The sequence below is a fragment of the Schistocerca piceifrons genome, chromosome 2 (assembly GCF_021461385.2).
Source record: "Schistocerca piceifrons isolate TAMUIC-IGC-003096 chromosome 2, iqSchPice1.1, whole genome shotgun sequence".
Lineage (NCBI taxonomy): Eukaryota > Metazoa > Arthropoda > Insecta > Orthoptera > Acrididae > Schistocerca > Schistocerca piceifrons.
Window position 1 is genome coordinate 652,538,382 of NC_060139.1, and position 105,719 is coordinate 652,644,100.

At 38.4% G+C, this 105,719-nt stretch overlaps 1 protein-coding gene and 1 pseudogene across 2 annotated transcripts; one reads left to right on the plus strand and one right to left on the minus strand.

Moving 5' to 3' along the window:
- Window positions 1-3,410: 3,410 nt before the first annotated feature.
- On the plus strand, window positions 3,411-75,855 carry LOC124777386 (hemolymph lipopolysaccharide-binding protein-like). Of its 2 annotated transcripts, XM_047252777.1 has the most exons (6): window positions 3,416-3,484; window positions 11,173-11,234; window positions 17,706-17,873; window positions 27,107-27,242; window positions 70,776-71,030; window positions 75,639-75,855. In XM_047252777.1, the coding sequence occupies exons 3-6, from the start codon at window positions 17,730-17,732 to the stop codon at window positions 75,794-75,796; spliced, it is 693 nt and encodes a 230-aa protein (XP_047108733.1). In that variant the 5' UTR covers window positions 3,416-3,484; window positions 11,173-11,234; window positions 17,706-17,729; the 3' UTR covers window positions 75,797-75,855. The 2 variants fall into 2 exon arrangements, with proteins under 2 accessions (XP_047108732.1, XP_047108733.1); XM_047252776.1 differs by lacking the exon at window positions 11,173-11,234 and having other exon boundaries at window positions 3,411-3,484.
- On the minus strand, window positions 63,893-64,010 carry LOC124778389 (annotated as a pseudogene).
- Window positions 75,856-105,719: the final 29,864 nt, after the last annotated feature.

Consider the following 105,719-nt stretch of genomic DNA (forward strand, 5'->3'; position numbering starts at 1 on the left):
CTCCTGGAAATGGAAAAAAGAACACATTGACACCGGTGTGTCAGACCCACCATACTTGCTCCGGACACTGCGAGAGGGCTGTACAAGCAATGATCACACGCACGGCACAGCGGACACACCAGGAACCGTGGTGTTGGCCATTGAATGGCGCTAGCTGTGCAGCATTTGTGCACCGCCGCCGTCAGTGTCAGCCAGTTTGCCGTGGCATACGGAGCTCCATCGCAGTCTTTAACACTGGTAGCATGCCGCGACAGCGTGGACGTGAACCGTATGTGCAGTTGACGGACTTTGAGCGAGGGCGTATAGTGGGCATGCGGGAGGCCGGGTGGACGTACCGCCGAATTGCTCAACACGTGGGGCGTGAGGTCTCCACAGTACATCGATGTTGTCGCCAGTGGTCGGCGGAAGGTGTACGTGCCCGTCGACCTGGGACTGGACCGCAGCGACGCACGGATGCACGCCAAGACCGTAGGATCCTACGCAGTGCTGTAGGGGACCGCACCGCCACTTCCCAGCAAATTAGGGACACTGTTGCTCCTGGGGTATCGGCGAGGACCATTCGCAACCGTCTCCATGAAGCTGGGCTACAGTCCCGCACACCGTTAGGCCGTCTTCCGCTCACGCCCCAACATCGTGCAGCCCGCCTCCAGTGGTGTCACGACAGTCGTGAATTGAGGGACGAATGGAGACGTGTCGTCTTCAGCGATGAGAGTCGCTTCTGCCTTGGTGCCAATGATGGTCGTATGTGTGTTTGGCGCCGAGCAGGTGAGCGCCACAATCAGGACTGCATACGACCAAGGCAACAGGGCCAACACCCGGCATCATGGTGTGGGGAGCGATCTCCTACACTGGCCATACACCACTGGTGATCGTCGAGGGGACACTGAATAGTGCACGGTACATCCAAACCGTCATCGAACCCATCGTTCTACCATTCCTAGACCGGCAAGGGAACTTGCTGTTCCAACAGGACAATGCACGTCCGCATGTATCCCGTGCCACCCAACGTGCTCTAGAAGGTGTAAGTCAACTACCCTGGCCAGCAAGATCTCCGGCTCTGTCCCCCATTGAGCATGTTTGGGACTGGATGAGGCGTCGTCTCACGCGGTCTGCATGTCCAGCACAAACGCTGGTCCAACTGAGGCGCCAGGTGGAAATGGCATGGCAAGCCGTTCCACAGGACTACATCCAGCATCTCTATGATCATCTCCATGGGAGAATAGCAGCCTGCATTGCTGCGAAAGGTGGATATACACTGTACTAGTGCCGACATTGTGCATGCTCTGTTGCCTGTGTCTATGTGCCTGTGGTTCTGTCAGTGTGATCATGTGATGTATCTGACCCCAGGAATGTGTCAATAAAGTTTCCCCTTCCTGGGACAATGAATTCACGGTGTTCTTATTTCAATTTCCAGGAGTGTATTTTCATTTACAGTAAATGTTGAAATAGTACACTTCTTAAGAAACACTTCTCTTGCTATTGCCAGTCTGTAATCTACATCCTCTATATAATAAATGTCATGAGTTATTTTTCTGCCAAAATAACAAAAATTGTCAGCAAACAATGAAATTTTAATTTCTTTTCCTTGAACTTTGATTTCATTTCCAAGTCCCCTCCTTGGTTTCCTTTATCACTTGCTCTGTGTACAGATTGAATCCTGTGGGAGATAGACAGCAGATCTTGTCTCACTCACTCTACTGCCCCCTCCTTTCCATGTCATTTGAAATTTGACTGCATTAGATGACTTATAAGATAATACATGGTTACAGTCTTTAATGATGCACCCAGTACAGCTATAACTTGTCATTTGAGGGTTTTTGGAAATAATATTTAATTCTGAATAGTCAGTAAACACATTTGATAAAAATTTGAATGTTTTATTTCATTTTGTAATTAATTATCATAATTGCTAATGCTAACAATGTCTAATAAAAATACAGATGTATTTTGCCTCAAGAAACTTCTTAAATTTATCATAAATTGTGTCACTAATACAAAATAGAAAAAGTAGTTTTATATTCCACTTGATGTTAAGTTCTTGAAAAACAAGAAGATATTTGACAAATCTCAAGATAATTAAGAAATTTCTTTTAAGAAAATAAATAAATAAAAGATATGAAAAATGGCAGATTTTTTATCAGAGAGGTTAAATTTATAAAAAGAATCTAATTATGACAAATTTCAATGAAAATATTAAATAATTTATTGAAATATATCTTTTGTAAAATTGTCTGAGTATGAGAAAGATAAGTGCCATTATGTTTTGAAGAAGGCAAGATATGTATTAATTGTTCAAAGATTATAACTGTGATTGTGGCTGTGGTTTCACCCCTCAGTACTGTTAAATGTTGCTCAATATCATCGTAGTAGGACACAGTCTTTGTACAGTTGTCAGTTTTTATTCATTTTGAGTCAGTGCTATGTTAGGCTGCTGTGAACCATTTAACTCTATTTAACTATATTTTTATCCAGTCTGAAATGGATTATGTCATGCAACTATAGTCAGGCACCTAGTTCCAAGGGTTGAAATAATCTCCTGACTTAAATGAGTTAATTGCACAGTATTTGTTTTGTATTTGGAAATGTACAATTATTTGAAAGCTACATTAGCAGTTATATAAGTTGTAGATAGATTATCAGTCCCTGGGTAGTATGCAAGATAATTTCACAAAATAAAAATAAATTTCAAAGAGGGAGTTGTGGTCAGTTTCTTCAAAAGCCTTTTTAGAACCTGAGGGTGCTCTGAATGCAGGTTTGTGTTTCCTGCTTATCTTCTATTGCTAGTGTAATAAGGATGTGACCATATTGATAATTATTGCAATATAATATTTATCTATGGGCCATAACAGCTAACATACGTTTACTATGAACTCTGCTTTTTGTCATTCAGCTGATCGGAATCTTCAATCTATGGACGTAAATTTGTAGATGAGGAATGTAATAAGGTACACTTTTAATTTTAATAGATTATCACATTCCTGGTGTGTGTTGAATGACAGCTTGTTGATGGCTATATGAAAGTACATAAACCCACTCTGAATCATAAACAAGGTGATAAACTCTACATGGGAACCATTTCTGACTTGTATTGTGTAGTATAAGCTGCATTTCACCTTCAGATTTTCATTAGTAGCAACATATTCCATGAAGAAACAATTGTACTAGGAATGGAGTTTACCAATTCCAAAATCTTAGAAGATGCCTCTGAAATATGTGTAGCTATCACATTCACGCATTTTCTGCCACTTACTTTTGCTGAATAAATACTTCCTCTACTGTAGGCACATTATTCCAGAAGATGATTCCATACAGTGGGAGAAATTTGGCGGGACATGTGATAGACAGATAAGCCTCAATGAACATATCCTTTTCCTTACAAAAGATTAGAGGAAGGAAGTTTCCCACAGTATGGATTCCTCTGTCACAGTGTACTAGGAACTGAAACACAGCACAGTTTGATATTCATTGTGTGTCTAAACCTCATGTAAGTTACATGTTGTGCTTGTCATAGAATTAATGCCCTTACTCTCTGTATTTATTTTTAGTGTAACACTGAATTCACAATAGTTTCAGAAAACAATTTTTTTTTTTACTATAAAGTTTTCACTTTTTTAATTGCTTCTTGTTTTTAAGTATGTTTTTCATTGTAGTATTTGTTGGTGTGGTAGCATCAATGAATCAGTCAATTGTCTTGTTTCTGCACTTTGTTTAAATTCTAAACTTCTAATTTCCTTCCAGTGCATTGGATTTCTCAAGATAAGAAATATGAAAACCATAAAAATTGTCAAGTTCTTTTTTTATATTTTCTCATCAGATTACAAATGTTTTTCTTTATTGTGTTATAGTAATATAAATTAGTATTTACCATATTTATTATTAGCAACAAACTCAGTTAAGGAACAAATGTACTGGATTGAGTACAATTATTCCATGAGCTTGGAAGAGGCTTTTGTAATGTTGGTGGTTGTTTACTTCACATAGTATGTTTACTGCTAACTTCTGCTGAATGAATGCATAATTTATTTCACCTCCATAGCTATAAAATAATAGGGAGTAGCAGTATGAAAAACTACACAGTACCATCGTCATCAGTCAGCATAATGCATAATGAGGGACACTTAGATACAAAACCTGATGGACTGAACATCTGTTGAGTTTGCCTGAATGTTGACTCAATTTTTACTTTATATCCAGCAGTACAACAAGCAGTTTTATATATAATACTTCATTTAGAATTCACCTCAGGTTGATAGTTACAGGAGACCACGATATATGAGTATAAGGCCCAAATAATGCCCCCCTCCCCCATACACCCCACCCCCCCTCCCACCACACACACAGATGAAATTATTAAAATCCTAGCAATCAACTGCTGAAACATTCATAACAAATCTTCAGAATTTAAAGCAATACTTAAAAGCACTGGAGCTCACATAATACTAGGTACTGAAAGCTAGTTAAAGTCAGAAATTAATAAGCACAGTTTTTGGGATAAATAATAGTTATTTTGAAAGAAAAGTCTAATGGGAAACAGGTGCTCCATATAAGCAAATACGAAACTTAAATCCACTTGGACAGGAATTGGAGCCGCATGCATGAATGTTTGGGAAAGATTCAGTATAAAGTGCAGGCATAAACATGTAATTGGACCCGTTGTTAACCATCAGACTCAGCCCTGGATACAACCAAAAGCTTCATAGTAACCATCAACTCACTAATACATATGTTTCCCAAACATACTGTCATTAACATACGAGACTTTAATCATCCAATAATAGATCTGGATACTTACAGTTAGTGGTGGATGTGATGTTATATTCTGCAGAATAATACTAAATGGTCTCTCTGCAAAGTAATTGGAATAAGCAGTTCAGATGACTTGCATGATGGAAATACGTTAGATTTTATGACAACAAATATACCTGACCTCTTTAGGTTTTTCCATATTCAAACTGTTGCCAGTGACCTTGGGACAGTTGTAATAACAATGGTTACTTAAGTACAAAGAGTCATTAAAATAAGAAGAAATACCTACATTTTCAGTAACATAATTAAAGGGGCAGTCATGTCATATCTCAAAGAGGAATTTAAAACATTTACCTCTGGACAGGATCATATAGAGGGACATTGGTTCAAGTTTAAATAACAGTTGACTAAGTACTAGAGAGATAAGTAACTAGTAGAACAGTTTACAATGGGAGGGACCCTCCACGTTATTTAGTCTCAGTGAAAAAACTTATAAATTTGAGGAACAACTGCATAATAGGTGTAAAACAAAGTGTAGGGGTATAGGTAGAATGAGTCTGAATGAAATCCACCGGGCTGATGATAGGGTAATGTGTGGAGCCTTGAATGATTAGTGTTGTAAACCTCACTTTAGAATGAATAAAGTTTATTGAATTCAGATATACTTCCTTAATAGCAAATTAAAATGGTCTATCAGTCCATGAAACTAATCATTAACAGTTCTTGGCACAACTTCATAGAAGCCAAAATACAATGTAATATGAGATGGTCCCAGATAAAGCCAAAGCACTATTAGTATGCTATGCATGCACATAGCAATTCTAATATTAAATGAAGTTTCATTAAGCATAGCACTGTTCTAAACCACTCATTCATTAATTTTTGTAGCACTATGCGCACAGTAAACAGTAGTAGCAGCTGAAGTTCACTGGTTGAAGTGAATCAGATAACAGCAACTAAGAGAGAGACCACCACTAGGCAGCCTTATATATGTCCACTATACAAATTCACAAATCAGCAGTGCTTCTGCCATAGGTACCCTAGCTGTGTGTAGGTGACATTACACATATCAATTCATACATGTCTTCCATTCATATGTATGGCATTGTTGCTAAAAGTACCATAGCAAAATTTTATTGAAAGATTTCTCACAAAACCAAAAGAAGGCTCTAGTGTTGTTGGGCTCCTTGACAGCTTTAAAACAGAATTTCCAATTGAATCAGATTCCATTTTAACCACAACATAACAAAAAATTTTCAAACTAAAGCTGTGTTCAGTGGTTTTAAGAAAGCACAGGTTATACCCATCTACAAGAAGGGTAACAGCAGTGATCCAAAAAACTACCAAATAATTTCATTAATATCCATCATTTGTAGAATCCAAGAACATAGTCTAAAATCTATCAAAATGAATTATCTTGAACAAAATGACTACCTTCTTACAACCAGTATGTTTCCCAAAAATGTCTGTCATGCTTAATCCAACTCATGCTTTTCTCATATGACATCCTGAAAGGCACGGGTGAAAGTGAACTACATCTACATTTACATTTAGATTTACATGTACATCTACATCTACACTAACACTTATATTCTGAAAACCATTGTGAAGTGCATGGCAGAGGGTACCTTCCTTTATACCACCTATTCCAGCTTCTTCCCATTCCTTTCATATTTGATGGGTTGGAGGAAAGATTGTTTAAATGCCTCTGTGCTTGCTGTAATTAGCCTAGTTTGTGTTTGTGGTCCATGTTGGAGTGATGCATAGAGGTTTGTGGTACATTCCTAGGTTCCTCACTTAATGCTGGTTCTTGAAACTTTTCAAGCAGCTTCTAAGGGATAGTTGATGTCTGTGAACAAACAGGTTTCTCAGCATTTTTGTCTTGGTTTTTAGCTAATGTCAGCTGTGGGCTGAATGTATTTTCCTAGTATTCTATCAATGAATCGAAGTCTACCACCTGCTTTACCTACCGTTGATCCTGTGTGATCATTTCATTTCATAACCCTACAAATTGATAAACCCAAGTATATGAATACAACAAAGAAAACAATCAATTATTGATAAAATTATTTAATTAATGATATGAATAGAATAGAGGGAAACATTCCACGTGGGAAAAATATATCTAAAAACAAAGATGATGTGACTTACCAAACGAAAGTGCTACCCTTCAACCCATTATATGCAGTCTCCCATCCTTCATCAAAGACACCAACCACTTTCTTGAGTGCCTGGAATCCTTACCCAATCTGTTACCCCCAGAAACCATCCTTGTAACCATTGATGCCACTTCCTTATACACAAATATTCTGCACGTCCAGGGCCTCGCTGCGATGGAGCACTTCCTTTCACACCAATCACCTGCCACCTTACCTAAAACCTCTTTCCTCATTACCTTAGCCAGCTTCATCCTGACCCACAACTTCTTCACTTTTGAAGGCCAGACATACCAACAATTAAAGGGAACAGCCATGGGTACCAGGATGGCCCCCTCGTACGCCAACCTATTCATGGGTCGCTTAGAGGAAGCCTTCATGGTTACCCAGGCCTACCAACCCAAAGTTTGGTACAGATTTATTGATGAAATCTTCATGATCTGGACTCACAGTGAAGAAGAACTCCAGAATTTCCTCTCCAACCTCAACTCCTTTGGTTCCATCAGATTCACCTGGTCCTACTCCAGATCCCATGCCACTTTCCTTGACATTGACCTCCATCTGTCCAATGGCCAGCTTCACACGTCCATCCACATCAAACCCACCAACAAACAACAATACCTCCATTATGACAGCTGCCACCCATTCCACATCAAGCGGTCCCTTCCCTACAGCCTAGGTCTTCTTGGGAAATGAATCTGCTCCAGTCCGGAATCCCTGAACCATTACACCAACAACCTGATAACAGCTTTCGCATCCCGCAACTACCCTCCCGACCTGGTACAGAAGCAAATAACCAGAGTCACTTCCTCATCCCCTCAAACCCAGAACCTCCCACAGAAGAACCACAAAAGTGCCCCACTTGTGACAGGACACTTTCTGGGACTGGATCAGACTCTGAATGTGGCTCTCCAGCAGGGATACGACTTCCTCAAATCCTGCCCTGAAATGAGATCCATCCTTCATGAAATCCTCCCACTCCACCAAGAGTGTCTTTCCGCCGTCCACCTAATCTCCGTAACCTCTTAGTTCATCCCTATGAAATCCCCAAACCACTTTCCCTACCCTCTGGCTCCTACCCTTGTAACCGCCCCCGGTGTAAAACCTGTCCCATGCACCCTCCCACCACCACCTACTCCAGTCCTGTAACCTGGAAGGTGTACATGATCAAAGGCAGAGCACCCACGTGACTTACCAACTGACCTGCCTACACTGTGACGCATTCTATGTGGGAATGACCAGCAACAAACTGTCCATTCGCATGAATGGACACAGGCAGACAGTGTTTGTTGGTAATGAGGATCACCCTGTGGCTAAACATGCCTTGGTGCACGGCCAGCACATGTTGGCACTGTGTTACACCGTCCAGGCTATCTGGATACTTCCCACTAACACCAACCCATCTGAACTCCAGAGATGGGAACTTGCCCTTCAATATATCCTCTCTTCCCATTATCCACCAGGCCTCAATCTCCGCTAATTTCAAGTTGCAGCCACTCATACCTCACCTGTCATTCAACATCATCTTTGCCTCTGCACTTCCGCCTCGACTGACACCTCTGCCCAAACTCTTTGCCTTTGAATATGTCTGCTTGTGTCTGTATATGTTTGGATGGATATGTGTGTGTGTGCGGGTGTATACCCGTCCTTTTTTCCCCCTAAGGTAAGTCTTTCCGCTCCCAGGATTGGAATGATTCCTTACCCTCTCCCTTAAAACCCACTTCCTTTCGTCTTTCCCTCTCCTTCCCTCTTTCCTGACGAAGCAACCGTTGGTTGTGAAAGCTTGAATTTTGTGTGTATGTTTGTGTTTGTTTGTGTGTCTATCGACCTGCCAGCACTTTCGTTTGGTAAGTCACATCATATTTGTTTTTAGATATAAATTATTTACTTAGATAGATAAAAGAATCTACTCACCAAGTGGCGGCAGAACACACACATAAAAGACTTGTGATTGGCAAGCTTTCAGAGCCAGTGACTCCTTCTTCAAGTAGGCATAAAGCTTAAGCTCTCAGGTTTTCAAATCTCATCCAAAGCAGTCCCCAAGTTTCCTTCTCATCCCATACGATAAGTCTCCCCTGACCCACAGTTCTGGGTGACTTTCTTGAAATCTGCCCCTTTTCCTAGACCTCTCCAGTCCTTTTCCTTCCCCCTTTTTTCTTCCCCTCCAACCCTTGTGCCTGAAGGAGGAGTCACTGGCTCCGAAAGCTTGCAAATCACAACAGTCTTTTATGTGTGTGTTCTGCTGCCATTTGGTGAGCAGATTTTTTCATCTATACAATTAAACAAGTATATGAATAAGTTGATTATTCCCTACCATAATTTGCTGATACTGTAGCCATAGGAAACTACATTTATTTTCATTTTGTGAAAAACATAATTTTACACTTCTGAAAATTTATAGTGAGTCACCAATCTCTGTACCCATTCAAAATTTAATCAAGATCTGACTTTTTAAGACAATACTCGGCTACAGATAACTGCATCATCTCTATGAAGTAGTAGTTTACTGTTAATAGCATCTGTCAGGTGATTAATATACAACATGAACAGCAAAGGAACAAACATACTTCAGTTAGTTATTTAGTTACTAATGTTTCTGTCAATGGCTCTCCATCCTAGACAACATTCTATGTGCTCCCTAACAATAAATCTTTAACCAAGTCACAGATATCATCTGATACTCCCTAAGACTATACTTTCATTAATAAATACTGGAACTACCTGACCTCCTCATTCCATTCATTCAGGATATAATGTGAGGAAGGTGCAAGTTTAGTTATGCATGGCCAATGTTTTTGAAATCCATGCTAGTTGGCATGTTCTGTTGGAGATACTCATTACATTTGATTTGGAATCAGTCAACTCACACAAATATCTGGTACAACAACTTGGATAATATGAAATTAAACTGTCATGGAAACTTAGTCACAGGTTAATCAGGTGGCAGACTATTATTTGTTGACAGGTTACTAGGAAAGTGCAATTGATCTACAAAGGAGAGTCCTCACAAAACACTTGTGTATCCCATCTCAGAATATTGTTCAAGTTTGTAGAACCATTATCAAAAGGACTATCAAGGGATATTTAACTTATTCAAATAAAGGCAGCAAGAGTGGTCAAATGTTTGCTTGTCTCAAGGTGAACATTGCAGTAGCGCTAAGTAACCTGAGATGGTAGGCATCTGAAGATAGACGCCAATTGTCCCACAAAAGCCTATTCACAAAGTTGTGAGAACTGCATTAAGAGAGTAACCAAAAACTATACTTAAGCTCCCTATGTATCAATCTCATAAAGAATGCAAAGACACGATTAGACTGATAGTGTGCTTCCAGAAATCTGCCGAATTGTTGATTCCACTTTAGGCATAATATTGTTATAACAGACCCTGTCATCTTTTTCAGATGATGTGAGTTGTTTTCTTATGTATACTAGCTGCCTGAAATCCAACCAGACTGTGAAGTATTGTTGGTGTGGGATCGTTATTTATAAATGAACTCTAATCAAAGCAACCGCTGCATCAATTGATACACATTTTTAAGAGGTTGCACTGCTATTCTGTGAAATTTACATTCTCTCAGCATTTTGTAGCTTTGGTGGCTGAGGCAGCCAGTGTTATCTTAATAAATTTCATGTCAGACTCGAAGCCTTGTATAAATTGGAACCTCTGTCTCAATTTATTAAGTTTTTAAACATCTTAATTTTGTTCCTCTCCCAGGAACTTGGCATTAGTAGCATGAAAATGGTCTCATGATAGTAGTTCACTTCATGATTATACTTGAAGCAATGGTCAGATCAGTTAATTTTATTGGTTGTTTTAGCTGGGTGTGTTGCTGAACTTCCTTGCATCTTTCCTTGAAGTTCTGATAGTCTTCTATACTGAAGACACACCACATTCACATACGCACATGGCTTTCAGTGCCTTACATGAAACATTACAAAGACTGAGCAGGCATAGATTAATTCTAGGTGAGGGTTTATGCTGATGAAGTATTCAAATCCTCATCTATGTTTCAAAAAAGTCACCTGTATCCTCACAAGGGTCACAGTTTGTTACTGTCTCACTCAGGCTGCTACCCAATTCACATAGACAAGCCTTTAAACAAATAAATGGTAAGTGCCTTGTGTTAAATATACCTTAAAATTTCTAGAGTTTCTTGCCATTTTTGAGACTTGGTTTTCATGTTACTTTATCATTGAAAAGTTAGCTAAGAAACCAGATACTTGTAAAAATATAAATGATTTTACTCAAAAGTTTTTTGTGGGAGGGCAGGTTATGACTCCTATGAGCCTCTCATCCCCTTGGATCCATGTCAGAGACTGGGCCAGAATAAGGTAGATATATGAGGGTCATTCAGTAAGTAATGCCCCACATTTTTTAAAAAAAGCCATTAATATACACAAACAAATGTCCTTGTTGGTGCTTCACATATGATGTTTGTTCTATTCGCCAGTGAAGTTTCTAACTGTTCCGGCAGACGGCAGAGCTGTAGTACAGCATCAAAATGGTGTCTAATATAACTCACATTACAATTAGTGTGCTATTATTGAATTCTTGTGTGCATAAAAAGAAACTGTGGTGAACATCCATAAACATTCTTGTGCAGTGTATGGTGATGTTGCAGCTGATAGGAGTACAGTTAGGTGATGGGTAAAAACAGTTACAGTCTCAGGAAATGCAGAAACAGAGCCCCATGATCAGCCACACTCAGGGTGCCCTGTTACAGCTGCTGCTCCAGAAAGGCTGAATTGTTCGGTTACCATTATCCATGCAAACTGGTGCTTAAAGATTCTCTACAAGGAACACACTTGTAAGACGATGAGAATGTCAGTTGTGCAGTGAAAACATGGGTATGCCTACAGGACAGGAGCTTTTGCCAGAAGGGAATACATGCTCTTCCACAGTGTAGGCATACAGCCATAGAACGTGTTGGAGACTACATAGAAAAATGTATATTGTCACCAAATTCTGACTCTTTACAATAAGTATGTTCTGAGAAAAAATTTGGGTCATTTTTTACTGAATGACCCTTGTACAATTCTGGGCTTATCTTTTTCAACATTAATCTCAATCTCTTCCACATGTGTTGAGAATTTTGACTGCAATGCCCTCTCACTTTGCTGATATGAGTAATTATTCTTTTGTGGGTGTTGTACATATATGATGAGATTCTCCTTGTCTGAGAGCATTCACCCTCTATGGTCCAGAGTCTCTAACATGAAATTCCTTTGTGACAGATGGTGATGACCTGAAGTGTGGAGTGTGAGTAGATTTTCTACATACACCGTGTACCAGCACCCATTCATTCTTCTCTTAACCAAGGCCCTCCTTTTAAAGTTAAATAATAAATTTTGTACTAAGATGGATAGAGTTTAAATGTTACAAGAACTCTTCAAGTTTTTTCCCCATGTGATTACTCCACAAATGTGTTATCTGTGTATCAAGAGAAACATATTGTGTTCTAAAGGAATGGGTACTGAGGTTGAAAAACAGAAAGGACACTGCAGTGAAAATCAGATCATCTATGCAAGAGGTAGAAACTAAATAAGAAAAAGTGAAATCATGAATCCCTTATCTGTCTTATGCTGACACAGTCTCCAGAAATTCTGTGGAAACATGATATCCAATGTAATTTATCCAAATCAAAGAAGATAAAAAGTATTCTCTTTCAAAATCTGGGTGTGTACCACATACCATAGGAATGTGGCATGTTGTATGTGGAACAGACTGTTAGAACAATTGATGTGAAGTGCAAGGGACATCAGCAATGCACTCAATGAAAACAACCAAGTAAATCAACTGTTGCCCAGCACTGCCTTGAATGCAAACATAAAATATGACTAGACCAGTATTATGGTGCAAATGCCAAGTTTCTGAGACACTGTAATTAAGGAGCCTATCTGAGGTGTCACCGCCAGACACCACACTTGCTAGGTGGTAGCCTTTAAATCGGCCGTGGTCCATTAGTATACGTCGGGCCCGCGTGTCGCCATTGTCAGTAATTGCAGACCGAGCGCCACCACACGGCAGGTCTAGAGAGACGTCCTGGCACTCGCCCCAGTTGTACAGCCGATGTTCATAGCAATGGTTAACTGACCAATATGCTCTCATTTGCTGAGACGATAGTTAGCATAGCCTTCAGCTAAGTCATTGGCTATGACCTAGCAAGGCGCCATTACCAGTGTATATTGAAATGGAGATTATATCTGTACAAGAGCGAAGTACACCGATTATGGATTAAAGTTAAGTATTACAAGCTTTTCGTACTTTATTGCAATTCTCAAGACATTGTCCTGTTCCAGACCTCACGCTGGTCTGCGTGTATTTAAACGCGTGCATTTCGGCCTCCTCTAGCAACACAGTGTTGGCTCTTCTGCCAACACTACACTATCAAAATAAAGATGCTGGAAAACCTAATAAACGAGGACATACGTTTGAACTTAAACAAAGCTTAGGGTCAGAGCTCAGTTTCTTAAGATCTCATTGAACATTTCACTCAGCATAACTAGAAATTTTTGAAATAATGTACATTTCACAGAATAACTGTTGCTGAAGCTGAGAGTCAAACTTGAGTATAAATAGTAGCACAGCACCAACAATACTGGTTTTTTCAGGAGTGCTAGTTCTGCAAGGTTCGCAGGAGAGCTTCTGTAAAGTTTGGAAGGTGTATTGACCATAAACATATTGTACATAAAATGGCATCCACAATTTGGCTGAACACCCTGAATGCACACCATTAATGAATTATGCTGAGAAAACCTGAGAGTTGACTAGATTAGGCCAATCACATTGCACACAGAAGCTTTTATGCAATCATGCAATCATTCTTACTACACTCCATATGGTATTGGAGTGGGAAGTAAGAGTAACAAATGATATAACAATAAATGATATTCTCTCTGCCATGCACTTCACAGTAATTTGAGAGAGTGTATTTAGTAGCTCACATAGACTCAGAGCTTGACTGGCAGTATCTAACAGGTGGGTCCCTCTCTTTCTGGGATCTGAATGACCTGGCTCTCCTTTTTAACCTTCCACAGCGAACCCTCTCTCCTCCATGAGCAAGGAACTACTAGTTCCTAAAAATAGGACAATGTCATGTATATTTAAATGTGCCTGTCAGCAGAACTGATATTTCATCTCCAGATGTTAGTTCTGTTGAGCAATTCAATATTACAATTTTATAGTGCTTCCTTTTGATTCAGTAGTATCCGATTCAGTTGGTAGCAAGTCATTTTTATTGTTTAAAAATTGCATAACGTGACTGCTTTTTTAAAAAAATGTCAGTATCAAGGTATGTACCAATTTGTCCTATTACAACTAAGACATGTTATAATTATTGTATGGAAGAAGCTGAATGTGCCAAAAAATAATAAATATCATTTGATTTTAGGAATCTGTAGTATTAGTTATCATCCAAATAATATGTAAGCGTCTGTAAATGGTCCTCACTTATGATGCTAAGACTGTAAAAAATTATTTCCATCTCTTTATACAAATTTGTCATTAGTCAATGGGATTAAAAAGAATTAAAATCAAAATTCCTGGATCACTATTTTGCTCCGTTGCAATGATGTTATAACTCAGAAGACTATGACCACATGTGCTTCTATTTCACATATGTTTGTGCCAGAATTCACATAAATACAGGCCATTATTTGCTGAATGGGGCTGGCCACATAATGTGTTTTTGCATGCAGTGCACTTGCAGACTGTTACCTCTACACAGCGTGAGTGCACCAAGGTGTGTTTTTTTCCATGTTGCATTTCAGTTGGCACTGGTCACACATGTGTCAAACATGCTGCATCTGTCTGTAAACTTAGAAGTGAGCAGTACTGGGGAAGCAGCCTTTCCAGAAATAATGGCAGTACATAATGGCTAAGAATCTCTTACCTTTCTAGCTGTGCAGTTACTATGAGAACAGATTAAACTTCGCCAATAATGCCTAGAATCATGTGGTTGTGTTAACATGGCATAAAATTAAGAGAAGCAACATTAGAAATTATATTTATTTATCTATATTAGTTTAATTATTACAACACTTTGTGTGTGAGATGAATTTATGCATTTTGTTTAGTTTTCAGTGCTGTTATATGGAGCATCATGCATTTGATATAACTCAAACTGTAGCAGACATACCTCAACATCCACAGAAATATATTAAGGCCAACATCTTTTAGTTTGGGTGTACTTTATATCATTGTTAAAGGTAATTCTTAAACAATAAAATGATTAGATGAAATAAATTTTTCTTATTTCTGCAGCTATACACCAGACTACAAGATGTGATTCGTAACATATTTCTATGATTTTGAAAGAAGCCTATCACAGTATGAGTTATGTTACATGCATGATGCTCCAGATGACAGGATTGAAAACTAAAGATGCATTCCAAATTTCTTTTTGTAGACAAATTGTTGTAATAACTAGGTTTAATACTTCTGTTGTTATTATTATTTGTACCAAGTCCTCTTCCAAAACATAGGTTTTGCAGAATACATAAATATCTACATGTATCTCTTCTGACTTCCAAAGTTTATTGGCACTGCTTCCTTTCCAGTGATTTCTTATTTTACTTTCACAGAAAAAAGTTCTCCTGACAGAGCATGTGACGATTTCGTACCTTCTTTTTCAAAATCATGTACTTTCACCTCATCCTTTTTCTTTTCTTTTTCGTTTTCATTGCAGAAGAAGAAATGTAAGTTCCATAAATTTAACTGGTATGTGACATGTCATATTATCATAATTAAAAGACATGCATGTCAATCTGAAATACACTCAGATAAATTATTCAAGTAAATCTTCCATAGCAAAGTTTTCTGTTTATTTATACACAAGAAATTCAGTTTTGTTATCACATGTGTTAAATGTAAATTCAGCTGCACTCTATCATCTGGTACAACTCTTAATTATCCAACATAATGATCATAAAATATTTCATGATGAGATTAAATATGGCAAAACTGGTTATGTGAATAAATGAGCAAAAAACATCATTGTAGTGGCTATAGAAAGATGCATTCACTCCATCTTGCTTTCTTCCTTTTTTGCTCATATGGAACTCTGCTGTCATTTGTAGCAAGTGTCATTAGGTTTCAAACTACTTTGGTAACTTTACATTTATAAGATGATTAATCTGATTTTGTTGACCTTCCTCTCTGTCACTTTGGTAGTGTACCAGTCTGTAGTTGTAAAACTAAAAACCTTAATCAATACCCAATAACACTACAGTTTTGGTTTCACTTTTTCACAAATTTGTCATACTTGACATCCAATTGTTTGGTTCCTGACTCGTTTCTTAACTTCATTGGATAAATAGCACATAAACCAAGTCAGCTCTCACAAAGAAACAAGAGTCTGGAGGCAGAATTTAGGACATAATATAACATTACTAAAGCACAGTTTTTAGAAACACTGTCCAAGAATCAGCAGCAGCTCTGGCAAGACACTAAAACAAAGTGATTAGGCCTAAGTGTGGCACAGAACACAGTGTACATTTACACTGTAAGCCACAATAAACACACTGATTTGCAATAATCAATCAGAGAACGTTAAACAGCAATATTTCACTCAACCCAGTTCTTAATAAATGCCACCACATGCAAGGGAGGGTATCCCATAATTCTCACATTGACTACTGTAAAAGGCTTAGTTGTTTATGGTCTACTGTAGGTGCAGTGTCCTTTTTACATCCCAGTGGAGACTGTTGCAGGAAGGAGGTTTCATGGAAAAAAAGTCTTGGTCCCTGAGAAAGATACATGTTTTATTCTGAGAAACATGTCACAGGAGGCCCAATCCCACTTTTCTAAGTTTTAATACTGTATCTACATGTATACTCCACAACCTACCTTATAGCATGTGGCAGAGATTGCTGCTGGTAACATTATCTCTCCTGTTTCATTCATGAATGACACAGGGGAAGAATGACAGTGGTAAAACTCCATATGAGCTCTAAAGCTCTTATTAGTAACTTCTGCCATTCCTAATTCAGTACAACATCAGCATTAAAAAAGATTATTTGTTGTTAAGTTATCTGATATATTGATGAAATTAAATTTTGAAATTGTGTAGTTGTTTTCTACTAAAATAAATTCCATTTACACAGTTGAATGGATAAATGAAAGCCGAAGTCCATGGTGTGTGCGCTATGAAATTTCCTTCACTGTTTGAGTTTGGCAATTACAGTGAAATTTTCGTAGCTTCATTGATTGTTGTCTAGAAGATGTTGCTTTATTTACAAAATGCACTAAATGCTTATGTTGATACATAGATATTACTGCAACTGCATATTGTCAGAAATAAATACCTGTGTGTGTGTGTGTGTGTGTGTGTGTGTGTGTGTATGTTTGTGTGTGTGTGTGTGTGTGTGTGTGTGTGTGTTTTCCTTTATGGTTATTCACACTATTACACTAATTATGCTTGCTCTTGTAACAAGGTCAAACAGGTAATACTGCTGTTATAATTATAGGCAGCATTTCCTTATTTCTATTTGATTGTTCTACTAGAATTAAACTCTTATTTTTGAAAAGGGAATGTCTGTATGTACCAGTACATAGCTTTGGTCTTTTGAAGACTACTTTTATGAAGTAAGTATACTTCTGAGTTTTTACGTACAGTAATCTATTCCAATTTCTACTTCTAAATTTTTCCAAATTTTTAACAGGTTGATTTCTGCTAAGAGCACTTTGAACATAATTTTTCTTTGTGTGGTTCATATTTAAATCGTATGTCATGAAATTTCTTTTATATAATATTTTTTTGTATTTTTTGTGCTTTTGTTAAAGTTTTTTGGCATCTTTTTCAGGTACAGCACACAGCAATAGCTACAATGGTGAACTGTAATTGTGTGTTACTAGTGATCTCCTGCACACTACTAAACGTGCATGCTTTGCAAACTGATAAATGTCAAAAAACTGTAACCTCATTTTCAGTTTCCACTCAACGCAACAATACCGGACACTGGTACTCTGAAGTGAGTAATTTACAATGTTTTATTTCTTTCCAGAGAATTTAAATGGTATTTTTATGACAAATTTTGATAAATGTATGTTAGTTATCATTGTCAAAATATTATAGAGAATAATTTGGGATGCTTTGGTAATAAAAGAAAGTGAAAAATATGTTGATTTTGTTACGTTTCTTTAGCTTTCTGTAGATTGTGACTTTCCATCTGAGGATTCAGCAGCCTACAAATTTCCCATTATATCTACTGGTCCTCTTTTTTAAAAAATTCTTACTTATTTCCTTTGGGGAAGGGCATTACAGTTATTAAAATTCTGAGTACTGTTAGCTGTTTCAGTTATCTTCTGTAACATGAGTCTTTAATCTTCCCTCACATTTCATGAAAATGTATGAAATTGTTTTTTAACATACAGACAGTCAGCATGAATGTTATCTATCGGTAGAATGCTGAACTCAAATGGATTGCAGCATTGCAGTTGAAAGAAAAGCTAAATATGTACATACTGGAGATGTGTGTGGAACTGTATAGAGTGAATGAACATACATCATGCCACAAAGGGAAGTCATGATCAATGATTGGGTCTATATCATAACATTACATACAGAAGGCTTGTCAATCAGGGAGGATGCTCAACATGTGCAACTGAGTCAAGGTGATATGGTCCAGACATAGAATCAGTTTCAATTGATAGATAGTGCTGAGGACTTACACTGCACAGGCTGCCCACATCTAATAAATTCACAGGTTGATTGATGTCTGCAACTTTTGAATGAAAGAAATCAAAGTAATCTGAGTACTCCAAAATTGAATTCATTGTTTGAAGAGACTACAGGATGTCATCTATCGTATCAAACTGTTAGGAGATTACAGCATGATGCAGATCTGCAAGATGATGGCAAGCATCATACTGTACACCACAACACCATGGACTCAGTTGCAGAAGGCAAGAAACCATGTAGAATGGATGCCTTGGGATTGGAATTTGGTGTTATGGATGAAACTTGGATCTATTTGTACACTGATAATCACAGACAACAAATTTAGAGGCAACCCAATAACATCAAATGCCTCTGACATTCTGTCCCACGTGTGCAACAACATGTTGATGGAGTGATGCTTTGTGATGAGGTCACCATACACTGCTCTATGGTACAGGGATAAGATCCTGTGAACAACAGTGGGACCATGTCACCAACATTTTAGTGACAATTTAATCCTGATGGATGATAACTTACTTGCACATCATGCTGTTCTCATGAATATGTTTCTTCAACAGAATGGAGTGGCCTGCCTATTTCCTAGACATGAACCAAAATGAACATTTGTGGGATCAACTGAAACAAGTAGTTTTTGGTTTTGACAACAACCACATATTCTGTGTATCTTACTAAGAATTGCCACTGAAGATTGGAACAATTTGGATGGGAACTGACATGGCAATCTCATTACCAGTGTGCCATTATGGATTCAAGCCTTTATCTGAGCAAGGGAAGTTCCATCACACTGCTCAGCAGTGCTGTGAAGAAACCCCATGGAAACAGATGATTTTATCTCTACAATTTTTTAAAACATTCTTTCAATATTATTATTATTATTATTAACATTATTATTATTTAATGATCTGCGAATGAATGTATATGTGCACCACAGTGTCAATTACTGTTTTCTTTGCATTGAATTTCAAAATACAGAGATGATACAAAACTTCTGATAATAAGGGTATTACCATATATACAGCTGGGTTGTGCAAATTAATTGTAACAAGGTTGGTACTGCTCCACCTCCAACAGTGGATCCTGTTACACTATAGCACTGTCATGGCATCAGTATGATGCATCAGTAGCACATTAGAAGTGAAGTATTAACAGTTGTTAACTTGTTAATTATGGCCACAAGTTCTCATTACCACTCATACATAGCAAAGAAAAACTTAAAATTATTAAAGAACCAGAGAACATTGGAAACTGTGCAATGAGAAGAAAGTGCAATGTGAGCGAGGCTTGTACTTGCAGCTGCTGACAAAGCAAATTGCAGACTCAAGGAATGAACAGTAATCACTGGGAATTTTGTGGCCAAGTGATTGCAAGGAAAAAACAGTGAATTTTCATTGCTACATGATAAATTTTTGCCATGAAGATTCCTAAACATTATCGCAAATTGTTAACAGGGGTTAAACATCAGTATATTTTGAGATGCTACTTGACAACAACATGAACAAGAAAGGAGAATGCATCATCATGATACAAACTGGCAGCAATGAGAAGAAAAGGTGTATAGTGATAATGTGTGTAACTGGCAACAGATGAAAGCTATCACCTACCACCTTATGTGTTATTTAAAAAGAAAACTATTCTAAAAATATCAATTAAATGCTTATTTGTGAGAGCATATATGAAGGGGTGGATGGATAATGACATTGAGGTTAACAAGGTGATGGAGTTACGTAACTTGTTGGTCCTGGACAGCTTCCACAGGCACACAACTGAGGGAGTGCGAGACATGTTACAAAAAGGGAAAACTGACTTAGTCTTTATCCTTGGAGGCCTAACATCCATCTCACAACCAGTAGATGTATTTATGGATTGGCTATTCAAAGCTGCACTTAAACAGCAAAACACAAGTTAATGCCAAGTGAAAAAAATCAAATTGCTGAATTTTTCCTAGATTTTGAGTGGGTGAAATGTGCATGGGGCTCCATCCCTCTACCACTGGTAGAAAAATCCTTCAAAAACTTTCATATCACAAATTCACTGGACAGAACCAAGGATGAAACTATGTGGGAAGACGGCCATGCTGACAATGATTCTTCTACTAGTAATGGTGATGAATAGAATCATAACATAAGAACAATTTTTTGTAAATAAAACACAAACTAAAGCCAATATTTCTCTTTTTGTTTTTCCTGTCTTAAAATTAGGGTGCACAGATTATTCAATGGCATGAATTACTTCCATATATACAGCACACGGGGATCAGAGTAAATGCCTACTTCAATGATTCAGGGAGTGCACTCTGAGTATAAATATTGAAATCATGGAGTGATGACAGTGGTGGATGAACCAAAACACATAGAATTAACATGGAATTAATGTGTGCATATTTTCATTTTTTGTTGCAGTCCAAGGAAATAGAGGAGCTTCTTTGTAAAAGCTCTCAGTTACAATAATGTGAATTCTAAGAAAGCATTATCAAATACATGGCATTCTACTACTTAAATAGCCATGTGCTGTGCTTCAGCACAATTTACAGCAGATAATAAAAGCCTCTATATGACATACATATAGTTGGAGTGTTGGTTGGTTGACAGGCACATAAACAAAACTGGAAACATTGCTGAGCTCTGCAAAAATGCCCTCCTACAGAGCTAACTAATATAACAAAACACACATCTACATAGTTCTTACCATTCACAATGTTCCACAGCTGCAGTAAAGAATATGCAGATATGTGTGTGTGTGTGTGTGTGTGTGTGTGTGTGTGTGTGTGTGTGTGTGTGTGTGTGTGTGTGTGTGAAAGGCATTGTCTGAAAGCTCAGTGACATTTCTAATCTCACTTGCACGCCTCTCAACACCTCAACTACTTGGAAGTGGGAAACTTTACTTTTTCCATTGTTTGTATCCCATCCTGTCCTTTCTAGCATTGTATTTCTGTAATGCTGGCAATAAACAGTATATGTCTTACATGTAACAAAATTCATACATACTAACTGGGAATTAAATTCTATAAAATTTTGTTTGCTTTTACAAGAAAATGACATCTTCAGAGTGTCAAAACATGGACCTAAACACCAAACAGAAAAGATAACTTTAGTAACCCACCAAAAATACCAGTTGAACATATGAACATATTGGTATGCATAACATCACCCATGTCCATTGAGTGTGTCTCTGGTGGGGAAGCCACTGATATTACAGCTGGTAACATAGAGATCAATAGTGAATCAGTATAAGTCTTCCCAGCAACTGGTTAACCCTCAGTTTTTCCTTTGTTAACTATTGTTACCCCTTATGAAGTGAGCTATAACCACTGCTATTATTTGCCTGGACTGGACTGGATCTGTTTTTGGATAATGGCTGCCATCCTTACTGATTTACTGCTTGACTAGAATGATGGTCCTATTATGAGCTTGTGTGACATTTTTGTGTAGAATTTCTATTTCATGACCATATGGTTTACACCACTATAAGACTTATTTGGAACTGTGTTGAATACTGTAATTTCAATATGCAAGCATAATGAAGTAGTTATGGATGAATTTACATTAATTTTACTCATGAAGTACTGTTATATGGTTTTGTGGGCTAATGGACAATTAAATCAAATCTAATTTTGCATTCAATAAATGTTTGTTTGCCATAAAGTGAGGGTTACAATAATACTAACTTATCTAACATATGCAGCTCTACCACAGCATCTGCTTTAATCTGAAAGGAGCACATAAGAGTTTTCTCATTTTCAGTGTTTTGAAAATATATGCTTCAGTTCTACACAAATGCAACTCACAAACATGAGCACGGTCTCTGACAGCTGAAGCCAGACAGTTTACTTCAAGATGTATATAAACATAAAATGGTCATTTCTTACAGTATAAACAAATCGTACTTCAGGTTGTCACCTTCAGCTCTCAACACATCTTTATAGGTGGTTGCGTTTTCCCAGGAAATGATGATTATTCTTTCACTGCCCAGGCATCTTAATGTGCAGTTTTACCCCATTTGGGGTTCAAGACTTGAGTAGTATTCAACAATTATTGTTTTATCATTTGAAATGCAACCAATAAGGAAAATATGTTTTGTACCTCAGAAAACATGGCCCATATGCATTGCGACAAATGAATTCAGTCTCATCTTTCTAGTAAAGGGACACCAATTTACACTCACTTCTTTGATTGCTGTTTAATATCTGCTGTGTTGTGATTGATCTATGCATCATCTGCAGTGACAAACTGGCAGAGAACATTAATTATATTCTTTTTGAAATGCTCCATACATTCAATTTTACATTTAATTTTATTCAGAATTTGACAAAAATGATATTCACATTGCACAGAGTTTTAACAATGACTCCTTATGTGAGATGTACCACTCACTTTCAGTGAGAAGCCTATGATATTATCTATTTCACACATCTTTACCCCCGACTACTACATATGATACTGTGCACTTTCTCAGTGTTTTCATCTGTATGGCAGTTTTTGAATCTACTTCAAATGAATCCTTTATATACATCACTTACATGGAAACTATGAGCACATTGTACAATACTGCCTCAATCAGATCAGAGCTTGAGTCTGATAAAGCTTGCTCTGGGCATTGTTTTACTGCTGAAGATGTTGTTATCGCACCATCATCAATGAGACAAGTTCCTGTCATGCTCAGTTAAACTATGAAACTTTCATAATTTATTAATTAAGGTTTCCATTATAGATATAAATAATATTTTTATCAGTGACTAATTTTGAACCCCTTGACTGCAAAAAGCTACTTTGGCCCACCAGCAGCCACAATTCACCCCCAGAGAATGTGTGTAGGGACAACATGAGTAATCCAGGTATGGCAGCTTAGTGTCATTAATGAAGAATTATACTCCACTTCCACCACTGACAACACAGGGGAGGAAGCCACTGTCAAACTGCCAATAAGATCTGGCTTGACTGAGGAAGAAAGATTGTGACTGATAGCTGTGTTGTGTCAGTTTTCAGATGCTTTTGAATCTGAAGTGGAGAAAAGACAGGCCAAGCAGCATATGGCAAAATACCATATAAACATTTGGGATCACTCAGAAGTTAGCCAACACTCATATAGAGTGTCACAAACTGAACAACACTACATGTGGAAGGAAGTGAAGGAAATGCTGCAAGATGACACCACTGAATCTTCAGAGAGTCCTTGGTCCCGACCTGTGGTATTTGCAATGCAGAGGGAAGCACAAGTTTTTCCTGTGATGACTATCAGTGACTGAACAAAATCACAAAGAAAGATGGCTGCACATTATTGTACTATGGGCACCCTAAATTCTTGAAAGGAGAAAAGAACTTCTCAACTATGGACATACAGGGAGGCTTCTGGCAAACTGAGGTTGATGAGGCTGACCAAGAGGAGACCTCCTTCATAATTGTAGATTGTAGATTTATTTTATTGGTCCTGTTGTCTACATAGCAGCTTATGCATAAGTCATGGACAAGTCAAGTTATAAATATACAGGCTGAAAGTAATTTCAAGGCATACATATGTCTAACAGGAGTTTAAAATTCACCCATTTCATCTTTGTAATACTCTAGACACCTTCAGACACATGACTGACAACCTGCTTCAATGCTGGTACTCAAAAACAACAACATAGGTTTGCTATCTGGATGACATTGCCACTTTTTGAAGGCATCTGAAGTATGTTCAGACTGCAGGTATCTTGTCTATCTGAAAAGTGTGTCTTTGCCACCCAAGAAATAAATATCTGGGGTCATCTAGTAAATGGCAAGGAGTCTGTCCCAATCCAGAGAAAATAAGAACAGTTACAGATTTTCTGATTGCTTGGCACGTTTGTGATGTGAGACATTTTCTTGGAATAAACTCATACCACCAGAAATTCAGGAAGAACTTCTGTACCAATGCATGTGCCTTGCAAGAACTACTATATGGAGATGCCAAATTTTCTTTGTCCTTAAGGAAGTCCTAACATCTTCTCCAGTCCTAGCACAGTGTGCCTAGAATGTTGAGACAGAACTTCATACCAACACTCGTTGCTATGGGGTAGGTATAGTTCTAGTGCAAATTCAGGAAGGTGCTGAAATGGTGATAGCTTATGATTCCAGAGAACTTCACAAGTCCAAGATGAACTACTCTACAAATGAGATAGAGTGCTTCGCAGTTGGATGGACCATCAATGAGTTCCAGCCATATGTATTTGGCCAAACATTCACTGTTGCGACAGACCACCAGTCTCTTCATTGGCTGACTAGCCTGAGAAACCCATCAGGTCAACTGGTAAGATAGACACTGAGGCTTCAGGAATATGACATCACAATGATATAAAAATGGGGGTGCAAACACAAGGATGCCAACCACCTTTCAAGAAATCCTTTGGCACAATGCAGCAGCATGAATCAAATCTCAGTCATTGCTGCATTAAGTGACATTGTCTTTGAACAGAGAGAAGATCCAGCGCTGCTGAAAACCATAGAAACCATTTAAAAGCAAGGCACTGACTGAAGGATAATTACGAACAATAAACAGAGTACTGTGTAAGAGGAATTATGATGCAATGGAGTGGAAATGGTTGTTCATCATCCCAGATAATTTATTGCCATGATGGTACAACTCTGATCACCTGGGATTTGTGGAGACTCTAGACAGAATCAGCTGCAGGTATCACTGGCCGGGTCTCTACAGATGTATCAGACAATATGTCGCCCACTGTAAGGAATGCCAATGACAGTTTCATGTGCTGCGATTACATCTGGGGCATCTGGTATCAATTTTGCCTGGAGCAGTGCCATTCCACCAAGTTAGAATCGATATCTTCGGGAGGTTCCCAAAGTCAACAAACAGGAATCAATGGATGATAGTCTGCATTGACTACCTTGCCTGCTAGCTATCACCAAACCTGTGCCAACTGCCGAAACTCCAGAAATTGCGAAGTTCCTTCTAGAAGACACTTCTGCAATGTGGACCATCCCATGTGATGATCTCTGCTTATGGAAAAGTTTTACAGTCATGACTAGTATCAGAGGTAGTTTCATATTGTGACTTACCCACAGGATAACAACTGCCTAATGTCACAGATTTCTTTACTAAGACATTGTCAGATATGCCCTTGTTGATGTTGTACCAAGAAATTGGGATATAATAATGTCCATGTGACATTGGAATACAAGACAGTGAAGCAAAACACTATAGGCTTTACACAGTTCTTTTTTCTCCATGAAGACAAAGTGACAATGAATACACTGTTCCCATTTCAAACAGATGGTACCGATGATGACTGTGTGAAACACGTCAACATCAAGACTACAGCAAGACAAATGGCTTTCATATGGATGCTGGATGCCCAGGAGGAAGACTGATGGCATTGTAATTCCAAGCACCAGCCAATGAAATACAGCCAGGGAGTCTAATTATGGATTTCTCCACCTGTGCAGAAAGTGAGAGTGTCAGAAAAATTCCTAAAGCACTACTTTGGACCATATCATATACTTCATCATATGTGGGATGTCAGATGTGTAGTCAACGATTATGAGCCTTCATTAAGAAGACAAAAGCACATAGACATCATCCATATCTTCAGGATGAAGCTGTACTAACATCCAGAGGAGCAGTTTGAGGTGGAAGGTTCAAGGTAACTGAAGGCCCATGATTTTGAACTTGCAATGGGAGAAGTTACCTGTGATATTCATCACAGTGAAGATGATGTAACAACACAAGCAGAGAGCAAGGATCTGCCAGTGCTGCCAAACAGAGGACCACTGACAAGATTTACATTGAGGATGCAATAGTAGTCCCTGGTGAGAACTTCTGAAACAACAAATCACGGGACCAATGCAGTGATCGATGGTAGATGTGGCATGGCATAATGGTAAGTGTTGTTGGTTGGTGTGCTGCAGTTCACCAATTCAAACCCAACTATCAACAATTATTTTTTATTTAATATTGTCATTTCTGAAATGTTCTTGAAATATCTCATGTTTGTAACATTTGTGTATTCTTGAATATTCAGTGCCTTTATAAGTACCATCATTTTGGAATATTCATTGTTTGAATAAATAGTTGCACTCTCCATGACAGAATCCAGTTCTGTATTAGATGTGTATTGGTGTGTGTAATAAATGTGCTTTCTGTGTTAAGTGTTGTACTTCAATGATGGCCCTGCCTTCAGATTTGGTCTTGGTTGTGGTTCCAACATGACAATGGATACAAGCATGATAAAAACAGAATTTCATTGTATCACTGCCATCTATGAACTACATCAAAAACATTTTAACTTGCCTTCTTAATGTACTCATTGTCTCCCTTGACATTCCTGAAGAGCTGTATTTATGTCATGGGTTTATGTAATAAAATATGAAAGTATTTCATTCTCATAGAGATAGGAGGACATTTAATATTGCACGGGAAAGTTACAATATGCCATGAAAAATATATGTGGTGGAGGATGTCAATGAAAAAATGAGACAGTCAAGGAACATAACAATAATAAATTAACTGAAGAAAAAAGTTATCTGAATCTGGATTTGGTTTCCCATTTAGGTTACAATGGACTTTCAGATTGATAAGGGCACTGATGGGTACAAGAGACAGAGTGGCCCACGGAATCTTGGTGTGAGTTTCTACAACAAGAGATGTGATGGAAAAGAATCTTTGTCCATAGTGACAGCTATAACAGGTAGTAAAATTATCCTTTTTTGTTTTCTAACTTCTGTATATTTGCTAAAATTTGCTTAACATGTATTTTGTTTGTAATAAAAATGTAAAAATGACTTTCAACTATGTCACAGAAGAAATACAGGTTTTCTGCTGCAGTTAATAACCTGTGAAAATTTTCTTCCATCAACAAGTTTTGTAGAAATTAATGAAGACAGCAAAATACATTAATTGAATTTTTTATTTAATGTTTATATTCACTATACAATTATAAATTTCTATAATGTCTGGCCCTTATCACATGTAAATGTGCAGATTTTGTCTATAAATTTATATGAACAAAAATAGTCCGTATGTTCCTTGAGTGAGCCTAAATTCTGTAACTTTATCCTGCTGGTCTTTATGTCAAAAATATCTGGGAATAATAATAAACCTCTTGAGCCACCTCAGAAGGAAAAGGATGAGTAATTTGGTTTAAGCTATACAAAACTTTGGTTTTGGCATTCCTTTTGGAGTTTTTTAAATATGGATGAGGCACTTTGAATGTTCTAAGAGATCACATGATAGTCATGTAAATCTGCAAATATGAAAATTCCAGAAAAGAAAAAACAAACAAAAAGGAGTAAAGACAAACACTGTCTCACTTCTCTGTGATGGAAGGCACATGGATACACATAACAGTTCAACAGCTCAGAGAATAACTGAAGTGGTCAGGTGATGTACTACCAGTACTTTGTAAAGTGTATTTGTGCATAGCTCTGTATACAGATGCTATTGACATATCAATATGAAGGGCTGACTGGTGCAACAATTTCTCAGACTTACTTCAAATATAAATCTAACTCATGTACTTCAGCTAAATAATTTATCACACCTGAATCCAACACAAGCAGTTGCATTGTATGAGAAAAGACCTATATTTTGCCTTCCTGATACAAAACACTTTTACCAGTTTCTTAGAAAAATTCTAAGAATGAAAACAAAATTTATATCAATTTGAAAGGCACATTTGAATTTATTCCAATAATATCTGGGTATATGTGAGAAAATGGGTGTGGTCATCATTTTATTATTCTGGAAGAGGTGCACTTTGAGTAGGTCTGGTCTGCTGTCTTCTTTTAGTAGCAATTTAGTCTATATTCACATTGATTTTTCTGTCTATTGATCTGTTTAGTTTTTGCCATAAACTGTTGATAATCAAACCATGACTTTGTTCATCTTAGCGACATTTCACCATGCAAAAATTGACTTCAAACCCAAAGAGAATCAATTTGACTGTTCTGGTTTTATTTGTTATAAAATCTGCAGAGTTCTCTGAAAGAATGTCAGATCTCTTTAATAATGACCAACCAACATTGTAAGAATACAGACAGTTGTTGACAAATTCTTGGTGAAAATTCTGAATTATGCTCTCATAACTACTTCCAATGAATCAGACGCAGCAATATAAATAGCAGCTGATGGGTAATGGGGTGTAGCCATTACAGAATACTGACTCATTTACAGAATCAGAAAAAGTTAACTCCTTTTCAGTTTGGCTTTCGTGAAAGAGTGTCCATGGGAAAAGCAAAGCAAGATGCCACAAATGAAGTCCTGACTTATCCAAACAAAAAACATTATCCTATTGGTTAAAGCCATATTGAGGTGAATCTGTGTCCTGGCAGAACTGCAAAAGGTGTGTCTCTTAACATCCCATTGTCCCCACCAACCTTGTCAAAGTTACTTATTTGCTGTGGTTTTATTCGCATAGTTAGCAAATATTATAATCTTGTAAATACTTTTAATAAAAATGAAACATAGCAAAACTGAATGTGCACTGAGATTTGATACAAGAACTGCCTGGATTAAACACTTAGTATAGTGAATAGCAAAACAAATTGTGACTGACAATGCTTTGCCACGTTTCAGAGTTTTTTTCACATTAGAATAATAACAAAATGTCAAATAAATAAGTAACATAATTGGATAGATAAAAAATGTAGTCACCAGACAGTGACAGGAGAACACAAATATAAAACAGGGTTTTACTTATGCAAGCTTTCAGAGCCTGTGGCTCCTTCAAGCAGAAGGGTTGAAGGGGAAGGAAGAGGAGGGAAGGGAAAGGAACTGGAGACATTTAGGAAAAGGGGTAGAGTTTAGAAAGTCACCCAGAATTCTGGGTCAGGGGATACCGTATTTACTCGAATCTAAACCGCACTCGAATCTAAGCCGCACCTGAAAAATGAGACTCAAAATAAAGGAAAAAAAAAAAAAATCCCGAATCTAAGCTGCACCTGAAATTTGAGACTTGAAATTCAAGGGGAGAGAAAAGTTTTAGGTCGCATCTCCAAATCGAAACAAAGTTGGTCCATTGTAATATGAGACACAATTTAGGTAGAATGAAAGACGATACAGCTACAGTAGTTTGGTTCGAGTCGTAAGCTTAGCAGTTAAGCTTTACCAGGTAGCCACTGCTATGCGTCAGGCGCTCCGTCCGTATTTATACGGGTACCCTTCCTTTTTCACGTGCTTCGTCTGGTTTGAATCGATTGCTTATTTTGCTTTGATCTGATAAGTGCCGCTTTCTTTGTTATAGGTGTTTACGTCACTCTAAGCTGAAAATGCATTACTGTACTGTGTCATGCATTGTTTGTCGCATTTTGATAGTGTGTATTTACGGCCTGTCGCCGCTCGCGGCAAGACTTGCTTTTGTGCGCGCTACCGCCGCTTAAAAAAAATGGCAAGAGACTGCTATTTGTTGTTACTTACACTGCTGCTTTCTTTGATAATGATCAACAAGAACCAAATAATAGACTGCGTATGATAGAACATGTTCTGAATGAGAGTTTAGCGAAAAATTTTCTCCGTTTGAAAATCTTTGCGGCCGCTTCTTTAGTACATCAAATTCTGCACAGAAATTAGTCATCTTACGTTTAAAATCTAGTCAGTTGCCATGCTTCATTTCTGACTGTATCACTATTAGGCATAAGAATAATACGAATATAAACATGACACGATACATATTTTCTTCTGCGTTTACTGTTGTCTCACTCTAGTTTCATAGTTTATTACGCAGACAGGATTTAAATGAGATAGCAGCAAACACAAAAGAATACATGTCAAAATGTTTATATTCATATTATTCTTATGGTGAAGAGAATACTGCATGTGATTCACATTTCATCAGGTTCCTATTAGCAACCATCTCTTCTCACGGGTAGGAAAAAACTCGGAACGTAGAGTTGGCCATATTGACAAACATCCCTAACAGTCTTGCCAGTCGGATTTTCGTAGTACATTGAAATTCTGCTACATTCGAAGATGAACAATACGGAATTTGTATTTACTTCGTTGGATAATGTATGAAAACGCAGTGGTCGAAACTCGGGGCGGAGAAAAAAAAAGCTCGTCTTCTACTTTTTTTTTAAATTTATTTACTGATGCAGAGGTTTTGGCGCTACATATATTCGACGGCAGAAGTTAGTTGTGGCGGCACCTATCAACATTTTTCAGAACTTCCGCTTGCTTGCTTTGCACTCGATTCTAAGCCGCAGGCGGTTTTTTGGATTACAAAAACCGGAAAAAAAGTGCGGCTTAGATTCGAGTAAATACGGTACTTAGGGACAGGATGAGAAGGAAAGACTCATTGTTAGGGGCTGCATTGGACTAGATTTGAAAACCTGAGAGCTAGAAGTTGGAAGACAGGGTAATATGCAAGACAGAGATTACTGATAAAACATCATGTGTGAGTTAATAGAATGAAAAACCAAGTACATAGTACATAAAAGAGGTGAGAGATGTACAGTGCAAAATAGACAGGCCAGAAAACAAAAGATGTAGAAAACTAAAACAGACTGAAGAAATGCTTAGATAGAAGAAATTAATGTAAATTACGGCCAGATGAGTGGCCAAGAACATGCTGTAGCACTAGTTCTCACCTCTGGAGTTCTGAGAAACTGGTGTCTGGAGGAAGAATCCAGATGATGTGTGTGGTGAAACAGGCACCGAAGACATGACTGTCATATTGTAGAACATGTTCTGCAAAAGGATATTGTGTTTCTGATATACACCCTCTGCCTATGTCCATTCATCCAACTGATAACTTGGTGGCAGACATGCTGATGTAAAAGTCTGAACAGTGTTTATGTATTAGCTGGTATATGACACATGTCATTTCACAGTTAGCTCTCCCTTTCATAGTATAAGTTTTGCCAGTTACAGGACTGGTATAGGTGGTGGTAGGAGGGTGCATACGGAGGAGTCTTGTAGCAGAGATGGTCATAGAGGTAGGGGCCATAGGGTAGGGAGATGCGTGCAGACGAAGCATAGGATCTGGAAAGGATGTTGCAGAGATTGGAAGTGTGATGAAAAGCTATTATAGATGTGGTGGGAAAAATATCGAACAGAATGGATGTCATTTCAGGGCATGATTTTAGGAAGTCATGGCCTTGTTAAAGTAGCCAGTTAATACATTCAAGAACAGTATAAAATTTAGTGACAAGTGGTGTGGTCAAAAGTTGTCTCTTGGAGGGGTCAGCAATATCAGGATTGAATGTTATGGCATGGGAAAACTGCTTTTGAAATAAGCTGGTGGGGTAATTATGTCCAGTGAAAGCTGAGTTGAGAATGGTGGTGTATGGCTATAAGGAGTCTGCATATGAACAAACACACACATCAAAAAAGTTTTGCATCACCTCAGTTCTGAGAGTTCTGGAACCTGTACAGAAAATTGGAGTAGAAATCAACATAAACATCCTTTCCACCCTTTTTATTGCTCATGAAATCCACAACTGCATGTTGTACCACCATACAGCGAGATCTTCAGAGGTGGTGGTCCAGATTGCTGTACACATTGGTACCTCCAATACCCAAAAGCACATCCTCTTCCATTGATGTATGCCTGTATTCATCATGGCATACTATCCACAAGTTCATCAAGGCAATGTAGGTCCAGATTGTCCCACTCCTCAACTGTGATTCAGTGTAAATCCCTCAGAGTGGTTGGTGGGTCATGTCATCCATAAACAACCCTTTTCAGTCTGTCCCAACCATGTTTGATATGGTTCATGTCTGGAGAATGTGCTGGCCACTCTAATCAAGCAATTTCATCATCCTGAAGGAAATCATTCACAAGATGTGCATGATGGGGGTGCAAATAGTTGACCATGAAGACAAATGCGTCACCAATATGCTGCTGATATGGTTGTACTATCGGCTGGAGGATGGCATTCATGTATCGTACAGCCTCTACAAATTCATGTATAACCTTGTACACAAAATCATTAATGTTTAGTTACACTTTATATACTTACTACATTATCCTTTTAATAAGAATGATTTTCAAGTAGCATTAATCTGCACCTTTATGTTTTTTAGTCTCATTTCTACTAGAATACTCCACAGCAGTCTATTATCTCATAGGCAAGTTTCAATCAATCAGAAATTTTATACTGCCGTTAAACTACTACTGGCACATTGCCGTCCATGAAATTCAACAAATATTTGTCATAAGAAATTAAACTGTTATGCTACTACTATTGGCATATTGCCATCCTTTCAATTTGATCAAACATTCTTTACACTTTACACATTTTCTCCCTACCATGTCAGCACGAAGCCATTCTGCACTTATTTATATCTGAATGCATCATATAGATGTCCACTTCACATGGTTACAAATAAAACAGACACAATACCTATACATTTCACAAATACATGGAGATAGAAGAACTTTACACTTACACCATCAGAGGCAAGCAGTCCACAACAGCAACCCATACTGATGATTTTGTTGTCTTTGCTATATAATGTGATGATACATTGCATAACTCCAGACTTTCCCAACTGTTGTTGATTTCGACAACTGTCAGTCCATTCTCCCATCTCCAACCCCAGCATACAGCTCCAGTACAATTCCATGAAACAAAACGAAGTGCCTTATTTTAAAATAATTTTAAATAAACACGTTTTCATACACTATTACAGTATAGATATATAGTATGTAATGTTTTGTTTTGATTTTGAATGCTCATAAATAGTGCCACTGTTTACATTGTACTGCAACAGTGGTTTTTATTTTGGTCACAGCTGTCTACATACAGCTAGGGCATTGCTGTTTGCACTGTTTAAGAGCTCTGTGTTTGCTTGCACTATTTGTTATTACTGACCTGCTTTGGTAATGATTCACATCACTAGCCAGCATCACCTACAATACTCTTTAAGTCTTACACCCTCAGAGGCTTACAATTGTAATTCACAGATATATCAAGAGAACCTATTAGAATATCGCTTCAAACATAATGCACAAACACTCTTTTATTGAATTGTTGCTTCAGTCCTCAGTATGAGGTATCATTCCTTCTATGTTTGAGTGTCATTGTTGCTACAAAAAGTACTAGTGGACCTCTATCCATTTAATTGCTATGTATTTTCTGCTGACTTTCATATATGAGTGTTATGTGACTTCGTAAATGATTGGCCAACTTTCATGTCACCTAGTAACCACACTTCTCCTTTCCCTCACTATGTTGGTGCTGATTACCTTATTCTTAGGTAGACCTCTGTTCTACCTTCCTTTCCTATTTAAAACCAGGGTGTGTTTTTAATCTCTGCACTTCATATTATGTGGCATTCTATTTAAATGTTATTTACTATGTTCATGTTTTTATCAGATTTCCATGTCAATGTTGTATCTTATGTAGACAATATGTTTACTCCCTTGCACTTCATAAAATAGTTGGCACAAATCACTTTGCCCACATATGCTACTTAATTGGCAACTTACACATTGCCTTTTGCCTTTTCTCCCTCATTCTTCATAAATGATTGGCTAACTTTCATATCACCTAATGACCACACTTCTTCTTGCTCGTAACATGTAAATAACTGGCCGACTTTTCTGTCTCATAACCTATAACTCTCCACTTACCTCTTTTCTCTCTCTGTACATAATTGGCCAACTTCCCTGTCATCTAATGGACATAACTCTCCATTAACTATAATCCTTTTGACAGGACTGTTCCTAGCCTATCAGTGTATCATAATTAATTACAGCAGAAACCACTTCACCATTTAAATTCATACTAAAGAGTAACAATATGTCTATTTTAACAAATCTTTTCATAATCTCAAGACAACATTTACTTACTTTCATTATTTCTTGCCACTAGAATTTCTTCTAATGCACATTGTCATATTTGCTTACCTAGTTTAGCATCACCCTCTCCTTCTGCAGCCTTCAGCTTATTCTTATGCCTTATTTCACCTGTGTTATATATTATAGCTCTTGTCGTACTTTTGTATTCTTAAAATATTTTCAAACACAAAGATTTGTTTGTTGTTGCTGTAAGTAGTTAAAAATTGTTCCACTATGTACTTTTGTAACATGTGTTTTGTTATATGCATTAATATGGTACTGGTGTCTTGTTGTAACTATATACTGAATTCTCTTGCTGGTGTATCTGTAACCCTGTACCTTGTATAGTTGGGCCTCTCCACATGTATCCTGTCAAATATACGTTTTTCATTTGTGCTACTAAGATGCTTATTCTGCTGGGTTACTTTGTTTCTGTCATAGCTTGTTTCTTTATTGTCGTATTCAGTATAATAAAATTTCCTCATCTTAACCTTGATAGTGAAGAATATTAAAGAAGACAGATATAGTTCTGAATGAAAGAAGGGGAAGAACTAACACCAGAAAAAGAAAATAAGGTATGCTGTCAGTTAACTTGGACACCTGTTAATCATCAGTTACCTAGCAATACAAAGAATGTTATTGCCCCCTGAGGTTAGCATTCATAATGTTTTTTCATGTCACTGACTGACATTTTATGTAATGATTGATGTGACAGTACTTCCATAGTATATAATGAAGTACTTTATTCAAAACTTTCTCAAATACAGCCACATAATCTAGCCCAATATGACACTTATTAGAACTGAAGTGATATCTTTGTCTCCCATAGACTAATGCAGTATACCTTTGACCATTTCTTGCTAGCGGCCTCTGACACAAGCTTGCTATCAAGCCCTTGTTTATTACCAGCTTGATGCCACTGAACTTTGGTATGGAACCTTTTAGAACCTTACTCCTAACCATTTGCAATATATGACTTTTTCACCAACAACCCTTCTGTCCACAAATACTCCACTTCTCACTCTGTTTTCTATGCTGCCAGACCCATATGTTTTATATGTGTTACTTTCCCTTGTTTCCCATGATTTTGCTTCTCCTTCTTGCCCACTGGCCACGGAATTCAGTTTTTGTTGTTCTGCCATGTTTTCAGGAATGATGCCATCAGAATGCCTAATGAAGGCTACTGGATATAAAGTCCTCTTACTAGAGAAATGCTGGAATTTATAAACATTAGTGTGATTTGCTATGTCACTTACATGAACAATATCTCTCTCTCTTTCTTGTTCACACCAAATTTATACTTTTTATGTAACTTCATTTTCTACTTTGTCTTGCATCTCAGGGAGTACTTTTTGCTCTATTTCTGTCAGTTTACTCTGAATCACAATTGTCTTGCATTTTCAAGAGGATTCTACATGTGAAATATTACAATTAAGTATTTCATGGTCTTTTTGATACTTTGTGAATTATTCCACTGTATCATATGCTTATACTGGACATTCTTTCATAGCTTTTCTTTTCTCCTGTCTTACATTACTAATCTGTTACTTGTTATTTCTATCAGCCCATTTTGATCCTGCAAATTCTTATTTAAGTTTTTGGGTTTACGGTCAACCTTTTGATTAATTTGTGACTTAGAAACTTATGATTTTTTACACAATTCTTTTGTTTCATAATTTACTTTCCTACAATATCCCACAGTTTAACTTCAAGATGCGTGCATTAAACTTGGCATTAATTTGAGTTGTTCCTACATTGACTTCTTTTAATCCCTTACCTATTTTCTCTATTTTTGTTTTTTTTTTGTTTTTCTCGATTCCTCTTTATTTTCCTTTTTCGCCTCTTTTTGTACTTGCAAAATTTATTTTAGCATAAACCTTACATACTTATCATCCTGAGTTAGCAAAATGTCAGCTGATGCTGTATCATGATTTGCTTCCTTTTTCCCTGGACATTTTACTAATACTAATGTTCCAGTAACAAATCTTATACTGCTATATGCAAGTGCAACACTTAAACACTATTTTTCTTTCTTGATACAGCCATGGATTCTTATAGTTGTGGGCTGCACCGCTGGCTGCAGCTCAACTGTCATGGTGTGCTGAAGCTGGCACTTCTCAAATGCACCCTGTACTGCTAACTGCACCAGCCGCTGCTTGCTGCTGCTGCACCTGTTGTCTGTGGCTGCTCTGCATTCTGTGCCATCTTGTAGCATTAAGAATCATGAGGTGATGATTAATAATGTAATCCTTTGGATTACACACACAATGTTAACTTTTACTCTCATAGCACTTCAGGACTTCCTATTCCTCACTTATCAATACTACCTTCATTGTAATGGAAAATCTGATTTTGCAGCATCAGACATCATAGTTCAACATAAGTTCAAGGACAGTTCAAACACCATTCAAAGCCTTCTTATCACAGTTCTTATACAGTTCTCTGGTCATTCACATTTCACACGTGAAAGGAAGAGAGTGGGAGATATATATGTGTATATGATAAACCCCTTTCATCAAAGAATTCTCTCCTTCATACCTCCTCTGTATTACAACAGATGGCATGTCACTGGCCTCATTAGTACCAAGATTGCAGTACATGTGAGGTGCCTATTTACTTCCACAACCCAAAGTGCAATGCATAAGTTCTAATTAATGTTCGGCAACCAACAATCTTCTATAGTTGTTGTCCTGTGCACAGAAAACAGCATGTAGCTCATGAATCCATTATCTTGAGGCTGTAATAAAATCTTAGCATGGAACTTATATTCTATAAATAACTAAATATCCAGTAAGTTTATTTATACAGGATGCTGCCTACTTTTTATTAGCAGATCACAAGAAATTGCACAGTTACAATCCACTTTAGTGTCTCAAATAATTTCCATTCTTTGAAAAAATAATGAACTGTGTATTTCAGTAATTACTGTCACTCTGTCCTCAACTACATGTCCAAATAAACATATATTTTTAATAAAGTTTTAACCTGATACTCACTGCAGCAGACAACATGTGTGTTCTCCAAGACTGTCAGTCCAGCTCTCACATTTACAAGCCGTACATTGATAATAAAATGTTAACTGAAGCCGAATGTGGCAGACAACATGTCAGTCTTCTGGGCCAGCTGAACCAGCTCTTATCTTACAGCTGAATAACTTTGCCCTCCATCCAAGTTACGGGAGATCTGAAGATCACCGAAGTGCTTCATCTGCCTTTCTGTTTAGCAGCTGTTTATTATTCTGCTGGTTACTAACATTTATGAAACAATGGAATAATATCACACTATTGAGAGATACTTTAATATGAAATTTGAGTAAATATGCTGTTTGTTTTTCTAATATTAATAACAAATGATTATCATTTTGGTGCACAACTTCCAAACACAGCAGCCAATTGTGGAGAAGGACCACAATTTAGGCAATCCTTCTCACGAAACTCGCATCAAACAAACTACCTGTCTTTGGTACATCACACCACATTGTGTTGCCTTTCCACTGCTGTGTACTCAACTTCTCTAAGCAGAGTTTCTAGTTGCTTAATATGATGGCTGTAAAGCAAGAAATATTACAGAAGGAGCCATTATGTTTCCATTGGCCATGCCCCTTATTTGTCTGTATGTCTGCCCTCAAAGGTGAAATAGCTGTTGGTAAGTATAAAGTTGATGAACGTGGCAGGAGGGGTATCGTAAGTTTGGAAACAGGTAGGCTCTGATTGAGGAAATGTTCAACAGCAGACAGACCACGTGCATGGTGAACGTTGTTATAGAGGAGGTGACATTAATGACGAAACGAATGGGGTGTGGTGGGTGTTTTTAATACATATGCCTGCCATCATTGGCAATGATATGGCGCAGATGAATAGCAAATTTCTGCATGACATGCTGAAGTATCAGAACTTTGATGCTGTTGATAACTTCCTGAGTGGCTGTTTTCAGCTCAGAAATGGTTTTTGGGTTGTTGCTGCGCACCTTGTCTTTAATACAGCCCCACAAAAAGGAGTCACATGTTTTCAGATCCAGAGCATATGGTGGCCAATCAAGGCACATGGCAGTGCCCTCTGGGTACCCCAGAGCCAGAATGTGGTCCCCAAAGTGCTCATCCAGGATATCAAACACTCTTCTGCTTTGATGGGGTCAAGCTCCATCTTGCATGAACCACATCTTATTGAAATTAAGAGTCACATTGGATAATGGGGATGAAATCATCTTCCAAAACCTTCACATATCATTTGGTAATCATCATGCCATCAAGGAATACTGCATTGATTATTCCATGACTGGACATTGCACACAACACAGTCACCTGTTAGGGTGAAGAGACTTGTCGATCATGAAATGCAGATTCCCTGTCACCTAAATGCACCAATTTTGCTTATTGATGAAACCATCAAAATGTATGTGGGTTCCATCTCTAAACCAAACCACGTAATTCACATCATGCCTTGTGCCTGACCATGCAGTTTGAGTGTTCTAACACAAACCGTTCAGAAGTTATGATGATTTTATTTCATATAGTTCAATAATTGTCATCCTGTATTAATCAGTTATTTCGACAAGGCCATGTCCTACTAAAATGATGCGCTGAAAGTTGGTCCATTCTGTCTGAGATTTTGCCCACAACACCTAGATTAGCTTTCCTTTGCCCTCCCAATTTCTTCAATATCCTTGGCTGACCTTATGCTGTTTCTGCATCCATCTCCCTACTCTGTGGCTCTTATGCCCATGACCATATCCACTGAAAGACTTGCCCTTTGCACTCTCCTACCACTTCTATCAGTCCTGTAACTGGCAAAACATATACTATCAAAGGAAGAGCCACCTGTGAAATGACACATCTACCAGCTGTTATGTAAACACTGTTCGGTCTTTTAAAGCGGCATGACTACCGCAACGTTACCAGTTAGGATAAATGGACATAGGCAGATTGTCTATGCTGACAATGCACAAAATCCTGGTTCAGATCATGCTCTTCAACATGACAGTCATGACCTGTATGCTTGTTTCACCACACACACCATCTGGATTCTTCCTCCAGACACCTGTTTCTCAGAGCTTTGCAGGTGGGAACTGGCGGCACAACAATTCCTTGGTTGTCACCACCCATCTTGACTTAATTTTCGTTAATTTCTTCTGTCTCGGCATGTTTCACAGTAACTACTCCTTTCTTTACTCCATTTTAATTTTCTAAATCTTTCATTTTATGACCTGTCTATTTTTTGCAGTCCTCCTCCCGCCTCTGTTACGTGCTATGCACTTAGTTTTTCATTCTTATTAACTCAGTGTAATGTTTTAGCAGTAATCTCTATCTTGTGTATTACCTTGTCTTCCACCTTTAAGCTCTCAGGTAATCAAATATTGTCTGGTACAGTCCCCTACAATCAATCGTTCCTACTCTTCTGGTCCGGTATGCTTCCTTGACTCATTGTTCTGGATGACTTTTCCAATCTGTATCCCTTTTCCTGAACCTCTCCAGTTCCTTTCTCTTCCCCTCTCTTTCTTTCCCCTTCAACCCTTCTGCCAGGAGTAGGGGTCACAGGCTCTGAAAGCTTGCTTAAGTAAAACCTTTTTTATATGTATGTACTCCTGCCACTACTTGGTGAGTAGATTTTTCATCCATCGAATTAAATTATATTATCAAAAACTGATTATTTTGATTGTTATAGTACATAAGTAAGACCTACTTCCTGTGGACTCACAACATCAGATGCTAAAGTAATGTAGCCGATGAACAGTGATGGGACATACATTTATTTACAATGGTTTAGAACTTGGATTATAGGCAGAGAGCCCAGCATATCCCATAATATTCTTAATCACCCACAGACAGTATATTCTTGAATTCTGTTTTATTTACACAGCAGATCATATCAACCAAAACTCGAGAGCAGTACAAGTACTGGCCACAGTGACAAGTAAATTACATACACCTTCCACATTTTTTGGTTGCTGTCTCCACTGTTGACCTTGCTCCCAAGCTGAAAAAATTAGAAAGCTTTGACCACATTGCGTATTTGGTCCAGCACCTTCTGTTTGACCTTTGAGATGTAACAATATGATACTGAAGTAGCTGCTAGAACTTCATTATTGGATATAGCAAGCTGTGTAGGTGGCAGCTGTGTGAACAAAGTGCACTATTGCCACATAAATCATGTTAGTAATACACTACTGCTTGGCACAAGAAATTCCTTTATGATGTTTTTTGGATGAGATGACACCGTAGAAATGACATTGTGACAACAACATGCATTTACAGTCATGGGACGAGGAGTAAGGCAACTTACCTCCCCCTGCCTAATATTCTTAAGCCTTCTTTTTTCTTAGGTTTTTTTTATGCTTCCCCTCCCCCCCACCTCCACACCCCTCTGTGTCTACATCATTGATGGGGACCACACTTTTGCCACCCCTAGGTATGGCCCTGTGCATGACTGCTCATTACCATATGCAATTTTACATCATAGCATGAAATACTGTTGTTTTCATGTTACCTTGCATTTGTGGTTTGTTTTATTAAAAATTATTTCTTTATTAATAGTTATAATAAACTTTTATATCAGAGGTATACATCCACGTAATTTGATTCCATTGGGGAATACCTTAAGACTAAATCTTTCTACTCGATTTTTCCATTGGTGCTTGGCAGAACATGACGGTAATATTAACATCCTGCAAAATTATATTATTTGGTCACAAACTGGCTTTCAGCTTCTTAAGCAATGATAAGGTGACAAGCGAATGTTGCAAACACAGATCAAGTGACATGTGAATTACACACACATTAAATATATGTAAAATATGAAAAAGATGGCATTTAGAGAATTTACAAGGAAAATTATTACCTTTTGTATCAAACAGAAACAGTTACATTTAACTAAAGATGAAAAATGAAGTTTTCCATATGGAGATACATTTAATAGCTCATGAAAATTAAAGTTAAATTTACAATTTTTAGTCCAGTATTTGTATAATTAAAACTTAATTTAACAGGGGGGAGGGGGAAGGAAACTGACTTGGTCACTCTGTGACAGATGTTTATTGATTTTCAGTGTTTTCAATGCGGTAATCTTTCTGCTTTTCTTAACAAAATATAAAATTCACACTTGGCATCATGTGGATGGTTTTCTTAACCTCCGGCTTCATGTTCAGATACCTAATTGCCGCAGATGAGCCTGACTGACCAACATATACTTGATGACACTGCTTACATGGGATTTTGCGCATACAGCTCTGTCCCAGAGGTTGAATTCCGTCTTTACTGCTGAATCAAAACTTTTGTAGGCTGTTAGCGAGGTTATCTGAAATTTTGACAACATGTGGGATGGTGCACTAATTTTTGTTATTGTTGACTGTAACTTTAAGGATTTTCATTTTTTGTAGTACGTTATTGATCAGGTCAGAGCTATAGCCATTACTGAAAGTGATAAGTTTGATGGTCCATAGTTCTGTTTCAAAGAGAGATGCAGGTAATGGAAGAGAAATGAAGCAGTGCAGCTTGAAATGGAAAGCTGCATGTTTGTGATTGTATGGGTGTTGGGAGTTTGCAGGAATTACTGTATCTGTAGTATGGTTCTTTGTAAATGCTAAATAAGTGTTGTCTTGTGCTAATTCCTATATCATTCCAGGCAAATGCCAGGATGTTTCCTTTGAAAGGGCATGGCCAACTTCCTTCCCTGTACTTTCCTTATCCAATGACCTCGCTGTTTGGTCTCTTCCCCAAAACAACCCAACCCAGAGTCTTGTGATGTAGAACATCTGGCCTAAGCAAAGAAAACTGAGAACAACTCTTGTAATGGCTGTAAGTTTGTATTGTCCTTATATGGCCAACTATGTGCAGTATATAGTTTTACAGCTAAAGCCATTTCTCACTTCCCAGCCTCCATTGCTCACTGGACTCTCATCTCTTGAAGATTCCAGGAGTCTTCTAGATGGTCAACCTTGTTTCTTTTTCATCTCCCCAATCCAGCTCCATATCCTCTTTTGTCATCTATTGTTATCTGTTCCTTCCAAATGGCCATACAGTAGTAACCTCTTGCTATCAACAACTTCCATTATGTACAATGCCACACCTTTAATTTTTATGAGCTCTTCATTTCTGGTGTGCTCTAATCTTGAGATTTCAACTCTTAGTATCTAGTAATCCATTTCCATGAGGAGTAGTTGATCTCTTTCTCTCTTGCTTTATTTCCCAAATGTGAAACTCATTAACACATGTGCTTTGTACCATTGTTTTGTATATAATTTTTTCAGTCAGCCTTCTTGAGGGAGTAAATCTGACCTGAAATCCTGATTCCCCAAACTGGGAAACGACTCAATGGAACTGCAATTTGTCCAACAGAAAAAAAGCATGTTATCCAAAAGTTCCCAACCAAGCCTCAGACCTGGATGAGTGTAACAAAAGAAACATTCAGCTGTCTGTAATTAATTGAGTTCATTTCTGGGTATGACAATTAGTGTGTAATGTAGTAATATTCCTTCCTTTCCCTAAAGATCTGGGATAAATCAACTGCTCCATAATGAGTTTAGTTATGAAAGTTCTAATATGAGAGCACTGATATTTAGTATCATGTACATTTATTTGTTCCTCTGTCACCCAGTGACCCACAAAGATTCAAAGGGAAGCACCATAAATTTCCACTAAATTTTTTCTTGGTGAAATTCTAGATCATGTGTCCTTTTCTGATGTGAACTCCCAGCTTCATTTTGCAGTCTGATTCTATTCACTTTATCAAACCATGGTAGCATAACTGTTTCCTATGTCTATGTAGCACTCCCACATCAGCAATGTGTGAATGCAGGCAGTTTGTGAGCATTTCATATGCATAATAGCATTCATTTATTGTTTTATTTATTTACTGCTGTGTGCTTGTTAATGCACAACAGGTATTATAGAACAATACAACAGCAAATCAGTGAAATCCATTCACCACATGGTGGTTTTCAGAGTATATATGTAGATGTGGATGTAGATGAAATGAGAGTTGTGCCTGTTGGATACCACATTCACTGACAGAACCCAGAAATGCACAAGAATGGTGCCATTTTGATAACAATAGGAGTTAACTTTTACAGTCTTACATTAATGGCTAATGATCAATGGACAGAGACTGAGTGCAGTTATGGCCTAGCTATGTAGTAATCATAGTGCTAGATGGATTTGTCATACTGTGACTTTGGTGCAATGATATTACGACTGAAATAAGTAATTAAATGCAGGAGAATCCAATCCTCCTTTGGTACATGTTTTTCATGAGTTTGTCCTTACTATGGCCACTTTTGGAAAATGATTTCATGAATTTTTGAGGATTCAGAAGCATCTTGAAGATGAACCTCATCTTGATGACCCAGCAATCACAGAGACCTAAGAAAACATAAATGATGTGAGGAACTGATCAAAGATGATCCTCATCTCAGATTTTGTGTCATCGAAGGTATCGACTACAGTGCTGACCATAATTCATTATCATTTAGACCTGACCCTCTGCCATTCACCTTACAGTTGTTTGCAGAGTACAGATGTAGATGTAGAATAATTGCTGCATACAGTAAGGCCTTCAAACAATGATTTTTCTGTGCTCCATATGTGAATGGAACAGGAAGAAGCCCTAATGACTGGTACAATGGGATGTACCCTCTGCCATTCACCTCATGGTGCTTTGCAGAGTATAGATGTAGATGTAGATGAATTGAGAGTTGTGCTTCTTAGGTACCACATTCACTGCCAGAACCCAGAAACATGCAAAAAATGGATTGGTGCCATTTTGAGCTCAAAAAATTCAAGAAAGGGGAGTCCAAAGCTACAAAGACATACATCATTGCCAGAGTAATGGACTTCTTGGAGAAGCAAAACAGCTTTATTGTTACTGAAACCATCCTATTCACCTGACCTGGCCCTCTGTGGCCTATTACTGTTCCCAAAGACAAAGGAAACAATCAACAGGCAGTGTTATTCACCCAGTGAAGAGGCTATCACAACAACAATGATGAACTACAACAAGTAGTTAGAAGTAGCATCAACAGGCAAGCTGCGAAATTATTTTGTAAATTGTCAGTCAATTTTCAGTTATAAAAGTCAGTTACATACTTTAAGTTCACATGTAGTAAGTAAATTTTCTGTCTGTTGTCAATGGATTCTGTTGCATCATGACTCAGAACTTTTGTCAGAGGATCATCACAAAACTGTCTGGATAAGGATGGCAAATGGCCTCCAGGGTAGGTAAAGTAGCCACTTCATTTTCTTGAATATTGGTGATCATTTAAAGCTATTCAAGTTTTTCTTTAATTTCGTCAGTGAGTTCTATGCCATTAGTTGTGCGTGTGCCTCTGCAGTGAAATACTTTTGTATTTTCCATGCATCTGATGTAACGCAAGTGACAAGTTCATCTGTATGCATTAAAAGGATATGTATTGTAACAATTAATTACTGCAGTTATGGTAAAACATTCTATTTTATCCTTCAAAATGATGTGCTTATAAACTGCCTAGGCTATGAGATTTCATATTCAAACAACATTTAGTGTACTGTTTCATATTCAGACAACATTTAGTGTACTGGCATTCATTTGGACATGGTTTTTCCTGGTTTCAAGACAACATAATTGATAATATGATAAGAGTATTCCATAAAATAGGTAAACTAAAGCATAAGTGTATTAACAATTTCGAGAAAAACTGTGTTCTCTTATTACTGGTGTAATGTTAAAAACCAACCAAATTATATAAGAAAATCACTACAATAACCATGAGATTCCCAAGCTATGCAAAAGACATTGGATGCTGTAAGGAAGGAAAAGACACTGGTTTCTAAAGCACTGAAATATTCACTGTCTCAAAAAACACACTTAAAAGAGGAATTCTTAAAAAAAAAAAAAAAAAAAAAAAAAAAAAAAAAGGAAGAAAGAATAAATCATGCAATGCTAATGAAAGATTCTTGGAAATATCAGATGTGTATTCAACCAAGAGCAAGAGAAAGAAATCTTTATGCATATTTTTGAGACAGAATGAAGATATTATGGCTTATCAGTAACTGGTTTACACCACTTGACATTTCAGCTTGCTGAGTGAAATAATGTACCACATACCTTTCCACAAAGAATAAAAGACAAGGGTTAGGTGACACAGTTTAGGAAGAGACATCCAAGCATAAGCCTTAGAAAAGCATGTTTACTTCACCTGTGTCTTATTTTTCCTTTTCTCTGTATCTGGCCACTTTGTCTCCACTACCAGGTATAGTTTCATACGTGCACCTATGACATGAGACCAGATAAAAACATTTTCCTTAGGGTGGCCACTTTACTCACCTTTCCTCTACATTTCTTGGTTATTTAAACTAGCCTTAGCATTAAAGCCAAAGTACAGGGCTATTATAAATGATTGAAGCGATTTCACAGCTCTACAATAACTTTATTATTTGAGATATTTTCACAATGCTTTGCACACACATACAAAAACTCAAAATGTTTTTTTAGGCATTCACAAATGTTCGATATGTGCCCCTTTAGTGATTTGGCAGACATCAAGCCGATAATCAAGTTCCTCCCACACTCGGCGCAGCATGTCCCCATCAATGAGTTCGAAAGCATCGTTGATGCGAGCTTGCAGTTCTGGCACGTTTCTTGGTAGAGGAGGTTTAAACACTGAATCTTTCACATAACCCCACAGAAAGAAATCGCATGGGGTTAAGTCGGGAGAGCGTGGAGGCCATGACATGAATTGCTGATCATGATCTCCACCACTACCAATCCATCGGTTTTCCAATCTCCTGTTTAAGAAATGCCAAACATCATGATGAAAGTGCGGTGGAGCACCATCCTGTTGAATGATGAAGTCGGCGCTGTCGGTCTCCAGTTGTAGCATGAGCCAATTTTCCAGCATGTCCAGATACACGTGTCCTGTAATGTATTTTTCGCAGAAGAAAAAGGGCCCGTAAACTTTAAACCGTGAGATTGCATAAAACACGTTAACTTTTGGTTAATTGCGAATTTGCTGCACGAATGCGTGAGGATTCACTACCTCCCAGATTCGCACATTGTGTCTGTTCACTTCACAATTAAGAAAAAAATGTTGCTTCATCACTGAAAACGAGTTTCGCACTGAACGCATCCTCTTCCATGTGCTGTTGCAACCGCGCCGAAAATTCAAAGCGTTTGACTTTGTCATCGGGTGTCAGAGCTTGTAGCAATTGTAAACGGTAAGGCTTCTGCTTTAGCCTTTTCCGTAAGATTTTCCAAACGGTCGGCTGTGATACGTTTAGCTTCCTGCTTGCTTTATTCGTCGACTTCCGCGGGCTACGAGTGAAACTTGCCCACACGCGTTCAACCGTTTCTTCGCTCAGTGCAGGCCGACCCATTGATTTCCCCTTACAGGGGCATTCAGAAGCTTTAAACTGCGCATACCATCGCCGAATGGAGTTAGCAGTTGGTGGATCTTTGTTGAACTTCATCCTGAAGTGTCGTTGCACTGTTATGACTGACTGATGTGAGTGCATTTCAAGCATGACATATGCTTTCTCGGCTCCTGTCGCCATTTTGTCTCACTGCGCTCTCGATTGCTCTGGCAGCAGAAACGTGAAGTGCGGCTTCAGCCGAACAAAACTTTATGAGTTTTTCTACGTATCTGTAGTGTGTCGTGACTATATGTCAATGAATGGAGATACAGTGAATTTATGAAATCGCTTCAATCATTTGTAATAGCCCTGTATTTGTATTCAGTAGCAACAAGATGGGAAATAAAACCAACAGGAGGAAAAACCAAGGAGCTGAACAACATGTAAAGCCTTGGGCTGAGAGAGATCTTGAGGTACAAATTTTATAAGTTTGAATTTGAGCAGCAACATAGCCAGGAATATAGCATATTGCAAGTAAGCCAACAAAATGTTTAAAAAAATTGGAAATGCTGTATGGCAAGAAATCAGATTGAGCAAATGAAGATTTGCAGAGCAGTTTCCTCAGTTACTCATACAATACTCATAAGTCAACTATTCAGAACTGTATGCACATAAAGAATATATGGAAGATTGACAGCAGAAAGCAAAGCTGTGAGAGAGAGATTTGGATTATGTTATGAATTCTTGGAATGTTACCATCAAAACTTCAGCAACTCCATACTGCATGGGATAATAGAACCACAGAGGATAAATCTCAACAGATTTTCTGAAGATTTAATCCCGAAGAAGACAGATTAAATGGGATGGAACATTCAAATAACTCACAGAATGCTTTTACTTTAAAACTAAAGAAACACATTGACATAGTAAGTCAGCAGGAAAAGCTCTTAGTTAAATGTTTCAAATGCAGCAAAAATTGGCATGTAAAGAAATGTTGAAGAAGAAAATAATGTGCCAAATGTTTAACATGCTGTAGTGACAATTCTTCATGTAACAACTGCAAGTGAAAAGGACATCTTGCCAGGGAATGTCCAACTGCAATATTGGAAGGAAATGAGGCATGTGCAAGAAACCCACTAGTAAAGAATCAAAAAGTTTTGAGCTTAAGGCATTATTTACAGCTGGATTATTTATTGGCAATATGACACATTAGTTACATGTATTATTTACAGTCGGCTTATTTATTGGCACTATGACACATTAGTTACATGTTGTGTTTGTACACACTCTTTGGTAGTCTAAAGTTATTAATAATAAAATGCAGGGAGGGAGTGATCATCTAAAACTTGTATGGAAAAAACATGCTGTTATAACAGTAGGATGACATGAAAGGTAGACAGTAATAGAGCAGGAAGTGACACAAATCTGTAGTCTGTCAACTATGTCATTCAATGAAGCAGTACAGAAATTTAAGGAGAGGCCTGAAAACTGAATTAAAGTTTTTACACTAGAAGTAAAAACATTTTGTCCAGTCACTGCAATTGTCTGTAATTGTATGGGAAACAGCAAAGGACTTGAGATAACAGTTGAAAGAAATGGTTAGCACCTTGAAAAGAGTTACATGAATGTAAATGAGAGTAAAGCAAGGTTCTGATACCAGTGTAATTAAGTCAGATTGTATGGTGATTGATTTAAATTAGGAAATCATACACTCAATACATTGACAAATTTTTGGTATTTGGGAAATAAAATAACTGTCATATAAATTTAGGAAGTCTTGTTGTTGTTGTCATGGTTTTCAGTCCAAAGACTGCTTTGATGCAGTCTCCACACTGCTCTATTCTGTGCATGCCTCTTCATCTCCATATAACTACAGCACCCTAAATTCATTTGAAACTGATTGTTCAACAGTTTTTATCCTCATTTGCTTCCTTTCATTATCACATTTACCAGCCCTTGACCCCTTGATGCTTCCGTATGCCTCCCATCAACCAATCCCTTCTTTTACTCAGGCTGCGCCATAAATTTTATTTTACCCCATTTCAATTTAGCATCTCTTGTAATCTTATTTGAAAACATTTCTTTGAAACATTCCAAAATTAGTCCCCTTGGATACTCTTTTAACCTAGCAAGATGTTCTACATGTTTTACGTATGCTTGGATTGATTACAGTACTAGTGTCTTTTGCAAAACTAACTAATTCTGCTTGCTGTACCTTAGACAGAAGATCATTTACATATATGAAGAACAATAGTGGACCTAAGACTGAGCCTGTGAGAACCCCATACATGATTTCTCCCCAGTCAGAATTATGTCACCTGACCATATAGGTTGGATTACTAAGTACAACTCTCTGCTTTCTTTTATTTAGATATGACATTATCCACTGGTTGGCTGTACCATCAGTTCCATAAAACTTCAATTTATTTAGGAGAATACTGTGATTCAGACTATCAAATCCCTTAGACAGGTAGCTCACAAAAAAAACCAGCCAGCATTATTTTATTGTTTTATGCTTATAACATGTAAATGGTGTGTCAGTAGAGAAAAGCTTTTGCTCAGAATATTATTGTTGCTAAAGGGGGATACCATTCTAGAACACATCATCATCTCAAAAATTTTGTAAAATTGCATCAGCAGGGAAATATGTTAGCAGTTATTGACATCTCTGTCATCACCTTTCGTAAAGAGCATTTAACAACAGTATATTTCAGTCTCTCTGGAAAAATGTCTTGAGTTAGCGATGCATTACATATTTTGTATAAGACTGGACTTATTATATGGAAAAAAATCTTTAATACTGTATTGGAAACACCATAAATCCAGATGAGCTTTTATTTTTTAGAGTATATATAATTTTCTTAATTTAAGAAGGAGACGCTAGTGATACATTCCTATGACTGAATTTTATGAGAGTTGCTTTTTCAACATACTGCTGTAATTTTTCTCTTGAACTATTTGTCACTACCCTTTTGACTATGTTTAAGAAATGATTGCTATATACATTTGCTACCTGTGGCTCATCATTTATAGCCCTTCCACTGGGTTCAATAGTGATGTTATCTTGTTCTTTGGTTTGTTGTCCTGTCTCTCATTTCATTACATTATGTACAGTCTTATGTGTGTTGTCATAATTTCTGATTTCTGACATTATGTGCATGTTCCTTCAATTTTTAATAAACTTTCTTAATAATTCTGAGCAGCTTTTGTAATGTGCAACTACTTCAGGATCTCTATTTGCTCTTGCCAAAAGATACATTTCCCTTTTCTTTTCACAATGTATTTTAATCCCTTTCATGATCCATGGTTTTTTACATGGCTGTTCAGTGTCATTTATGATTAGCTCATGCCGAAAGCTATATTTGAATAATGATGTGAATTTATCATGGAGTTAATTAAATTTTATGCTAGCATTTAGCTTGTTATAAATTTCATCCCACTTCATCTCCTATAAACTATTTTGAGAAATATATTTATCAGAGTCATGAATTATTCTAACTTGTTTCCATTGAGAAGTATTCATGTTGTAAGTCACTGTCTTAATTATCCTAAGTAACTGTGCATTATAATTGGGGAGAGCATTTGTTCTGGGAAAAAAAGTTATGTTCTTGCTTTGAGATTCACCAAAGGAAAAATTATCATTTGAGTTCCTACTGTCTTCATGCACCTGTGTCTGGAAATTAGTTACTGACATCAAATTGTAAAATTCAAATGAGATTTCCAGATCATTTTTCCTATCAGAATCCCTTAGAAAATCTACACTGAAGTCATCACAGACTGTTAACTGCTTGCTGCTGTCTGACAGATAGTACTGTAAGGAACCCAGTAAGGAATACAGTATATGTATACAAGAACGCATTATTTTTTAGTCCACCTAGGAGAAATGATTTTAAGTTAGTTTTAAATCTTGCTTTGCTGACTGTGAGATATTTTATATTATTGAGCAAATAATCAAAAATTTTTGTTGCTGTATATTGAAGTCGATTCTGAGCCACTGACAGCTTCAATAATGGCTAAGAAAGATCATTTTTCTCTAATGCTGTCTGTATGGACATTACTATTATTCTCAAATTGTGATGGATTATTTATAACAAATTTAATTAGTGAATATACGCAGTTCAAGATATTAATGATATGTACCAGTGTCCCAAATTGGTGGAACATTCTGTTTCAGGAAAAAAAAAGGCAGCACAGGAGCAGTTGTTGAAAGCAGATACAAAAGTGCCAAGTTTATTAGCATGTTCACTAGAAAAATTGTAGCCGAGCTCATGCTGACATGCACCGATACATGTGAAATCTAGAACTAGTTATGCGTGTCATTTGAGCGCAGCATTATCCAATGACTGAACATGTTGACTGAAGCATTTTTTTGTTCAATTTAATGACAAAGAGAACATTACCACCCACACCATGTAGTAGCAGAAGTTTTTCATGGATTTGAGCAATGAACTGCAGACACACGAGGAAAATGTTTTGTCTGAAAGAATTTTAAATAGTAAAATTTTATCTGTGCTAGGCAAAGAATACTACACTTTTAGAAACCTGCAGGACATAATTCCATCTGCAAAACAAAGTGTGAACATTTTAACTGAAAAGTTGTACATGACTGACCTGCATGATCAAAGTATAGTTGAATCAGTTGCATTTTCTATCTGCAGTGGTCCCAAGAAGAAAATTCAGATATATGAAGTTTATGATAATGAGAAAATAAAAGAGGATATTGAACATGAAAAACAAAAATCTTCTTGTGGACAGATAGGTCATTGGACAGCAGAGCATCCAATGAAAAAGATAGATTACAGAATTTGTACCAGTCATTCTGAAAAGAATGTTTGATTTTTGCAACATGTTTTCAATGCCTCAGTCAATAACTGTGTGGATATTGACAGTTGGTACTGAGACAGTGGTCTCACAGATCACATCGCTGTATATAAACAATATTTTCCATCGCACACAAAATTCACTATTCCTGAAAAGATTTCAATTGGGAAAATAGAAGTAAGCATGTTGGCTCATGGAACTGTGAAATTTCAAATGCCTTTGGATAGTGTCAGAAAAAAGCCAAATTGAAAGCTTTACATTTCTGAAACAAGTGCTCAGTTGTTCTCCATAGCTGCATCAAAAGGTTTGGCATTAGACTTGGCAACAGAAGTGTCAAAATTAAAGACAAAGTTATTGGGGAAATGATGATGATGATGATGATTGGTCATGTCAACCATGGTCTGTGTGTTTTTGGCACACTCATCCTTAAACAAGCACAACTATTTCAAGTGAATTTCATGACACAGTAGAATTTCCTCCAAGTTTATCTTGAGAGCTTCGGTCATGAGCACAAACAACACATTAAAATCATCTTGAAGCAGATGAACATCAGTGTCAATGGGCACAAGGAAATGTTCTGCAATGGACATGCAAAGGAAAAATATATGTTGATTACCATTCATAAAATGAAATTGAATTGACCAATGGTTATTGGTGAACAAATCAATGCCAACAAAACCAGACCTATGTCTATAAAGTCTGTCAAAAAAGCACACTAACTACCACATGTGTTTTCAAGATGATTTTAGCAAGGTTTGTAAATTTTCTTCCTGAAGCAGAAGAGTGAAGTCAGCACAATCCTAGAACAGTCCCTGAATGGTGCTCAGACATGTTATCAAAGAGTTCAGGTATGACAGAGGAAAGAGTTTGATAACAAGAAAGTCTTGGGATATCTGGCAAAAAGAGGCACAGAACATTGGATTACTCCACCCTACATACCACGCAAAATGGTGTTGTGTAAATAAAAAACTGCACTATTGTGGAGTGTGCACATTCTATTTTGAAACCTAGTAACTACCAAAAGAACTATGTGCAGAAGCAAGCAGCATATCTTTTGAAACACACTGGAAAGTAATCTATTGAAAACAAACCTCCTTGTGAACTGTGGTATGGATGACCAGTAGGCACCCTGAATCATCTGAGAATCTTTGGAACAGAATGTTTTGTGAATGAACAAGAGTTTTCATTAAAAGTTTGACAAGAAGGCTGTGCATGAATATCTGTTTGAATATGTGACTGGCAGAGATGGCTTTAGGGTCTGGATTCCATCTGAAATGAAAGCTCTAATTAAGGCTGAAGTTTTATGCAATTTGTTCACCAGTGTTACTGAATTTGAAGTTGCCTGTGATGAAACTGTTTGATAGAGTCAAACTAATCATTCTTCTGATGAGGAAAAGGAATCAGAAAATTTCAGCCATGACAAGAGGACAGAAGGTTTAAGGAAGAGGAAGAAGATTTTGATACAACATCAAGTTCCAAAGGAAGTCAACTAATAATGAAGAAACACATGCAAAAACAAAAACAAAAAAAGAGAAAAAAAACAGAATGGATGGCCAGCAGAGATTATGTGTACATGATTGGAACTTCTATCGTCAATGACAAGGGTCCAAGCTTGTATACTGAAGATTTACAGTCTAACAACAAAAATCTGTGGCTGGAGACCACTCATGAAGAAGTGAACTCTGTGAAAGTGAATCATACTTGGGTGTTAGTTGGGGCATCCATGTGGCATACAGACTCTGCAAAATCGGTGAGCCTTACAGAAGAAAACTGCAACAATATGGAAATGTTTGCCTCAGGGTTGTCTTGTGGCCAAAGGAAAATTATAAAACCAGGAAATTGATTATGAAGAAACATTAAGCCATGTTGCACATTATGACACTATTCAAGCCGTGTTGGCAGTGGCTGCTATGGAGAAAACTAAGCCCTACCAGCTTGACATCAAAATGACGTTTCTAAAAGTTGTACTCAAAGAAGATATATATGGAACAACCTGAAAGTTTTGATGATGACAGTGGGTATGTATGTTTACTGAAGGAAAGTCTGTATTGGTTGAAATAGGCCCCATGTTATTGGAAAAACATTTCATAGATTTTGTGATGGAAGCTGGATTTAAAAACAGTGATGCAGATCTGTGTATCCTCTGCCATTGGTGCAACAAGAATTATTAGTTGCAATCTGTGTTGTTGATGGTTTAGCTGTGGGCAGCAACAGATCAGATACTGAAGAGTTTATGAAAATTTTGAAGCTAGAGTTTCACATAAGTAGAGGATCTTTCAAAAAAATGTTTTTGATATGAAGATACAGTAAAATCAAGACCCAAGAGGAATACCCAAAAGAAATTTTGGAAAGGTTTAGACTGGCTTACTCTAATGGAGTTTCTACTCCATTTTGGTGGAAAGAAAGTCATGTCAATGAGAAGATGACAGTCAAAGTTCCTCATCACAGGGTGGTTTGATGTATTTGACTACAGTCTCATGCCCAGACATTGCTGTCACAGTGAACAAAGCAGCTTGAGACTGGAATCAAATAAAATGAATTTTTAGATACCTGAAGAATACAACTGATTATGGAATTACCTACAAGAACAAAGAAGTTTTAAGCATCTATAGTAATGCTGGAGAAAAAACCATGAGACATTAAATAACAGGTGATATCGCAGCTCTCAATCATGGGGCTTAATCATGAACCAGTCAATTACAAAAGACAGTGTCAAAATCCATTACGGAAGGAGAAATAATATCAGCAAATGAAGAAGCTAAGAAGTTGGACTGCTGAAAAGATTGCTGTATGAACTTTTGGAACTTCCAAACAAGCGACATTTACTGCACTCTACATTGTCAGTGCAAATACGGGGTGTTCGAAAAGTCTCTCCACAGTGCCGTATGATGGTTAGCCATGCATGCCATATGCCACAGTGAATATACTGAAATGAAACTCAGTGAAATACAAGTTATTAATTTAATGAATATTCATTTTTACTTACAAATTTTCACATTAAATGTTGATAGTTCCCCCTGTTGTTGAATACAAAATTCAATTCATCTAAACACAAGCTGTAACATTTCTTCTGTAACAGAAGCAGTGAAAGTGGATATTGCAGTTTCAGGTCATTGATAGATTTTGGACAGTTTATATAGACAGCTGCTTTTACTGCACCCCAGAAGAAAAAGTCAGGTGGTGTTAGGTCAGGCGATCTTGGAGGACCAAGTCCCTGTGAAATTTTGGCATCACTAAAAAACATCAGCAAGCAGTGACATTGAAACACAAGATGTATGCATGGTTGCACCATCTTGTTGAAAATAACTATTCAGTATTCCACTTAACACAAGTTCTTCTATGAATGGGTACAGAATATCACTGCGGTATCATTGTGCATTTATTGTTTCATTGAAAAATATGGGACCCACAATCTGACATCTAGAAATTGCAATCCAAACTCCTATTTTCACAGAATGAAGTGGTTCCTCATGAAATCATGTCTCATCAATGAAAAATGTTTCATTAAGAATATCCCTTCCATTTGTTGAATGATATTTTTGAACCATTGACAATAATGCAGTCTCTTGCCATGATCAGTGTTTTTCAGTTCTTGCACAACTGTCACGTTGTATGGGAAAAGTTCTAATTTTTTCCTTATAGCTATGTGGGCTGTTCTGAAACTAACATCAATTTCCTGGGCAAGTTTTCTTACTGACTTGCTCGGACTCATGGACATTTTATCGGAAATATTTATTTGTTTATCCTCAGACAAAACACTAGGATGACCACTTCTCAGTCCATCTGTCACTGAACTCATGCTTCAAAATTTGTTAATCAAATCTCACACAGTATCGTGATGTGGGAGTGTTGTCTCCAAGAAAACTGAACTAAATGTTTGACAAACTGAAACTGTGTATTTACCACCAGCTTTGAACACTTGTTTGACTAAAAACACACATTCTTCAATGGTTAGCATTTTAACAGTTACAAAAATGAAACAAATGAACAAAGGAACTAAACTTACACATTCACGTCAACATATAATGACACACACCAATGATACAACTGATGCTGGCTGAGATAAACAAAACAGTGGAATATTGGGAGAGTCCACTTGAAGGGAAGTAACCCAGGAAGGCAAACAATCAGATGGCATGCATGGCTAACAATGATATGGCACTGCGGAGAGACTTTTTGAACACCCTGTACAGTGAAGTTGCCCAGAAACCCAGTTTGTGATCTAAAGTGAAAGCACATAGAAGTCCAACACTTCCTTGTCAGAGAAAGATTCTTGAATACAGACCTGGGGTTAGACATGCTGACAGGACTAACCAGTTAGCTGATTGACTAATCAGTTCATTGGAGAGGGTCTGACTCAAGATGCTGCATGAAAGAATTTCATTACTGAAGCTTAAATCCATGTGAAATTCAGAACTTACTCTCTTTATTCATCTTTGGAGGAAGTGATAACATATAGAAGTAAATATGAAGTGTTTTGTCATATCTCCATAATGTGACTTTTCATATCTTTGTTATGGAAATCCAGTGGACTCTTTGGACTGGTAAAATTAAAACTGTCATTTTTGTTGTGAGTGTATCTCTGAAGGACTATTCTTGGTAAATCTCTTGATATCTGATGACATAAATAATCTTAACAAGACATTGTTGTCGTTGTGGTGGTGGTGGTGGTCTTCAGTCTGAAGACTGGTTTGCTGCAGCTCTCCATGCTACTCGGTCCTGTGCAAACCTCTTCATTTCCAAATAACAACTGCAATGTAAACCCTTCTGTTACTCTTCCTTTATGATCTCCCCCCCCCCCCCCCAGCATGTGCATGCGCGCGCGCGCACACACACACACATACGCATTTCCCTCCAATACTAAATTGGTGATACCCTGATATCTCAGAAAGTTTCCTAACCACCAATCCCTTCTTTTAGTCAACTTCTACTACAAATTTATTGTCTCCCCCCATCAGTTACATGACCTATTCATTTAATCTTAAGCATTCTTCTGTAGCAACACATTTCAAAAGCTTCTAGTCTCATCTTGTCTAAACTGTTCATTGTACATGCTTCACTTCCATACATGGCTAAACTCCAGACAAATACTTTCAGAAAAGACTTCCTAACACTTAGGTCCATCTTTGATGTTGATAAATTCCACTTCTTCAGAAATACTTTTTTTGTCATTGCCAGTCTATATTTCACACCCTCCGTACTTCAGCTGTAATCACTTATTTCACTGCCCAAATAGCAAAACTCATCTATTACTAAGTGTCTCATTTCTACATCTACATACATACTCCGCAATCAACCATACGGTGCATGGTGGAGGGTACCTTGTACCACAACTAGCATCTTCTCTGCCTGTTCCACTCCCAAACAGAACGAGGGAAAAATGACTGCCTATATGCCTCTGTACGAGCCCTAATCTCTCTTATCTTATCTTTGTGGTCTTTCTGTGAAATGTAAGTTGGCAGCAGTAAAATTGTACTGCAGTCAGCCTCAAATGCTGGTTCTCTAAATTTCCTCAGTAGTGATTCACGAAAAGAAGGCCTCCTTTCCTCCAGAGACTCCCACACGAGTTCCTGGAGCATTTCTGTAACACTTGCATGATGATCAAACCTACCAGTAACAAATCTAGCAGCCCGTCTCTGAATTGCTTCTATGTCCTCTCTCAATCCGACCTGATAGGGATCCCAAATGCTCAAGCAGTACTCAAGAGTATGCCGTATTAATGTTTTATACGTGGTCCCTTTACAGATGAACCACATCTTCCCAAAATTCTACCAATGAACCAAAGATGACTATCCATCTTCCCCACAACTGCCATTACATGCTTGTCCCACTTCATATCACTCTGCAATGCTATGCTCAAATATTTAATCGATGTGCCTGTGTCAAGCGGTACACTACTAATGGAGTATTCAAACATTATGGGATTCTTTTTCCTATTCATCTGCATTATAATACATAATTTACATTTATCTATATTTAGAGTTAGCTGACATTCTTTACACCAATCACAAATCCTGTCCAGGTCACCTTGTATCCTCCTACAGTCACACGATGACAATACCTTCCCATACACCACAACATCATCAGCAAACATCTGCACATTGCTATCCACCCTATCCAAAAGAACATTTATGTAGACAGAAAACAACAGTGGACCTACCACACTTCCCTGCGGCACTCCAGATAATACCCTCACCTCCGATGAACGCTCACCATCGAAGACAACGTACTGGGTTCTATTACTTAAGAAGTCTTTGAGCCACTCACATATTTGGGAACCAATCCCATATGCTCATACCTTAGTTAGGAGTCTGCAGTTGGGCACCAAGTCAAACGCTTTCCAGAAGTCAAGGAATATGGCATCCGTCTGATACCCTTCATCCATGGTTTGCAAGATATCATGTTAAAAAAGGGCGAGTTGCGTTTTGCAGGAGCGATGCTTTCTAAAGCCGTGCTGATGCATGGACAGCAACTTCTCTGTCTCAAGGAAATTCATTATATTCGAACTGAGAATATGTTCAAGAATCCTGCAACAAACTGATGTTAAGAATATTGGTCTGTAATTTTCAGGATCCGTCCTTCTACCCTTCTTATATACAGGCGTCACCTGCGCTTTTTTCCAGTCACTCAGGACTTTATGTTGGGCAAGAGATTCACAATAAATGCAAGCTAAGTAAGGAGCCAATGCAGTAGAGTACTCTCTGTAAAACCGAATTGGAATCCCATCAGGACCTGGCAATTTATTTATTTTCAACCAATTCAGTTGCTTCACAACCCCAGGGATGTCTATCACTATGCCCTCCATATGGGAATCTGTACGAGACTCAAACGGCGGTATGTTTGTACGATCCTCCTGCATGAAAGATTTCTCAAATGCTAAATTTAAAATTTCAGCTTTTGTTTTACTGTCTTCCATTGCCAGGCCAGACTGATCAGTGAGTGACTGGATGGAAGCATTCGAACACTTACCGATTTTACGTAAGACCAGAATTTCCTTGAGTTTTCAGCAAGATCTTTTGCTAAGGTATGACAGTGGTAGTGGTTGTATGCTTCGCGCATCACTCTTTTTACAGCAGCATGAATCTCTACTAACTTTTGCCTGTCCTCATTCTCCCGATCTTTTTTGTACCACGAGTGCAACTGTCTTTGCTTCTTGAGCATTCTCCAAATTGTGCTGTTAAACCATGGTGGGTTTTTTTCCGTCCGTAACCCACTTTTTCAGCACATACTTGTCCAATGCATGTTTTACAATGTGTTTAAAATTTGCCCATAATTCTTCCACGTCCATCGTACCGGAAGTAAATGAATTCGATTCATTTACTCAGTGGGATACTAACAACTGCTTATCTGTTCTTTCTAGTAAGGATACTCTCATTTCCTAATTTAACTCCCTCAGCATCACCTGATTTAGTTTGACCACATTCCATTATCTCTGTTTTGCTTTTGTTGATGTACATCTTATATCCTCCTATGAAGACACTGTCTATGCCATTCAATTACTCCTCCAAGTCCTTTGCCATCTCTGACAGAATTATAATGTAATGGGCAAACCTCAAATTTTCTATTCTTATCCCGGACTTGAATTTGTATTCCAAGTTTTTCTTTGGTTTTCTTCACTGCTTGTTCAATGTACAGATCAAGTAACAACCACTGCTTCCCTTTCATAGCTCTCAACTTGTATAACTGCTACCTAGTTTCAGCACAAGTTGTAACTAGCCTTTTGCTCCCTGTATTTTACTCTTGCTACCTTTGAAATTTCAGAGAGTGTATTTCAGTCCACATTCTTGAAAGCTTTCCCTAAATCTACAAATGCTATAAATGTAGGCTTGTATTTCCTTAACCATTCCTAAGATAAGTCCAGTTGTCAGTATTGCCTTGAGATTTCCTACATTTCTCCAAAATCCAAGCTGATCTTCCATGAGGTTGCCTTCTACCAGTTGTCCCATTCAGTATAGCCTTTTATTTTCCTACATGCTGAGAACATCTTCTATCAGTTTTCCCATTCTTCTGTAAGGAATTCCTATTAGTATTTTGCAACCATTACTTATTGAATTAGTAGTTTTTTGATATTCACACCTGTCAGTGCCTACTTTCTTTGGAACTGGAATTAACACATTCTTCTTCAGCTTTCTTATATATGTTGCATCCCAGGTGGAAGAGTTTTGTCATGGCTGGCTCTCCCAAGGCTATTTGTAGGTCTGACAGAATGTTGTCTAATACTGGATTCTTGTTTTATCTTAGGTCTTTCAGTGCTCTCCCAAATTCTTTTCACAGGATCATATCTCTCATCTCATCTTCATCTAAGTCCTCTTCCATTTCTGTAAGATTGCCTTCAAGTTCTTCTCTCTTAAATAGACTCCTTCTGTATTAAACCATATGTTAGTGATGAATTAATTACACTCTTTGCAAAATTCTATCAGGCAACTTCTTCATTCATTCGTGTCCCCCACGCCATATTCAGTTATTATTTTTCCTTCTTTTCCTTTTCCTACTATCAAGCTCCAGTCCTCCTTCACATGTAAATTTTTTGTTGTCTTACGATGATTTTTCCTATTTATGAACTGTATATTTTTTGAAAACAAAACATCTGTTGTTTCCAGATAGAGACTTTAATAAATATATTAGAAAATCAGTTTAGGAAGATAGGAAAATATTTAAAGTAAAACAGTGGGATATAAATAAAAAATTCTCTTGCTAAAAAGCATCTAAATGAACTTGGAAGTTATACTCACCTCAACAAAATGGAAGTATTGAAAAAAATCAGAATCAGAATTTCATTGTCTTATGACACACATACATTAATTACATCAATATAAGGAAAAAGATAGATTACTACTCACTCTAAAGATGACACAATGAGTGGCAGACAAAGACTGGCAAAAAGACTGTTACACATTTAGCTTTTGAGAAAAGCCTCCTTTAGGAAAGAAAACAAATGCACACACACACACACACACACACACACACACACACACACACACACACACACACATAAATGCACACACATTCATTCTCATAAGCAAGCACACCTCAAGCAAACATGACCACCATCTCCAGCAGCTCAGACTAGAATGCATCTGTCATGTGTATGTAACCAGTGTACAGGAGGAGGGAGAGCAGAATGCTGTCTGGAGGAGCATGCAGGGACTAAATGGAGGCATGACAACAATGCCACCAGGTGCTGTGTTGAGAAGCTGTGGGTTGTGAGGGTTGCAAACAGGGAATGGTAAAAGGGAGGTTCAGGGAGAGGAAAGATGGGCTGGAGCATTGGCAGAGGGCAGCACTAAATGAGGGTCAGAGGACATGAATAGGGACAAGGTGATAAGACAGAGGGTGTGGAAGCTGTTTGGTGGAGGATATGGTGACAGAAGGTTACTGTAGGTTGAGGTCATGATAATTTCAGGAGCAGAGAATGTTTGTCAGAATAACTCTCATCTGCACAGTTCAGAAAATCTGCTTGTTGAGGGGAGGATCCACATGGCCTAGGTTGTGGAGCAGTCATTGAACTCAACCATGTTATGTTAATCTGTATGTTGTAGAACAGGGTGGTCTACTATGCTCTGGGACACAGTTTGGCAATGGCTATTCACCCTGGTGGACAGCTGGTTGGTAGCCACACCAGTATAAAAAGTTGTTCAATGATTGTAGCAGAACTGGTACATGACATAGCTGCTTTCATAGGTGGTCTGGACCCTGATGGGGTAGGACATGCCTGTGACAGGACTGGAATCAGAAGTGCTGGGAGAGTGGACTGGGCAGGTTGTGCAATTGGATCTGCCACAGGAACATGATCCTTGTGGCAAAAGGGCTGGGACTAAGATGATGTTAAGGTTGAGTGGGAGACAGTGCACCACTGTAGGATGGGTAGAAAGGAACTTAGGTAGGACATTCATAATTTATGGTGTGATGATTAGTAATCAAAGCCCTGACAACAAATGTGGTTCAGTTGTTCCAGTGCAGCATATTATTGTGTGATGAAGGGGGAACTCCTTTGTAGCTGTATCTTGGGAATGGTGAAAGGATTGGGGTGTGTGGGGAAAAGGCATGGGAGAACTGTTTGCGTATTAGATCAAGGGGTAGAGCCTGTCTTTGAAGGCCTTGGTTAGACCTTCAGTATAATGGGCATGCGGTTCTTGTCACTGTAGATACACCATTCCTGGGTGGCCAGACTGTGTGAGAAGGATTTTTGGGTGTTGAAGGGATGACAGCCTCACTTACAGTCTGGCCGATTGGGGATGGCATATATACAGTGACAAGAACTCTGTTAGCCAGTATACTGAAGGTTTCACCAGAGCCTTCACAGACAGACACTATCCTCAGATCCAGTCTGCAGACAGATCTCTCATGCTATTTCTATGTACATCTACATCTACATCCACATGGTTACTCTGAAAATCACACTTAAATGCCTGGGAAAGGGTTCGTTGAACCATTTTCACAATAATTCACTGTTATTCTACTCAAATAGCACACACACACACACACACATACACACACACACATAAAAAAAACGAACAAATGTATCTTTCTTTGCAAGCTCTGATTTCCTTTATTTTATTGTGATCATTTCTCCCTATGTAGGCTGGCATCAACAAAATATTTTTGTATTTGGAGGAGAAAGGTCATGATTGAAATTTTGTGAGAAGATCCTGCCTTTGTTTTAATGATGTCCACCCCCAGCTCCTCTATCATGTGCATGACACTCTCTCTACTATTTCTCAATAATATGAAATGTGCTGCTCTTCCCTGCACTTCTACACACATCCCCAATCCTCCAACCACACCCAAGAACCAGCTACAAAGGAGTGCCCCCTTTGTTACACAATATCACACCAGACTGGAACAGCAGAACCACATCCTTTGTCAGGGCTTTGCTCGTGCCCTGATGTGAGGGACATCCTACCGAAGATTCTTCCCACCCCTCCTAAAGTGGTGTACCATCATCCACCCAACTTCCACAATATCCTAGTCCATCCCAAGGCCACTTCCAATCCAACCCCTTTGCCACAGGGATCATATCCGTGTGGAAGGCCCAGTTGTAAGATCTGCCCAATCCACCCACCCAGCATTTCCCAGTCCAGTGCTGTCACCAGCTTATAACTCTTTGGTATTAGCCTGTAGCCATGTTCTGTGACACTATGAAAATGTATCTTTGCTTTTTTTATTGTGGTGGTTACTGTGTCACTTTTGTGTCCAACAAAAAAGAATATTATAATGTGACTGGATAGATAAAATATCTACTTACCAAGTGGTGGTAGAACATGCACATATAAAAAATATAATCTTCTTTTATATGTGTGTGTTCTGCCACTGCTTGGTGAGTAGATTTTTTATGTATTCAATTACATTAAAAAGAGCATTCTGTTATTTGATTCCAAATTTGTCCTGCTCTGTGATTCTCAGCTCTAAGGTATGTAATATGACTCATTTGTGATGTGAATTCAAGAGCGTCATCATGAACCCATTCAAAGAAATGAGCATCCTAAGTATATCTTCTCAATGTATTCATTCCTTGGTGAAATTTGTTGTGAATAATGTATCACTTTTTTTCAATCATGGAAGCAGATCACACAATCAATACTGTATATTGAGATAGCGAGTATAAATACTTCTTGACTATTAATTTGGTCAAAAAATGTGTCCATTGTTATTTTCAAAATTTTTCCAGCAGTCATACAAACCAAAATTAAATTTAAGCGTGTTAGTTCCTACATAAAGTATCTTATTATTGATATTATTATAAGATGTTCCACATAGATGACGATCTCTTAGTTTTATATGTATGCAAATGTAGTGTATTAGATATGATCCAACTTAATAAATGCATGATACTGGCAGAGTGAAGCCTGCAGGAGGAAACTGCAACTTGTTTTTACTATTTGCTCATAGATGATTTTGAATACTTCATAGGATCATTCAATCAGGACTATACAAGTGTGATCACAGATGTTGGTTGTAAAGTATCATTGCAGTTTGGCTAATGATTTGGTATCATCTTCCATATACCCCTACCTATTTTAGATTGATGAAGCTATGTCTATAATTTTTATGGTTAAAATCTGTTAGTATTTTTCTTTTATGATTAAACCTAGTTGGGTAACATATTTTTTGCCATTATATGCTACCATTATATGATACTCATGGTTAGTTAAACAATTTGTTATTACAAGGAGAGTGGCTGGCCATCACTTACTTTCTAAACTAAACTAAACTGTGTTTGGACAGGCCTTGGAAGGCGCTAATGGTACCGACCAGCCATTGTGTCATCCTCAACCCACAGTCATCACTTAATGCGGATATGGAGGGGCATGTGGTCAGCACACTGCTGTACTGCTTGTATGTCAGCTTACGAGAATGGAGCTGCTACTTCTCAATCAAGTAGCTCCTCAATTTGCCTCACAAGGGCTGAGTGCACCCCACTTGCCAACAGTTCTTGGCAGACCGGATGGTCACCCATCCAAGTGCTAGCCCAGCCCGACAATGCTTATCTTGGGTGATCTGATGGGAACCAGTGTTGCCACTGCGGCAAGGCTGTTGGTATCACTTACTTTCAGGAGGTGTAAATTCTTGTGTTTCTAAAAGAAAAACATGAAGTAGAAAACACTGATCCTACCTTCTGAAGCTTAAATGTTCTTACTTCTAGGAGGAAAGTGAAGTTCATTAGTGAATGCTGTGAACGGGTTGGGAAGGGGTTGGGAGAGGTGGTGGAAGGTGTGGGTGGGGGGGGGGGGGGGGGGGGGGCAAATGGCACACTGTGACTCAAGGTTGAGGGGCAAAGATAAATAGGAAGAAATCTGGGAGAGAGAGTAGGAGGCCAAAGACTGTACATTCATAAGCACCTTTTTTAGAGATGAGAGGTGGGACAAGGTGAGAAATAAATGTGGATTAAAGAGGGAGGGAAATGAAATGTAGGATGAATAAATCAATTAAGAAGCATGTGAAAAAGGGAAAAAGAGGGAGAAGACCATTAATAAAAAGAGAGAGAGAGAGGTACATGAAAGTAAAAATAAATTAATTGAATAAGTAATGAATTTAAATTACTGAAAAACGGAAGTGAGGTTGTTAATAGAGCCTAAGTCCAGGAGGGTGTGAAATGGGGGATATGTTAGAGACAGCAAGTTCCCATGTCTGGATTCCAAGTAAACTAATAGGAGGTGGAAGGATTCAAATGGCCTGTGTGGCAGTGGTGTTTCAACTCTTGACTGCAGTTGGTTACTGGATTAAGATGAGCTCTCTGATCTTGGGACATCATACTTATTCAGAAATGATCCCTCCTTTATCCCTCCTTCTGTTCAGTATCAGGGGAAAGTAAAACTCAAATTGCTGTACAGATAAGTTAAGGTGTTAAATTTTCCAGGTATACTACTTACTCTGCAAAACTCTTCCCAAGGTTCTTCCTATAATTTCTCTCTAAACTCCACAATTGAATCATTGTTTATGATTTGGTGATAGAGTATTTCTCTTATTGTCTGTAACTAACTGGTCAGTGTATTTTACTGTTAATATTTGATCATTATGGTCAGATAAAACATTGTACATCTAAATCATTACAGGTTGTTTGGTCTAAAAACCAACTGCTAATGGCTGTTGCACTGTGTCCTTCAAGAACTATCTGACAGAAAATCAACAATAGTGTCTGCACAGATAATGAAAGCAGGGCTGTACCAAGGTGATCTAACATGCTTGGCAGGACTGCCATAGCTACCTGTATGCCTCCCCCCCCCCCCCCCCCCCCTCACTCTTACTGAAAATTTCTACAAATTTTTAGCAAATTTTGTAATTTGTAAGGCAAGGTCTGTAAAAATGATGCATTACTGAAATACGTTACTTAAATGAGCTATATAAGTGAATAATATCACACAGGATAAATAATTTTTCATTGTAGTAAATATTACAAATCATATAAAATTTCTAAAAAAAATTGAAAGGTAAACAAATCTATATCTTATTTCTTATGGCAGCTACAGTACTGCAGTGTGATAAATAATAAAGAATAGATTTTATTTGCTTCACAGGAATTATTAATGTGCATAAATTATTAATTCAAATGAAAAGAAAAATGGCTATAATTTAGTGTTCAAAACACATTCCTCTCCAAGAACTGAGTTTTTAATGTAATGTTACTTTCTGTTTCCTTGCTTTGAGCAAAGTAAGCTTGTTGATTATGGTACTGAAGTCAAATATAGCATCTCTACTATATTCTGTTGACAGGATAACTGAATTTGACCATCTTGATCTTAAGTAGTTACCATATTGATCTTAAGTAGTTAATTTGCTGAAACTGTGTGCTACCATCACTAGAATTATCATAAATACCCTCAAAGCTATTTTGATGTTTGAATAATCATCTCATATCCCACACTTATAAAAAAAATTTATACAAAACATCCAAATGGGAAGCTGTATCTGTGTTTCATGTGCTCTTTGTACTAGAATTTAGAAGCTGGTGCATCATTAACTAGTTCAGCAGTATCAATATTTCTGCTATGGTATTTCATTACCTAACTCAGCTGTATCAATATTTCTGTTATGGTATTCTTATCAGCAAAATCTGCATTAATTTTGAATTTTGCAAAATAAGGTACAGACCTCTCATCTAAGGCATCCTTTACAGTAAATTAAAGTGAGATGAAATGGTATGTTACATTTGAAATCTGTTTACCATTTCATTTACTCTTTTATTAAAAACTTTGAAGCAGCCCAGCTTAAACAGCTTCACTCCAGTCCTTGTTAGCAGAAACTGGAAAAAAATCAGAAGCCTTCTCTCAAATAGCACATCTGTTTCAGCTTCTGCTCCCCACCCTTTGATATCCTGTGATACCTAGTGAAATAGCAGCAAATACTCTACTGTTGAACATGAGCTAGCTGTGTAGGTGACAGCTGTATCAAACTATGTACACTGTTGACACATAACCCATGTGATACCTCTTTGGGAGTGATTTCTTTATTATGCTACTTGGATGAAATGTCACAAAAGTGTGCATTTACATCTCAGGCTGAGGAAAGGGCTTCTTCTCAGAGGCAGAAGATAGGAAGGTGAATTATAGGAGGTGTAGGAGAACAAATGTATATATCCTGAGTAATTCATAAATCTTCTTTTTTTTTCCATCACCTCTGTGCCTGTGCCCTTGGTGGAGGCCTATCTCACCATGGCCTCAGTACAGCCCTAAATGCAAGGTGAAATCATTAACTCTGGCATAATCCTGTTGTGCCATGATCCTTGGTATTCCTTAGACCAATTAAGAACAAAATTAAACAGAATCAAGGGCAATGGATGGATAGCATAGTGAATTAATGTATCTTGTGCCTAGTATCGAAAAAGCTAGCTAATTCTGCAGACAATTAGAAGTCTAGTACCAAATTCTATCATCAACAGTACTGTAAAATTGTCCCTCACTATATATAAAAAAACACACATACACAAACTATACATAAAAGTAAAACATTCCACTAATAAAGCAAAAACAACCACAGCATTGTTAAACAATGAACAGATGAAAACAGGGATATGATTGAAATTGAATTCAAAGATAACAGCTGTGTAACAAACAGAGACTTATTTAATAATAAATTCAGTTGTCACTATGTCACTGGACATTTTAATAAATAAGCAAATTCGTTTCCATTAGATTTATTCCATTACACACTGGTTGCATCACCATTTGTTTCAAATAAGCAACGATTAAGCAGATAAGAGAAGTTATTAGGTTGCTGGAAACCAGAAATTTTTTGTCCATGTTTCTTTTATTATAGATTCCTTACATGAATTCCAGTCATTTAAAAGAAATTTTGACAATGTGGGTTACAATAGCAAATAGTTAAAATTTTTCTGAACCTAATTTTTTACTTGCTTCTCAATTCACTTTTCATGAAGTGGTAACTTTGGTGGTTAAACACTAGACACTTATAGGAGCAGTGGCAGTCAAGCCCATTTTTCTGTAGTGTCCTAAATCAATTAAGGAAATGATTTATTTTAAAATAATAATCAATATCCTTCCCGTTCCTTGTCCACTTTAAGCTCATTCACTGTCTCCAGTGATCTCATCATTGACAGACTGTTAAATTCATGAAAGAATCATATTCAATAAATTTACCTCAGTATGGGGGAGCAAAAATTTGGAGGCTTACAAGCTTTGGTTATTCCTGATTGGCATAACTGATTTACCACTCTCATTAAAACCATTCAAAATGCCTGCTGATGGTACCAGCATACTAATCAAGAGCCCAAACTGAACCACACCAGGGCATAGCCTAGATATGTATTTAAATCTATAAATTCTGTATGGAAAGGATAGATCGCTACCCACAACATAGAGGAGGCACTGAGATAAAGATAGGCACAATGAAAAGAATGCTAGAAATATTTCAGCTTCTGGACACATTCCTCTCATAAGAAATAGAAAACTCTCACACATTCACACAACCACAACTCACACACATGTCTGTGGGTGCTAGCATCCACACAATCACATCAGAGGTACAGAGCAATTTTCGTTGGGATATGTAGTGAGAATACAGAAGAGCTGTGGAGCAGAGAGGTGGAAGAATAGCACGTTAGGGATGGGGAAAAATGCTAGTGCTACTTGTGGGGTTGTGCAGTGACATGAGAGGGGAAGGGAAGGGGGAAAGGGGAGAGGAGAGACATTGAGGAGGGAACATTACTATGTAGGTGTGTTGGAGGGTAGAAGATGCCTGTAGTACTGGAATCAGGAATAAAAACAGGGAAGGGGATAGGAAGGTTAAGGACAGGAGCTAGCAAGGGTTTGGAAATGAGGTATTATGGGAAGAAAGGATATGTTACAGATAAAGTTCCCACATGTGCAGTTTAAAAACACTGGTGTTGGTGAGAAGAGTCCAGATGGCAGAGGTTGTGAAGTAGTCATTGAAGTGATGCATATCATGTTGGTTAGCATGCTTAGTAAATGGGTGGGCCACCTGTCTCTTGGCACAGTTTGGTGACAGTCATTCATTCAGACAGACAGCTTGTTAGCCACATGGAATGCAGCACAGCAGTTGCAGCTAAGTTGCTAAATCACATAGCTGCTCTCTCAGGCAGCCCTTACTTTGATGGGGTAGGAGATGCCTGTGACAGAACTGGTATAGGAGACGTGGGAGGATATATGGGACAGGTCTTGCAGTTTCATCTACTTTGGGGATATCAGCTATGAGATATGGGCTTCAGAACAGGGATGGAGTAGGGAGGGATCATATCCCTGCAATAGACTCTGATGCAAGATCTGTCCTATGACAGATAACAGGCTGTCTGTCTGAATGAACAGCACCTCCCAACTAGCCAAGAGACAGCTGGACAACCCAGTTACTGAGCATGCTGCTCAGTGCAATGTACTTCACTTCAGTGACTGCTTCACAGCCTGTGCCATCTGAATTCTTCCCACCAAAGTCAGCTTTTCTGAATTGTACAGGTGGGAAAAGTGAGAACTCGCCCTGCAAAATATCCTTTGTTCCCAAAAGAGCCAAGTTCCAAACTCCACTAGTCCCTTTCCTTTAAATGCCTATGCTCTCCCCCCTCCCCGCCCAATTCAAGTACTACACATGCGTTCTATTATGCCCACACACCTACATAACCCTTTTTCCTTCTCTACTTCCCTCCTCTCCCCTTTCACCCCCTCTCCTCTCTGCCCCCTCTCCCAGCACAGCCTACTGATCTGATATGTAAATTCTATCATGACTCCATAACATCCTTGCAGCCAGTGCTAGTGACTCCCCCCATCCCTATTCTGCTATTCCTCTTCCTCTACACCCCATGCCTCTTCCTTACCCCCACTACATACCCAAGCAAAGTGGAATGTAAAATTTCTGTTTACCTCAGATACAGTTGCAGTCAGCCCTTAGTACCTGTAGACAACAGGGGCCATGTATGTGTGTGAATTGTGCTTGTGTGGATGTGTGTGTGTGTTTTCTACTTACAAAGGACTTTGACCATACGCCAAAATATTTCTTGTCTTTTTCATTATGCATGTCTGTGACTTATCACCTCCTCTAAGTGGTGAACATCAGTCTATCTTTTCCATATTGTTCTTATTTCATCCTGAACTATCTAAATCTGTACTTTGTCTCTTAATGCAGGGTTCAGTATGTGGTATTAAGCATCAAGCTAGAAATTGGGAATCTCTAATATTCAGAAGATAATTATAAAATTGTGTTAGGTTATTTAAATTCAGAGATTATAAGATAGCTATGTAATGCACCTCCTGAAGAAGCAGTTCATTTGTTTGTTGTTGTTTTCAATTTGATATTTTAGTGGCAATTTTACTATGTTAAATCTAAATTGTTTAAGCTCATATGCTGCAGACCAATGTAGTGCTAAATCATTGTGTTCAAGTTTCAGTTTTAGCTATTTATGTATTCTTTTTGTCATTCCGCATCCCTCAAGGTTGCCCATAATGACTGGATCTAGGGAACATAATGAATGAATGAATAAACACCTGAGTGATTGAATCACTTTAATATTGAGTCACAGAAATGAAGGAATTAATTCATGAGCATTCTGAAGTAATACTATAAAAATATTATCTTAAAAATATTGTACATTGGCCTGATAACTGTAATGGCCATGCGCTTTAGAGAATAGAAATTTTTATACTCTATGTCACCAAATTTTGTACGAGCTGTCCGCCTTATTGTATCTTGTTGGGAAATCCTTAAAAGAAAAAACAGAAACTATACAGGGGTTTGTTTTACTGGCTTCCTCAAGTATAACACAACATCCAGAGAATTGGCTCTCCTGCCACTTTCAACTTAGATCCACAGGTTTGACAAGAATTAGCATCCCTTAAACCAACTTGTTATGTACAATATTTCATTCAGCAAAGAGTAATCAAATACTGAAATTTACTTGGCTTCTATTTTTAACATCATGTGTTACTTCAAACCTTGTACCTACTAAGTATGTGTGACAATCATCTCTCTAGCCTTATGAGGATGCCAAAATGAGTTTGAGTCAATATGAACATATTAAGTATGACACATCAAAAAGTAGTTTGTAAAATGATGTGCTAACTCCTATATTAGCTGCTGAAAATATTTCTGTATCAGTTAAAGATTGACAAATGATTACTTGGATTTAATATTTCTTTAGTGTAGATATTACTATTTTCAAACTCTTAGGATAAAACTATCTAAATCAGAGACATAGTAAAAGACAGAGATGAGTTTCACTGGATTATAAGAAGACACAAAATCAGCTCATGCAATAAAATGAAAAATGAATAAACATGAAACAAAAGAATCTTACTGATATAAAAACCCAATTACATAAATTTGTATTTCTTTTATTTTAACAGTTCCACCACCAAAACCTGGTCCTGGATATGAGCTTTTTGCTGGTGTTGGTTATTACAAATTTCATACCACTAAGGAGACCTGGAGTGATGCAAGAAGGATCTGTGTTACTGAAGGAGCACATCTGGCTATTTTAAATTCAGATACTGAAGCAAATATTGCCAAACAGTTGTTTTCAAAACACAAACAACTTGATTCATGGGCATTTATTGGTTTCAATGATGAAAACAAAGAGGGAGAATACATCACAATATTTGGTAAACTGCTACTTTTATATATACATTTTTTCATATGTTCGTGTGTAATATTATAGCTGTCAGCAGAAGAGGCAATGTAGCTAGAGGTTGTGGGAGGATGAGCCTTTGTGGCAATCTGCCTTAGGTGCATGCCGTAATATATCATGTGATAGGGTACGGCCTGTGAAGGAAAGAGATGTCACACGTTTTCCCTGTCAGAAACACAGCTGCAATCTTTCTTTGGATGTCATACCAATAAATAATGATAAAAATATGTTGTCATACCAATAAATAATGACAAAAATGCAAAAGTATGTAACAGAGAAACAAAGGTAACTTGGGAAAACATCTTGGTGATATCTACTAATGTCCCACAACAAAATATACTTCCTAAAGTTTTCTTGTTGATCTGGTGATAGTGGTGTAGCAGTATCATATTAAAAGGTTCAAATTATATCTCTCCAATAGCTTATGACAAACAGATGTGATTATTATAATGATTAATATCAAGTTAATGCGTTAGTACAGAGTTAGTAAATCTGAATTACATACAAGTTACAATCAGAATGTCATGCTATTAACTGCTAATTAGGTACTATATCAATATGCAAATGGAACTCCAAGATTCCAACTGCTAAAAGTATCTACTGCATCAACAGGAAAGTGTTGCATAATGAAATTGAACTTGCATTTCCTACTTCCTTTTTCACCCATCTTTCCCTCTTTTCTTGTTTTGTTTCTCCTTTACTAAAGCAATATCTTATTTGAAACCATGTTGGACAGAAATAAGTAATACTGATTTCTTCATTTCAAATGATTTAATCTTTCATTATTGGTTTGGTTACTTATTGTTTTTGGATACCATGAGTGAAAATGTGTCCGCACCATACCTAGAATTTATGTCAACATAGGTCTTCTTTTTTAATGTGTCCCATATCTTTAGAGGAGACAGTAATGATCAAAATAACAAAAAAGTCCTTGAAATAAATACTCATTGAATTATGGGCTACTCTGTCTTTTGATAGCCAATAGTCTGTTGACAGTACAAGATGTGCTCATTGTACTTATCACTCATTATTATTTCTCAAACCTCCATCTCAAACAATCATGAGCTCATGTGAACGCACCTATCTGCCCTCATATGTAGTCAAGTGCTTCGGATGCATGACCCTGTATTTGTGCACATCATAGATGGAGGCAGAATGTACCAATCCCTTTAAATATCCCTATAACTAGACGCATAAGGGATTATGGTCAGATAAATAAGTAGACTGCCCTATTTGACTTCTTCAACAAAAGCATTGCTCTTTAAGGGTTTGTGTTAGGCATAGAGAAGGGGGTGGTGCTTCATTGAGCTCAGTGAAGAGTAAGAGACACAACCGTAACTTTTTCACAGGGTAACCTTCCCCAATAGCACAGGTGACATAAATAGCACCTGATCATTTGTGCAGTAAAGTGTAGAGATTTAAGAGTCATCAACCACATTTCTGCCCACACACTGCTGCTAAAGGGAATCTGATGCCCAGCTTCCATGATTGCTTAAAGATCTGTATCTCTCTATACTTTTTTATTGTCATAATTTATTATCTTGTTGCATACAAATCCCACTTATTACCCACCACAGAATCACTAATCACGGTCTTATGTAAGCACAACGTCAAGACAATGGATACCAAATGCTGAGGTAGGAGGCAGATGTGAGCAGTGCATCTGACATCATCACAGTCAGAGAACCAAGTACAGAGTCAAGCATAGTTAGTAAACAATGAGTATCAATAGAAAACAGCCTTCACCACTCTGGAACAACCAACCATTTATGACACAAGTAAAGTGGACCATTTCTCAACAAGTATTTGTCTTTGACAGATGTTTTTGTAGTTTTGACTAGTACTTTCTCCTGTAATAATATGGGGCACATTAAATAAACATCCTGTATATCTGGATACTTTTATGTTGTATGTTCTGCATGTAATGGTACAATTAGTGCCAGAGGGTACATTTTATTATGCCAGGAATAGAGATTTATTTTCATTCCAGTCATGCATGGGGAAGGACTGAATGACTTTCCACATGCAGTCCATCACTAATTTAGTAGATCTTCATTTACTGTATAGCAGTGTTACTTAAAGAGTCTTGAGTCATGTTTAGAGTTCTAAATGAAAATAGTTCCTTGAAATATTCAGAATACACTGATCTGACAAAAGCCATGGCATGGTGATATGCAAATATACAAATGGTCATAGTACTGTGAACATTAAAGTATAAAATGACAATGCACTGGCAAAGATGACATTTGTTCTCACATGATTCAGGTGAAAAGGTTTCTGAGATGATTATGGCTGCCCGGTGGGAATTAACAGACTCTGTACGTGGAATGGTAGTTCGAGCTAGACACATGGGACATTTAATTTTGGAAATTGTTATGTAATTCAATATTCTGAGATCCACAGTGTCAAGGGTGTGCTGAGGATACCAAATTTCAGGCTTTACCTCTCACCGTGGATGATCAGTGGCCAATGGCCTCCACTTAATGACGGAGAGCAGCAGTGTTTGCATAAAGCTGTCAGTGCTAAAAGACAAGCAACAATCAATGTGTGATGTATGACAAATGTATCAGTTAGGGCAGTGTGGTGAAATTTGGCCTTAATGAGCTATGCCAACAACACAATAATATGAGCATCTTTGCTAACAGCATGACATTGCCTGCAGCACCTCTCCTGGGCTCATGACCATATCAGTTGGACCTAAATAACTGGAAAACTGTAGCCTGATCAGATGAGTCCTGATTTCAGTTGGTAAGAACTGATGGCATGGTTCAAGTCTGAAGCAGACCACATGAAGCAATGGACCCATGTTGTCAACAAGGCACTGTGCAAGCTAGTGGTGGCTCCATAATGGTGTGTGCTGTGCTTACATGGAATGCACTGGGTTCTCATTTGTGTTCAGTAACTTCGTGCATTTGTAGATATCCTTGGACTTCATGTTCCCAAACAATGATAGAATTTTTATAGATGACAATGCTCCATTTCACTGGGCCAAAATTGTTTGTGATGAGTTTGAAGAACATTCTGGACAATTTGAGAGAATATTTTGGCCACCCACATTGCCATACATGAATCCCATCTAATAATTATCGGACACAAGTGAAAGGTCAGTTCATGCTCAAAATCTTGCACCTGCAACACTTTCGCAATTATGGGCTGTTATAGAGGCAATATGGCTCAATATTTCTGCAGGGGACTTTCAATGACTTTTTGAGTCCATGCCATGTCAAGTTGCTGCACTATATTGGGCAAAAGGAGGTCTGGCATCATATTAGGAGACAGAACATGACTTTTGTCACCTCTATGTAACTTTCTATTATAGAAGTTGCATGCATTTCCTGAAATTCCTTTGAAACTCACATATGAATAAAAGAAAATATGAACATTTTTTCATACGTCATATGGGCCAAAAACACTACTGACCCACTAACACAACAGCTGTAGTCAGAAATGCTTCTTTCTCAAGACAACATGTCTCACTATTACAAGTGATTTACATCCAAACAGTTCATGGTGACAGCTCAAAATTTGTCATGCACATTTTGCAGATTCACAGTATCCATGTATTCTGAGCTCAAACATAATGAGGTATCTCAAACAGAGTGACTCAATCATGCAAACTAGCTATAATTCCAAAACCTTCACTCACAGAAAACACAACTTGCGCATTTCTCAGATGACATTCTGAAATCAATGAAGCAAGGCAGTCAGATGCATGCAGTATTTTGTGACTTCCAAACAACATTTGTCCAATTACCACACTCACATTTATTAACAAAACTATGCTCATATGAGGTATCAGATGACATTTGTAACTAGATTAAGAATTTCTTGGTAGGGAGGACACAGTATGTTATCTCGCATGGAGAGTCATTGACAGAAATAGAAGTAACTTCAGGCATGCTCCAGGGAAGTACATTGAAACCCTTGCCATTCATTTGGTATATTAATTATGTTGTACACAATATTAATAGCAACCTCAGACTTGTAACATTTCATTGTTTCTTCATTTGTTTTTGCATTTCCAGCTAAATTTTTTACCCTTTGAAAAATAAACTTTTCACAGGTATCTGTAAATTTTTATTCCAATTTATGTTCCAAACTTAGAATTACTTTTTGGTTCATTTTATGGAAGTAATGATCAGCTCTATTTGTAATACTGATTGTATTATTTTCAGATTTTTATTATGTGTTACAAAAACTGATCATAGACAACCAAATTAACTTCCAATACAGGCAGTGAACTTACCATTTTGGATTGCAGCTCTACAAAATTTGATATATTTAAAAAAAATTATCTTCCCAAATTTTAAGGGACATGAACGTAGGATTGATGTGCTCAATGATGAACTTATCTGAATATTGAACACCACTAAAAGTAAACACACAGTAACTATATTAGCCGAGTTCTAACACCTTGTTTAACATGATCTGCACAGTGCCATATCAGTTGTTTTCATGTTTCATTTTATTATTCAGAATATTTTGCTGTATGACATACTCATGTTACTGAAACATTAATCAAAGGAAAGTACTGAGTGTTGGTGATGTTCATTATTTTATATAAAAAAAATTTCTCTTGTAGATGAACCACTTCATACAACAGGCTACACAAAATGGGCTGGTGGACAGCCTGACAATTACCAGAATAATGAAGACTGTGGAAGTATTGACCATGAAGGTAGATTAAATGATTATCCATGTGGTGCCAAGGCTCCATTTATCTGTGAATGTGAATTGTAATGAATGGTAACAAATCTGTACCAATATGTGCATATAATAAAGAAAATTGTTGCAAATTACGATGATTCCTGTGTATTGTGAAAGACTTCCAAAAGAGTTTTTTATGCAGGTGTATACATCTCTGTTATCTAAATGAAAGTTGGTAAAGAAGGATTTCCTTTTTGTGAAACTAAATGTCTGTTATTTAATGTTATTTGAAAATACAGTGGTGCATAATCTAAAAATATATATATACTTACTCTGATTCTCATTCATTCATTCACTCACTGTTTCATCATTTTCCACTGATCCTACTGTGCAGAAGAACATTTAGAATGTATCAACATTTACACTAACAAAAACTACAGGGTGATTATAATTAAAGTTAAACTTTCAAAACGCTATAGAAATAACACCACTGGTCAGAATGACGTCCAATTACAACGGAATATTATCAGAGAAGGGGGAAAACGTATGGTAGAAGAAAACAAATAGTATGAAAATTGATCAATATATGGCACTGTATGTGTCAGAATATGTTAATGATAACACCTGTCATGCGTACGACCCATTGAAGTTGGAATAAACATGTTGGCTACACGGCTTTCCTTCTTTTTGCATCTGCGACATTCGCCATGACTGTCTCAGTGCATGATCACACTCTGCTTGTAAAGCTGTATTACAAGAATGATGACTGTGCACACACATTGCTCTGCAGAAGTTCTGGACACTGAAGAGTTTGAAAAAGGCCTTGGTCCAATGACTGCCATGGGTCTGGAGAAAAAGATTCGGATATTCGAAAAGATGGGTTCTTTTGGTGTGCAACCTGGTAGTGGGAGGAAATGAAATGATTCAACATCAGTGGAAGCAGTGGGCACAGCAGTGCAGAAGGAGATGAGCGGTGGTGTGCAAACATAGTGCACAAAGAATTCCATGAACATTGGACATACCTGTGAGCACAGTTCATAAAATCCTATGAAACATCCTTCTTTGCTATCCATTCAAAATTACCTATGTGCACAAGTTGCTTCCTGTTGACCTTCCGGCAACAGAGACCTTTGCTTCAGAATTTCTTGCTCACATGGAAGTGGAAAATGATTGGCTGTGGAAGATTTTCTGGACATATGAAACCCACTTCCATCTGACAGGATATGTCAATACACAGAATTGTTGAATATGAGTATCGGAAAACCCACACGCAAATCAACCAGTACCACTTCATCCTGAAAATGTCACTGTGTGGTGAGGGTTTATGGCATCATTTATCATAAGGCCATATTTTTTTCGAAGAGACAGGTGCTTCCGGTCCTGTTACCTGTACCACCATGGTAAGCGCTATGAGTGGCTTTTGCACAACCACATCTTTCCAGGTCTCCAACAGCGTGGATGTGTGGATGGGGTAATTTTTATGCAAGATGGTGCACCTCCACACATTGCAAATCCAGTTAAGCAGCTGCTGAAGTGTCATTTCAGAAATGGTAGAATTATCAGCCACCATTTCCCTACAGCCTGGCCATCCCAATCTCCTGATCTTAATCCATGTGACTTCTGGCTGTGGGACTGTTTGCAAACTTAGCTACATTGAAGTCACAAATTGTGTAACACATTTTGAATGTCACCCCGGAAACTCTTCAGTCAGTCATGGAATATGCTGCTTCTCGATTTCAACTTGTTGCAGTAAATGGTGGACAGCATATTGCACATGTTTACTGCCAGTCACACAGAAATTAATAATCCAATTTGATTTGGATTGATGCTTTTTCTGCGGTTTTTGGCCTCAAGAAAATCAAAAGCCAATGTGATTGATGATTTTTATGTGATTTTTGGCCTCACAACAATTAACAACCATTGTGATTGATGGTTTTTATGCAGTTTTCAGCCTCAAGACAATTAAAAATGGATTTTTCCAATCTGATGTGATATGACCTTGTTGTGCTGGATGGGCTTTCATAACTAATAGTATCACACCTGTACACCCATGCACACTGAGTAGTACAGTTTTTTTATGTAAGATGTACACTTAGGCATTGTTGTATGATTCATGTGTCATTTGTAGTCGACCACTATTAAAATATGATGCTTACAGCGCCATCTATTGCTAAATTTTGTAACTATTTATTTTTCTTCTGCCTTACGTTTTTCCCCATCTCCGATGATATTCCATTGCAATTTGTTGTTATTCTGACCAGTGGTGTTATTTTACAGCAGTTTGAAAGTTTAAATTTAATTATAATCACACTATATATTGTTATGACCTACACACTGTTGGTGTTACATGGTGTAGAATGTAATAACACACTTTTATAGTAAAAATTAACATTTATTTCAGCACTGAACAGAGCAAATACAGAAGTGGATGTCGAACATGGTGCGAACGAACAAAGACAGAATGAAAAGCCAAAGAGAATAAGCAAAGAAGTGTCACTTTGCGACAGAGACACCGCAGAGCCTCCTCCCCCATCCCCCTACCCCCCACCCCCCACCTTCCCAGCAGTTTCTGTTCGGGCGAGGTCAGTTGCTGTTTTTGATTGATTGATTTCTTTATTAATCCATGTAACAATTTACATTGTGTGGATTTCGTCAGCAAAATCATATACAATACAATATACCTACAATTATACACATAAAATTTGTATTTACACATATTTTTGAGGTATCTTAAATTAGTTTTATATCCTTGTGTAATTTGTAATTTTCTTATAGTACTGTACAATTTTTGATTTCCTCATGTATTACAATGCAGGCTACTTTAATTACACTACATGTTTTAATTCAGATAGTCCATTACTGCGTAATAACTTTTATTTAATAAAAAAAATTTTAGTTTTGTTTTGAACTGTCCGATTGTGTCAATATCTTTTATTTTTTGGGGTAATTTATTATATAATTTAACAGCATTGTACAACAGGCTCTGCTGAGTTTTAACTTTATTTTTCCTCTCTACATGCAGATTGTATTGGTTTCTAGTTTCATAGCTGTGTACTAAAGAATTTTTCATATAGCAGTCAATATTTTTTTTTTACATACATAACACTTAGAAAAATGTATTCACAGGGGACAGTTAGGATTTCCAGCTTTTGCAAATGTTCAAGGCAGTGAGCCCTACTGCCACTCTTGGTTATTATACGAATTGCTCTTTTCTGTAATTTGAAAACTATTTGAATATTTTTACTGTTGACTCCCCAAAATATTATTCCATAGGTGATAACAGAGTGGATATAAGAAAAATATACAGATCTGACACATGTAGTATCACAAACTGCAGTCAGAATTCTCAGAGCATAGCATGCTGTAGCGATTCTGTTACTAAGTATTTTAATATGTTCTTCCCACTTTAACTGACTGTCAACATGCATACCAGGAAATTTTGTGTAGTCTACACATTCTATAGTTTCATTGTTTAACTTAAAGTTGTTATAGTGTGGTTTTTTGCAGACATAGAAGTTAACAGCATTTGTTTTTTTAAGATTTAGTGTTAGTTTATTATTGGATGCCCACTCATGTACACTGTTTAGTGTTTGTTTGGCTTTTTCTTTTAGTGCATTTGGTGATTTGTCACTGATTAGAACATTTGAGTCATCTGCAAACAATATTGTTTGTCCATGCTTGATGCTCTGTGGGAAGTCGTTTATGTAAATGAGGAATAGTACTGGGCCAAGGACACTACCCTGTGGGACACCTATATTTACATAATTTGGGTCTGAAGTATACTTTACAATATAGTTTGAGCAACTTGAAATATGTGAGATTTCAGTTATCTGTCTTCTATTTTTTAGATATGACTGGAACCATTTGTTCACAAGTCCCCTTATTCCAAGTTCATCTAACTTATTTAACAATATGTTGTGGTCTACTGTATCAAATGCTTTAGTTAGATCAAGAAATATACCTGTTGTGTAGTTCCCTTTATCTAATGCTTCTAGGATGTGTTTTGTGAGGTGTGCTGTTGCTGATTCTGTGCTTTTCCCTGATCGAAATCCAAACAGGTCAACAGACAGTAAGTTGTATTTATTTAAATAATTCATTAGCCTATCTTTCATAATAGTTTCTAATATTTTTGCAAAGCATGATAGTAGAGAAATTGGCCTATAATTTTCAATTATTGCTGCATCACCTTTTTTGAAGAGAGGTAGTAATTTTGCATATTTTAAATAGTCTGGAAAGTAGCCCTGCTTGAAAGATTGATTTATAATATCAACTAAAGGTGGAAGTAGGCTCTTGATACAGTCCTTAATTATAAAAATGGGGACTTCATCCAGACCAGCTGAGTTTTTGTTTCTCAGTTTGCTGACTGCTTTATAGACTTCTTCCTGTGTTGTAGGGAATAACACCATTGAGTGTGATACACCATTATTTGGCTTTTTGACCTGAGGTGCTGTTAGAAAATTTTCCTGTAATTTTATTCCTATGCTACTAAAATAATCATTTATATAATTTGCCAAATATATTGGGTCTTTTATTAGAGTCCCTTCCTCTTTGATTTTCAAGTTTGACAGATTTATTTTCCTGGTACCAGTTTCCTGCTTCACAATCTTCCATACTGCCTTATTTTTGTTTTCAGCAGAGTGCACTATTTTGGAGTTATGAGCTCTCTTTGCTGCAAGCAATATTTTCCTATATCTTTTATAAAAGAGTGAGAAAGCAGGATTAGTTTGGCTGTGTTTAATGGAGCTCAGGTACTTGAGTGTTTCAGATGATTTTTTGATTCCTTTTGTGACCCACTTGCTTTTTCTTGCTGTTGATAATGGACATAATACTTTAGGAAATGTTCCTTCAAAATTTAATTTAAACAATGTCATGAAATTTTTGAATTTTTCATTTGCACCTACTTCTGAGTATACTGAGTCCCATGTTTGTCCTGCTATCTGTTTGGCAAACTCATGTCTATTTTTTTAGAAAAAAATCGTCTGTAAATATGCATTTTCTTTGTTTCTTCTGGAGCCACTTTTATATTAATGATTTGAACTGAGTGATCAGATAATCCTAGCTCTGCTACCACCACCTCACAGTTATCTTTGCCTAAATCTGTTAATACCTGATCAACAGCTGTCTTTGAGTATTTTGTTATTCTGGTTGCACTGTTAACCATTGGAACTAAATTGAAACTTTGAGCAAGACTTTGTAATGAGTCCCATGTAGAATCAGGATTCAGTTTATCAACATTTAGGTCTCCACATATGAGAATGTGGTTCTTTGGAGTGGATATCTTGTTAAGAACATGATTAAGTTTGGAGAAAAAGATATTGAAGTCTCCACTAGGAGATCTGTATATACATAAGATAATCAAATTCCTACACCTGTATTGGTCCCTGATTTCAACTGCTGCCAGTTCAAAATGTTGCTCTTCACTGATTACACATAAATTGCTTCTGGTCTTATACTGATAATTTTGTTTTACATAAATACAACACCCTCCACACTTCATAGAAGTCCTACAGTATGCACACGCTAAATTATAAGACTGCAAGACTAACTGATTAATTTCAGCCTCATTGCACCAATGCTCAGTGAGACAAACAACTGAGCACTCTGTAGACTCCAGCTGTTGGGTCTTATTTGCTAGGGAACATATATTTTGGTGAACAACTGTTAAGTAATTTTTTCCAGCACTATTTGCATTCCCACTTTTTTTCGTTTTAATGTCGTTCTGTTTTGGTTCAACTGCTTCCTTATTATGATTACACTCACGTTTTTTGTTTGCATATGGTATTCTTGGATAGTCACCCCCTGCAGACCGTATTAGTTTCCCTAATTTTTATAATTTTACATAAATCCAGGAGCATTTTACTGAAAGTCATTGCACCTAGTCTGTTTAGGTGCAGGCCATCCCTACCCAGACATTTGTCGTTGAGAAATTTATTTGGGTCAACGAATACAACACCAAGTTCGTCGCACTGTTCCCTAATGCCAGTGTTTATTTTGTTTGTATACGCGTTACTCACCGATCTACTTTGTAGAATTCCGTTGATAACAATTCTGGAGCTTGTGAACAAACCTTTGGCTGACCAAATTACATTACGAATATCATTTATGATTTCTTCTTGTCTGTTGCTTCTAATAGAGTTTGTCCCTACGTGAATTATCACGCCTTTAAAATTTGTGTTGGAATCATTGTTGTTTTGGTTGGATTTTTCCGTGTTCCTAATGTTGTTGAAATGTTTCACAATCTGCTGTGGTCGGATTCCAGGGCGAACCTCGACTTTACAGTTCGGAACCACTACATTTTTTAACATGGAATCACCGATGACAAAGAAATCACTTTTGTCGATCTGTTTTGATGGATTTCTTTCACATTTGTCTTTTTTCTTATACGTCACAGTTTTCCACTTATATTTGCTTACAGATTTACCACACAAATCGTTTTCTGCCACTGTTTTCACTGGGATTTGCATATGCGAGTTTACATAGGTTTGTTTACTTCCCAATAACGGAGTTTGCACGCGGGAGTTTCTTGAATTTCCACATGTTTCGCTTTCTGCCACTGTTTTTGCCGGAATATGCACATGTAAGTTTTCACGGTTTACCATTGGGAGGGTGCAGGTAGTAACTCCTGTAGGCCACCAGGAGGCAGCTCCTGGCAGATCGCTGAGCTGCTGAGGTGCACATGCTAACCTCTACTGGCGGCGCGTGGAACTGTCAAACCAGAGGTGCCAACAGAAGGTGAAGGCGACGTCATTCTTGACAGGCAGTGTCGGGTATGCAAGAAGGTGTTCCTCTGCACATTGCACTGTCAGTAAAGTGGCTGCTTCAGAAGCCTTTTGGAAGTGCTAGAATTATCAGCCATAAATTCCCTACAGCCTGTCTGTACAGATCACCTTATCTTAATATGGGTGACTTTAGGCTGTGGGGTTACATAAAAGATGTTGTGTTCAGTGCTCCAATTACAAACAGAGCTGAATTGTTGGCCTGAATTGTGCCAAGCATTCTGATCATGACCCCCAAGTCACTCCAGTCTGATGTGGAATATGCTGTTTCTTGATTTCAGCTTGTGGCAGAAAATAGTGAACAGACACTCTACTTGTCTTGTGCCAGTCTGGCAACAGTTAGAAATTGATATCATTTTGCTTTTTATGCAGTTTTTGGTCTGAGTACAATTAAAAACTGGTTTTTCCCATTTGGTGTAGTATGACCTTGCCATGGTGATGCCGCAACTGTTGACTGTGGTACTTGTGCACTTTTACACGTTGAATGTTACAGATGGTATAATGTACAACTTAGACCATAGCCATCTTATTGGGATTATCTCATTTATAGCCAGCCTCATTTAAGTTAAGATGCTTACAGTGCCATCTAGTGGTAAAATTTTCATTATGAGTAGCAATAGGCACATCAAAACGATTCACACAATTATAGCTTTTGGCCGTTAAGGCCCTTGTCAGCAGTAGACATACATACACACAAGCACACACACACTCACTCAAACGCAACTTGCACACACGACTGCAGTCTCAGAGAACTGAAACCACACAGTGTGTAGCATCTCTGATATATGGTGAATAGCAACTTTCCCTCTCTGGTATTGTTACATTCCATCCTGGATTTTACATTGTTTTTCTTGTAATAATGTCCCTGGAGCACTTGACCATGGGCTTCTCAGGGTGAAACACTGTGTACTCACGTGACTCTGGAATTGTGTGTATTCATTTTGTAGGGCATACATTGAATTGCCTGGTTCTGGATTGCAGTAATTCCATGGTGGAGAGTTTATTTCCTCAAGTCTCTCATCATCTTAAATGATCAAACTGACCCAGAAAACATCCACTATAAAGCATCTTCAATCTTAAAAATAAACACTGCTGTGTGTAACACATAAACACAACCACTCACTCTCATTTATTGACAACCTGCTTCCTGTTACAAGTCTGCTCAACTACTTCCACATAAACCACATATTTAACAGAGCAATAAGTGTTTAGCAGTAACAGCACTGTTTTCTTCCTAAACTACATTAAATACACAAAGTTTCCACTAACAAGGCAAATTCTTTTAATGTATTACCTATACGAGAATGTTTCATTTGAGCCTCTCTCATAAAAGCAACACAGCATTGTCGTAACCATAGTATATATTCATAAATATTACTAATAACTAATTACAAAAATCATCTCATAAGACTGCTTTGTGGTCTTAAGGTATATGGATGTTATGGAATAACTGTGGATACTTCAGTTGCCTAGTACTATCTTTCTTTCTCTTATTTTCTTCAACCACTTTCCTTCCTCCATCAGAAGGAGTTGCCAGTAATTTAGGCAGTGCTTCCAATTCACCCTGAAATGGATAAATACTCTCCACACACACAACTGAGCTTCAGATCATAAGTTGTAGCTTCATATTAACTAGAAACATCATCTTGACTAGCTGGTAAGGTCCTTGATAATGCAAAATGAACATTGTAGTTTTTGTTTTCAGCATTTAGGGGACAGATAACTATATCCAATGCCCAATGTGGTACTTAGGCAGTTTTACCCTTTCATTGTAAGTGCCTCTTTGTCTTTTTCCAGCCTTTGTATTCTTCTCTGTAACCTATCACCAGATATGTTTTAACCATTTAGAGAAATGTGAAATGGTGGATATATCTCCTCCTGGGTTAGGTTGGCATAATGCAAAAGGGAAGGGCATTTCTTGGCTGTTGGGGGGTTAAGCTCATGTTTCCATGTATTTTCAGGTTGTACATGGCCACATCAAATTGTAGAAGGCTGTTTCAACATTTTTCTCACTGTCCTGTGAACTATTTCAGTTCTGCAGTGCTCTGGCTCATAACTTCTTTATGTATAATGGTTGGCATAATTGATTCAGTAACTCAGACATGAAGTTAGTACCTTGGTCAGTAATAACTGACTTTGGCTTTTAGTTTCTGTATTTCGACAGCCATTGATTAAATATAGACTGCACCACCATTTCATACTCATTAATTTGGTGTTGCGATTGTGGCCATATAAACTTATTAAAGAGTACTATGAAGGTGGAAAAGAACCACCTACAGATGTGCTTAACAGCAACACAGTAATAATCCCAAAAAAGGAAATGCTCTGGACTGTGAGAACTATAGAACTATCTCCTTACCATCCGACACTTCCAAAATAATATTAAACATAATAAAAAATCGAATAAAAAAGAAAATTGAGGCCAACTTAGGAGAAGACCAATTTGGTTTCAGACCCAGAAAAGCAACTAGACAGACAATACCAGCTCTGAGGATGGTATTTGAAAGACAAATTGGAGTTAATAGAAAAACCTAATTGACCTTTATAGATTTACAAAAAACCTTTGACATGGTTAATTGGAAATGTTATTCCAAACAATGAAGGAAATAATTCTTGATTGGAGGGACAGAAGGTTAATCTGGAACCTGCATAAAAGGCAGGAAGCAGAGATAGAAGTGAACGGTGTGAAGAAGAAAGCAAAACTGAGGAGGGGAGTAAGGCAAGGATGCCCATTATCACCATATTTGTTCAACTTGTGAAGGTCTTTAAGAGAAGTGAATTAGAACAGAATACTGCTAAATTATATAGGAAGAAGAAAATCAAAAATGATAGGGAACATAATAAGACACAACTAGTTCCTAAAGAAAGTATTTGAAGGAAAAGTTTTAGGGAAAAAACCAAGACGCAGGCCAAGGGAAATGTATTTTAATAACATCAAAGAAGATATGGGGATAAAATTGTATGAAGAATTAAAGAAGATGACAATGGAGAGAGGGACATGGCAAAATCGACAAAGCATAGCCTTTAGTTTATGATGATAATGATGACTGTGGCCAAGCAATGTGAGAAATGATAAGTTATCATTAAAACATAATGATTCCCACATTTGTGTGCATGAAAGAGCTGTAGATGACCAGCCCAACTTTTAGGAATAGTCTGTCCACTTCAGGTAACCCTTGTAATGGGATTTGCTGATGACTTATGCCATCTGTTTGAGCACAAGGAATGCAGTTCTTAGTTTTATTTATTTATTCAAATAACCGTTTGGAAAGTACAATAAATCAACTTTGGTTTTGCTTCTTTGTATTTAATTTTCATTGCTCCCAGACTTCCTTCATCCTTCAAGATTGTTGTTTCTTTTCTTCCTGGATCCACTTTATTTCTTTTGCAGACCCCTTTCTTTCCTGAAATTCTGCCTTTTGTTTTCCTTCTCTAAAAAGTGTCCTCTTATCTATTATGTCCATTCTAATTCTTGTGTTTCTCATATCTTTGTCAATTTCAGTGAACCATCTACGTCCGGACTTGTAGCTGTCTAGTAAATTGAAGATTTGCTTGGTTAGTCTGTTATTATCCATTAATACGTGGCCATAAAACAGTAGTCTTCCTTCCCTCAAAACATTGGTAGCTTTTCCATTTTTAATAGAACTCTGTTTGATCTTAATTTGTCTTCTACATTACTATTGCATCTATGTTCCAGTATTTTCCTTAGAATTCTTCTTTCAACTTTTTCCAGTTTTTCAAGACCATCAAAGTGTTTCTGCTTTGTACAGTGTTTCAGAACTTACCACTGTTTGGTAATGTCTTAGTTTTGTGTTCCAGGACAAAGCTTTTTTTTATATACTTTTTTTATCATTTGGAATGCACTTTCCAGTTTATGTACTCTATTTTCTATGCCTATCTTTTCTTTTGTGTCACTTGCTATCCATTCTCCTAGGTATTTAAAACAGTTTGTTTCAGATATTGTGAAGTTACGAATTTTAAGATTTGGAGAGGCATCATTGATATTTGCCATGAAATACCTTCTTTCAAATCATACTTTTAGTCCTATTCTGTCTGCTTGTATCTGTAGTTCTGTGATTTGTTCTGTGGCAATAATCAATGAGTCATATCATTTTTAGAAGCTAGACAGTCTGTGGTGATTTTATTTAGGTTTCTTCCTAGGTGAACACCCTTGATATTGATGGATTTTCTCCATTCTCTCACTTCCTTCGATAACATGCAGTTAAAAAGTAGGGGCAGTAAACCATCTCCCTGTCTTATGCTTGATTTTATTTCAAAAGATTTTGACAGTTCCCCCATAGATTTTATTTTTGATGCCATGTTTGTTAAAGTTCCTTTAACTATGTCTGTTGTTTTATTGTCAAGTCCATATTCCTTTAAACTGTCTATCAGTGCATTTCTACCAATGGAGTGAGATGCTTTCTTAAAATTTGCAGAAGTTATCACATATTTCAAGCTTGTGATTTTCTTCATTTCTACTATGTTCTTTAGATATAGTGTTTGCGCTGCACATGACCTTCCCATCCTAAATACTGCTTAATACTCTCCTAGTTGTGAGTCAAGTATTCCTTCAGATCTCTTTGCTAATTTGTGTGTTAAAGACTCCAGGTAGTAATACTGTGTTTTTTGATGGAAGGTGACTAGGGTGTTTGACACAGTTTGCCAAATATTTTCTGTTTGCTCTTTCATGTGCTCTGTTTTTCTCGCTTGTTGGTGCATGTGCATTTAAAATAGTAAAAACTGTGTGTGCTGATTTAAACATTAGTACAGAAAGTCTTTCATTAATTGATTTATGTTCTGTTACTGAATTTAATATTTTTTGTCTACAATGAAACCTGTTCCAAATTGTGGTACATTTTTTCCTGGTTTTCCCTTAAATATCCTGAATCCCTTTGGGTCAAAAGAATTTTCATCAATAAATCTTGTTTCCTCAGTGCTGTTATTATTATTCTTTTTTACCTTAGAAATGTACTAAAGTTTTAAGTTTTCATATGTTAAGAGTGAATTTACATGGAAAGTGGCTAAGTAATTTATGTTTCTGTGTTTGATTTTATGGGTTTGTTGTTTACAGCAGGTTTCAGAATGCTCTGACATGTTCTTTGCACGATGTCATTGGTGCCCAGAATCTGAATGCCTGCTTTTCATTTACTTGGAAATAAGAGCTCGGATGCTCCTTGGGGTAAAATCTGTTACAAAGTGCATCTACATTGGTAATTGCTTTTTGAGATGGGGAAGTAGTCTCCAAACGATTCTAGCTCTGTTGTTAGCTCTGAGGAATGTGTTTCCTGCTGCATGTCTAGTGGACAGACACTGACCTCTTCACCACATGTTGCAAGTCAGATGCATTGCAGTTTTTTTCCTGTGTTGTTTCTTCCACTAGTTCCACCATTCCATGATCCATTCTTTCTGCCTTCACTACCAATGATGTCTTCACTGTAACCCTGACATGGAGCCCTCAGATGGTGCTGTCACCCTGGCCAGGTCAGCCAAGGTCCTTCTTTTTTTTTTATGAGGTTGTTACTCCTCGCCCTTGTCCTTCCTCATGACTTGAGGCCCCAGGCTTGGAACAATCGTAGCAGAATTATACAGTTCTTTATGTAATGCTCTACATCTTTTGTTTTACATTTTCCGCTACACGGTGCTCTTTGGTGTGTCAGATGTCCTGCTAATATGAAGTTGTCATTTTGCAAGCTTTACCGGTACAACTATGTGGGGCCTGCATCATGTTTGTTTGTGCAGTACACTGTCATTGGAACTGAATTCTGAATTTTGTTCACCTTGCAGTCTGCTGACAGATCAGTTCAGATGTCAGTGCCCTGCACCATTCTTCTGTGCTCACTACAACACAGTCTACCAAATGAGCATTGTTGTTAAGTCCATCAGCATTCCAACAAGATTTTCCTGGTTAGTGTATCCCTGAAAACCAAATTTTCTTGACTGTATAGCCCAGCAGGTCAAATTAATTGTTGGATATTTTAGTCACAGAAGCCATTTTAGTGCTGTGTGATCTGTTATGACCTTAAAATGCCACCTATGTAGATAACAATGGAAGTAAGTGATGCCAAAACTTAGCATAAGCATTTCTTTTTAAGTAGTTGAATAGTCTTCTCCTGCCTTATTCAGTTGTCTAGAAGTGTGTGCTGTTAGGTGTTCTTTTGTGTCTATCTCTGGACTCAACACACAGCCTAGAGAATGGTTGCTCATGTCACACAACAATAAAAGCTGTTTTTAATATCTAGAAAAAGCTAGGACAGGATCAGTGGTTAATAATTCTTTCAGTTACTCCAATGCTGCATCACAATATGAATCCAGTGAAACTTTACTCTCTTCCTTAACAAATACATCAAGGGTATTGGTATCTCTGCAAGTTTTTTAACTTATCTACTACAAAAGTTAGTGATTTTGAAATATGGCTAATTCATTTGCTGTGCTTGGTGTGGGGAAATCCTTTATGGATTGCACCAGTCATGGGTCTTTGTACACCATCTTTTGTGGTAATGTGGCCTAAGTAATGGACAATCAGCAATATGAAGTGGCACTTTTACAAAATAATGGTCAGTCATACCACACATAATGTTCCAGGTACCTCTTGTAGACATAACATGTGTTCCTGGATGCCCTTGGAGAAAAAAATGATATCATCCAGGTAGACCATGCAGTATTTCAGTTTTGGACCCTGTTATACCCTATCTAACAAATGCTATTAGTTGAGAGTGAGGTTTTCTAACTGAAAGGCATCAGATGATACTGGAAATGACCAAACAGGGGCAAAAACACTGTTTTAGGTTTATCGGCTGATGCTACTTGTAACTGGTAGTACCTGATTCACAAATCCACAGTGGTAAAATAACACTGTGGTGCCGATGAGGTTGATACCAGCATCGATATGCACTCATCTTTGAACTCTGAGTATCGTCTTTGGACTCTGAGCATTGTCTTTGGGCTGTTCCGCCATGTTCATTTCTTTGTGAGCCTTACTTGTGTTTAGGTGAATAAATGAACCACTGCTAAATGCGTGATGTTTGGTGTAACCAATCCAAACATCTCCCTAACTGGTGACCCCAAGTTGTAACATCTTCCGTTTTCACCGTTTTACTGTGTCCGTGACCTCCGCGTCGGTTATTTTCGTGTGTATTACATCGACACAGCATTTGAACAATGACTTCACCCCAGCACCTCACGCCGGATTTTGTGATCAACATGCATCATGTTGCAGGTGATGTACACCCACCAGGACTGCAACACGATGCCTCTCACTCGATGATTCCACCGATTTCGCCAGACGTTTTCAAGCCTGCAACAATAAGTGAGGTTAGGAGTGCACATGACTCTGGCTATCAAATGCCTTTGTTCCCGCCACATGTGCCATCCCTCATCGACTGTGAAGTTACCTATCGTTGATCTCCATGCAGTGCAGGACCAATGCTGATTTCTGCAAATGCTTCGTCAGACAACCTACTACTGCCAGGACAATGAGTTGCCATGCCACAATCTGTACAGTACCAAGTAGATACCTGCCACGTGGCCGGAACTGCTTTGTTCACAGGTCTACCTCCTCAGCATCCGACCATGCCTGCACCTGCCTCGGTTCAGCATTAGCACATCCCTTCCTACTTCGATACCTCGGCCTGCAACAGGAACAATAACTTGTTATCTGTGCCTGACCTCCACCTCCATCCCACTGCTACACCTCAGTGTTTTGTGCCACGACATTCACCTTATCTGCACACCATTTTGAGTGGAGTGACTATGAACAGTGGGCATTCACACATTCCGTCCCACATTCGACATCATTTCCCACACTGTGCTCCTAGACAGCCCGCACCTCCACAGCCTCCCTGCAACACAGGTGGCCCCGGCTCTGATCATACGTTGAGCTTTCTGTGGACTAACACGCGTTCTCAAACTTTGAACTCTTTCTCACCTGTCTCCCCTGTGCCAGCTCCAGTCAAGCTTCTGCTATGGTTCTTGGCACAACTCGGTGCCTCATCAGCGTCGGTTTTCTGCAACGCGTCAATCTGAACACACCCACAACGTGTTGAACTTCTGCAACCGCAATCGACACATTATGGTATCTCACCCGTGTCGGCCTTCTGTGTCATGACGGATCGTGCTCAACCACAACATGTCACCTTCATGCTGCCACCTGACCAGCCGTCATCGCCACATACCCTGGAGACACACTCTCCTGGAATACTGCAGCAACAACATCTCGTTTTAGGCAGTGCCCAGATGAATTCAACTCACCCTGTTCATTCAAACGTTCTACAATGCTTACCGAAGCTGCCGCTGTTCAGTACTGACAGGGCAACAACCTGGTTCAAAATTGTGGACGAAGTGTTCGACCATTACAAACTCGACGAGTCAACCAGGTTTCTGTGTCTCATCACCCACCTGCACGACCAGGAGGACTTGATTGCTGACCTGGTCGATGTCCCGGACTCATCTACCCGGTACACTATAGCCAAAAAGACAGTTCTACGTCGGCTTGCACGCTCAAATGAGGCAGCAATATGGCAAGTGCTCCACATTGAGCAACTAGGCATCAACAAACCTTTCCAGCTCTGGTCAGCGCTGATCTATTTTCTGACACAGCTCTTCTCGCCATCTGGTCAGATAAACTATCTCCTCACATTCGCTTTGCTCTGGCTCAAAGGTCTCCTGAACCTGTCGAGCAAAGAATGACAATTGCTGACAAGCTCTCTGCAAACTGCAAACTCTAGTGGACTTTTTTAGTTTGCGAAATTGACGAACCTATACTAGGCATTGACTTCTTGCGACACCACAAACTTTCACCGGACTTAGTGTGAAACACCGTGTTTCATCATCCATCCAAGACTCACTTCCCATGTGCTCCGTCAAGCAAAATCCCCCGCGACACATCGGTCGAGGCTCATCTCATCCATACATGCCCGTCTCTGTTGACGACGTTACACAAAACCACGCACAAGTGCCTTGTTGAGCTTTAACACGTCACTCGCATATGCAAGGAAAACTTCGAGCTCTCCCTCCGGCTCCACAAAACACAGCTCCAACTCTCCAACAAAGAAATTACAGACACAACAGCAAGGACAAAGCAAGGTCAGTCAGTGCATCGAATCTGCTTGCAGTCCCAGCAATCGAGCCTCCGTGTGTTTACCTCCCACTACCCCTCACAAGTGTGCTATCAAGACTGCCATAATATGTACTGACAGTTCCACAGGGCCACACCCTCCTAATATGGCAGCGTGTGACACTCGGCCAGACACAAGTGCACATGTGCTACCCCGCCCCTCGCGGACAGCACCTCAAACTATGCAGCTTCAGCTCCTGCATGCTGCCGTGCGACTGCCACTGACAACACAAAGAGTGCACTCGTGCCAAGCGTTTTGCCTGCGACTGTGCTGCCACAGGCTGTGCCCTCGGACAATGGAGTCACTAATGGCTCACAAGAGCTACCGAGCACACCCAACCAAGGTGCCACTGCTTCAAGCCGGCGGCCATCTTGTCGCGTTGACTCCTTGGACGCTTTGCTGCCTCGGCTCCTGTCGGATCCGCCAAGTGGCTCCGAACATTACGACCACACCGTGCCTCCACGCCCACCACACATTGTAAACAAATCGCCTCTCGTGCCGCCGGCAACATTTCCGTCGTCACCAACGGCATGGTTCACAAGCTTCACCTTACGCCAGGTCACCCAATCTACAGTAAACCACGTTGTTTTGTCCCGAGCACCTCTCCGACCTTAAAAATCAGATTTCTGAACTATTAAGCTCCAGCATCATTGAACACTCTGCCAGTAGCAGGTCTATGGCCATACATATGACACCCAAGAAAGATGGGTCCTGGCGCATGTGCAGAGACTACCGTCGACTAAACGCATGAACAATTATGGATACCTACCCCATACCCAACATTGCCGACTTTACCATTTCCCTCGCAGGTGCGACCACGTTCTCTCTCACTGATTGCAAACGGCCCACCACCAGATCCCCATGGCACCTGAAAACATCGAGAAGACAGCAATAACAACCCTGATCGGGTTATTTCAGTTTCGATTCATGCCCTTTGGTCTGAAAAACGCAACCCAGACCTGGCAACGCTTCATCAACGAAGTGCTATTCGACCTAAAATTCTGCTTTGCATATCTTGATGACATTCTTGTGTTCAGCTCCTCCATCAGGACAACATTCAACATGTGCAAACTGTTATGAACACTCTCACGGTAGCAAGCATCGAGACCAACCAGGACAAATTGCAGCTACATCAACCCGCTGTCACTTTTCTTGGTTTTCGGGTCTCTGCCGACGGCATTTCACCGCCCCCTGAGAAAGTACAAACAATACTAAACCCACCCAGAACTTCGTTATTCAAAGAGCTTTGGCACTTTCTGGGGACGGTTAATTATTATCGCCGACATCTACCTTGGGCTGTGGAGATTCAGGCTCCACTGACGGACGCCTTGGCAGGCACCAAGTCTTCTGGATCATGGCCAGTTCCATGGGCCCCTGCTATGGCTGACTCTTTCACTGCTCTCAAAAATCTTCTTGCCAAGACCTGCACCATCGCGCATCCTCATCCCAATGCGTAGCTTTCCATCACCACAGACGCGAGCAATACTGCCATCGGTGCTGTTCTTAGCCAGACAATCGATGGCCAAACTTCGCGTCTGCAGTTCTTCTTGCACAAGCTCACCAATGCACAACAGAAATATTCCGCGTTTGATAGGGAGTTGCTCGCGGTCTACGAAGCGATCAAGTATTTTAAGACTGACGTTGAGGGACGCCCTTTCTATGTTTTAACGGACCACAAACCTCTGGCTGCGGCCATTACAAACCCGCCAGCTGACCCACCTCCTCGCCGCTTCAGTTCACCACCGATGTCAGATATAAAGGGTGCTGACAATATAGTTGCTGATTTCCTTTCATGAGTCGACGACGTCCATTCGCTGTTGGACCTCTCTGAACTGCCTAACCTCCAGCCCACCAAAGAGGAAACACAAAACCTGATTTCAGACCCTACTTCTTCACTACCCTTCGTCCCCACCACTTTCCCTAGCATTTCTGGTGAAATCTGGTGCGACGACAGTACGGGCATGTTACGCACTCTCATCCCAACTGTGCTCCGTCGAACTGTCTTCAACGCATTGCATAATTTAGCCCACCCCAGTGTTTGTACATCCGCCCACCTCGTAGCGGAGTGCTTTGTGTGGAGAAATGTCAACAAGGACTGCCAGCAATGGGCACGCTCCTGTGTCGTGTGCCAACACTGGAAAGTACACAAGAACGCTTCAGGCCCCCTCAGCGTCTTTTCAATCCCTCCTGGGCGTTTCCAGCATATTCATATTGACATTGTCGGCCCACTCTCCCCCTCTGACTGCTTTCGATATGTTCTCTCTTCTATCGACCGAACAACTCGCTGGGTCGAAGCTGCCCCCTCCCCAATATTACGGCAGAAACTGTTGCTCGAGTTTTCGTTGAGTCATGGGTATCGCATTTCAGATGTCCAGCTATCATCACGACTGACCAGGGCCGACAATTTGAGTCAGCCCTGTTCAACGAGATTTGTAACTTTTGCAACACCCGGCACATCCATACCACAGCATATCACCCGCAAAGTAACAGGCTAGTCAAGCACTGGCACCACACTTTTAAGGCGGCTCTTCGATGCCACGACTCTCTACGGATGGAGGCCCTTCCCTTTGTGCTACTCGGCATTCATGCAATCTATAAGGAAGATCTCAAAGGCACAATAGCCGAATTTGTATACGGCCAGAACATTGTTCTCCCTGGTGAACTTGTGAGCCCTTCCGCTTCTCTCCCTCAGTCTGACATACCTTCCTTTGTTGACTGCGTCAGATGACACTTCACCAACCTCCATATCCCTCCACCCGCCAGCCATTCCCCCCCTAAGGTACACGTCCCTAAATCTCTGAACAATTGTGAGTATGTCATGCTCTGCTCCCCTCCAACCTCCACATACTGGCCTGTACCGAGTTCTCTGGCGCTCAGCCAACACCTATGACATCCAGATGAAAGATTCAGCAGTTACAGTCTCTCTCAACAGACTTCAGCCTGCTCATGTTGAGCCTTCTTCTACCCCTTTCAGGCCACAACCACGCCACTCACTGTCGTGGCTCACGACACTCCAACCACTCCCTCCACGTTGGACTTACACACTCAATCGAGTGACTTCCAACTCCAATCGTCGAGCTCCCCTCTGACCTCGCCCTCTACGCCAGTCTCACACACTCCTTCGAGTGACTTTCAGTTCCAATTGCCAAGCTCTCCTCTGACCTTGGCCTCTACTCCGGTCTCACATACTCGGTCGTGTGACCACATGCTCCCCATGTCGAGCTTACCTACTCTCACGCCCTTGCCGCCGGGCCCTTTGCTGGACCCTTCGACGTCTCCATTGTCGCCTGCCTCACCGTGTCGAGGTTTCTTCAGGCCCCCCATCTTGAACGTGCCCCTGCTCGAGGTGTTTGTACCTGTCCCCCTCAGACATAATCCATGACATCTCAATAATACTGTGAGATTATACACTGTTCGTTGTGTTTCTCTTCATCCAGTGCTCATGACACAGCCTCCACCATTCCCTGCCATCTGGTGAAATGCGTTCCCCTCCCATCCGACTTCAACCTGGACATGCTTCATGTGTTCGCCATGCTCACCGGAGACATCATCGTCGTCACTCCGTTCCACCCGCAAACCACCACCCTACCTGTTGCCGCACGAGCAGCACGCCTGGTACGATGCCTGGCTCGCTTCCACGACTTCCAGGGCTTTCTTTTATAATTCGATCCTGCAGCTGTTGATCAAAAATCTCCTCCATCACTGGTTGCAGTTGGTGGGGACCTCATGTGGTTTCTTTTATACAAGAGGCTCACTCCCAGTGGGAATTGTGTGCTGTGCTATTTGCACAGCAGGTAATGGTCCAGGGTGGTTAAATAATTCTGCATTTTTCTCCAATAGTCTATTCATGTCCATTCTATCACATCTCTTCAGATGCTACATCTTTCCCCTTAATGTAGTAAAATTGACTGGCTGCCCTGGCTTCATGTATTCAGCAGTGAAATTTCTATTCAATTGATATACTTCTAAGTTAGCCATCAGTGCAGCTTTTGAGAATCTCACCTTTTTCGAACCAAGATTGTCCACACTGTTGGCACTGCCCAGGTGCTATCAATTTCCTACACAAATGATAAACTTCTGCACATGAAACATTGTGGAAGATACAGTTCTTCATTCTCTAGCAATGGCTCTACATTCTGAACATAGCAGGTGAACTAAATAAAAAATTAGTTTCCACAGGGAATCATATAACTCTCTTGGAAAACGCCTTTCTGAGACTGATATCTGAAATACTCTTCTTTGATCCTGACAAGAGGAAGACTGAGTCAAGAAGATTAAGGACTCTCATGGATATGATGGAGTATCTAGCAGAATATGAAAATACTTAGCTGTATTTGTAATTTTTCGTTTGTGAATGGTCAGCTTCTTGAACAATTAAAGTACTCAGTAGTAAAGCTGTATTATAAAAAGAGAGAAAGGCATAATGTACACAATTTTAGACCTATTTCTATACCATTAGTATTTGATAAAGTTATTGAAAGAGCTATGCACATAAGGATAATTGATCATTTCATTTCACAGAATTTGCTGTACAGTTTGGTGTCAGAAGTGGATTAGCAACTGAAAATGCTATTTCTCTTTTCTCTTTGATGTCCTGTGTGGACTAAACAAAAGGTTTCGAATGCTAGGCATCTTTTTTTGATTTAACTAAGGTGTTTTATTGTGTTGATCCAAAAATATTGCTCCAGAAGTTGGACCATAATGGAATATGGTGGTAGCTTACCTCTTACTTTAAGAACAGACAGTAAAAGTTCATTCTCTACAGTATTAAAAATGACTATGATGTGGGGTTCAAGTGGGACACAGTTAAATAGGGAGTGCCCCAGCGTTCAGTGCTGAAGCCACACCTGTTCCTTATTCATGTAAATGATATGCTTTCTAGCATTACAGGTGAGCTTAATATTTGTTTGCTGATGACACTAGCTTGGTAGTAAAGGATGATGTGCACAGTGTTGGCACTGTTTCAAATACTGCAGTTCAAGACATAAGTTCAAGGTTTGTTAAAAATAAACTAATGCTAAATCAGAGTAAGACTCAGTGTTTACAGTTTCTAACAAACAATTGAACAAAACCTGACATTTTAATTACACAGAGTGGGTATATGATTAGCGAGACTGAAGAGTTCAGATTTCTATGTGTTCAGATAAATGGTAAACTGTCACAGGAAGCCCATGTTCAGGATTTTGTTCAAATACTTAATGCTGCCATTTTTAGTGTTATAACAGTATCTGAAGTAAGTTATAGTTCGACACAAAAAGCAGTTTAGTTTGCTTATTTTTGTTTGCTTATTAAATATGGTATTATATTTTGGGCTAACTCATCCCATTCTCAAAGAGTATATTGGGCTCAGAAATGGGCAGTGTGGACAGTAAGTGGTGCAAGTTTGCAAACCTCTTGTTGACCCCTGTTCATTAGTTTGGGTATTCTGACACTGGTCTCTCAATGTATGATGGTTGGAACTTAAATAGTGGCAATTATTTATTCACAACCTATCCAAAAGAGTTACATGTTTGCACCTGTTACTGTCCTTCAAAGTAGTCAGCAGCATTGTGTAGATCCCATTGCCAGCAATGTGGAAGACGTAGTATACTGCTAGCAGAGCTTATTCTGTTGATGGTGCAAATGGAGCAGTATACTGCCTGTCGAATCTCTGGAACAGTTCTGAAGCGAATGCATGAAGTGGTTTCCTCATCTTCAGTATCAAATAAAAGTCACAAGGAGTTAAGTTATATTACTGTTCATTTTTGAGGCATCACCTGTGACCAGCTTTGTGAAAGAAGCGATGACACTTTCTGCGCAACCCACCCATCATTTTGCACGACAATGCGCGGGCGCATACAGCCCAAGCTGTGGCTGCTCTGTTTGGTCGATGGGACTGGGAAGTACTGTGCCATCCACCATACTCCCCACACTTAATTCATTGTGACTTTGATTTGATTCTGAAGATGAAGGAACCACTTTGTGGCATTTGGTTCAGAATTGTCTCAGAGATTCGACAGGCAGTATACCACTCCATTCGCACCATCAACAGAACAGGCTCTGCTAATGGTATACTATGCATTCCACATTGCTGGCAATGGGTTCTACACAATGCTGGTGACTACTTTGAAGGACAGAACAGGTGCAAACATGTAACTCTTTTATATAAGTTGTGAATAAATAATTGCCACTATTTAGTTTCCAACCCTTGTATATATATTCTTTACTGTCATTTCTTGTTAAAAATATCAGCCTATTCCAAAGAATTATAAATTTTCACTCAGTTAATACTGGACAGAAATCCAATCTGCATTTGGATTGCACTTTCTTGATGCTTGTGCAGAAAGACATGCCATATTCTGCTGCACCCATTTTCAATAAACTACCACAAGAAATCAAAATATTACCAGTAATCCACAAACTTTCAAATTTAAACTGAAGAGTTTCCTGATGGGTCATTCCTTCTATTCTATTGAGGAGTTCCTTGAAAAATTAAGCTGTTTCCTGTTTTATATTGTTGATTGTGTCTGCATAAACTTATAGCTTGATGTATTTTTAGGATTCACAAACATTTTATTTTATGTGTTATTACTTTTCTGTTCTAATTTCATGTACTGACACATTCCATGACTTCAAGATTTGATGCTCAATTTGGTCCTACAGAACTAGTCCAGTAAAATAATAAACAAATAAATAAAAACTATATGCATGTACCGACTGGAAGATCAACTCCTACATTCATCCTAAATAGCCTATCTGTACCTTTTGGTATTGTACCCTACAAATAAACTCTAGAAGACTGTGTTGGCTGTGCTGTTTAATTACTTTTCCTGACATCTTGGATTCTCCTTGTGACAGTTTGGTTCTTTCAAGGATGAAATTGTGATGGAATGATGCCCCATCCAGCTCCACTAACTGTTGTTAGAAATTGACTTTTTTGTGATTTTTAACTAGGAAGTCCATCCCATGAATGCCATAGTAGCTTATGCCTATATTAGGGAAAACTTCCTCACACCCCAAAGTTTCTCATGCCAACTCAGAAATTTATCAACCCAAACTGTGTGAGTGAACACTATTATCACCTATGCTGCTTAGTCTAAAATGTGGTAGGTTCAAATTCATTCTGACCAGTCATGAATACCTGCTATCCTGTGTCCACCAAAATTTTATGTGATCTTCCTATTCCACAGCCAGATAGACAAATGTCTACATTGATGTTTGGCTGGAGTGTCTTATGGTCAAAGTTATTGGGAGCACTGTAGGGTGTTCGCACCACCTCATGACCCATTTAATGGAGGTGCATGAGTGTTATCCTGATTCCTTGTTCTGCATGTCTGTGGACATTTTTAGACAGTGTGTCCCATCTTTGACAATGTAGCTTCCTACAAGACCACTGAATGTGACTTGGAGAGTCACATCAATAAATATGAACTTTCTATTAAAAACTGCTCACTTACTGCTTGCTTAGTCAATGAGTCAATGTCAGACAAAGCTGCTGCAGTTCTTATTGCTTCATTCTACATTTCTGGGATTTCCATGCACAATTTTCATGACATCTCAGTAAATGGACTCTGTAAAAACACATCAAGTGACTGATTCTCTGCTTCATACAGAATGACCTTATTGGCACAGTTATCATCCACTCATTCATGTATACTAATACTGGTTTTTCTGATACTGTGACAAAGCAGGTTGGCTTCCATCATCCTACTTTGTATGCACTCCTGTTTCATATGTTAAGGTCTGTGCAAGATTTTCACTCTTTTTTTTTTTTTTTTTCTTTCAAAGTACTGATATTAAAGTTCCTGCATTGAACACATGGTACACAAATTATCAAAAATTGTAGAAAAAAATCGCCCTACAAAACTTCATTATTCCAATTATTCAGTTGGTTGTTTTTATTGTAATTGACTAATTGGTTTCATCAGAAATGGTAGCAACGAATAGCTATGACAGTTATAAAGTTTCATGCATCAAGCCACAGTCAGAATCTTATAGGGCAATTGGTAAATTTGGAATGAAAGGCCACTTTAAAATTAAAGAGCTATTTTTTTTCTCTTTTCAAATATGCATTTACATTAGCCCAAACTTATTTATTTAAAAATACATTATTAATTAATGATCTCTCTTGATTTAGATTTTCAGTACCTATTATAGCCAAACCACTATAAATTTCCACTGTCTGTTCATACACTTATGACTGCCCATATTTTCTAAATGTGTTGACACCCATATTAATGTGCAAGAGATGCTAATTGAAAATTACCAAGTTCGAAATAAACAATTTTAACATAGCAGACAAGCTTTTTCTACATTTAGTTTAATTAAGGCTGAGCAGGCATATTTCACTGATATGAGAAGTGCCCATCAAAACGTGCTTTCAGTTCAGCTGCAAAACATTGGTTATTACAGGAATTGTTTTGTGACATATTTATTTAATTAAGAGTGGAGTAACCTTGGAGAACTTCGTAAGTACTGTACCTTTGACTCTTCTTTTGAGCAATGGCATAGCATGAGGGGAGACTTTGAGACTTAGTCTCCACTGTATTCATGTTTAAAAAAGATGCAATAGTAATTAATAACAAAAATATAAACAGCTTTCTGCTAAGAGCTCTAAATGTGTGAAGACATCAGTTTTGTAGCTTGTGCCGCACCCTGAGTACTGGTATATTTGCCTGCTTGAGACTTGACTGCTCTCAGTCTCTGCCTCTCTTCCCTTACCTGACTGTGTGTGCCTGCGCATTAGTGGCATTCTCGCCTCTCCTCCACTTCCCCTCTTCCTCGAAGGGCGGTGTGCTGCACTTACTATAGCAGGTATTGAGACTAGTCTCTGCAGCTTCTATGCTGGCTGTTAACATGGAAGTGAACAGTCATGCGGTTTGTGTTCATAGTCATTCTTGTGTGATTTTAGTGCATATTTTCGTTGTGTCGCCAACGTGAGTGAGCCAGCAACTGAATGCCTTATGGAATTTTTATTAAAATGCCTTTTCTTACATTAATGTACTGTACAAAAAAAAGTGCAAATTGAAAGACAAACGACCTACTCCTATACTCAGCGTAGTTTTGAGTGAAGCCAAACAAAAATGCACTTTTCAGATAGCCTAGTGCAAAAAGTGTACTTGGCTGACTCCGAATGTTGCTAATGACAGATTATATTGTTATATATGTCTTTTGTTTGGTGGTGAAAAGGAATGGTGAAATGAGGGCATTTATATAATAAAGAACTTTGACAAGGAAGGACAAAAGCATCAAAAAGTCACCTGAAGAACAAAGAATCATTTCAGTTATTGGGCAAAAGTAGAATTGAGCATGTGGTGTCACCGCCAGACACCACACTTGGTAGGTGGTAGCCTTTAAATCGGCCGCGGTCCGTTAGTATACGTCGGACCCGCATGTCGCCACTATCAGTGATTGCAGACCAAGCGCCGCCACACGGCAGGTCTAGAGAGACTTCCTAGCACTCGCCCCAGTTGTACAACCGACTTTGCTAGGGATGGTTCACTGACGAAATACGCTCTCATTTGCCGAGACGATAGTTAGCATAGCCTTCAGCTACATCATTTGCGACGACCTAGCAAGGCACCAGTACCAGTTACTATTGATACTGTAATAATGTACCGTCAAGACTGACGTTCACCATTTATGGATTAAAGTTAAGTATTCCACCAGCTATGTACGTTTTTTCTAAAGTCTAATTTTCCTGTCCTGTTCCAGAACTCACGCCAGCCTGCGTGAGCTAAATCACATGCCTTTCGGCTTCCTCTTGTAACCCAGTGTTGGCTCTCCTGCCAACCCACAACAGAGCATGCCCTTTCCAAGGCCACAATAAAATACAATGAACAAGTTGCATCCAACAGGAGAGTATTGGCTCATCTTATTCAGGTGATTGCAATTCTTTGTAAACAAGAACTAGCCTTTCGTGGCCAATGAGAAGACGAATCCTCCAGCAACAAAGGTAACTATCTGGAATTTTTAGATTTACCAGCTCAAGGAGAGCAGTTAATCAGAGACCATCTGTCATCATCTTCAACCTTTAAAGGAACTTCTCCAGGTGTAGAGAATGATGTAATAGAAAAAATGATAACTCTGACAGTTAATGACAAAATAAAATGTGAAAGTCAGAACTGCAATTTCATTTCAATTCAGGCTTATGAAACATTAGACGTGTCATGCAAGAGTCAAATGAGTATAATATTCAGGTACTGTATTGCAGACAAAATTCAGGAAAGATTCATTTGATTTTATGATGTTTCTGGAGATAAAGCTGCTGAAGGCTTGTCAAACATTATCCATCCAGTATTGAAGGAATGGAATGTGGAAGGAAAAGTGGTTTGCCAAACATACGATGGCATTTCAGTAATGGTGGGCAGAGAAAGAGGACTACAACAATTGGTGAAGCGGTTCCGTCCCTATGTGCTGTTTATTCATTCTTATGCACACCAACTGCATTTGGTACTGTTAAATGCCTCAAAAATCATACAACAAGTATGCATGTTTGTAAGATATCTTATTGCATTCCATTCGTTTCTCAGCAAATCGTCAAAACAAACTGTATTGCTAATTGAGAAAGGATTTAAACAGCCACATGCAAGCAATACTCGCTGGAACTTTCGTTCCAGGGCAGTTTTGACAATATCTAGTCATTTCTCAGAGCTATATAGTGTTTTAATTACATAATTGATGATACAGACTCTCAGTGGGATCCAGAATCTTAGAGCTGTGCTGTGGCAATGAAACAACAGACAGATGATCCTACGTTTGTCTACTTGCTTTGTTTCTACTGAGGGTTCTTTGTTTATGTTGATCATCTCTTTAATGTTCTTCAGTCAAAATCTGTCAGTATAACTGCTTGCTATGACGAAATAAGAACTGTTTTGAGAAACTTAATGCAATTAAGAATGGAAACATCCGTTGATGAATGCATTAAATGCAGCTTGTGTTTGAACAGCAACTTATCATTCTGTGACAGCCAAAATACATCTCTCAAGACACTTTTGAAGCCGGGCGCTGTGGTTGAGCGGTTCTAGGCACTTCAATCTGGAACCGTGCAACCACTATGGTCGCACGGTCACAGGTTCAAATCCTGTGCTTCGGTCTGATTTAGAATCTATTTATGAAGAAACAACATAGTTCCTGCGTTTAGTTATGACCGTACCCGCAACTACAGCAAGCAGTGAACGAAGCATGAATACTCTTAAATGAGTCAAGAATTATTTAAGGAATTCAATGTCCAACACCCAGCTGTTGTGTTTGAGCATATTAGCAATAGAAAAGACACTACTTGGAGAGCTATCCAGTGATCAGATCTCTGTAGACCGAATTATAGACTTATTCAAGGAAAGAAAAGACAGGCACATTGCACTTGTGTACAAGAAAATATAAGTGCTTTCTCTTGCAGCTGGAGTTCTACAAATTTGTCATGGTTTCTTGAACAAGTTAGTTATTATTATCATTATTATTATTATTATTATTAGTGGCGGTGGTAGTAGTAGTAGTAGTAGTAGCAGTAGTAGTAGTTGTTGTTGTTTTATTTGATGCATTTTGTTTCATTTGTTTAAATTATTGTTTATTGTACTATTTTGTCTCTTTATACTAACTGTAGAGTCTCCCCAACCTTTACAACCATGCTACACCACTGCTTTTGAGGTGTAGATCCTACAACTTCTAATTTCAGGACAATTCAGTGAAAGTGCATGCCTATCAAAGGCCTGTACAACAAACGGTAGCTCCAGTAACATGATGATGCAGTCTACAGAACTTTCTACTGATTCTCTGTGTTTTTGCATTAAACCATTATGTTGTATTCTTTCTTCTATAATAATCTAGTGACCCTCCAGTAAATTCTGTAAAAACTGAGCATCATGCAACTTCTCACTGCACATTACATATGTTTTGGCATCCTCTACTAATTTCAAATGAGACACACTTGACAACTGCTCACTACTCCAGTTTCCTAATTCCATGGCTGTATTTAAACTATTAAAAATGATGAAAACATCTTCCACAGATATACCAGAAAATGGGACCACCAATGAGATAGTACCAGCATCAGTGTTTGGTGGAGACATGCTAGAAGCTGATAGTCCCATTCTTTCACCCTTTAAATAATCTATTTCATTCTGGAAACCCTCATTACCAGCCAAAACTTTAGCTACCTCATCCAGCAAATGCTGAGCCACCTTCTGGGTTGTTACTTTTTCACCAAAACACATTTTTCCTACTACTACTACTACTACCACAGCTCATACATTAAAATCGAACAGAAAAGAAATGAAAGGAAGAAATGCAACCTGACAGGACCAAACAAAACTTAAAGTCAGCTGCATCCTCTTAGTTTCTACCCTCCGTTGCTTTACCATAACAGCCTCCAACCGCTGTTCTGATATCAAGTGTATGAGGTTGTTGTTATGGAAAGGCATGAGTAAGCAGTTATCTGCTGGAGGTGGGTGGAGATGCCGATGACATATGTTGACAACCTTTTGCCAAAACTCTTTATCAGCAATCACACATGAATGTAGATCAGTGCTTCCGCAGCAGGCAGACAGTAGACTATGGGTGGTGATGAGCCAGGTGGTAGTGAGCACTAGTAGGACTTCCCAGGCAATAACATGGAACTGCAGGCTGTAGAGTGGCAGTGAGTGGTGGTCATTTTTGGGCTGTCCAGAACTCTCAACCATGAAGACAGTGGCAGGTACTGGCAGTCCTAGGCTTGGACAGGTAGGCAACGGTTGCTGCTTCATGGCCTGGAGGTGAAAAACATACCTGTGTCATAAGTATGCCAAGACTGACATGAGCTGGTCATTGTAGCAGGGCCTAGCTGTAACAATGGCATTGGGCTGGACCCATGGGTTTAAATATTGCAGCCCAGAGCTGAGTTTGTGGAAGGTCCATGCATCTGTATTACCTGGAAACCTCTGGAACTGAAGCTGATGACCAGGGTATGGTAGGTTGTCATTCAACAGTTAGTCATGCCGCAGAAACTTCCTGACATCCCATGCTCTTGGCACACAAAAAGAGGCTGACATGGGATTGGGAACTGTGGGGCATCATCCAGTGAGCTGACTGAGACTATCACCTGGTAATAGTTATGGGCCACCTCCATGCTGCTAGAGCTTTAGGCTGCTACAAAACACAATGTTCAAAAGCTGGCACTTGGGGACAACTTGTGTACTCTTCTATCTAATACTGCCATGCCCTTCATGCAGATACTGTCAAATATATGAATGTTATTTCAATAAGGCCAAAGGGGACTGAAAGGATTCTCAAGAGAGACCTTAAATCACTGACCTCACCACAACAGTGCAGAAGACTGAAATTATTCAAAGCAATGAATTAAAGAAATTTAAGTGAAAAGTTAAATATATACAGTCTAGATAAAAAAACGAATTTAAATTTTAAATTCTTAAACAGAGACTCACTGATTGCATATAGTAGCTCTAAACATAATCGACTAATTTGACATAGACTCAACAGGCTCATCTTCTTCTTCTAATAATGGCATAATTTACATAATGTAAAAGACAAATTAACAATTTTGGTAATGTAAAAGAATATTTTATGAATAAGATAAACAATAAACCATGGATTAACAAATCAGAATCAAAATAAAGACCTCCATATTAAATATTCCTAGCATTTTATATTGGTACTGATTCAATTTTGAGAACATACTGTAAAATATTACCATAAGTGAAACACTGTCAAGCCATTCATGGACTTAATGGTCCCCACAATGGTGGAATTTTTTATGGATTACAATGTGCCATGTCACCAGGGCACAATTGTTCACGATTGCTTTGAAGACATTCTGGACAGTTTGAGTGAATGATTTGGCCACCCAGTTCACCAGCATGAATCCCATTGAACATTTATGGAACATAATCGAGACATCAATTCATGCATAAAATCCTGCACCTGCAACACTTTTGCAACAATGGATGGCTGTAGAGTAACATGACTCAATATTTCTGCAGGTGACTCCTAATGACTTGTTGATTCCATGTCACATTGAGTTGCTGCACTACACATCAACCCCTCCCTCCCCCCCTTCCCCCCCCCCCACCCCCCCCCACCCTCCCTTTCCCCACTCAAAACATAGGTGCAGTCCGTCACTGATGTGGACTCTAAAGTATCCAATGTTGTCTTCCT

Bases quoted from the DNA above. Each gene is read 5' to 3' on its own strand.
- LOC124777386 (XM_047252776.1), top strand. From the start codon at position 17,730: ATGGTGAACTGTAATTGTGTGTTACTAGTGATCTCCTGCACACTACTA. The intron at 17,874-27,106 runs GTGAGTAATTTA...TTTCCCATTTAG, and splicing joins CCGGACACTGGTACTCTGAA to GTTACAATGGACTTTCAGAT. The intron at 27,243-70,775 runs GTAGTAAAATTA...TTATTTTAACAG, and splicing joins CATAGTGACAGCTATAACAG to TTCCACCACCAAAACCTGGT.